Source organism: Dipodomys merriami, unplaced genomic scaffold (assembly GCF_024711535.1).
Source record: "Dipodomys merriami isolate MVZ:Mamm:240054 unplaced genomic scaffold, mDipMer1.0.p SCAF_19, whole genome shotgun sequence".
NCBI classification, from domain to species: Eukaryota; Metazoa; Chordata; class Mammalia; order Rodentia; family Heteromyidae; genus Dipodomys; species Dipodomys merriami.
Window position 1 is genome coordinate 3,673,345 of NW_027203270.1, and position 136,101 is coordinate 3,809,445.

Genomic DNA, 136,101 nt, shown 5'->3' on the forward strand with positions numbered 1-136,101 from the left:
AAAACAGAAAGTAAGAAGATAAACTATTTTTTATTTTAAATTTTATTGTAACAGTGATGTACAGAAGGATTACAGTTACATAAGTCAGGTATTGAGTACATTTCTTCTTGAATAGTGTCACCCCTCTATCAATTTCTCCCAGGGTTACCCTCCTTCCCCTCAAGATAATGATTTATTACCCCACATCCCTTAACACATCTATTGTTGACATCTAGTATTTGCTGCCAATATTGTTGAGCACAACTTTTAAAGTGGTTCCAATGGGCCTTATTAGCAGAGAAAGCCTTGGCTCTCTGTTTAGTGATACGATTAAAAGTTTGAAGACCCCAGGAGAAGTGGATAAGTCAGCTTAGATGTCCTTTGGGCTCTGACCTTCCACTGGGGCACAGAAGTACATCAGTTTCTAATTGGGATTGTCAGTTAAGTCAATAACCTCTTCTTTGAATGATTATGTTCCATTTTTAAAACTCCTTTATCATCATTAGCATGGCAGAACCTATGTATAATCCTTACTGTGGTCACTGTACAGATAAGAAAATGGAGGCTTGGTATAGGGTCATATTGTGTGTGAAACTCAGCAATGCCATTACTATCTATGACTTGGAACAAATTGTACCATGTCCCAAACCTCGGTTTCTGCATTAAAAGCTGAAAATTGGCCTCTTAAGGCTTCACAGAGCTCCAGAATTCTATGATCTTACATCTTACTCAAAGATACATAGATCATCTGGGGTAGAATCTTGGCAGGAATCCAATTATTTGTTCTTTTCTTTCTCTCCCACCCTCCCTCTCTTTTCTTTTCTTTACTTTCCCCTGCCTGGTCCAGTGCTTATCTTATTATACCATAAAAATTATGCCATGGATTATTTAATGACCCATGACAATTCTTTGCTCCAGAATGCTGTGGTTTCGTCCCCTCTCTTCTTGCCCTTAGAAAGATTTGATGGGACAGAAAGAATATATTGGGGGCTGTGTGGATGAATAGAAACAAAGAAATGTAATGAAAACAGTTTGTGTTTGAATTTGGAATATAAGTGGCAGAAATATTTTAGCATTTCTGGAAAGGACAGAATAAAATGTGGCCTCATGCAGCTCTTTAAAAGGTGAGATAGGGGCTGAGAATGTGGCTTAGTGGTAGAGTGCTTGCCTAGCATGCATGAAGCCCTGGGCTCAATTCCTCAGTACTACATACACGAAAAAGCCAGGAGTGGTGCTGTGGCTCATGTGGTAGAGTGCTAGCCTTGAGCAAAAGAAGCTCAGGGACAGTGTCCCAGGACTGGCAAAAAAAAAAAAAAAAAAAGTGAGCTATCCAGGCGCTGGTACATGCCTACAATCCTAGTTTCTCAGGAGGCTATATGTATATTCTGTTCCATACTATCTCAATTACTCTGGCTTTAGGGGAATGTGTGTGTGTGTGTGTGTGTGTGTGTGTGTGTGTGTGTGTGTGTGTGTGTGTGTGTGTGTGTGTGTATGGCTGGCACTCTACCAATTGATTCATGGCTCCAGTTCTGGCTCTTTTTTGCTGGTTAATTGGAGATGAGTCTCTTGGATTTTTCTGCCCTGGCTAGGTTCTAGCTTCAAGTGGTAATCTTCTGATTGCAGCATTGTGAGTAAATAGGAGCTACCTGGAACTGAAGATGTCTGTGTGGGGCCTATCTGTAATTTTTTTTGTTCATTGTATAGATGAGGAAGTGGAGGCTTGGCATACGACAAGGGAGAGAGCATGGGTAGTAATTGCCTGAGCCTTCTGAATCACGAAACCTCCACAGGATGTCCTCTCCGGGGGAAAACAGCAGGCAGAGTGACTAGGTCCCCCAGTTATCCCCAGCAAGTGCAGAACACAATACTTTGTCTGCTCCCTCCACTTTCTGACTCATTCAAGAAATCACTACCACAACCTGGGGAGACAAGCTGTGGGGGAGAAGGGCTTGTGGAAAAAGTGGTGACTTTGCTGGTAAACGTCCCTGAAGTCAGAGCAGCTCCACATATACAAAGAAGGAAAAATTCTCTGGAAAAGAAACTCCGGAGCATATGACCCACCCTTCTACAGGAGACTAGCTAGTTTACTAGCAATTCTGGGGAATCAGGTCTGGTGCCTTGAGCATGTGGGTGAACGCTTCACTACTGAGCCATAAACCCCCAGTCCAGTAGTAAAAAATAGTACCTTCGCCCTTCTCCCACCACTTGTTCTGCCTTAACAGTAAAACTATTTCAACTGAAAGACTGTAACTAGAACTTCCAACCTGTGATCTAACTTTGATGTGCACGGCACAATGCAGAAACACAAGAAGTATGGAAAAGAACAGACAACACAACTCTTCAAAATCAAAACAAAACCCTCAATAACTCTACAGTTACAAAAGCTAATGACAATAAAGTGCTTGCAATCACAAATAATTTTCAAATAGTTATAGGAATTATCAAAGAGGACATGAATAAATGCCTGAACAAATTCCAAGAAAACTCAAATAAAGAGCTGAATGAAATAAGGAAGACAATACAGTATATAAGAAATCGTAGGGAAAAATAAATTGAGATTCTGAAAAATGAAAAGCTCAAGTCAAAAAACTCAGCTGAAGTCATTCCAGCACATTAGAGCAAACTGAAGACAAAACACCAGGGCTTGAAGACAAGGTGGATGAAATGGAACAGATGCTAAAGAAAATCTGAAAAAATGCTTAAAAAGCGTGAATAGACTATGAAACAGCTGGGATGCTATTTAAAGACCAAACCTGTGAATCATGGGCATAAAAGGAGATGAGACCCAAGATAAAGATAGAAAGTACATTCAAAACTGGTGGCTCACATCTATAATCCTAGTCAGTCAGGAGGCTGAGGTCTGAGGATTGTGGTTCAAAGCCAGCCCAGGAAGGAAAGTCTGTGAGACTATCTTTAATAAACTGCTCAGAAAAAGCTGAAAGTGGCTCAAGTGGTAGAGGCTCAGGAACAGTACTCAGGCCCTGAGTTCAAGCCCTAGGACCAGCAAAAAAGAAGAAGGAGGAGGAGGAGGGGGAGGAAAAAAATTTAATAATAGCTGAAAATTTCAAAATCTTGAAAAAGAGATGTTTGTTCAGCTACAGGAGGCTTTTAAGACTCTACATACACAAGGCCAGAAAAGAATCTCTCTCCATGTCATATTATAGTTAAAGCATTAGGCATATACAAGGAAAGACTATTGAAAGAGAATTGCTAAGTCATCTATAAAGCCAAACCCTTCATGGTAACAGCAAATTTCATATCAAAAACTTTAAAAGCACATAGAGCATAAAACAAGTACTCTCAATTTCTGAAACAATTTCTGCCAACCTAGATACTGCCCTAGCAAAGCTTTCCTTCATAATTGAAAGAGAAATAAAGACTTTCCCTGATAAACAAAAGTTAAACCAATTCATGACCATTAAACAAGCACTTCAGTAGGTACCTAAAGGAATCTTACACACAAATTCGAGTACAATAAACACCTGAACATTTGAGAAGTAATGCATCTCACTGGATGAGAAGATGGGCAAATTAGGAGCAGGGAAAAATAAAGCACTACAAAGCCAATAAAGAATGGCAGGAATTACTTTATAACTTTCAGTATTAAAGAGTTAGTATTGATAGGCATGTTAATGGCTTAATTCTCCAGTCAAAATATACTGGCAGATTGAATTAAACAAAGCCCAACCATTTGTTGTCTCAATGGCAAAGAAACATGGGCTTAGACACAAAGGATGGAAAGCCTGAAAGTAGGTAGAAGTACTATTCTCATATTTGACAAAGCAAACTTCAAAGCAAAATTAGATAGAAGAGACATAGAAGGTCTTTGAATAAATAAGGAAGCAAATCAGAAAATTCCTAGGATAAAATGAAAGGAGAACAGAACTTACCAGAACCGTTGGGATATAGCCAAAGCAGTGCTAAGAGGAAAGGTTGTAGCTATGAATGCCTGAATTTAAAAATAATCTGAAAGCTCAAATAAGCAACAACAATGGCTCTCAAGCTCATAGAAAAGCAAGAGAAGGCCGAATCCAAAATCAGAAAAATGAGGGTAGAAATTAATGATATGGAGACTATTGACAACTTTTTTTTTTTTTTTTTTGCTAGTCCTGAGGCTTGAACTCAGGGACTGGGCACTGTCCCTGAGCTTCTTTTGCTCAAGGCTAGCACTCTACCATTTGAACCACAGTACCACTTCTGGCTTTTTCTGTTTATGTGGTACTGAAGAATCAAACCCAAGGCTTCGTGTGTGCCAAGCAAGCACTCTACCACTAAGCCGCATTCCCTGGCCCCAAGATGTGACAATTTTTTAGCCAAACTAATCAAAGAAAAGACTAAGAACACTCAACTTAATAAATCTTAGATGAAATAAGACTCAAAATTACAGGAAGAAAAATATATATCATGTGAAATGTGTAACCAAAGAGAACTGGAACATGAACAATAGTGGCTCACGCCTGTAATCCTAGCTACTCAGGAGGCTGAGATCTGAGGATCATGGTTCAAAGCCAGCCCGGGCAGCAAAGTCCCTGTGAGATTCTTATCTCCAATTAACCACTAGAAAACCTGAAGTGGCTCAAGTGGTAGAACGCTAATCTTGAACTTAAGAGCTCAGGGACAATGCCCAGGCCCAGAGTTCAAGCCCCACAACAAAAGAGAGAGAGACAGAGACAGAGACACACAGAGAGAAACAGAGACAGAGATGGAGAGACAGAGAGAGAAAGAAAAGAAGAGGAAAGAAAGAAGGAAGGAAAAGAAAGAGAGAGAGGGGAGTGAAGTATGCTACATGTATGAAACTTGAAAACATAAATGAAAGAAACGAGATAGGGTTCTTTTTGGAGTGATGAAATGTTCTGGAGTTAGATATTGATGATGAGTACTCAAGCTTATCACTATACTAACCCACATTAAATTGAATACTTTAAAATGGTGTGGGTTTTTGTCAGCTGTGGGACTTGAACTCAGGGCCTGGACATTGTCCCTGAGCTCTTTTGCCCAAGGCTAGTGCTCTACCACAGTGAGCCACAGCTCCACTTTCAGTTTTCTGGTGGTTAATCTGGTTTGAACCATGATCCTCAGATCTCAGCCTCCTGAGAAGCTAGGATTACAGACAGACACAAGCTACCAGTACCTAGCCTAAAATGGTAATTTTTTTTTTGGTCCGGTCATGGGGCTTGAACTCTGGGCTGGGCACTGTCCCTCAGTTCTTCAGCTCAAGGCTAGCACTCTACCACTTGAGCCACAGCGCCACTTCTGGCTTTTTTCTTTTTGCTTATGTGGTGCTGAGGAATTGAACCCAGGGCCTCAGGCATGCAAGGCAAGCATTCTACCACTGAGCCACCTTCCCAGCCCCTAAAATGGTAATTTTTATAATGTGTAAATTCTATCTTGAGTGTGAACTTAATCCACTTATGTTAAGATGACCATTTTGGCTGTGAGAAAAGCAGATCAGGAGCTGGGATGAGAGAAACATGTGAGCTAAGCTTCAGGGTTTATTCCATAGAGGGATGGTCTGGACTGTGGACCTAGGACATAGATCAGTTTTCCTACTGTGGTGATGGGAGAATGAGAATCCTGGCATGTCCGGGGTGCTAACCTCTAGGCTATTGGTTCTTATAATCCCCAGTGGGAATTGATTTTCCTCAAGGCTCCTGTTTTTTATCTTGGTCCTAGCATCAAGTGCTCAAATAATAACCCCAAGACAGTCTCTCAATGCTTCTGTGCCTCTGACGAACAACGCACACACTTTTTAACAAGTCCCATTGCTCCTCTGCCTCATCAGCCTAAGCTCAGCTTCCTCTCAAGAATTAAGCTCAAGTTTTGTCCTCAGAGGAATGCCCTTTCCTTAAAGCCAATCCTCTAAGTGTCCTTGGCCTGAAAGAGGACAGGAAAAGAATGGAGCTGCTGAAGAGGAGCCTGGAAGATGGAAGGCTCTAAAGTCAACGTGGCCTCTTGGGGCTGGAGGTGGGTGATGGCTATGGTGTCCTTCCCACACCCCAGTCAACCCTGAAACAAAACCATTGTAAGACAAACATAGGCTGGAAGGAAGGTATGGGTTAACCACTGGGCAAGAATGGGGGAAGGGGTCAGGCACAGCAGCTCATGTCTGTAATCCCAGCTACTGAGGAGGTAAAGATCAGGAGGATCATAGTTAAAGGTGCCAGCATGACCCATTTCTACAAACAAGCTAGGCAAAGTGATTCATACCCAGAAAGGTAGCTATGTGGGAGGTATAGGTAGGAAGATTGCAGTGTGAGGTTGGCTGTGGGTAAAAAGTGCAAGACCATAACTGAAGAAATAACTAAAGTTGAAATAAAAACACAGCTCTAAGTGTGGCTCCAAAGGTAAAGCCCCTGCCAGCAAGCACAAGGTAAATAAAAGGAGTACTAGAGAGATGAGAGTCGGGGACAGTTGGTTTTTGTCCATAGTGGCTTGTGTATTGGGCAGAATTTGGGACCAAGGGCTGAAGGGAGAGCAGAATATAGACATACTGTTCTCTCCCCAGCCTCCCACATCCATACCTCAGTTTCTTCCCACACCTAGCAGAAAACACACTCCGTTTTACCCTCACACTTTCCACCCTCTGATGTTTCCCTTTTAATCTTCTTCTCTTCTTCTACTTTCCTCTTTCTCCTGCCTACCATTCTCCCACACACTCCAGATTTTCATTTCTCCTGTGTGGCCACCCCTCCACCCTATCCCCACTTGCTGTTATATCTGGTGTCTAATAAAAGGTACGATTGTTCCAAGATGACCACATGCTTGATTCACTTCTAACTTTGGAGCTGACTTATTCCCTTCTTACCTCCTCTCTCTTGGTCCTATATGGACCCATTTCTTCAAAACAAAGACTGATGGATGAGTAGCAACAAGGAATCTAGAATCCTCCCCTCCCCCAGGCAGACACAGATCCCTCCTTCATGTCTCTTTCTTTTCTTTTCTGTTTAGAACCACTCTTCAACCTACTCTCTATGCATGTAGGTAGAGGAAGTATTTATCAATTTTATTCTTATGAATTCGTGGAAAGAATGCTGACCTTGTAAAGATGATGCTCCTAAATCCACAAATATTGTCATGTTAGGAACTAGTATTCTTGGATTCCCTTCATTGTCCCTTAAACTTCACTCCTTCAACAAGTAGCTACTTTTCTCAACTGTCAATGGTCTGACCTATTCTCGGATTCTATCCACCCTCAAACTAGTATTCTTTTGGGGACCATTTATGTGAAGGGCTCTATGTGCACCAAGACACTAGGTAGTATGCATTGTACTGGACTTATATTAAAATCACAGCACATGTAAGACATTTATCCACCTCTCGGGCTGGGAAGGTGGTTCAGTGGTAGAGTACTTGCCTTGAATGCTCAAGGCCCTGGGTTGGATTCCTCAGCACCATATAAGAAAAAAGCCGGAAGTGGCACTGTGGCTCAAGTGGTAGAGTGCTAGCCTTGAGCTGAAGAACTGAGGGACAGCGCTCAGGCCCAGAGTTCAGGCCCCAGGACCGGAACCCCCCTCAAAAAAAGACATTTATCCACCCCTGTGAAGAAATTCCAGTACATGAAAATATTACAGAAGGGCTGATTACTCTTGAACCTTCAAAGAGGGGTAGAATTCAGATAGGTGAATAAGACCAAAAGAATCCGGATGCAGGACCAAGCAGACGAAAGATAGTGAAACCCGAGGAGCCAGGATCAGTGTAGAGCAGAGCAAGGAATAAAAGGAATGTAGTTAGGAGAGAAGGTTCTGTGTCCATCAGACCTTGTTCAGAATCTGCATTTGGCTACTGATTCTGGGTGATCTTTTTCTGCTTCAGTTTACTTAAGTGTGAGGTGGAGATCATTCATAGTATGTAGAATGTCTTTAGAAGCATTAAATAGGATGGTATTTATAAAATGTTTAGTGTAGTGCCCAGGACATAACAAACACTCCATAAACCTTTACTACTATGATGAGTATGACTCCAATAATAATAGATGATTATTGTTGCCACCAATAAGTGGCAAAGGGGCCTAGAACGAATAGTAGGAGCCAGTTTGTGAGGAAGCACTTGAAAAATCCATCTACATATGCTCTACATATGTGGATGATAAAGATCCCTAAAAAAACCTTTTTTTAAAAAAATTTTGAACCAAAGGGGAAGGTGTGTTTTAGGAAGCAGCCATATGTACTATGTTGTAACTTAACAGGGGCCATAATCTTAATAAGGACAAAGGCAATAAGGTAAAATCATGAACTAGGTGCCAATGGCTCATGCCTGAAATCCTAGCTACTCAGGAGGCTGAGATCTGAGGATCACAGTTCAAAGCCAACCCAGGTAGAAAAATCGCTGAGATTCTTATCTCCAATTAACCATCAGAAAACCAGAAGGTGAAGCGTGGCTCAAAGTGGTAGTGTTTGCCTGGAGCAAAAGAGATCAGGGACAGTGCCCAGGCCCTGAGTTCAAGCCCCAAGACCAACCGGAAAAAAAAAAAAAGAATGAAACATGCTGTTACCATTTCAGCAGTCAGCAATCAAGTGGGTGGGTTAGGGTTGATGTGTAAGATCAGAGGTTTTTCTTTTTCTTTTCTTTTCTTTTTTCGGGGGAGAGGGTCCCGTCATGGGGCCTGAACTCTGGGCCTGGGCCCTGTCCCTCAGCTCTTCAGTTCAAGGCTAGCACTCTACCACTTGAGCTACAGCCCCACTTGCGGCATTTTTCTTTTTGCTTATGTGGTGCTGAGGAATCCAACCTAGGGCCTTGAGCATGCAAGGCAAGCGCTCTACCACTGAGACACATTCCCAGCCAATCAGAGGTTTGTCAAAGAGAACCCATGCCATTGAAGCTGTTGCCCATCCAGTTTAGCCTTGGTGATGTGGTAGAGCAGGGCCACAAGACCAGAGACAGAGTACATGACCTCTGTTGTTTCACAATTACTGCCTCAGGAAGTACCTGCCAACTTTTGCCTGTCTCCACACTCCCTTCCTTGATGTGCCTGAATAGGTCCATTCGAACCCTGTTTCAGCACCTCCTTTCCATGGAAGAACTTCCAGGGGCTCCCAGTGAGTCATAGGGATGCTTTTCAAATCATCATATGTGGAGAATTGGGGAAAAAACAGAGAATAAACCAAGAGCCTCTTCCTGGAGCATCATCTCTACATAAATACTGGAGGACAAATATGAAAATAAGCATGAAGATGTTTGTGGTATTTGTAATCCCTCATAGATCATTTAAGCCACCATTCTGTTGATAGTTCTCTAGAGAGGTTGGCTTTTACAAAATTTGTATTCACTTTTCTTGGAAGAACATCAGTGAATTTGCTGTGGTCCTCCAATGTATCCAATGAGAATCAAGGACAAGAGAGCTTTTCATGTTCTTCTATCTTCCTAGGGAAAGGCCTCAGGACACATTTTCCTGAAAAAAAAAAAATTGCAATCTATGGAAATGGGTTTTAAGGATAAAAACACATTTCTTTTTTTTTTTTAAGTGTTTATTCTAGAATTTTCACATAGTGAACTGAAGGATTGTTTTCCTCTTTGTATTTTTTACTGTAACATTGGTCTTACCAATTAGAGTTTTACAAGCCACAATTCTTAAAATGTTCCCAAAGACTGTCCAACGATAAGTGTTTTATAGGAAATTTGCAGAAAATTTGTTTTGAGCTTCTTAGGGTTCTCCAGTAAATATCCAATGGCAACAAACATCATTAGAGAAATATTTATGTGGAAAATGTGGGAAGCACTAATCATCCCAGCTTCCTTACCCCATCTTTCTTTTCTTTTTCTTGGTCCAAGACTGGAACTCAAACTTAGTACCTTATGTTTTTGCTCACAGACTGGCACTCTATCAACTGAGCTGTACCTCCAACCCCCTCTACATATTTATATACGAATTTGTACATAATAATTTCTTCTAATACATACTTCTCTTCCTTCAGCAACAAAACCTAGATGGACCTTCAAATTCCTGCCATGAAGCATTTATTCATTTAAATCGTTAGTCTCTATTTTGCATCATCTCACCATTTCCTCACACAGGTTCTTAAGGTTTGTTGTCTTGGGTACATGTTCGCATTAATGGACTCAAGTAGATTGGGGGAAGGGGGTCCGTGGTTGACATGGCAGTATGATAGGCATAGCAGCTATGAAAAGGTATCAGAGGTGAATCTGAGTATAGCATAGCATGGCCCAAAGTCAGGAAAAATCTAACGTACAAATGCATGGATTATGGATTGTGTTGGATGTGGTTAGGGACATGAATCTGTGGAGCTCTATGCCTCACAAAAGGCTTTCCTAAGCTGAATTAGAATGACTTTGGTCAATTCAATCCAATTCTCCAAAGAAAAATGATTACAATTGTATGGCTTTTTTTTTGTTTGCTCTCTTTTTCTCCCCGCAGGCACATGGGGAAAAGCCCATGGAACCACAGAACACCACATGGGTGTCAGAGTTTGTACTTCTAGGGTTCTCCCAGACCCGAGGGCTCCAGAAATTTCTGTTCCTAGTGTTCCTGCTTGTCTACATCATCACGGTGGTGGGAAACCTCCTCATCATGGTGACAGTGACTCTGGACCCCCGCCTCCATATGCCTATGTACTTCCTGCTCCGAAACCTGGCAGTCATAGACCTCTCTTGTTCCACAGTCACCTGCCCAAAGATGCTACTAGACTTCCTTCATGAGACCAAGACTATCTCCTACCAAGGCTGCATGGTCCAGATCTTCTTCTTCCACTTCGTGGGAGGAGTGACTGTCTTCTTTCTCTCAGTGATGGCCTATGACCGCTACGTAGCCATCTCTAGGCCCCTCCACTACATCACCATCATGAACACGCGAGTGTGCGTGGGGCTGGTCATGGCTGCCTGGATAGGGGGCTTTGTCCACTCCATTGTCCAGCTAGCACTCATGCTCCCATTGCCCTATTGTGGCCCCAATGTCCTAGATAATTTCTACTGTGATGTTCCCCAAGTGCTGAGGCTCGCCTGCACGGACACCTCCCTCTTAGAGTTGCTCATGATCTCCAACAGTGGGATGCTGGTTTTCATCTGGTTCTTCCTCCTCCTCATCTCTTATACTGTCATCCTGGTAATGCTCAGGTCCCACTCAGGGCAGGCGAGGAGGAAGGCAGCTTCCACCTGTACCACGCACATCATTGTGGTGTCCATGATCTTCATTCCCTGTATCTATATCTACTCCAGACCCTTCACACCCTTTCCCTTAGACAAGGCTGTATCCATCAGCTACACAGTGATGACTCCCATGCTCAACCCCATGATCTACACTCTGAGGAACCAGGAGATGCAGGCTGCCATGAAGAGATTAGCTCAACGCCTCACAAAAGGCTGTAGGGAATAGTGAACTTCAAACAGATTGACTTTAAATGACTTGGAGATAGTCCAGGTGAAAAGTGGGGCAAATTATAAGTACAATAAATCAGACTACACTAAGATTTCTTCAAGTCCTACTTCCATGTCAAGCATTTTCACACCTGTTTTTTATTTTGTTTGTTTGTTTTGCTGGTTGTGGGACTTGAACTCTGGGCCTGGGCACTGTCTCTGAGGTGCTTTTGCTCAAGGTGAGGGCTCTACCACTTAAGCCAAAGTGCTACTTCTGGGGTTTTTTTTTTTGAATAGTTTATTGGAGATAAGAAGCTCATGAAGTTTCTTGCCTGGACTGGCTTCATAAAATGCGAACCTCTGATCTCAGCCTCTTGGGTAGCTAGGATTACAGGCATGAGCCACCGTCACCCAGCTGTATTTTCACATCTTTAATTCATTCTTGCAAACCATCACTGTAGCCAGGTACTACTGGCTCATGCCTGTAATCCTAGTTACCCAGGAGTCTATGAGGATCAAGGTTCAAAGCCAGACCAGATAGGAAATCCCATGTGACTCTTATCTCCAATTAAGCCCCCCCCCAAAAAAGGAAGAGGATCTATGTCTCAATTGGTAGAGTTCTAGCTGAGCAATAGAAGCTCAGGGACAGCACCCAGGTCCTGAGTTCAAGCCCCAGGACTGGCACAAAAAAATCACTATTTTTATTACTACTATTACTACTACTATTACCACTACATGTTAATTTTGAAAATGAGAATATTCCGAGCATAGCAAAATTTGCTACAAAAGAGTGACCAAACTTGGTTCCACTGACTTTAAGTTCAGTTGCCAGATATGGAGGTATTTGAAACTCAGACTCTCTAACCTCCTAGAAACGTGTCAGATTTCCTCATCTGTTGATTATCTTTCTGTGCAATGGTTATGTTTCATTTTAACGCCAGGACACTCATATTCTTTTCACTTCCTTGTCTCCCCACATCATTCTACACCCTAGTATTTACAGAGTGGCCTGATTTTCAACATTGTATAAACATTTCCCACAGTAGCACTTCCCCTTCATTTTTCCTCATTCTCTGTCAGATACCTCTTCAATATCTTTAAACCATGCTCCTAACCTGCTATGTGTCCCCCAGAAGATGAGATGTTTGAGGAAATTTAATCCCCAAATTCACCTGTGATTGGTGTTTATAGGAGAAGCTTTTGGAGGATACTTAGGGTCAGATGAAAACATAAAGATTTATAAGAACAAGAAAGGAGACTTGAGCCTAGAAGCTCCTTATTTCTTCCTATGATGCCCTCTTCCATGTTATGATAGGACAAGACATTTCTCACTCAAAGTTAATGTCCTTCTATAATGTTCTTCCCAGTCTCCAGAATTGTGAGAATTAAATTTCTTGCCTTTCTAATGTACTTAGTCTATGGTATTCAGTAATGAAAATAGAAAAAAAAGATTAAGACAATGGCCAATATAATAGTATTAAGAGGCAGAGCCTTTAAGAGGTTACTGGAAGCCGGGCGCTGGTGGCTCACGCCTGTAATCCTAGCTACTCAGGAGGCTGAGATCTGAGGATCCCGGTTCAAAGCCAGCCTGGGCAGGAGAGACCTTGAGACGCCTATCTCCAATAAACCACCAGAAAACCGGAAGTCGCGCTGTAGCTCAAGTGGTAGAGCGCTCACCTTGAGCTGAAGAGCTGAGGGACAGCCCCAGGCCCAGAGTTCAAGCCCCACGACCGACAAATAAAAAAAAAAAGAGGTTACTAGACTGGACAGGCTCCTCCTTTGTGAATGGATTGCTTGTCCTTTGGCTTTCTGCCTTGTAAGGACATAGTAATGCTTCCAAGGTACCATCTTGGAAGCAGAAGTCATTACTTGGTCTGTGGTTACTGGTGTCCCAGTAGAATAGGTTCAGATGCCCATCCTGGAAAAAGAGTCAGAAATGAATGCTGGTGAAATCAGAAAAGGTGCTTTATTCTCAGTATGGCAACTCTGGGAAGAACAGAGATCTGTCTTCAAAGTGCTTAGAGCATCTTGATGTTATTTGGAAAGAGAAACAAAGGCAAGGGTTATTGGTTTTCATGGAAGCAATCCTGGTCAGAATAATCAAATGATACTAGTTTAACAACTGGGGAAAAGAGAAAATATCTCTTATTTCGTTTTTTTTTTTTCTGGTACTGGAGCTTGAACTCAGTGCTGGGCACTATCCCTTCATCTTTTTGCTCAAAGCTAGTGCTTTACTACTTTAGCAACATCTCCATTTCTACCTTTTTGGTAAGAATTTCACAGACATTTTCTACTAGTTGGCTTAGAACCAGAATCCTCAGATCTTAGCCTCTTGAGTAGCTAAGATTATAGGCATGAGCCCCTGGTGCCATTGGGGAATTATCTTACCCAACTTTATTATTCAAGTTGAAGACCAAAGGACAAGTATTTTCAAGTTAGTGGATTCAGTCACTCAAAGTTTTATGGTTCTATACTGGCTGCTATACAATGCCTTAAACGTTTCCCTCATGAGAAATTTGGCTGTCAAAGCTCTAAGTTTCATAACATTATACTCTGGTAATATAATATAGTGAGAAGAGGGGAAGTGTTTTCCTTTGTGGAGGAGAAATGCAGAAATTCTTTAGAAGCATCTTAGGAGACTTTTCATATGACCTGACTGGCTAGCACTGGGTCAGACGGTCAAGCCAGTCTAGGGAAATGGAAAAATGAATGTCTAGACTTTTCAACCAAAAAATAGAGGATTGTGAATGCCAAACAATGTGTTCCATGTGAGAATAAGCCTCTGGTAGCATGAAGAGACATAGTGGACTTGAATGAAAAGTCACAACAATGAGAAAACGCTGCCATGGATGGAGGCCATAAAACCAAACATCTAAGCAAGCTGACAAGGACAGCCCAGTGGAGCCTAGGGAAGCTGCAGAGTACTGGTCCAAGTGAAAGGGAAATCTTGCTCTTAGCCCTCTTCCTTACCTCAGTGAAGACTTCCACGAGCTAAGTGCTGACAGAGAAGTCTGAAAGATTTTTAGAGATATTAAGAACCTTAATAGACAGGCCCTGGTTATTGCTCCAAGTTAGCATTCAAGGAACTTCTTACAAAACAACTGAGCTGATGATCCTGGAGAGGCTATGAGTTCCCAGGCCCTGCTAATGTACAGTGGGTCCAACAAGCTTTTGAGTGGTTTCATTTTCTTTTTGTTGTTGTTGTTGTTTTATTGTTTCTTTTTTCATTTTCTTTTGTTTTTTCTTTTCTTTCATTTATTTTATTGTGAAAACTACTGTACAGAGGAGTTACAATTGCATGGGCAAGATAATGAGTACATTTCTTATCAAGCATTGTAGCCTCCTGCTTTGTTTCCCTGTCCTATCCCTTCCCATCCTCCCCCCTGCCCCCCCAACAATCCCCATCCCCCCCATGAAAATTGTAAAGTTCGTTTTCGACATAAAGACTTGTACATCTCATTGTTGCAATGGGTCCACCAGTATCCCTATTTAAACGATTTGTTTTTCCCCTTCCCCTCCACAAATTATAATGACATCAAATACAGTGAAAGCAGGGGTTATACTGTGGGGGAGGGACATACAAAGCAACAAAGAAATAATCTTATAAATGTGTTAGAAACAATCGCTTAAAAGAAAAAAGAAACATTTGAATACATATCTTAGTGTTCATTTCCCTAACACCATCTTGGTTTCATTTTCAATAGTAATGCTTAGCAACAGACCACTGGGCAGGTGAAGGGAAGTTCCAACTTAAGAGACAGATACTGAAACAAACCACAAAATGAAAAAAAATGAATTCCAAGAAAACAGACAAAATTCAAGGGAAAAAAGAACTTTAAAAATGTTTTATTTTGGGCTGGGGAGGTGGCTCAGTGGTAAAGCGCTTGCTTTGCATGCATGAAGCCCTGGGTTCGATTCCTCAGCACCACATAAGCAAAAAGAAAAAAAGCCAGAAGTGGCGCTGTGGCTCAAGTGGTAGAGCGCTAGCCTTGAGCTGAAGAGCTGAGGGACAGCGCCCAGGCCCAGAGTTCAGGCCCCACAACTGGACTTCCCCCCCCAAAAAAATGTTTTCTTTTAGTTGAACTTTTCAATTTGAAGTAATTTAATTCAAAGTAATATACACTGACCAGAAGTTGTAAGGAAAGTTTTCATGCACCATTTGCTGTTTCTCCCCTTGGTGACAGCTACAGGAAATGTTTGTTTTCCCCAAAATTCATGTTATAAAACTAATTTGAAGTCAGGCACTGATGGCTCACACCTGTAATCCTAACTACTCAGCAGGCTGAGATCTGAGGATCACAGTTTGAAACAAGCCAGGGAAAGAAAGTACATGAGACTCTTATCTCCAATTAATTATCAAAAAAAGCTGAAGATGGAGCTGTAGTTCGATAGAAGAGTGCTAGCCTGAGCAAAAGAGTTCAGGGTCAGCAACCAGGCCCTGAGTTCAAGTCATAGGACTGGCAAGAAAGAAGAGAGAAAGGAAGGAAGGAAGGAAGGAAGCAAGGAAGGAAGGAAGCAAGGAGGGAAGGAAGGAAGGAAGGAAGGAAGGAAGGAAGGAAGGAAGGAAGGAAGGAAGGAAGGAAGGAATTAAAGAAGGAAGGAAGAAAGGAAGGAAGGAAGGAAGGAAGGAAGGAAGGAAGGAAAGAAGGAAGGAAGAAAAAAGGAAGGAAGAAAGAAAGAAATGAAGACAGAAAGAAAGAGAGAGACAGAAAGAGGAAGGAAGGAATGAAGAAAGAGAAAAAAGGAAGGAAGGAAGAAGGAAAGAAAAAAAAAAGAAAGCTAATTTGATGACTTTTGAGAGTAAGTCCAATAATCTGAAGAACATTTATGCCCTTATTAAACAGACCCTGCAGAGAGGTTTCTATTCCTTCTGACAAGTTGAGAACATATGGAAAAGAAAATGTCTATAGGAGGAAATTGGCCTTAATGAGCCATCTAACCTGCAAGCACCTTGATATAACACTGACCAACCTCCAGAACTATAATACATGTCTGTTGCTTATGATCAAAGCCACTAAGTCTATGATGTGCCATTGTAGCCAATCAACTGGACTAAGATAGAAATATCTTTTAAAATGATTACATAGCTGGACACCAGTGGCTCACACCTATCACTCTAGGTACTCAGGAGGCTGAGATCTGAGGATCACAGTTCCATTCAGTCAGGAAGGTCTATGGAACTCATCTCCAATTAACAGCAAAAAGCTGCAAATGGATCTGTGGTTCAACTGGTTGCACACTAGCCTAAAGCACAAAAGTCTCAGTAACAGAGCTCAGGCCCAGGACTGCCACACAAAAAAATGATGATATCATAATGAGAGTATTAACACTGATACTTTCATGGCACAGAACAGGAAAAGTTTATAATCATATAATATCCAAAATTGCATGAAACAAGATTGTTATGCCCTTTTAGGATGGTACAACCAGAGAATGACTGTTTTGCTTTGAAGACAGCCATGATTTATGTTGAAAGAATACTGGCTCTTAGCCAGGCACCGGTGGCTTATGTCTGTAATGCTAGCTACTCAGGAGGCTGAGATCTGAGAATCATGGTTTGAAGCCAGCCCTGGCAGGAAAGTTCATGAGACTTTTACCTCCAATTAACTACCAGAAAACTGGAAGTGCACCGTGGCTCAAGTGGTAAGGCACTTGCCTTGAACTGAAGAGCTCAAGGACAGTACCCAGGCCCAGAGTTCAAGCCCCATGACGTACAAAACAAAACAAAAAACAAAACTACTGGCTCTTTATAGACAGTGTGAGTAGTGAATACACTCTGGTGGTCTGGTCAGCAAACTGAAGGACAAGATTTGTGAGTTACAAAGTTTCTGTTGTATACATGCTATTTTCCAACTGTGACTCTGTCTTGGTAAAATTCGATTGGGTTTAAAGACTAGAAGAGAGAAGGGAAGAAAATCTAAACAGCTTAATGGATCCATGGGAGATAACTGTCCATTGTGCTGAAGAGCAAGTCAGAGGCTCTCAAGGTCTGGTCCTTAAATTGGTGAAATACATTTTCTCAGAATCTGAGAATGTGTTACAAATGCAAATTCTTGGTCAGATTTGACCTGTTGAATGACAAGGCACCAATCTGCCTTTTACAAGCCCTTCATGAGATTCTCTTGAGGGTCATTCTAATACCACACTTGCTGTTCTCACAAGTGGTTCTTTGGAAGTTCTCAGATTCTATTTCATTTGAAGTCCTCTTGTATTTTGGTTCTTGGCCTGAAAATGCCTAAATTTTTGAGTGTTCTTGCTACTTTAGGTCCCCAAAGAAGACCTCTCAAGCAGTATGTGTTTTGAGACATATGGAAACTTTTTAACAACTCCCCTTGCTGCATTGGCCCCAGTGGTAATCAGCCCAGCTCTGCTTCCTGACTCCTGTCCAACAGCTTTTCCTCAAGGATGCTCCCTCTTCCTCTCACCGCCCCCCCTTCCCACTGGGTAAACACAGGAGGGACAGCCAGGGACAAGGAAGCTGCAGTTGAAGCAAAGTTTCTACCAGAAGATGTAGACCTGACTGAAGACCCACGCTGGAGGCTGGCCTGAAGGAAGGTGAGAGATGGGGTCAGCAGCCTGCATGAAGTCAGCTGTATGAAGGATGTTCCAGCAGCTGTGGGAAGGCTGGAGTGACAGTGACAGGGAGCTGATGGGCATAAGTCTGGAGTCGAAGAGACATTTTGGAAGTCCTGTAGGAGGGATGTGATGTGGAAAACAGGTGTCCCAGTTCACCCATGAAAACAAGCAAGCACAGACTGGACCCTATGGTCTAGAGAGAGGATACTGAGGGTAAAGGATGAGAAGAGTGAGGAAAATTACCATGAAATTCTCCACATAATCCTACACAACAAAGTTGCAATGCTAATACATTAACCCTGCAAATATTGTTTGAATTATTACTAAATCATTGTTTCTGTCACAGATGCTGCGCTTATGTTGTTACTCAATTAGCAATCTAGTTAAAGACAAAGGAAAACTGAGTAGTGCTAAATGAAGTGTGATTGGAACCTATAGAAGTAAAGAATTAATCCTTCAGGGGAGAAATGGGGGAAAGAGCCAAATATAAGCACATATTTCTGTGCTTTTGAAAGGAAAAAAAAAACAATGAAGGATATGTACGAAACCAAATTGTTAGTAAAGATGCAGACGCACCCATCCAGATGGCATATGGAGGGACTACAAGTTCCCTAGATAGCCATTGGCTCCTGGGATTTAAGAATACTGATTAAAAGGTATATGGGGCTACTCTTTACAACCTTGTATGAGAGGAAGTTGCATATACATATCTAGGTATGTTCAATCTTGATTCTCTCTACAGAGCATTTTAGGTGGATTCTAAGGGTTGAAGTTTAAGCTGTGGGCACTAAACAGCCAATAAAGATTATTAAAAGAGATGTGGAGCTGTGCACTGGTGACTCATGCCTGCAATCCTAGCTATTCAGAAGGCTGAGATCTGAGGATTGCAGTTCCAGGCCAGTCCAGCCTCGACAGGAAAGTGTGTGAGACGCCTCTCTCCAATTCACTACCAAAAAGCTAGAAGGAGAGCTGTGTTCAACTGGTAGGTTGTTATCCTTGAACAACAACAACAAAAAGCTCAGGGACAGTGCCCAGCCCTGAGTTCAAGCCCCAGGACCAGCACACACACCTAAAAAGAGGGCTGAGCATTGTGGCTTATATTCTAGCCACTTAGTAAGAAGAAATTGGGAAGATTGTGATTTGAGGCCAGCCCAGGTAAAAAGTTAGACTGTCTCCCAACAGAACAAGCTGTATATAGTAACACACACACATGTAATGCCAACTACCCAGGAGATATAGATAGGAGAATCATATTCCAAGGCCCACCCTGGGCAAAATGCAAGACTTTATTTGAAAAATAATTAAAACAAAAGTGCTAGGTATGTGGTTCAAGTGCTACAATACAGGATTAACCCACAAGAGGCCTTGAGTTCAAACCCTGGTGCTACAAACAAGAAAGAGGCATGGTCAGATTAGTATTCAAAATACTCTCATGGGCAAATGTGTGAAAGAAATGTAATAGTGCAAACAAGGAGAAGAAGAATGACAAGAAGATGGTCACCAGTAAACGAGATTGTAGCAGGCTAACGGAAAGAGACCACCTGGAGAGGAGGGACTGCCCTGAAACTCTCTTCCTCCATTTATTGGCTTCTGCAATTGGATCCATTCTTTCTTCCACTCCAAGATTTCATTGTCATCCTCCTCCATATGTTCTGACACCCCATTTCTGTTCTTTGTAATCTTCCTTTACTTCATCTATTCCCACTTATTTGTATCCAAATTCTTCTTTCCTCTACCCTTAATTTTGTTGTTGTTGTTGTTGTTGTTGTAGTTTTGGGTCCAGTTGTGGGGCCTGAACTCTGGGCCTGGGCACTGTCCCTCAGCATTTCAGCTCAAGACTAGTGCTCTACCACTTGAGCCACAGAGCCACTTCCGAGTTTTTTCTTTTTGCTTATGTGGTGCTGAGGAATCGAACCCAGGGCCTCAGGCATGCAAGGCAAGCACTCTACCACTGAGCCACCTTCCCAGCCCCATGGGGACCATTTTTGTGAAGGGCTCTATGTGTACCAAAACACTAGGTAGTATGCATCGTACTGGACTTACATTGAAATCACAACACATGGGAGACATTTATCCACCCCTGTGAAGAAATTCCAGTACATGAAAATGTTACAGAAGGGCTGATTACTCTTGAACCTTCAAAGAGGGGTAGAATTCAGATAGGTGAATTGGACCAAAAGAATCCCGGTGCAGTACCAAGCAGATGGAAGATACTGAAACCTGAGGAGCCAGGATCAGTGTAGAGCAGAGCAAGGAATAAAAGGAATGTAGTTAGGAGAGAAGGTTCTGTGTCCATCAGACCTTGTTCAGAATCTGCATTTGGCTACTGATTCTGGGTGATCTTTTTCTGCTTCAGTTTACTTAGGTGTGAGGTGGAGATCATTCATAGTATGTAGAATGTCTTTAGAAGCATTAAATAGTATGGTGTTTATAAAATGTTTAATGTAGTGCCCAGGACATAAAGAACACTCCATAAACCTTTGAATGATTCCAATAACAATAGATGATTATTGTTGTCCAATAAGTGGCAAAGGGGCCTAGAACGAATAGTAGGAGCCAGTTTGTGAGGAAGCACTTGAAAAATCCATCTACATATGCTCTACGTATGTGGATGATAAAGATCCCTAAAAAAAACCTTTTAAAAAAAACATTTTGAGCCAAAGGGGAAGGTGTGTTTTAGGAAGCAGCCATATGTACTATGTTGTAACTTAACAGGGGCCATAATCTTAATAAGGACAAAGGCAATAAGGTAAGATCATGAGCTAGGTGCCAATGGCTCATGCCTGAAATCCTAGCTATTCAGGAGGCTGGATCTGAGGATCACAGTTCAAAGCCAACCCAGGTAGAAAAAATACCTGAGATTCTTATCTCCAATTAACCATCAGAAAACCAGAAGGTGAAGCGTAGCTCAAAGTGGTAGAGTTTGCCTGGAGCAAAAGAGATCAGTGCCCAGGCCCTGAGTTCAAGCCCCAAGACCAACCAGAAAAAAAAAAAAGAATGAAACATGCTGTTACCATTTCAGCAGTGAGCAATCAAGTGGGTGGGTTAGGGTTGATGTGTAAGATCAGAGGTTTTTCTTTTTTTTGGGGGGGGGGTCCGGTCATGGGGCCTGAACTCTGGGCCTGAGTGCTGTCCCTCAGCTCTTCAGTTCAAGGCTAGCACTCTATAACTTGAGCCACAGCGCCACTTCCGGCTTTTTTCTTTTTGCTTATGTGGTGCTGAGGAATCGAACCCAGGGCCTTGAGCATGCAAGGCAAGCGCTCTACCACTGAGCCACATTCCCAGCCCAATCAGAAGTTTTTCAAAGAGAACCTATACCATTGAAGCTGTTGCCCATCCAGTTTAGCCTTGGTGATGTGGTAGAGCAGGGCCACACGACCAGAAACATGACCTCTGTTGTTTCACAATTACTGCCTCAGGAAGTACCTGCCAACTTTTGGCTGTCTCCACACTCCCTTCTTTGATGTGCCTGAATAGGTCCATTTGAACCCTGTTTCAGCACCTCCTTTCCATGGAAAAACTTCCAGGGGCTCCCAGTGAGTCATAGGGATGCTTTTCAAATCATCATTGTGTAGAGTTGGGAAAAATCACAGAATAAACCAAGAGCCGCTTCTTGGAGCATCATCTCTACATAAATACTGGAGGACAAATATAAAAATAAGCATGACGATGTTTGTGGTATTTGTAATCCCTCATAGATCATTTAAGCCACCATTCTGTTGATAGTTCTCTAGAGAGGTTGGCTTTTACAAAATTTGTATTCACTTTTCTTGGAAGAACATCAGTGAATTTGCTGTGGTCCTCCAATGTATCCAATGAGAATCAAGGACAAGAGAGCTTTTCATGTTCTACTGTCTCCCTAGGGCAGGGCCTCAGGACACATTTTCCTGAAAAAAAATTGCAATCTAAGGAAATGGGTTTCAATGCTAAAAACACAAGTTTCTTTTTTTTTCAAGTGTTTATTCTAGAATTTTCACTTCGTAAAGTGAAGGACTGTTTTCCTCTTTGTATTTTTTACTGTAACACTGGTCTTACCAATTAGAGTTTTATAAGCCACAATTCTTAAACTGTTCCCAAAGACTGTCCAACGATATGTGTTTTTATAGGAAATTTGCAGAAAATTTGTTTTGAGCTTCTTAGGGTTCTCCAGTAAATATCCAATGGCAACAAACATCATTAGAGAAATATTTATGTGGAAAATGTGGGAAGCACTAATCATCCCAGCTTCCTTACCCCATCTTTCTTTTCTTTTTCTGGGTCCAAGAATGAAACTCAAACTTAGTACTTGCTGTACCTCCAACCCCCCCTACATCTTTATATATGAATTTGTACATAATAATTTCTTCTAACACATACTTCTCTTCCTTCAGCAACAAAGCCTAGATGGACCTTCAGACTACTGCCATGAAGCAATTGTTCATTTAAATCGTTAGTCTCTATTTTGCATCATCTCACCATTTCTTCACACAAGTTCATAAGGTTTGTTGTCTTGGGTACATGTTGGCATTAGTGGATTCAAGTAGATTGGGGGGGCATGGTTCACATGGCAGTATGATAGGCATAGCAGCTATGAAAAGGAATCAGAGGTGAATCTGAGCATAGCATAGCATGGTCCAAAGTCAGGAAAAATCTAATCTACAAATACATGGATTATGGATTGTGTTGGATGTGGTTAGGGACATGAATCTGTGGAGCTCTATGCCTCACAAAAGGCTTTCCTAAGCTGAATTAGAATGTCTTTGGTCAATTCAATCCAATTCTCCAAAGAAAAATGATTACAATTGTATGGCTTTTTTTTGTTTGCTCTCTTTCTCTCCCCGCAGGCACATGGGGAAAAGCCCATGGAACCACAGAACACCACATGGGTGTCAGAGTTTGTCCTTCTAGGGTTCTCACAGACCCGAGGGCTCCAGAAATTTCTGTTCCTAGTGTTCCTGCTTGTCTACATCATCACGGTGGTGGGAAACCTCCTCATCATGGTGACAGTGACTCTGGACCCCCGCCTCCATATGCCTATGTACTTCCTGCTCCGAAACCTGGCAGTCATAGACCTCTCTTATTCCACAGTCACCTGCCCAAAGATGCTGGTAGACTTCTTTCATGAGACCAAGACTATCTCCTACCAGGGCTGCATGGTCCAGATCTTCTTCTTCCACCTCTTGGGAGGAGGGACTGTCTTCTTTCTCTCAGTGATGGCCTATGACCGCTACGTAGCCATCTCTAGGCCCCTCCACTACATCACCATCATGAACACGCGAGTGTGCGTGGGGCTGGTCATGGCTGCCTGGATAGGGGGCTTTGTCCACTCCATTGTCCAGCTAGCACTCATGCTCCCATTGCCCTATTGTGGCCCCAATGTCCTAGATAATTTCTACTGTGATGTTCCCCAAGTGCTGAGGCTCGCCTGCACGGACACCTCCCTCTTAGAGTTGCTCATGATCTCCAACAGTGGGATGCTGGTTTTCATCTGGTTCTTCCTCCTCCTCATCTCTTATACTGTCATCCTGGTAATGCTCAGGTCCCACTCAGGGCAGGCGAGGAGGAAGGCAGCTTCCACCTGTACCACGCACATCATTGTGGTGTCCATGATCTTCATTCCCTGTATCTATATCTACTCCAGACCCTTCACACCCTTTCCCTTAGACAAGGCTGTATCCATCAGCTACACAGTGATGACTCCCATGCTCAACCCCATGATCTACACTCTGAGGAACCAGGAGATGCAGGCTGCCATGAAGAGATTAGCTCAACGCCTCACAAAAGGCTGTAGGGAATAGTGAACTTCAAACAGATTGACTTTAAATGACTTGGAGATAGTCCAGGTGAAAAGTGGGGCAAATTATAAGTACAATAAATCAGACTACACTAAGATTTCTTCAAGTCCTACTTCCATGTCAAGCATTTTCACACCTGTTTTTTATTTTGTTTGTTTGTTTTGCTGGTTGTGGGACTTGAACTCTGGGCCTGGGCACTGTCTCTGAGGTGCTTTTGCTCAAGGTGAGGGCTCTACCACTTAAGCCAAAGTGCTACTTCTGGGGTTTTTTTTTGAATAGTTTATTGGAGATAAGAAGCTCATGAAGTTTCTTGCCTGGACTGGCTTCATAAAATGTGATCCTCAGATCTCAGCCTCTTGAGTAGCTAAGATTACAGGCATGAGCCACCGTCACCCAGCTGTATTTTCACATCTTTAATTCATTCTTGCAAACCATCACTGTAGCCAGGTACTACTGGCTCATGCCTGTAATCCTAGTTACCCAGGAGTCTATGAGGATCAAGGTTCAAAGCCAGACCAGATAGGAAATCCCACGTGACTCTTATCTCCAATTAAGCCCCCCCCCCCAAAAAAGGAAGAGGATCTATGTCTCAATTGGTAGAGTTCTAGCTGAGCAATAGAAGCTCAGGGACAGCACCCAGGTCCTGAGTTCAAGCCCCATTACTGGCACAAAAAAATCACTATTTTTATTACTACTATTACCACTACATGTTAATTTTGAAAATGAGAATATTCCGAGCATAGCAAAATTTGCTACAAAAGAGTGACCAAACTTGGTTCCACTGACTTTAAGTTCAGTTGCCGGATATGGAGGTATTTGAAACTCAGACTCTCTAACCTCCTAGAAACGTGTCAGATTTCCTCATCTGTTGATTATCTTTCTGTGCAATGGTTATGTTTCATTTTAACGCCAGGACACTCATATTCTTTTCACTTCCTTGTCTCCCCACATCATTCTACACCCTAGTATTTACAGAGTGGCCTGATTTTCAACATTGTATAAACATTTCCCACAGTAGCACTTCCCCTTCATTTTTCCTCATTCTCTGTCAGATACCTCTTCAATATCTTTAAACCATGCTCCTAACCTGCTATGTGTCCCCCAGAAGATGAGATGTTTGAGGAAATTTAATCCCCAAATTCACCTGTGATTGGTGTTTATAGGAGAAGCTTTTGGAGGATACTTAGGGTCAGATGAAAACATAAAGATTTATAAGAACAAGAAAGGAGACTTGAGCCTACTAGCTCCTTACTTCTTCCTATGATGTCCTCTTCCATGTTATGATTGGGCAAGACATTTCTCACTCAAAGTTAATGTCCTTCTATAATGTTCTTCCCAGTCTCCAGAATTGTGAGAATTAAATTTCTTGCCTTTCTAATGTACTTAGTCTATGGTATTCAGTAGTGAAAATAGAAAAAAAGATTAAGACAATGGCCAATATAATAGTATTAAGAGGCAGAGCCTTTAAGAGGTTACTAGACTGGACAGGCTCCTCCTTTGTGAATGGATTGCTTGTCCTTTGGCTTTGTGCCATGTAAGGACACAGTAATGCTTCCAAGGTACCATCTTGGAAGCAGAAGTCATTAGTTGGTCTTTGGTAACTGGTGTCCCAGTGGAATAGGTTCAGATACCCATCCTAGGAAGAGAGTCAGAAATGAATGCTGGTGAAATCAGAAAAGGTGCTTTATTCTCAGTATGGCAACTCTGGAAAGAACAGAGATCTGTCTTCAAAGTGCTTAGAGCATCTTGATGTTATTTGGAAAGAGAAACAAAGGCAAGGGTTATTGGTTTTCATGGAAGCAATCCTGGTCAGAATAATCAAATGATACTAGTTTAACAACTGTGGAAAGGAGAAACTATCGCTTTTATTTCGTGTTTTTTTTTCTTTCTGGTACTGGAGCTTGAACTCAGGGCTGGGCACTATCCCTTCATCTTTTTGCTCAAAGCTAGTGCTCTACTACTTTAGCAACATTTCCATTTCTACCTTTTTGGTAATAGTTTCATGGACTTTTTCTACTAGCTGGCTTAGAACCATGATCCTCAGATCTTAGCCTCTTGAGTAGCTAAGATTATAGGCATGAGCCAGTGGTGCCATTGGGAAATTATCTTAGCCAACTATATTATTCAAGTTGAAGAACAAAGGACAGGTATTTTCAAGTTAGTGGATTTAAAAGATTGAAATTGGGGCTATGTCCATTTTACAATATGCTCACTGCTAATTCTGCTTCTGTAAACCTGCTTGCATTAACACTGACTCTTCCCCTCCCAGAAATAAGTTAAAAAGTTTCAGAGTCCCAATCCAGGCCCTGGGACAAGGTCTTCAAACGTAGATAAAGAACAAAAGAGTATGTTCTTCTAAATTCCTGTTTAGAAACTCTCAGCAAGGGACTCAAGATAAAGACCATCTGGGGAGCCCAGCAAACTAGGTCAAATGTCCACCAATCACAAGCCTGTAACTATGTGGACTCCCCTCCAGAGAAGCCTCCCCCTAGGGAACCAACCAGTTTTCAACAAGTGTTACAAAACTTCCCGAGCAGAGCTGAGCCAATCCTGTGGAGCCTGGGGTCTCATGCTATTCCTGTCGTTTTTGTCTTTAAAAGTGCCTGTAACCGCTGCTCGGGGCTTCCTGTCTGCCCTGGACAGAGAGCCCGTTTGCACAAACGCCTAATAAATTCCTCTTGCTTGTTGCATCTGCTGGTTTGGAGTCTTGGTCCTTGGGGTGCCTTCCCGTTGAAGAAAGCATCCCAGTGAGTCTGGGGTCTTTCAGTTGGGGGCTCGTCCGGGATCCAGACACCCTCAAACCCCAGATTCCAGGACCGGCAGGAGGTAAGATAGAGCTCTTGTCTTTCATGTTTGTCGTTTTTGTTTTATGTTCTGGGATCCAAATCTGTATTTGGACTAGAGGGAAAAGCAGACGTGCCCAGTACCCTAGTCCCACACTGGAGTCCTTCTCTAGGGTCGTCTGAATCTGTATTTGGGCCAGAGGGAAAAGCAGACGTGCCCAGTACCCTGGTCCCGCTCTGGAGTCCTGCTCCAGGGTCGTCTGGAGGAAGGAAGAGATCCGAGTGTCTCTCTGTTCTGGGGAGTTAAGGTGCAGCCTGCCACTCCCATCTGTAATTTCCTTCCTCATCTGCACTCTGTTGCCGCGCGGCATCTGGTTCTGTCTGTCTCTGTTTAGTGTTATTCATTTTTAATGTGTTTTGTATTCTCTATATAGATGGGACAACAAGTGAGTCCACTCCTAGAACACCTGAGACCTTGTCCTAGTTCGTTTGAAAACAAAAACTGCTGGTTCGGCTTTTGTAACTTGCTTCTTTGTCAATTATGAAACTGCCACTGACCACCTGCAAGTGGCCCCAGTTAGATCTCAGCCTCGGGCCTTGGCTTGGGGGATCTGAGCGTGGCAGAGAACCTGTCAGTCTGAGGGGACGGCCGCTAGGGATTTTTCTTTTCCCTTGCCCCAAGATGACTGGGAATTCTCCTCCACCTTGGAAGGCCCCTGGGTCAATGTCTGCAGAGAAAAATCCTCCAGAGGTGAGTAGGGGGGGGGGTTGAGTCCCCTGGTAAGTGAATGGTGGTGAGATGTCACCCCATTCACTGACACCTGATTTTGTCTTTGTGGCCACCTGTTTATCTTGTTTACTTTAGTGTGTGTGTTTGTTTTATGTTTTCTGGGGTAGGAAAGTTCAGGGTGAGTGGCAGGCTCACTCAGCAGACTCTGGATTCAGCTTGCTGAATGAAAACAGCACAGAGTTCTGGTAGGGATAAATTGGGTCCCATTAGTCCCAAACTCAGCCTTCAGTTCTTGTCTAGTTCTGTTTTAGAATTGGTACCAGTTTTAAATGTGGATTCTTGGTTTTTGTGTTTATCTGTGTTTTTGTTATTTAATTAAACATCTCTGGGGGAATAAAAGTTCCAACTGGGCTCGGTCACAGACCTGCTATGCCCACCCTCCCTGTGAGGCATGGAAGGTTACTGGGCTAGTTCGGTTCCCTTCAAGCCTCAGGCTGCATTTTCTCCTTGTGGAGGCTGCCAGCAGGGAGGGTGTAGAAGGCTGTGTGCCTAGTTTGGACTTTTTCAGCTAGTCCTGACAATGTAACAATTTGTAAAGTGCTCTTGTCTAAAATTGGATTACAAAAATCTGGCCAGTTTAAAGTGACCCCCTCCCCCAGCCTTCCTCCAACAGAAGGGATTCAAAAGACTAATTAGTGAATTGCCTTGCTAGACAAACAAGCTCTGGGAAAATAAAGCCCAACAAAGGTACCTAGTTTAAAAGAAATACTGTCTTAAATTTTTGTTTAAAAACTTTAAAAGGTGTACGTACGACTGATTTTCATTTTTGTGCGCTTTAAGATCCGTGTGAGTGTTTTGGGTGTGTCTGTGAACGTGTTCAAAGAGAAAAATTGTCAGCATGCTGTAACAATTGGGTGAGTTTAAATTTAAAAATTCAAGAGGTTATGAGGTTTGGACATTACCAAAATTTTTTTTAAAATCTTTGCATTGTTTTAAATGGCTTTGTAAAGTTTCTTTAACTTGCAAATTAGAAAATCTGGTATTTTAAAATGCATAAGACTGTTTATACTGTAATCAAGTTATCTGGCTTAACAAAAATACATTGGCTGTTTGGGATCTAGTTCCCTTGGCTAAAATTTGGGATAAATATTAGAAATTTAAATGTAAAAGTTAGTTTAACACTGTCAAAGATGTTACCTGTTCTGTCTGCCTAAAACTGTGTATTTCATTCGAGAACCAAGAGAAGAGACAGGGAAAAACTTAAAAACCAACAGAAGACCTGTCTTTAGGGGTAAGGGGTGAATAGGCAGAAGTGCAGTTCAGCTAGTCATGCATGGTGGGACAGGCCCTGGGAGGAGTCCACACATGGTGAAAGAGGGCAAGCTGGCACAAAAGCAGTTCATCTAAACCTAAAGAGTCGGATTGGGTGTGTGCCCATTCCATAGAAGGGGCTGAGTGGCCCATCTTTGTTCTCTCTTTTCCCTGCAGACAGACACTGAAAACATGATGGTTAAAATGAGTGATGTGATGATCTGATTAGTATTGCTAAAACTTTCCCTTGGATGTGTTAACATTAAAACTAGGAAGGCCTTAAAAAGAGGGTTAAAAAAATTATTTGTATAATGTGGCTTACTTTCAATTATGTTCTACAATTAGGATGTTTTTAGAAGTTCTAAAGGTGTTAAGTCTAGCTTCGTGGTATAGTGATGGTGACTGTAATTCTTGCATTAAGGAAAAATTGTCATTTAAATTTAAAAGTTTTAATGTGTAAAAACAAGCAGCCAAGAGACAATGGGTGACACTTGGCCTCAAGATTTTTTTTTTTTTTTTGGTCCGGTCGTGGGGCCTGAACTCTGGGCCTGGGCACTGTCCCTCAGCTCTTCAGCTCAAGGCTAGTGCTCTACCACTTGAGCCACAGTGCCACTTCCGGCTTTTTTCTTTTTGCTTATGTGGTGCTGAGGAATCGAACCCAGGGCTTCATGCATGCAAGGCAAGCACTCTACCACTGAGCCACCTTCCCAGCCCTGGCCTCAAGATTTTTAATGCAAATGAAAACTAAAGTATAAAATGTAAAATTGTTCTTGACATTGGCTTCAATGTGCACAAAGGAAAAATTAGGATTACCAAAATAATTGCTATTCCAGTTTGCTCTTATAGGTTTTTTTAAGTTTCCAGCAAAGTCCAGAACAAAGCACAGAGGATTCTAACAAGTTGTCAGATGTAACTTTGACTCTTAATAGGTTTCAGGTAAGAGCATGCTTAAAAGCTACTTCTATGTTGACCACCTTGTTGCTTTTAATTGGAGTGAAATGGCCTTTTATAAGACTCATTGATCTGCAAACTGGTTCAAAGCCAGCCCGGGCACAAAAAGGTTCCTGTGAGACTGTCACCTCTATTCAGCCAGCAGAGTACTAGCCCTGGACTAAAGAGTCAGGGGACAGTACTCAAGCCCCAAGCTCGAGACTCACAGTGGCAGACTACTAGCCCTGGACTGAAGAGTTAGGGGACAGCATTCAAGCCCCGAGTCCAGGACTCAAAGTGGCAGAGTGCTAGCCTTAAGCTGTAGAGCTGAGGGACAGTGCTCAGGCCCCGAGTTCAAGTCCAGCAACCAGCTAAAGGGAAATGCCAATGAGGCATTTATCCCAATGTGAAGAAGACACTCCTGGGACAAGAGCAATGGAGGAGCATCCAGAGGCAGTAAGCCACTGCTTGAATGGCAGAAATGTTAGATCCTAGAGTCACTTGTGCGTGGCCCTTCAAAACTGGTCAGAGCCAGGAGGTCATAAAAAGAGTTTGTAAGCATGCCTAATGTCCATGACTATCTACCTTGTAAGGGACAGGAACTTGCCAGTCCTCTGTGATAGTAAAAAGCTAATGTTATAAAATGTGGGAAATAGTTTAAATCTCAACCCCTTTATGTGCCAAAAGCTCTAATTGGCAGCTCTAATTGAGCTGACACTAGTTACATGAAATTCATCTGCTCAGGAAAAAGTTTGTAAACATGAGAGAATGTTTCTATTGATATCTGTCTCAAGGCCTGCAAAGGTAATTTAGGCATTGTTGGGATCATTAGAGATCACATTCCTAAGCCATCTAGGAAGATGCTTTTGCAAACCAGAATGCTAAACAAGCTACACTGCTGTAGCTGGAGAAAAGGTCTGTGCAGTTGTCAAAATATTGTTCTTAATGACATCTAACCCTGATGGCCTCTTTGTAAAATAGGCTAAGGTTATAGGTTCCTGGCTAGGTAAGATCAATGCCCCTGAAGTCAGCATTAAAAAAGTTACAGAAGATGGACCTTCACCCTTCTACCCCCCCCCCTTTTTTTTAAGATCAAGGGTCCAGAGTCAAAAATTTTGAAAAAATGAGGCAAAATAGATAAAATAATTTTTTAAAAAAGACATAAAAAATAGTGTTAACAGTTGTAAGTGTGCAAGTGTGGAGACTGCATCTGTCAGAGATGATTACAAGACTAAGTCTTCTGTGTCTATTTACAAAAATATCTGGTTAGTAAAAAAGTTGTGATTTTGGTAAATTGTCCTGGGCTATTGTTTAAAGATCTTAAAAACCATCAGGATCAAAGCCTGCCAAGCGTATGCAATGTATCCTTAATGAGTCTGTGTAAGAATTTACAGCCTAGCATGAGGTGTGACAGTCCCTTGGAGCCACTGAGAGACCCTGCTGCTGTTGCTGCTGCTGCTGCATACCCTAATGGGTAAAGTTCAACGATGGCCTGACAGCCACCAGGAGGAACTCCTGCCTGATTCCATCACCTGAGTCTGCTTCCTGGTTGACTGCTGCTAAATCTAAGATCTTGTGGGACATTCTTTTGGGTGATATCCAGAAACCCTCTCTTCCCACAGTGGATATTGAGGACAAGGATATCACTGGCTTGCTTGCCTTAGGTACTTCAGTGCATAGTGACTGGAAATCCATTCTATGGTCACAGCTTAGTTTGGCTCTGGTATGGTAATAACCTGAGTGTGTTATCAATGGAAGTAATAAACTGAAAAGGAGAGGGGGTAGTAAAGAAAGCGTTGGGAAAGGAATTGGGAAAAAAGGTCCCCTTTGGATAAGAAAGGATTCGAAAAGTAAGGATTGTCTTTAAAAGGAAAGAAGACAAACCTCAGAAAGTTTAAGTATGTCGCAAATGGTATGAGTATGTCTTAAAATTGGAGCTTACAAGTACAACTGGCATAAAATTAAGTTAACTGTGATACACGGAGTCAGGACTAGTGGGAAAAAAATTGTAAGGGGCTCTGGTACTGTTAATTTTGTTACAATCAGACCTTGTATACTCAACAGACTTGTAAAAGAAAAAGATCAGCGCAGTCCATCTATTAGTTCTGGGATCCAAATACCAAGCATTGAGAACTGACACCCCATAAGATAATATAGAGACACCCTAAATTTTAAGATTAAAATTAGTCCAAAGACAAGAGGAGGGAATGAAAGATTGAAATTGGGGCTATGTCCATTTTACAATATGCTCACTGCTAATTCTGCTTCTGTAAACCTGCTTGCACTAACACTGACTCTTCCCCTCCCAGAAATAAGTTAAAAAGTTTCAGAGTCCAGATCCAGGCCCTGGGACAAGGTCTGCAAACATAGATAAAGAACAAAAGAGTATGTTCTTCTAAATTCCTGTTTGGAAACTCTCAGCAAGGGACTCAAGATAAAGACCATCTGGGGAGCCCAGCAAACTAGGTCAAATGTCCACCAATCACAAGCCTGTAACTATGTGGACTCCCCTCCAGAGAAGCCTCCCCCTAGGGAACCAACCAGTTTTCAACAAGTGTTACAAAACTTCCCGAGCAGAGCTGAGCCAATCCTGCGGAGCCTGGGGTCTTATGATAATCCTGTCATTTTTGTCTTTAAAAGTGATTGTAACTGCTGCTCGGGGCTTCCAGTCTGCCCTGGACAGAGAGCCCATTTGCGCAAACACATAATAAACTCCTCTTGCTTGTTGCATCTGCTGGTTTGGAGTCTTGGTCCTTGGGGTGCCTTCCCATTGAAGAAAGCATCCCAGTGAGTCTGGGGTCTTTCAGATTCAGTAACTCAAAGTTTTATGGTTCTATACTGGCTGCTATACAATGCCTTAAACGTTTCCCTCATGAGAAATTTGGCTGTCAAAGCTCTAAGTTTCATAACATTATACTCTGGTAATATAATATAGCGAGAAAAGGGGAAGTGTTTTCCTTTGTGGAGGAGAAATGCAGAAATTCTTTAGAAGCATCTTAGGAGACTTTTCATATGACCTGACTGGCTAGCACTGGGTCAGACAGTCAAGCCAGTCTAGGGAAATGGAAAAGTGAATGTTTAGACTTTTCAATCAAAAAATAGAGGATTGAGAATGGCAAACAATGTGTTCCATGTGAGAATAAGCCTCTGGTAGCATGAAGAGACATAGTGGACTTGAATAAAAAGTCACAACAATGAGAAAACTCTGCCATGGATGGAGGCCATAAAACCAAACATCTAAGCAAGCTGACAAGGACAGCCCAGTGGAGCCTAGGGAAGCTGCAGAGTTCTGGTCCAAGTGAAAGGGAAATCTTGCCCCTAGCCCTCTTCTTTAACTCAGTGAAGACTTCCACGAGCTAAGTGCTGACAGAGAAGTCTGAAAGATTTTTAGAGATATTAAGACCCTTAATAGACAGGCCCTGGTTATTGCTCCAAGTTAGCATTCAAGGAACTTCTTACAAAACAACTGAGCTGATGATCCTGGAGAGGCTATGAGTTCCCAGGCCCTGCTAATGTACGGTGGGTCCAACAAGCTTTTGAGTGGTTTCATTTTCTTTTTGTGGTTGTTGTTGTTTTTATTGTTTCTTTTTTTCATTTTCTTTTGTTTTTTATTTTCTTTCTTTTATTTACTTATTTTTGTGAAAAGTACTGTACAGAAGAATTACAATTACATGGGCAAGATAATGAGTACATTTCTTATCAAGCATTGTAGCCTCCTGCTTTGGTTCCCCTTCCCATCCCTTCCCATCCTCCCCTCCACCCCCCCAATCCTCCCTACCCTCCCCATGAAAGTTGTAAAGTTCATTTTTGACATAAAGACTTGTACATCTCATTGTTGCAATGGGTCCACCTGTATCCCTATTTAAACGATTTGTTTTTCCCCTTCCCCTCCACAAATTATAATGACATCAAATACAGTGAAAGCAGGGGTTATACTGTGGGGGAGGGACATACAAAGCAACAAAGGAATAATCTTATAAATATGTTAGAAACAATTGCTTAAAAGAAAAAAAACATTTGAATACATACCTTAGGGTTCATTTCCCTAACATCATCTTGGTTTCATTTTCAATAGTAATGCTTAGCTACAGACCACTGCGCAGGTGAAGGAAGTTCCAACTTAAGAGACAGACACTGAAACAAACCCCAAAATGAAAAAAAGGAATTCTAAGAAAACAGACAAAATTCAAGGGAAAAAAACAACTTTAAAAATGTTTTAATTTGGGCTGGGGAGGTCCTGGTTCGATTCCTCAGCACGACATAAGCAAAAAGAAAAAAGCCAGAAGTGGCGCTGTGGCTCAAGTGGTAGAGCGCTAGCCTTGAGCTGAAGAGCTGAGGGACAGCGCCCAGGCCCAGAGTTCAGGCCCCACAACCAGACCTCCCTGCCAATAAATGTTTTATTTTAGTTGAACTTTTCAATTTGAAGTAATTTAATTCAAAGTAATATACACTGACCGGAAGTTGTAAGGAAAGTTTTCATGCACCATTTGCTCAGTTTCTCCCTGTGGTGACAGCTACAGGAAATGTTTGTTTTCCCCAAAATTCATGTTATAAAACTAATTTGAAGTCAGGCGCTGATGGCTCACACCTGTAATCCTAACTACTCAGCAGGCTGAGATCTGAGGATCACAGTTTGAAACCAGCCAGGGAAAGAAAGTACATGAGACTCTTATCTCCAATTAATTATCAAAAAAAAGCTGAAGATGGAGCTGTGGTTCAATAGTAGAGTGCTAGCCTGAGCAAAAGAGCTTAGGTTCAGCAACCAGGCCCTGAGTTCAAGTCATAGGACTGGCAAGAAAGAAGAAAGGAAGGAAGGAAGGAAGGAAGGAAGGAAGGAAGGAAGGAAGGAAGGAAGGAAGGATGGATGGTAGGAAGGAAGGAAGGAAGGAAAGAAGAAAGGAAGAAAAAAAGGAAGACATGAAGAAAGAAAGAAAGAGAGAGACAGAAAGAGGAAAGAAGGAATAAAGAAAGAGAAAAAAGGAAGGAAGGAAGAAGGAAAGAAAAAAAAGAAAATTAATTTGATGACTTTTGAGAGTGAGTAAGTCCAATAATCTGAAGAACATTTATGCCCTTATTAAACAGACCCTGCAGAGAGGTTTCTCTTCCTTCTGACAAGTTGAGAACATATAGAAAAGAAAATGTCTATAGAAGGAAACTGGCCTTAATGAGCCATCTAACCTGCAAGCACCTTGATATCACACTGACCAACCTCCAGAACTATAATACATGTCTGTTGCTTATGATCAAAGCCACTAAGTCTATGATTTGCCATTGTAGCCAATCAAGTGGACTAAGATAGAAATATCTTTTAAAATGATTACATAGCTGGACACCAGTGGCTCACACCTATCACTCTAGGTACTCAGGAGGCTGAGATCTGAGGATCATAGTTCCATTCAGTCAGGAAGGTCTATGGAACTCTTATCTCCAATTAACAGCAAAAAGCTGCAAATGGATCTGTGGTTCAACTGGTTGCACACTAGCCTAAAGCACAAAAGTCTCAGTAACAGAGCTCAGGCCCAGGACTGCCACACAAAAAAATGATGAGAGTATTAACACTGATATTTTCATGGCACAGAACAGGAAAAGTTTATAATCATATAATATCCAAAATTGCATGAAACAAGATTGTTATGCCCTTTTAGGATGGTACAATCAGAGAATGACTGTCTTGCGTTGAAGACAGCCATGATTTATGTTGAAAGAATACTGGCTCTTAGCCAGGCACCGGTGGCTTATGTCTGTAATGCTAGCTACTCAGGAGGCTGAGATCTGAGAATCATGGTTTGAAGCCAGCCCTGGCAGGAAAGTTCATGAGACTTTTACCTCCAATTAACTACCAGAAAACTGGAAGTGCACCGTGGCTCAAGTGGTAAGGCACTTGCCTTGAACTGAAGAGCTCAGAGACAGTACCCAGACCCAGAGTTCAAGCCCCATGACCTACAAAACAAAACAAAAAACAAAACTACTGGCTCTTTATAGACAGTGTGAGTAGTGAATACACTCTGGTGGTCTGGTCAGCAAACTGAAGGACAAGATTTGTGAGTTACAAAGTTTCTGTTGTATACATGCTATTTTCCAACTGTGACTCTGTCTTGGTAAAATTTGATTGGGTTTAAAGGCAAGAAGACAGAAGGGAAGAAAATCTAAACAGCTTAATGGATCCATGGGAGATAACTGTCCATTGTGCTGAAGAGCAAGTCAGAGGCTCTCAGGGTCTGGTCCTTAAATTGGTGAAATACATTTTCTCAGAATCTGAGAATGTGTTACAAATGCAAATTCTTGGTCAGATTTGACCTGTTGAATGACAAGGCACCAATCTGCCTTTTACAAGCCCTTCATGAGATTCTCTTGAGGGTCATTCTAATAGCACACTTGCTGTTCTCACAAGTGGTTCTTTGGAAGTTCTCAGATTCTATTTCATTTGAAGTCCTCTTGTCTTTTGGTTCTTGGCCTGAAAAATCCTACATCCTCACAAATACCTAAATTTTTGCATGTTCTTGCTACTTTAGGTCCCCAAGGAAGACCTCTCAAGCAGTATGTGTTTTGAGACATATGGAAACTTTTTAACAACTCCCCTTGCTGCATTGGCCCCAGTGGTAATCAGCCCAGCTCTGCTTCCTGACTCCTGTCCAACAGCTTTTCCTCAAGGATGCTCCCTCTTCCTCTCACCACCCCCCATTCCCACTGGGTAAACACAGGAGGGACAGCCAGGGACAAGGAAGCTGCAGTTGAAGCAAAGGTTCTCCCAGAAGATGGAGACCTGACTGAAACCCACGCTGGCTTGAAGGAAGGTGAGAGATGGGGTCAGCAGCCTGCATGAAGTCAGCTGTATGAAGGATGTTCCAGCAGCTGTGGGAAGGCTGGAGTGACAGTGACAGGGAGCTGATGGGCATAAGTCTAGATTCAAAGAGACATTTGGGAAGTCCTGTAGGAGGGATGTGATGTGGAATACAGGTGTCCCAGTTCACCCATGAAAACAAGCAAGCACAGACTCGACCCTATGATCTAGAGAGAGGATACTGAGGGTAAAGGATAAGAGGAATGAGGAAAATTACCATGAAATTCTCCACATAATCCTACACAACAAAGTTGCAATGCTAATACATTAACCCTAAAAATATTGTTTGAATAATTACTAAATCATTGTTTCTGTCACAGATACTGTGCTTTGCGCTTACGTTGTTACTCAATTTGCAATCTAGTTAAAAGACTTAAAAGGGGCTGGGAAGGTAGCTCAGTGGTAGATTGCTTTCTTTGAGTGCCTGAGGCTCTGGGTTCCATTCCTCAGCACCACATAAGCAAAAAGAAAAAAGCCCGAAGTGGCACTGTGGCTTAAGTGGTAGAGCGCTAGCCTTGAGCTGAAGAGCTGAGGGACAGCGCCCAGGCCCATAGTTCAGGCCCACGACCGGACCCTAAAAAAAAAAAAACAAAAAAAAACAGACTTAAAAGAAAAATGAGTAGTGCTAAATGAAGTGTTATTGGAACCTATAGAAATAAGAAATTAATCCTTCAGGGGAGAAATGGGGAAAGAACCAAATGTAAGCACATATAGCCGTGCTTTTGGGAAAAAAACAGTTAAGGATATGTGCGAAACCAAATTGTTAGTAAAGATATAGACACGCCCAACCAGATAGCATATGGAGGAACTACAAGTTCCCTAGATAGCCATTGGCTCCTGGGATTTAAGAATACTGATTAAAAGGTATATGGGGCTACACTTTACAACCTTGTATGAGAGGAAGTTGCATATACATATCTAGGTATGTTCAATCTTAATTCTCTCTACAGAGCATTTTAGGTGGATTCTAAGGGTTGAAGTTTAAGCTGTGGCACTAAACAGCCAATAAAGATTATTAAAAGAGATGTGGAGCTGTGCACTGGTGACTCATGCCTGCAATCCTAGCTATTCAGAAGGCTGAGATCTGAGGATTGCAGTTCCAGGCCAGTCCAGCCTCGACAGGAAAGTGTGTGAGACGCCTCTCTCCAATTCACTACCAAAAAGCTAGAAGGAGAGCTGTGTTCAACTGGTAGGTTGTTATCCTTGAACAACAACAACAACAAAAAGCTCAGGGACAGTGCCCAGCCCTGAGTTCAAGCCCCAGGACCAGCACACACACATAAAAAGAGGGCTGAGCATTGTGGCTTATATTCTAGCCACTTAGTAAGAAGAAATTGGGAAGATTGTGATTTGAGCCCAGCCCAGGTAAAAAGTTAGACTGTCTCCCAACAGAACAAGCTGTATATAGTAACACACACACATGTAATGCCAACTACCCAGGAGATATAGATAGGAGAATCATATTCCAAGGCCCACCCTGGGCAAAATGCAAGACTTTATTTGAAAAATAATTAAAACAAAAGTGCCAGGTATGTGGTTCAAGTGCTACAATACAGGATTAACCCACAAGAGGCCTTGAGTTCAAACCCTGGTGCTACAAACAAGAAAGAGGCATGGTCAGATTAGTATTCAAAATACTCTCATGGGCAAATGTGTGAAAGAAATGTAAGAGTGCAAACAAGGAGAAGAAGAATGACAAGAAGATGGTCACTAGTAAACGAGATTATAGCAGGCTAACGGAAAGAGACCACCTGGAGAGGAGGGACTGCCCTGAAACTCTCTTCCTCCATTTATGGGCTTCTGCAATTCTTTCTTCCACTCCAAGATTTCCATTGTCATCCTCCTCCATAAGTTCTGTCACCCCATTTCTGTTCTTTGTAATCTTCCTTTACTTCATCTATTCCCACTTATTTGTATCCAAATTCTTCTTTCCTCTACCCTTAGTTTTGTTGTTGTTGTTGTTGTTGTTGTAGTTTTGGGTCCAGTTGTGGGGCCTGAACTCTGGGCCTGGGCACTGTCCCTCAGCTCTTCAGATCAAAGCTAGCGCTCTACCACTTGAGCCACAGCGCCACTTCTGGCTTTTTTCTTTTTGCTTATGTGGTGCTGAGGAATCGAACTCAGGGCCTCGTGCATGCAAGGCAAGCACTCTACCACTGAGCCACCTTCCCAGCCCCCCTTAGTTTTTTTTTTTAACATATACAAAAGTTTATGTTCTTTCAGAACATCAGAGTTTCCTTCAAACAATCATTATGGATTTTCTTAGTGGTAGTACTGGTCTTTGAACATAGGATCAAGATTTTCTAGCCCAACAATCTACCATGGAGCCATGTCCCCTTCCTCTTCTCACCTTTGCATTGCTGCTGCTTATTATTATTATTATCATTATCATTATCATTATCATTATCATTATTATTTGCCAGTACTGGGGCTTGAATTCAGAGCCTGGGCTCTGTCCCTGATCCTCTCTGTACTCAAGGCTAGCACTCTACCACTCGAGCCACAACACTACTTCCACTTCCTTCTGTTTATGTGGTAATGAGTAATTGATCCCAAAGCTTTATGCATTCTAGCCAAACACTCTACCACTAAGCCACATTCCCACCCAGCATTGCTTATTCTTGAGACAGGGCTTCATTTCATGTCTACTGGTGTACCTGGACTGCTAGCCTTCTATTTTTAATTTCCCAGGCAAGCTCCACCACATGGAGTCCTATGGACCTCTCCTCCTGGACCTCAAAAGGTCCTCTCAATCCCAGCTAGGATTATAAAAATGAGTCCTCTCATCATGAATTTTTCAATCTTATGAATCTATCTGCCTGATGTTCCTCCTGCCTCGCTGAATAAGGTGATCCTGCACAGAAGTGTGAGATAAAGCTGCATAGTCCAGGGATCTAGCTGTGCTTATAGGTTGCCTGTAAGAATTTTCATAGCCTATCACCATTCACCCACCCTGCAGCCAATGGCAGCTCCTCAGCAAATACTGACTAGGACAAGAAAATACACATCCATGGCCCTAAAAACTTTTGATTGAATTGTGCAGTAAATCCATATAGTACATGGAAAGTCTGTTGACATTTGGACATGTTAAGTGTACAAATACTTCAACAAACTTAGAGCTCAGAAGCAGAGAGAAGTCTTTTTTTTTTTTTTTTTTTTTTGGTAGTGGGGCTTGAACTCTGGACCTGAGCGCTGTCCCTCAGTTTTTCAGCTCAAGGCTAGCTCTCTACCTCTTGAGCTACCACACCACTTCAGGTTTTCTGGTGGTTTATTGGAGATAAGAGTTTCATGGACTTTCCTGTCCAGGCTGGCTCTGAACTGCGATCCTCAGATCTCAGTCTCCTGAGTAGCTAGGATTACAAGCGTGAGCCACCGGCACCCAGCGAGAGAAGTCTTTAGAATAGACTATGTCCTAGAATTCATGTGAGTCTTTCTGTTTAAGCCCACAGAAAATTCAACTGAGCCTCTTGGTGGCTAACTTACAGATGTGGAAATGGACCTCTCAATAAAACCAGTGAGTGAAGTCTGGAGAAAATGAAAGACCTGAACTCCACTCCTCATCTGCCTTAATTCAAGTGCCTTCCCACCTCTGTGTCAAACTGTGAATGGCAGGTTGCATGTTCTCCTGGACGGTTTTCAAGTATCTCATGAACGTGTCCTCCAGCACCCACTTACCAGCTCTTCAGAGACAAAGGCAGCCATAGATCTCAGGGTCTTCCCATGAGGCTCATTCTCATACAGATGTGAACAACTTGGCTCTGAGCCTCTGCACACCAGAAGGGCACTGCGGACCCTATGCATCTAGGTCTATGGTTCCTTCCCTCTAGGTTGATGGAGAAGACAGCATGGAACCAGAGAACTTCACATGGGTGTCAGAATTTGTCTTGCTGGGACTGTCACAGACCTGGGAGCTCCAGCTTTTCCTGTTTCTGGTCTTCCTGTTTGTCTATACCACCACTGTTGTGGGAAACCTCCTCATCATTGTCACAGCCACTGCAGATGCTCGGCTCCACACCCCCATGTACTTTCTGCTTCGCAATCTGGCTGTGTTAGACCTCTGTTTCTCCTCAGTCACAGCCCCCAAGATGCTGGTGGACTTCCTGTCTGAGAAGAAAACCATCTCCTACCAGGGCTGCATGGCCCAGCTCTTCTTCTTCTACTTCCTGGGAGGTGCCATGGTCTTCTTCCTCTCTGTGATGGCCTATGATCGCCTCATTGCCATCTCCAGGCCACTCCACTATGTCACCATCATGAACACTCAGCTCTGTGTGGGACTGGTGGTGACAGCATGGGTAGGAGGCTTTGTTCATTCCATTGTGCAACTCTCGCTGATGCTCCCCTTGCCATTCTGTGGCCCCAATATCCTAGATAACTTCTACTGTGATGTTCCTCAAGTCCTGAGGCTCGCCTGCATGGACACCTCCCTCTTAGAGTTGCTCATGATCTCCAACAGTGGGATGCTAGATGTCATCTGGTTCTTTCTCCTCCTCATCTCCTACTTGATCATCCTAGTGATGCTCAAGTCCCACCCAGGGGAGGCAAGGAGAAAGGCAGCTTCCACCTGTACCACACACATCATTGTGGTGTCCATGATCTTCATTCCAAGCATTTACCTCTATGCCCGTCCATTCACTGCCTTCCCCATGGACAAGGCTGTGTCCATCAGCCACACGGTCATGACCCCCATGCTCAACCCCATGATCTACACCCTGAGGAACCAGGAGATGAAGGCAGCCATGAATCGATTAGCCGGGCGCCTATTCAGTTGGTACAAGAAATGAACTTCAAATGGGTTGCCCTTTTATGACAAATCCCTGTGAGAATGTGGTATCTCATTGGAAAGTATGGCAAAGTCTCTATAAAATACAATGAATCTTGAGGACCTATTCCTGTTTCAGGTACTTTTACACTTTGACACAATCTCATAAGACTATTAGTGGACGGGCTAGAGATGATGGATGACGCCTGCCATCGCAGGTAATGGAAGACAGATATTGGGAGGGTAGGAGTTCGATTCCACTTGAGACAAAGTGTAAGTGAGACTCTGAACAAATAACCAGGCCTGGTGATGAAGGTCTGTAATCCCAGTTACACAAGTCTAAGGTCTCAGAGTCAGCTTGCTGATTAAGGCCCTGCCTTGTGTCCCTACCTGTTAAGTTTCTATTTCCCTGAAGCTGTATTGTTTTCCAGTGTGACAAACAATTCCCACCCCAGTTGCAACAATGTCATTACACTCCTTCTTCGAATGGGACTCTCCCCCCCAGTTCCTGTAGTCCATGTAACATCTTCATAACACCTCTTCTTGGAACTGACCCTACCCTCGAATTCCCATAGTCTATGTAATGTGACTGCCCTAAAATTCTGTTTAAATTCAGCCTACATCTGTCCATGGCTGCTGCCTCCATTCCTGCTTGGAGCATCCCGGCAGGTCTGTCCCCCAGGAAAGCCTTGAGCTCCTATTGGTCACTCTTGCTCTCCTCTTATTTCTTTTCTTTTCTTTTTTTTTTTGGGGGGGGGTCTGGTCATGGGGCCTGAACTCTGGGCCTGGGCGCTGTCCCTCAGCTCTTCAGCTCAAGGCTAGTGCTCTACCACTTGAGCCACAGCACCTCTTCGGCTTTTTTTCTTTTTGCTTATGTGGTGCTGAGGAATCGAACCCAGGGCCTCGTGCATGCAAAGCAAGCGCTCTACCACTGAGCCACCTTCCCAGCCCCTCGCCTCTTATTTCTTACAGTAAGAAGCGATTAAGAGGCAGAAGGTCCTAAAGGCCAGTCATGGACATAAAAGCAAAACCTTATTTTATTTTTTAAATAAGTTTTTTATTGTGAAAATACTGTACAGAGGGGTTACAGTTACATGAGCAAGGTAATGAGTACATTTCTTATCAAGCATTGTTATCTCCTCCTTTGTTCTTCCCCTACCATCCCTTCCCTCCCATCTTCACAACTACCCTGCCCTCACCCCCCACCTAAATTGTAAAGTTCATTTTTTGACATAACGACTTGTACATCTCATTGTTGCAATGGGTCCACCTGTATCCCTATTTAAACAATTTGTTTTTTTCCCTTCCTGTCCCCAAATTATACCAACATCAATACAGTGAAAACATGGGTTATTCTGTGTGGAGTGACACACAAAGCAACAAAAAAAAATCATGTGGTACCTTATAAATACATTAGAAACAATAGCAAGCAAGAAAAAAAAAACCACTTGTGTCCTTATCTTGGGGTTCATTTCGCTTAACATCATCTTATCTCACCTTTTTCTGTTTGTCTCAGACATATACTAGTTATTGCAAATAAGGGAACCCATGGGACCAATGTTTCTTTGGGCCTGGCTTACTTAATACAATTTTTTCCAAGTCTTTCCCTTTCCTAACAAATGGGGCAATGTCATTCTTTCTGATGGAGGCACAGAATTCCATTGTGTATATATACCACATTTTCTTGATCCATTCATCTACTGAGGGGCATCTGGGTTGGTTCCATATCTTAGCTATGGTAAATAATGCTGCAATAAACATAGTTGTGCTGGTAAAAACCTTATTTTAAAAGTAACCAAAAGAAAAATGTGCTTGAGGTGTGGCTTAAGAGGTAGAGTGCCTGACTAGTAAGTATATGGCACTGAGTTCTAACTTCAGTATCACAAAACATAGATAAAATAGCAGAAAATATCATCATCATCATCGTCGTCGTCATTCATCATCATCTCAAATGGTTTTAGTATGAAGACCCAGTGACTTGCTCAATGATAATAGTAAGTGAATGGTAAAACTTGCTTCCACTAATTTGAAGATGCCAAATATGGAGATGCTTGAAACTTAGAATGTCCCACAACCTCCTTGAAAGCCTGCAGAATTCCTCATCTGTTGATTATATCTATGTTCAGTGGTTATCGGCTTCATATTAACTCCAGCACATTAGAATTCTTTTCTGGTCCCTGTCTTCCACCTTATTCCCCTCCCTAGTGGTCTGACTTTCAACATTGTCTAAATATTTCCTTAAGAGCATTTGGCCTTTATTTATTTATTTTTGCAATTTTTTATTGTGATTAAATGATTATGTAAATTTCACAGTATTGTGGGAAAGTGATATTTAGTTAAAGTCACAAACATATTCTAACCTTCATGGGGCAAATTGTCTTTATCGTGGTCTTTATAGAGTTTATGAGTTCTATGAGCTTTGACAATAGTTATTTCTTCCACGTTGGTGATCTGTACATTTCTTTTGCTTAGTGTCAGCTGTTCCCTCTTTCCTGCTCATTCCCTCCCTCCCATCACTGCCATTGAGTTACTTAGTTTGTTTTGATCAATGTCCAGTACAGCTGATGGGTCCCACTATTGTATGTTTTCCGCTGTTTCCCTCTGGTTCTGTGTCCTCCTCCTAGTTTCCCTCCGATGTGCACATATATACCATATATGTGGTCAGCAGCATGGGGTCATTTAGTAATGATTTGACCAGATGAGTGGAGGTCCTTTGTTTCTCGAGTCTTGTTTACTTTGACATTTCACCTTACTTTTTGGATTTAACATACACTTATCAGGGAGACCATGTACTCTTGGCTTACCTCACTCAACATGATTTCTTCTAGTTCCAACCATTTCCCTGTGAATAGCATTATTTTGTCCTTTCTAATGGCTGCATAATATTCCATTGTATGTAGATACCACGATTTTTGGATCCATTCATCTGTAGTGGGGCATCTGGGTTGTTTCCATATCCTAGCTATTGTGAACAGTGCTGCAATAAACATGGAGGTGCATGTGTCCTTGTATCCTGGTTCCTGTTGTTCAGGATAGATGCCTAGGAGTGGTATGGCTGGGTAATAGCGGAGGTCAATATTTAGCTTTCTGAGGACCCTTCAGAATGTACAAATGGGTAATAGCAGAGGTCAATATTTAGCTTTCTGAGGACCCTTCAGAATGTACAAATGTACATTCCCATTAGCAGTATAATAGGGTTCCTTTTTCTCCACATCCCTTCCAGCATTTATTGTTGGCTGACTTTAGGATGTGGGCCATTTTGACTGGGGTAAAGTGGTATCTCAGGGTTATCTTTATTTGCATTTCCCTTACAATCAGGGATGGTGAACATTTCCTCATGTGTTTCTTTGCCATTTTTATCTCTTCTTCTGAGAAGTCTCTCTTTAATTCCTTTGCCCATTTAGTAATTGGTTTGTTGGGTTTGGGAAGGATTAATTTCTTTTTTTTTGGGGGGGGGTCCGGTCATGGGACCTGAACTCTGGGCCTGGATGCTGTCCCTCAGCTCTTCAGCTCAAGGCTAGCACTCTACCACTTGAGCCACAGCACCACTCCCGGTTTTTTCCTTTTTGCTTATGTGGTGCTGAGGAATCGAACCCAGGGCCTCAGGCATGCAAGGCAAGCGCTCTACCACTGAGCCTCCTTCCCAGCCCGGAAGGATTAATTTCTTGAGTTCCCTGTATATACTGGATAATAACCCTTTGTCTGATATATTGCTGGTAAATATTTTCCCCAGGTAGTTGGCTGTCTTTCTAGTTTGGTTGCTACATCTTTAGCTGTGCAGAAACTTTCTATTTTAAGGTAGTCCCATTTAAGTCTCTCTCCAATTTGTTGTGACCCTGGAACTCTGTTCAGAAGTTCTTGCCTGTGCCTATAAGTTCAAATGTCTCTCCTACTCTGTCCTGCAGCAGTTTCAGAGATTCAGATTTGATGTTAAGGACTTTAATCCATTTTGAGTTGATGTTAATGCATAGTGACAGGCTGGGGTCCACTTTTAGTTTTCTGTATGTGGCCGCCCAGTTTTCCCAGCACAAGTAGTTGAAGAGTCTGTGCTTCATCCACTGTACGTCTTTGGCTCCTTTGTCAAATATCAGCTGACTGTAGGCGTGTGGTTTTATTTCTGGATCTTCTATTCTATTCCATTGGTCTTTGGGTCTGTTTTTGTGGCAGTACCAAGCTGTCTTTGTTATTATGGCTCTATAGAAGTTTGAAGTCTGGCATCAAGATCCCTCCCATGTTTCTTTTTTGCCTAGAACTGTTTTGGCTATTCTAGGTCTTTTGTTGTTGCATATGAATTTTTGGACCATTTTCTGTATTTTAGTAATGAACACCACTGGGATTTTAATACGAATTGCATTGAATTTGTATATTAATTTTGGCAGTATGGCCATTTTCACTATATTAAGTCTGCCTATCCAAGAACATGGAAAGTCTTTCCATTTCCTGGTGTCTTCTGTAATTTCTTTCTTTATGTTTTTATTCTTCTCATTAAATAGTCCTTTTACATCTTTTGTTAGGTTAATTCCTAAATATTTAATTTTTCTGAGGTTATTGTGAATGGGGTTGTGTCCTTGATTTTCCTTTCTGCTTGTACATTATTGGTGTACAAGAAAGGCAACTGATTTTTGTGGGGTGATTTTGTATCCTGGTACTTTGCCAAAGTGGCTTATAAGTTCTAAGAGTTTGGGGGTGGAGTCTTGGGGATCATGGAAGTATAGTATCATGTCATCTGCAAAAAGGGATAGTTTAATTTCTTCCTTCCCTATGCAGATCCATTTAATGTCTTTTTCTTGCCTTATTCCTCTGGCTAAGGATTCCATAACTATATTGAAGAGGAGTGGAGAGAGTGGGCATCCTTGCCTTGTTCTTGATTTTAGGAGAATTGGTTGTAGTTTTTCCCCATTAAGTATAAAATATTGGCTATTGGTATGTCAGATATGGCTTTTATTGTTTTAAGGAATGTTCCTTCTAGTCCTATATTCTCCAGAGCTTTTAACATGAATGAATGTTGTATCTTATCAAAAACCTTTTCTGCATCAATGGAGATAATCATGTGGCCCTTGACCTTGGATCTGTTGATGTGATTACATTTATTGATTTACATATGTTAAAGCATCCCTGCATCTCTGGGATGAAGCCTACTTGGTCATGATGTATGATTTCTTTGATATGTTTCTGGATTCTGTTGGCTAGAATTTTGTTAAAGATCTTTGTATCTATGTTCATCAAGGAGAATGGTCTGTAGGTCTCTTTTTTTGTTGGATCTTTGCCTGGTTTGGGGATGAATGTAATATTGGTTTCATAGAATGAGTTTGGGATTGCTCCTTCTGTTTCTATTTCCCTGAAGAGCTTGAGGAGTAGGGTATTAGTCCCTCTTTAAAGGTCTTATAGAATCCCGTATTGAATCCTGGGCTTTTCCTTGTGGAAAGACTTCTGATTGCTTCCTTTATCTCATTGTAAGATATTGGCTTATTTAATTGATTTCTTCTTTGCTCAGTTTGAGCAACTTGTATTTCTCTAAAAATGCATCCATTTCTGCTAGGTCTTCTTTCTTTACTGAGTATAGCTTTAGGAAATAAATCTTTATAATTGTTTGGATGTCTTAGTATTTGTTCTCATTTTTCCCATGGCATCCCTGATCTTATTGATTTGAGTTTCCTCTCTTGTTATTTATTTATTTTTTAATTTTTTTGGGTCCAGTCATGGGGCCTGAACTCTGGGCCTGGATGCTGTCCCTCAGCTCTTCAGCTCAAGGCTAGCACTCTACCACTTGAGCCACAGCGCCACTTCCGGCTTTTTTTTCTTTTTGTTTATGTGGTGCTGAGGAATCGAACCCACAGCCTCATGCATGCAAGGCAAGCGCTCTACCACTGAGCCACCTTCCCAGCCCTCTTCTTTTTTTAATCTTGCCAAAGGTCCATCAATTTTATTTTTTCCAAAAAAAAAAAAACCCAGATTTTTGTTTTATTATTATTCTATTTATTTATTTATTTATTTTTGTGGGTCGTGGGGCTTGAATTCTGGGCCTGGGCACTGTCCCTCAGCTCTTCAGCTCAAGGCAAGTACGCTACTGCTTGAGCCACAGTGCCACTTCCGATTTTCTAGTGGTTTAATGGAGATAAGAGTCTCACGGACTTTCCTGCCTGGGCTGGCTTTGAACTGCCATCCTCAGATCTCAGCCTCTTGAGTAGCTGGGATTACAGGTGTGAGCCACCAGTGCCTGGCTTGTTTTATTTATTATTTTATTAGGTGGGTCCGGTCGTGGGACCTGAACTCTGGGCCTGGGCACTGTCCCTCAGCTCTTCAGCTCAAGGCTAGCGCTCTACCACTTGAGCCACAGCACCACTTCTGGCTTTTTTTCTTTTTGCTTATGTGGTGCTGAGGAATTGAACCCAGGGCCTCATGCATGCAAGGCAAGCGCTCTACCACTGAGCCACCTTCTCAGCCCTTGTTTTATTATTTTTATTTATACTTTTCTTAGTCTCTATCTCATTGATTTCAACTCTTAATTTGGTTATCTCACTCCATCTAGTAACTTTAGAGTCAATTTTTTCATGTTTTTCTAGCAGCTTTAATTGCAACATGAGATTGTTTACTTGGTCTGTTTTATTTTCTTGATGTGGGCACTGAATTTAATAAATTTGCCCCTTGGGACTGCTTTTTCCTTGTGATGTGTCCTCATTTTCATTGAATTGTAGGAACTTTTTAATTTCTTCTTTAATTTCTGTTGTTACTCAGGTGTTGTTCAGAAGTGTGCTGTTCAATTTCCATGTATGTGAGTAATTTCTATGGTATGCTTTGTTATTGAGAACTAGCTTGATTCCACTGTGGTCAGATAGGATACGGGGGATTATGTCAATCCCCTTGTATTTGTTTAAGTTCCTTGTATTAACTATGATATGGTCTATTTTGGAAAAAGTTCCATGAGCTGCTGAGAAGAATGTGTACTATGTCATTTTAGGGTGGAAAGTTCAGTAAATGTCAATTAGTACCACTTGAAATATGTCCTCACTTAATTTGGTAGCTTCTTTGCCAATCTTGTGGTTGATAGTCCTGTCCTTTGGTGAGAGTGGGGTATTAAAGTCTCCTTGTATTATAGTATTTGGATCTATTTTATTCTGTAAGTTTGAGAGTGTTTGCTTACCATATTTGGGTGCTCCAATATTTGGGGAGTATAAGTTGATAATGGTAATATCTTCTTGGATTGTTTCCTGTATTAATATGTCTTTTTGTATTGATTTTAATGAAAAGTTTATTTTGTCAGATATCAGGATACCTACTCCTGCTTTTTCTTGCTGGGGGCATTTGCCTGTTAGCTCTTTCTCCAACCCTTCACTGAGTTTGTTTGTATGTTTGGCTGAGAGGTAGGTCTCCTGAAGGCAACAGATGGATGAGTCTTGTTTTTTAATCCAATCTGTAGTTCTTTTTCTTTTGATTGGTGAATTGAGCCGTTAATATTTATGGTTATTATAGAGAGATGCATTGTGTTTCCCATCAATTTCCTATTTTCCTAAGTTTTTCGTCTTTCCTTTCCTCCTGTGCTTACTAAGTTGGACTTCTAGTGATACCTGTCTGATAAGGATTCCTGTTCTTGATTGCTTTCTTCAGGTTGTGTTCTCCAATGCTGGCTTATTGTTTATGAATTCATTTAGTTTTTCTTTACTATTAAAAATTTTAGTTTCTCCATCAAATGTGAATGCTAGCTTTGCTGGGTATATCAGTCTGGGCTAGCAGTTACTGGTTCTCAAGGCTCAGATCGTACTTTCCCAGGCCTTTTTTGCATTCAGTGTCTGTGTAGAGAGATCTGAAAGGATTCTGATTTTTTCCCCATTATACTATAGCTCCTTCTTTGTTTTTGCTGCATGCAAGATTGTTTATTATTCAGATCTATCATTTCTACTATAATGTGCCTGGAAGTGTTTCTCCTGCGATCCTGCTTGTTAGGTGTTCTATATGCTTCTGTTACATAGGTAAAATGTTCTCTTTTAATATGGATGTAGAGTTGCATGCATATGTGTAAATATGTTGTTCATTCCTGATTCTATCTATAGAGAGCATTTTAAGGAGCTTTTATTAGTTGAACTTAAGCTTTGGGCACTAGACAGCTAGTAAATGTTATAACAAGAAAGACACACGATCACTTCAGGATTTAGAAAGGTTTCCTGGGCTGCTGTGTGAAAGGTAGATGAGAGTAGAAGCAAGGGAAAGGATGGTAGGCAGCAGATAATAGATTGCAGTAGGACAGGGGAAATTGAACAGGGGTATGGAGAGACTTCTTTCATTTCACCTGGCCACTCTCTCTCTCATGTCCTGCTCCAGTAGGGTTTATTCCCTCTGGGACCCCAACATTCTCTGTCCCCCTCTTTCATCTCTCCTATTGTCCCATTTACCTCTTCCTTTTCAGCCTTCCATTACTTCATCTATTCCAATTTATTGGAGTTGAATAACACCTTTGTTTGTCCTTTGCCCTTAGATTTTGTAACATCTGCTTTAAAAAATTGTCCGTTCAGAAGAGTTCTCTGAGTACTCTTCAGGTGATGCTCATCACAGATTTTTAAATTTCATGAATCTCTCCACTTCATGTCCATCTTGTCTACAGACCCAGAGGAGCCTGTTCACTGAGAACAGAAAGGAATTGCATAAATTATGCATCCAGTTGTGCCCAGAGGGACCCTGCGAGAATTTTCATAGCTTATAACTATACATCCACCCTGTAGCCACAGCAGTTCCACAGCAAATACTGACTATGACAAGGATGGACATTGCTGGGCACAAAACAAGTTGGGAAATTTAGGATCCTAGGACCCTAGGATCTTTTGACTGAATTGTGCACTAAAACCACAGGTACGTGGAAAGTCTGTTGACATTTTGATGTGTTAAATATGTGAATACTGCTAAAAACTTAAAGCTTAGACACAGAGAGACATCTTTAGGAGTCTTCACAAAGTAAGTAGTGATTGCCATATATTCTTGCAGTCTGTTCTAGAATTCATGTGAGTCTTTCTGTTTAAACCTACAGAAAATTCAGCTGAGCCTCTCGGTGGCTAACTTACAGATGTGGAAATGTACCTCCGATAAAACCAGTGAGTGAAGTCTGAAGAAAATGGAAGACCTGAACTCCACTCCTCATCTGCCTTAATTCAAGTGCCTTCCCACCTCTGTGTCAAACTGTGAATGGCAGGTTGCATGTTCTTCTGGATGGTTTTCAAGTATCTCATGAACATGTCCTCCAGCACCCACTTACCAGCTCTTCAGAGACAAAGGCAGCCATAGATCTCAGGGTCTGCCCATGAGGCTCATTCTCATACAGATGTGAACAACTTGGCTCTGAGCCTCTGCACACCAGAAGGGCAGCTGCTCACCTTATGCATCTATATCTAGGGTTCCTTCCTGTAGGTTGATGGAGAAGACAGCATGGAACCAGAGAACTTCACATGGGTGTCAGAATTTGTCTTGCTGGGACCGCCACAGACCTGGGAGCTCCAGCTTTTCCTGTTTCTGGTCTTTTTGTTTGTCTATACCACCACTGTTGTGGCATTGTCACAGCCACTGCAGATGCTCGGCTCCACACCCCCATGCTTTGTAATCACAAAGCTGTGTTAGACCTCTGTTTCTCCTCAGTCACAGCCCCCAAGATGCTGGTGGACATCCTGTCTGAGAAGACAAACATCTACCAGGGCTGCATGGCCCAGCTCTTCTTCTTCCATTTCCTGGGAGGTGCCATGGTCTTCTTCCTCTGTGATGGTCTATGATCAGCTAATTGCCATCTCCAGGCCACTCCACTGTCACTATCATGAACACTCAGCTCTGTGTGGGACTGGTGGTGATGGCTTGGTCAGTAGACTTTGTCCACTCCATCATCCAGCTTTCTCTGATGCTCCCCTTGCCATTATGTAGCTCTAATGTTCTAGATAACTTCTACTGTGATGTTCCTCAAGTCCTGAGGCTCGCCTGCATGAACACCTCCCTCTTAGAGTTGCTCATGATCTCCAACAGTGGGATGCTAGATGTCATCTGGTTCTTTCTCCTCCTTATCTTCTACTTGATCATCCTAGTGATGCTCAGGTCCCACCCAGGGGAGGCAAGGAGAAAGACAGCTTCCACCTGTACCATACATATCATCGTAATGTCTATGATCTTCATTCCAAGCATTTACCTCTATGCCCGTCCGTTCACTGCCCTCCCCATGGACAAGGCTGTGTCCATCAGCCACACAGTCATTACCCTCATGCTCAACCCCATGATCTACACCCTGAGGAACCAGGAGATGCAGGCAGCATTGAAGAGATTAGGGATGCATGGGTTGCTTTGTAAAAACAAATGACCCTGGGTAAGCCTCTTTTCTTTTGCCTGTTTTTGTTGTTTGTTTGTGCTGGTCCTGGAGCTTGAGCTCAGAGCCTGGAAGCCATCCCTGAACTTTTTTGCTCAAGGCTAATCCTCCATCACTTGAGCGACAGCTGTGCTTCTGGCTTTTGGGTGGTTAATTGCTGATAAGAGTCTTGTGGTCTTTCCTGTCTGGGCTGTCTTCAAACTGTAATGCTCAGATCTCGGCCTCCTGAGTAGCTTAGGTTATAGATGTGAGTCATGGGTGCTTGGCTTGCTTGTTCTTTTTGTAACTTGAACAACCCTATTATATCTGCTCATTCATGTGTCTGTATTTGCTGCCTTGTATATGCAGAGAATGGGTTTTGAAACTTAGGAATGTACTCTGATTTTTAGTCAAAGTGTTATCTTTATGGTAAAGGCTTATGATAAAGCATTCTGACATTCTTGAAAATATGAAACATTTACTTGCTCCTGGAGAATCACATTCTCACTTGTCTCTTCCTGATCAATAGTTTTCTTTTATGATGACAGCATTTCCTCCTGAAGTGCATTGTTACTTTCTATTGTATCTCTTCTCAGCATCTCCTTTTGGCTTGAGTTGAGAATAGTGGCCATAGCTAATGATTTTTAGTCTTAGTCCTTAGTTGGAAGCTCTCCTCCTCAGCTACCAAAGTGGCATGCTCAGATGATCTACCTCAACTGTTGGTCTCATGGTATCTTCCTTACCAAGTTGGTATAAAACAATGCAGTCCCAATAGTGTCACAGATTTTTTTTATAAGATACAAATTGGTGAAAAAATATTTTGGAAATCATAGAACCTATGTGAAAAATCATCATTATCTTGACATTTATACCTTCATTTGGGAATTTTTTAGCCAATACCAGGGTTTGATCTCCAGACCTCACATTTGTTCAGCTTCATGCCTGGTTGGTACTTTACCAGTTAAGCCATCCCTCTAGCCTGGGTTTTTGTTTGTGAAGAGTTTCATGGACTTTTCTGTCTGGGCTGGCTTCAAATCACAAACTTCTGCATCTCAACTTCAGCCTGTGTTCCACTTGTCTAGTTGAGAGCTGTATGTGTACTTGTCCAGAGTTCTTTTTTATTAACTTGATTCTGATGTTCAATATGGTGGCGAGACTATCAATGACAGTGCCTTTATAGAAATTAGAAAAAGACATCTACTTCACCAGTTTGATCTAATTTGACACCAGAACATACCACTTAGAAGCACAATACAGGCTGGATTTCAGCCTCTCATATCCACTCTTGGTCAAGTCCAGGAATAGACCAATATGGCTGGAGTATATCAATGAAACATTTTGTTGCTGGTGGTAGTGGTGGTGGTCCTGGGATTTGAATTCAGGGCCTGGGTACTGTCCCTGAGTCTCTTTGTGCTCAAGGCTAGTGCTCTACCACTTGAGTCATAGCGCCACTTCTGACTTTTTTAGTAGCTTATTGGAGATAAGAGTCACACAGGGACTTTTCTTCCCAGGCTGGCTTCCACCCACAATCCTCAGATCTAGCCTACTGAGTACCTAGGATTACAGGCCTGAGCCACTGGTGGCCAGTGCAATGTAGCTTTTTATTTCACAGCTCTGAGACATCTATAAACTACATAAACATTTTCTTGCTTCTCTTGCATTCTCTTTCTTTTTCTTCTTCTGTTGGTACTGGGGCTTGAATTCAGGGCCTTACACTTTTGCTTGGCTTTTTCACTCACGATTTGGCTGTCTGTTTTTGTTTTTCAGTTGTAGGCCTTGACTTCAGGACCTTGGTGCTCTCCCTGAGGCTCTTTGTCAAGGCTAGTGCTCTACCACTTGACCCAAAGTGCCACTTTCAGTTTTTGAGTGGTTTATTGTCAACCTCAATGTTCTGATCATGAGAATAGGGCCAAGGATTCCATTTCCAGAATCCCTGGGGACACAGAAAGACCCTGTTATGTCACCACTGTCTTGATGGGGGCAATTGGAGCAGAGTAGATAAAGAAATCTAATTAGGATGTGGTCAGCAGCCCTACCACAGCTAGTTTCAGGCTGACCAGAGGAGGGTAAGAAGGAGGTTCTTGGGTATTATAGTTGAAAGAAGCTGGAAGCTTCCTTCATGGCCCAACATCTAGATATCAGAATGTCAGGGTCAGGCTTGCAACAACCTTTATTGACTCAGCACCAGCCTGGCCAAAAGCACCAGATTCTGACAAATGTAAAGGCACAAATCCATTTCCTGATCCAAGAGCTATGATAGGCTAGGCCAAAACAAATACATTCAGTTCATAAATCATATTCAGGTCCAATATGCCCTGTTATGCATGGAGACTATGTGAGTAATACAAAATAGGTATGTCTCATTTTTGTATGGCACTTATAGACCTTCAGGGGGCTGGAGCTTCATCAAATCCAACCACAGGGACATAAGCAGATAATGTATATAATAATGTTAAGATCTGAGCAGGCTTTGGCCACAGGTAGCAGCCTCTTGCCCCATAGCACTGCACCTCCTGTGTTTAAACAGTTGCTTGGGTACAAATGATGCAAGCACAGTAATTATAAAGACAAAAATACAAGTTGGGCATCTTCAATTCTGTCGCTTTATATGGCCAACAGAGTTTTAACTTACGTTTAAAATGTAAAACGGGACTGGGAAGGTGGCTCAGTAGTAGAGTGCTTGCCTTGCATGCATGAGGCCCTGGGTTCGATTCCTCAGCACTACATAAGCAGAAAAAAGCCAAAACTGGTGCTGTGACTCAAGTGGTTGGGTGCCAGCCTTGAGCTGAAGAGCTGAGGGATGGCACCTAGGCCCAGAGTTCAGGCCCCACAACCAACAACAACAACAAAAAAGTGAAACAGTGAATAAGTGCAAACTGTGAAGTATCTTTGTATCTTTAAGTGTCAAATTTACTTCACTCTTGTAATTTTTTTTTTTTTTTGGTCGGTCATGGGGCTTGAAGGGTCATGTCCCTTAGCCCTTCAACTCAAGGTTAGTGCTCTACCGCTTGAGCCACAGCACCACTTCCTCAAATTTATTTCACATATAAAATAGTTTACTGAATTCTAATCATATTTTTAAGATTTAAGCTCCTCCTTTTTAAACTTTTACTTGTTCATTTTGGCAACTTCTTTTTTTTATCCGCACAATTGAATCCAGGGTCTCACAGGTGCTAGGCAAGTACTCTATCCCTAGGTAGTACTCTCTGCCTTAATTGCTCATTTAAAACCTTACCTGTTTCTTGTGAAGGCAATGGAGCTTAAACTTAGGACCTCATGTTCTCAATTGTCTTTTTTTGCTCAAGGTTGATGCTCTACCGCTTGAGCCATACTTCCAGTTGGACCTATTTCTTAATTATAAAGTGTTTATTCATTTATAAAGCTTGTAGCTTGTGAACACTGAATGAAACATATGTACAGTATCTGGCAGCTGGCAGGTGCTCATTGTAAGATAATTCCCTTCCAACTTTCTCCAACATCTCTTGACTTACTGGTAGGTTCTGGTGGCGCAAATGGGTGTTTTTACCAAGAGACAACACAGGACTCTAAGCTGAATTTCCTTGTCTTGAATTGTGATACTGGTATCAGCATCATTTCAAGGGGCTTCTTTAGGGCCAACATCTACCCCAGGGCTTTGTGAGATGCAGCAATATTCTCAAGACGAATTTGTCAGCCTGGTGAGGTACATGAGGCTTCTGTAGGTAAGAAGAGGTCTGGTCTGAGTTAGACAGGCCCTGATATTAAGAGGAGTAAGAGCCCACAGAACATCAGTTAGTATAAATAGTTTTTATGTACAAAGAACAATAAAAGATACTATCCAGCTAGCAATAAAGACTAGAACTTCTTCCAGCCTTCTTTTACTCTAGAAATAAATCATATTCTAAACTTAGCAAGCCCTAAGCAATAGAACAATGCAGGCTTGGAAAAGAAGGCTGAGACTCACAGTCCAGGGTCTTGAGATCGTTCTCACCTACTCCTTTCTTGGAAGGAAGCAGCCTTCCATTTTTAGACCGTGTAACAGGAGATCCCTGTAGTTCTTTGCTACTGAGACCAGAAGAGAAGTTGTGTCAAGATCAAACTAGTTTAGTGCTCACTCCAAACTACTTTCAACCCAAAAGTCTGCTTTGTTTTGATGTCCATTTATAGGTGCTGAACTCTGGAGAGGTCTCTAGGGTCCCTAACTTTACCTCCACATGGCAGGAAGAATACCCTGCTGAAGACTAGACAGAGGGCCATCCTGGGAATGTCCCAGCTCTTCGGGTTCCTGGCAGGCCAATATAGTCTCTAATATGAAAGACCAAGAGAAGGGAGAGCATTGCCCTCAGACATCCCTTATCTTGTCCTTTTGCTGGAGGCCAGGGGTGCAATGAGTCAAGAGACCAAGGTTCCCGAGGGGCTCACTAGATCCTGGGGGAGACTTTCTCGGGCCTCCTGCATGCGGCGTCGGGCTCTATGAAATGCCTCTGTAAGTGGGGGAGACAGAGCCATGTTATCAGCTGCTGTAGTGCACGGAGGAACATGGCTCCAGGTGGCCAAGTGGGGGCAAGAGGAACCTACCCAGCACACTGTGAATGGAACTCTGCTGGCTGAATCCTTCCAGACGGTCCAATACACTGCGCATCCTTTTCCGGAGAGAGCTGGATTCCATGAAGGCTCTGCAGGGAAGCCCATCACACAGTCAGAGCTATTCTCCAGCCTTCAGGGACAAGAAGCTCACAGCAGAGGGCCAGGGCGACTCACCTGGACTGCTGCAGACAGTGCAAGTGGAAGGTGACGCTTCCTGTGGTCTCAGTGCGGAGTCCAAAGCGGCTCAGGCGCTCCCCCTTGGACACACAGTGGAGACGGGATCTGTTTCAGCAGTCTACACCTTGGGAACCACACTGGCTTTGCTACCATTCTTATTTCCATGGTTACAGAAAGCAACTCTAAGAAAATCTCATTCCATCACCTACATCCCAACCACTGAAAGGCTAGGTTGTACCAGACTCCCAGCCTCAGGAAGGAAAAGACTAAATAATGCTGAAACAAGGAACACCTAAGGGAGGACCCTTAATTCAAAATAGAAATAGAAACCTAACTTCCCAGCTTGAAGTCTCGCCAGAGACGAATCACCTTGAAGGTCCCCGGCACCCGCACGTAAGAGAGGTCCTCCAACTCCAGAGAACCGCCAATGAAGAACCTCCTCAGCTCAGCCACTGGGTTAAGTTCCACGGGCCTCCATGTGGAGACTGTCAGGGTGTGTGAACCTGTGCAAGAGAAGAGAGGAAGAGGACAGGTCCACAAAGGGCATGTGGCCCCATAACAATTCATTCCCCAGCAATGACACAGGCCTCCATGCTACCAAAGCACCTAGTCTAGTGAAGAAGTGACCTCAGATGAATGTGAGTAAGGTTAAGAGTTCCTTAAATCAACCAGAAATCAATCAGACAGGAATTCAAATGTCAGTTCTGTCAACTATCACTTATGTGTCCAGGACAGTGTATCAACCTTTGTGAGCCTCCTGGTTCCTTTATCTAGTAAAATGGAAATAACGGCAACATCTACACCTCACAGAATGATTAGTAGAAAGATGAGAATAATTTAGTAGAGTGCCTAGCACCTAGTCACAGACTGTCACTTTCATTTCAAAATGAACACCACAAGCCTGTTTACCATACGGCTTCTCCCCCTCAGCCACCAGTCCAGTCAGGAGAACACAGAGCAAATAACAGGTTGTCAAGCTGCTTGACCACAAAAGTCGTCCAATCCCACTCAGTTGTCTCAAATGTCCTCAAAGGAACAGGAATGAGTCAAGTGAATGCTCCTAATTCCTAATTAGCCCTACTTCTCACCAGAAGCATTTGATCCTTGGGAGCACTGAACTTGTTCCTGAGACCTAGGATATGTGGACTCCCTTGAAAGGCAGGGACAAGAGGTTACCTGGGGTGGCAGGCAGCACCACAGCCCCATAGCCTTCCACCCGGTACCGCTGCCAGAAGTCCAGGGAGAGCACCTCACAGTAGAGCACAGGCCACTCCAGGAGAGCATCTGGGAACAGAGAGGGAACTGTCGGGGCACTGAAGACTTTTTGCCAAGAGAGGGAACTGGCTGAGGAGAACTGAGGCCATGATCAACTGCTGAGCTACTCACCAGCAGATTCATCCTCGTGGAGGAAAAAGGCTTCGAATGTGAATGGATAGGAGAAGTAAGCCACCTTGTCCTAAAAACAGAAATGTCACATTTTATATTTGGTGTCACAGGGTAGACCAGGCCTCTGCTTGAGGAATTTGTCCTCCTTCAGGCCAAATGACAAGATCACCTTCTCATGAGACACAAAAGGACAGCCAAATACAACAAAAGAGGCTCCTAACCCAGGCAGCTCTGCAGAGCCCACAGCGAAGTTTGGCCCAAGGGCACGCCCACTAGCCTGAGAAGCCTCAAATTCATGGTGGGAACATATTCCCATTCCCTTCCAGAAATCCTCATTCTGAATCCTTACCATTCCCAGGGACTTGGTGGCACAGGTCTGTGTTACTCCTGACAGCTGCTGTACAGCTGGACTTGACCAGTCTGAAAATCAAAGACCAGATACAATAAACAACTCTGGGAGGAGAGTAAGACACTGAGAAAAAGGCAGATTCATTTATTCACACTATGGGTGAATAATTCATATATTCACTCCTACAATGTGTCATTCATTTACTAAGTGTTTGTTATGTACTGGACCATCTTGGGGATATCTTGGTAATCAAAGAGAAAAGATCCCTATCTGTCATGGAGCTAATATACTGGTATGCAAATAGGCAGACCTATGAGAGGCTCTCAAGGGGGGAAATGCTGCACTGAAAAAAGAGCTGAGTAACAACACAGAGACATGTATACTCATTCACAGTGGGGGTGGGAGAATGCTTCTTAAAAGGAATACAGGCGGGCTGGGAAGTTGGCTCAGTGGTTGAGTGCTTGCCTTGCATGCATGAGGGCCTAGGTTCAATTCCTCAGTACTACATAAGCAGAAAAAAGCCAGAAGTGACTCTGTGGCTCAAGTAGTAGGGCATTAGCCTTGAGCTGAAGAGCTGAGGGATAGCACCCAGGCCCAGAGTTCAGCCCCACCACCGACAAAAAAAAAAAGGAACACGGCATAGCTGGTGCCAATGGCTCACACCTATAATCCTGGCTACTCAAGAGGCTGAGATCTGAGCATCCCAGTTCAAAGCCAGCCCGGGCAGGAACATCTGAGAGAATCTTATCTCCAATACACCACTCAGAAAACCAGAAGTGGTATTGTGGCTCAAGTGATAGAGTGCTTGCCTTGAGCTGAAGAGCTGAGAGACAACACGAGGCCTATAGTTCAAGCCCCGTAACCGACAAAAAAAAAAAAGGTTCCAGATAAAGGAAATGGTCCTAAAAATGGGAATGAAGCTGGCAGTGTTCAAGAATAGGAAGAATATCTAGAATGCTGTATGGGAGAAATGAACAGTTCATTTAGAGGTGAATTTTTTGTTTCTTCTAAGTGGGAGGGGAAGCTGTTGGAGTTTTCGGCTCAAACGAGACACAACCAGTTTGCCTTTTTTTTTGCGGGGGGGGGGGGGGGGGGGGTGTTGCCAGTTTTGGCATTTGAACTCAGAGCCTTGGCATTGTCCCTGAGCTTCTTTTACTTAAGGCTAGCATTCTACTACTTGAGTCACAGCTCCACTTCAGGCTTTTTTGGTAGTTTATTGGAGATAAGAGTCTCACAAATTTTCCTGCCCTGGGGATGGCTTTGAACCATGATCCTCAAATCTCAGCCTCTTGAGTAGTGAGGATTACAGTCATGAGCCACTGGTGCCCAGCCTGTTTGCATTTTTAAGAGCTTCATGTAAGTATGGTATATGCAGAAGATGAACATTAAGAGAGAAGAAGCAGGAGGATAAGTCAGAAATAATGCATTGGCTCAGGCAAGAGATGGTGGTAGCTTAGTAGAGGGTGATGGGGAAAAATGCAAATCCAGTGAAGCGTTTTTGTTGTTGTTTTTGCCAGCACTGGGGTTTGAACTCAGGGCCTCATGCTTGTTCTTAACTACATCTCAAGCCCAGCTTTTTGCTGGTTATTTTAGAGGTGGAGTCTTTTGGAAGTTTCTGCTGGAACTGGCCTTCTCTCAGCCTCCTGAGTGGCTAGGATTACAGGCCACTGCTGATGAGCAGTGGCTCGGGACAATTTTTGAAAGGGCTGACAGAATGGATGGACTGACTTTAAGGAGTGAAAGAAAATGAGTAATTGAGGATATCTCCTAGGTTTTTGGAGTCAGTTAAGTGACTGACATCGTTTTGCTAAGGGGGGGGAGATCAGAGAAGGGAAGTTTGAGGGAGGAAGGACGAATTAAGACTATTCCTTGAGGCCAAGACTATTCCTTGAGGCTCATGACTGTAATTCCAGCTACTTAGGAGACAGAGACTGGCAGAACTATAATTCAGCTTTAGAAAAAAAAAAAAGTTAAAAATTAAAAATAATAATGAGGTCCTATTGCAACCAATAAGCCAGGAGTGGCGGCACATACCTGTGCGTTCAGCTACTTGGGAGGCCATAGATAAGAAGATCATAGTCAGGTCAGCCTGGGCAAAAAAAAATGCTACTTGGAAAATAACTACATTTTAAAAAAAGAAAAGAAAAAAGTCTAGGGATATATGTCAAGTGAGAGCTGTTGTTTAGCAAGCATGAGGCCTTGAATTCAAACCCCTGTACCACCAAAAAGAAAAAAAGGAAAAAACAAAACAACACACTACTTCTTAGTCACGTTATACAGAAATAACAAAGAGCTAAGTGGATATGAGTCTGATGTGGAAGAGGTTAAGGTTAGTGTAGGGGTCTGGAAGTCTATGACATACAGATAGAATTTAAGCCACAGGATAGATGTGATCACTTAGGACAACAACAGGTAGAGAGCAGCAAAGGTCTAAGTTCAGAATTAGATATTCTCATAATTTAAAATCAACAGAGAGGAAGGAAGAATCTACCAAGGAGCCTCACAAGCCCCTAGTGAGATGACAGGAATGTGGCACAGTGTGACACGAAGAACAGAGGTGTGACAGATGCTGCAGTAAAGAGAAAGGTGAGTAGTGTAAAGGCAGAGAAATCCCCATTGAAACTGGCAAGGACCTAGTGACCTATAACCTTGAAAAGACTGGTACCAGTGGGAGTGGGAAAGGAAGTCTGGCTGAATGCCTGCAGAACTGTCAAAACAGGTATAAGAACAGACTTAAGGATATTACTTACTAGTAGTTGGTAATTCTACAAAGAAGTGGATATAGAGATTGTCATATTCATAGCCTTGGGCTGAAACTAAAAGAGAAAACAGGAAAATTATTTTAGCTTATGACTTTGCCATACAACCCAGTCCTAAAGAGCTCACATGTTCTGGAACAAGCCTTTTGAGGACCCAGAATCCTGTATGGTTCCAGGAAAGTATCATCACTGTTTCCTATCACAAACCAAGGTATGGGGTAACCCAAGATGGGATAGATTACTCACAGCTCTACCAGATTCTTATCTAAGTATTAAGAGGTCTCTGTCAGACAAGACACTTACCTACCTCTCCATTTACAAAGAGCCGGAGGGCACCCGGGGCTGTCTAACGTAGAGAGAAATGGACAATCAGGAGGCCTGGAAGTTACCAGCAACTTCCCAGCCCCACCCACAAATCTAAAGAGGAAATAACACAAAATTCTGGACCCCACTAATGTCCTTTCTCCCCACCCTGACACTTTTCCACAGACCATCTCCCTTTCTAAGATGCACAGGAGAGGCTGGGAAGGTGGCTCAGTGGTAGAGCGCTTGCCTTGCATGCATGAGGCCCTGGGTTCGATTCCTCAGCACCACATAAGCAGAAAAAAAAAGCTGAAAGTGGCGCTGTGGCTCAAGTGGTAGAGTGCTAGCCTTGAGCTGAAGAGCTGAGGGACAGCACCCAGGCCCAGAGTTCAGGCCCCACAACCGGACCCAAAAAAAAATTTTAAAAAATAAAAAAAAAGATGAGCAGGAGAAAAGCACGCAACTAGCTGGGCGTTGGTGGCTCACGCCTCTAATCCTAGCTACTCAGGAGGCTGAGATCTGAGGATCATGGTTCAAAGCCAGCCTGGGCAGGAGAGACCGTGAGACTCCTATCTCCAATAAACCATCAGAAAACCGGAAGTGGCACTGTAGCTCAAGTGGTAGAGCACTCGCCTTGAGCTGAAGAGCTGAGGGACAGCGCCCAGGCCCAGAGTTCAAGCCCCACGACCGACAAAAAAAAAGAAAAGAAAAGCACGCAATTTAAATGGCAGGGAGGAGAATGTAGTATGGGAAATTATCCAGGTAAGAAAAAAAAAGAGCACCTCTGTTGTGCAAAGGGAAGCTGAAACCCTTTATATGGTTGAGGTCAAGCAGCTTAAGCTTTCTTTTAAAACTATTTGTGTATCTGTCCCATCTGATTTGTGTGTGTTTGTATGTGTATGGGTGAGGGTGTGTGCTGGTACTAGGACTTGAACTCAAGGTCTTGTGCTGTCACTTGGGTATTTTTCAGTCTGGGCTGGCACTTGAACCACAGCTCTACTTCCAGCTTTTTTGTCAGTTAACTGGAGTCTCAAGAACTTTCTTGCCTGGCTGGCTTTGAACCACAATCCTCAGGTCTCCAGCTTCCTGAGTAGCTAGGATTACAGGTGTGAGACACTGACACGTGGATCTTGTCTAACTCTTTAACATGAATGTCTATTGCTCAGGCAATATAAAAATAATAAAAGTTAATTTTTCAGAGACTGAGAAATCAGTCTGGGGAAATCAGTTGGCAGTTCATCCTTGTTGGTAGATCCAGAAGTGAAACTGGAATGAAGACACAGAACAGGACACAGTAACTGACTTAAACCCGGTTTCTTTTGTTTTGTTTTTGTGAGTCCTGGGGCTTGAACTCAGTGCCTGGGCACTGTCCCTGAGCTTCTTTTGCTCAAGGATAGCACTCTACCACTTGTATCAGAGCGCCACTTCCAGCTTTTTCTGTTTATGTGGTACTAAGGAATCAAACCCAGGGTTTCATGCATGCTAGGCAAGCACTCTACAACTAAGCCACATTCCCAGCCCCAACCAGGTTTGTTTTCAAAGAGCCAAAATATATGACCAGCAGACATGACATTCAATTCAAATGGAGCATTCTAAAAAGACATTTACATGAAGGGTGAGAAAGGTATTTTTCATCCTCACATATATTTTTTGATTAACTATAAAGTAACACATAAATGTACTACTGATAAAAATTCAAAACCACCTAAATTTGGGAAATAAGTAAAAAGCCCTTGTAGGTTCTTCTCACTACCCAACATGACCTACAACCTCTAATCCCACCTCTCTGTGTGGACCCTTTCACACCTCTCCCTATGCATTAACAGTTTTCTTTTTGTATGCGATGTTTTAAAATAGTTCTTTGACTTTCTTTTTAAGTATGTTTTGGAGGCCTTTAAGAGAGGCAATATTACTTATCCAAAGAATATTCTGGTTAACACAGTTCACAGTGCTGCAGGAAGCCAAGCTACCCACCATCTCAAAGTCCGTGCCCACTAGGCTGCTCAGATAATCCTTATGTCGGCCATAAAGCTGAGGAAACAAAACAAAACAAACCTCAAGATGTGACTCAAGCCAGGCCAGGGGTCAGTACTGAATAGGAAGGAGAAAAGAAGCAATAACTGGGAAGGCCAGTGTGAGTGGGAGGCCCTATAATCCCAGCCACCAGCCACTGACATTTTGAAATGAAGCACAGAGGCTCTGGAGTGAGCAGGTCTGGGACTGAATCTGGCAACTCAATCTTTGTTTCATTTATAAAATGGTAATAATAAAAGTGCTCACTTCAGTGGACAGATCTAAATGAAATATGTGCTGTGCATTGAGCATAGTCAATGTACAAATATATGACCCTTGCTCTTATGATGTTGCAGTAAGATCAAAGCCTTCTTTCTGCTATGTCCACTATGCATCAGGGTTGGATGAGCTGTGAAGAGCAAAGGTCCTCCCCAGCAACCATAGAATCTGCCTCAGACAAGGCCTCTTCTCCAGGTGCCAGGACTCCTCCCCCTGGGACACAGAATGAACTAGCTCTCACATCCTTAAACACACGCTGCTCCCGTTCCTCCTCCTCAGGCTGGGCGAGGGAGGATACGTTGTCGATGGTGTACTTCCACAGCTCCTGCTTCTCCCCCTCAGTCTCGATTCTGTAAGATCAAAGCCACAAAAGCACCACTTCTGATGATGAGAGACCAGGCCCTCCAGACCCAGCCCAGGGATTCAGCATCACTGGCCACACAGCTCACTTGGCAGTACCATGCAATGAAGACAGTCAAAATGACTAACAGAAGAAGGAAATAAAGTGGCAAAGCAGAAAGGGCACCAGAGAACAAGTCCAATGGAAACCCTGGCTGCACAACATCCTTGGCACCTAGTTCTTACACCTAAAAAGAGACAATGGGTAGGTGCTTTCTAACTTATAGTTCTATTCTCTCAAACAGAGATGAAGAGTTGGCCCAGCCTGGCTGAGTTCACCTCCCACACTGGTCAGTCCCATCTCAGCAGTGCGGAGACTCCTTTCTACTTATCTACATGGCTAATATGATTCCTTTCAAATTGCTTGCATATTTTCTGTTAGATTCTTAAAGGCGTATGATCCAGAATTGAATATGAACTACTGCCTGGGAATTTGGGAACCGATGAAGGGCTTTCTGGGAATGTGTTCAATTATGATGAAGAATAAAAGCCAAGGAAGGAATGCTAGTTTCTGCCACCCCTTCTTTCCTCTCCTCACCTGTAGGGTCCTTTGAGACCAGTGAAGTCAGGTTTTACTGTGATCACGCCGTTGCTGTCTACCTTCAGAGTACAGAGGACATGTTCATATGTCTTATAGCCAAGCCTAGGAATCAAGAAATCATCATCAAGTGGGGCGCTGGTAGCTCATGCCTATAACCCTAGCTACTCAGGATGCAGAGATCTGAGGATTGCCATTCAGAGCCAGTCCAGGCAGGAAAGTCTGTGGGACTCTTATCTCCAATGAACCACCAGAAAACTGGAAATGGCACTGTGGCTCAAAGTGGTAGAGAGCTAGTCTTGAGCAAAAGAGCTCAGGGACAGTGCCAAGGCCCTGAGTACAAGCCCCATCACTCTCTCTCTCTCTCTCTCTCTCTCTCTCTCTCTCTCTCTCTCTCTCTCTCTCTCTCTCTCTCTCTCTCTCACACACACACACACACATACACACACACACACACACACACACACACACACACACACACACAATATCACCATCAATATTCCCTCCAGGGAACAAGGAAGAGACTTGGGGTGGGGGGAGGATGGTGGATACAGGGACAGTTATCATGGTCAAATGGTATCTTCTAAGTACAGCGAAGAAGGTCCTCCCTCCCTCCCTCCTTTCTTCCCTCTTTACTTTCCTTCCTCCTTCTCTCCTATATGCTCCAGATGACTACAACAGAAAGGTGATAGCAAATGACAGAAAAGGGTAGGTTCTGAGCTGACAGTGAGAAGCTTTACTTACTTTCCATAGGGCCCTAGGTCTGCCATGATGTACATTGTCTGCAGAGGGGTATTAATGACATGGTTGTTCCTGATGAACTCCTCGGAGGGTTCCCAGGTGATGATGCGTGACTTGAGGATGCCACCCTCCCTGGAAGGGACCAGAGGAACTGTGACTCCCCTGGATAACTCCTGAAGACCCTGAAGGGAAACGTAGGGGAACATACCCCAGTGGAGGCCCATAGCAGAATAAGAAGCTTGAGCTGATGGAAATGCCGACAACCCTCTCATGAGGGGACCACAAAAGCCTTCCGTGCCCCCACAAACTCGCACTCACGTCCCTCGCCTGTCCTGCCGCCGCCGTCTGACATTGGCCATTCGCTCGACCAAAAACGATGGCATCTCACTGGCTGAAGTAGTCATTTTCTGACAGTGCTGGAAAAAGAGAAATGCTGTGAAGGCCATTTGATCCAGGCAATATAGGGCCAAACACCTGAAGGGAAGCCATCCTCTTAGGACCTCCTCCCAGACCTGAAACTCAGGGACAGCCTCACAGTTACACATGCAAATCAAGGGGAGCAGCAACACAACAACCCAAAGAAGGTGTCAAGATCTTTGCCCTAGGATTTAGAAATGTTATTTATGTTCATCTTAAAATTGATCTACGGGCTGGGAAGGTGGCTTAGTGGCAGAGTGCTTTCCTAGCATGCATGAGGACCTGGGTTCGATTCCTCAGCACCACATAAACAGAAAAAGCCAGAAGTGGCTCAAGTGGTAGAGTGTTAGCCTGAAAAGCTGAGGGACAGCACCCAACCTCTGAGTTCAAGCCCCACGACCAACCAAAAAAACAACAAAAAGTAAAATTGATCTATAGTCTGAGTGAATACTGACAAAAACCTGGGTTAGCTTGCTTAGGAGATACTGAAATAAACTGGGAAAGACTTCACTTGGATAACAAAGCACTAAATACATTTCGATTTGCTTTTCTGAAACAGATAACTCTTTATATGCTACCAACTCCTGAAGAAAGCACGCCAATCTCTCAAGACTATTCATTCAACATCTGCTCCTTGCAGACATCTAAAGGGCCACAGGAAAAAGAAAATCAGAAAATATAGGCTCTATCCTCAAGGTGGGTTCTTGCTGCTATTGTTACTGTTTTTCCCAGTAGTAGGGCTTGAATTCAAGGCCTGGGCACTGTCCCTTAGCTATTCTGCTTAAGGCTGGCACTCTACCATTTGAGTCATACCTCCACTTTCAGCTTTTTGCTGGCTAATTGAAGATAAGAGTCTATCAGTTGGGCTGGGATGTAGGCTCAGTGGCAAAGCACTTGCCTAGCACGTGCAATATCTTGGGTTTGATCCCCAGTACCAAAAATGACAAGACAAAAAAAAAAAAAGATTCTATCAGATTTATATGCATGGGTTGGCTTCAAACATGATCCTCAGATATCAGCCTCCTATGTAGTAGGGTTATAGGTGTGAGCTACCAGCCCCCAACCCCCAAGACATTTTAAATATCCCTGAGAAAACAGGACAGATACAATGACTGAAGAAAAATGTAAAACAAATCTATAAGAGAAGGTGAGATAAGCATATGGAGGACATAACCACTTCCCATGACTATAGTGGATCTAGATTTTTCTAGGTACACCCACCTATTTATCACTGTGCATACTGCCAGCTTCCCTAGACTCCAGCAGGCAGAGTGCAATAGTCATACCATCTGCAAACTATGCCTGGTCTACTCCAGCCTGGCTGCCAGCAGCTCACTGAAGCTTTGAGACAAGCTACCTCTCTCCCACTATACCAGGCTTCTGATTTAACACATAGAACCAGGGAGGCCAGAAAAGTAAGGAAACTAGGGTGCCACACAAAGAATTATACCTCTTCCAAGTTGGTGTATCTATCGGAGTCAGTGTAGGTAAAGATTCGTCGATTCTTCCTGCCACCAGAACTCTCCAGTTTGAGGATCTCTTGGTGGTACTGATAATCCAAGGGACTCTGACATGCTGCTTCATTCTGGTACAGATCTACTTCAAACTGAGGTCACCATAAGGAAATAGCTATATCAGACTTTAGTTCCTGTAACTGTTTTGATGCTGGTCAAGTAGTTGATGCTACTTGACATGTTTTCATAACCAGTTCTCCTTTGTTTAAATAATGGAAGGCAGGAGATCCAAGAATGTCAAAAGGTAAAGAGACAGGACAAAGGTAGCTATAGTATTATTTTCCCCCTTGTAAACAAACAGGAGAAAAATACATTGCCATACTTTTCTAGAAATCAGTTTGACAGTATCTATCACTAGCCAGGTACAGGTAGGGAGGTGGAAGTAAACTAAAAAGACAATTGATGCTGGCTTACCTGGCTAAAGAGCTTCTCTTGCCATCCAATCACAAGCTCTTCTTCTTCCTCCTCCTCTGGGCGGTGTCCACCTCCAAACACAACAGTGAGTCAAACACCTGAATCAAATCAGCACTACTTCTTGCTCTGTGGATGTCTATAGCCCAAGTCTCTATTCTTTGTATTTATTTTGTAGGGATAGGATCTTGCTGTATAGCCCAGGCTGGCCCTGAACTCTTAATTCTACCTTAGCCCTTTGAGTGATGGGATTACAGGTGTGAATCACTTGTCTGGCTTCAAAGTCATGGCTTTTATATTTGCTACAAAACCTACTGGATTTTTCAGTGATTTATTAAGCATTCAACCTAGGCAATGTTTCAGGCTAACAAAGCTATGAATATAATCCAGTTTCTAAGAGCAGAATACAAGATTAGAATCTGAAAGTTTTAATCATTACTCTAAAAAAGTACTGGGGCTGGGAAGGTGACTAAGTGGTACAGAGCTTGTCTTGCATACATGAGGCCCTGGGTTCCATTCCTCAGCACTACATAAGCAGAAAAAGCCAGAAGTGGCACTATGGCTCAAGTGGTAGAGCACTAGCCTTGAGCTGAAGAGCTAAGGGACAGTGCCCAGGCCCAAAGTTCAGGCCTCACAATCAACAAAAAATAAATAAATAAATAAATAAATCAGGAGTGGTAAGTAGGCCCTGAGTTTAAGCCCCAGGACCAACAAAAAAGAAAAAAAAAAACTCCACATTTTTTCTTTCCTATTCCTGAGGCCACATATAGAATCCTAAACACTAAGGAGATTGAGCATCCAGAAAAGAAAGTCTAATAAATTAATTTTAAAGAACTAAATCTAATAAACCCCTGAGTGTGCCATTTTTAGAGATACATGCTTCCCCACTGGCCCACCCTCTTTTCCAGAAATACTTCTGAATAGAAAGATAAAACAACCTATGTGCCAGTAGCTAATGCATGTAATCCTTGCTACACAGAAGGCTGAGATCACAGTTTGAATCCAGCCCCAGCAGACAAACTCTTATCTCCAACTAACCAGCAGCAGAGATGTAATTCATGTGATAGAACACCAGCCTTGAAGGAAAAAAGCTAAGCAAGATCTTGAAGCAGTGAGTTTATGCCCCAGTTCAGGCACAAAAGAGAAAGAAAGAAAAGAGGAAAGAAGAAAGGAGGAAAGAAGGAGGGAGGGAGGGAGACAGGGAGGGAGGCAGACAAGGAGGGAGGGAGGGAGGCAGACAGGGAGGGAGGGAGGGAGGCAGACAGGGAGGGAGGGAGAAGGGAGAGGGAGGGAGGAAACAGGGAGGGAGGGAGGAAGTAAGGGAGGGAGGGAGGAAGAAAGACAGACTAGTAACTAAAATGTTAAGAGTTTGGAGAATATTTTTCTATTATATAAAAAATGTCACAGCTGCTATTGAGGTTGTCGGGCAAGTTTATAACATATCAAATGTATGGCATTTATTTCCCTACATTTGACCACAATTTGGATCAGTATCCTGATAGCAGAAATGTCTTAATTTTCATATATAATATGATGCAGTAATTACAATTCTCTAGGTTTGAGTTGTAGTTCCACCACTTACTATCTATGTGATGTTAGGCAAAGAACTGTACCTCTTTATACCTTCCATTCCTCCTTAAAACACACACACACAAATCTACTCTTTTAAAAGGTAATTCTAGTGTCCCAGACCCCTTTCTCAAACTCCAATGAGTCTCATCACCACCATAACACCCACTGGCAGTTGGGTGAGGCCTAAAAGTGGCCAAGTCTATGAGGTCCTTCCCAGGCTGGACAGCAGGTTGATAGTGAAGAAAGCTGCTTGATGTGATTCTTTGCAGATGAACTCTGTCAAGACAAGAGAAGCTCCAAATGAACGTTACAAGGCAAACTACCAGGCGACAGAGCAAGAAGGAGGGGATCAAAACAGGGGAGGTGGAGTTGCCCGGCGGGTGGCACAGGCCCCCCAGAGAGGTGGCGGGCGGGACTCGGGGGGGGGGCCTACTGGGAAATTAGAAAGGGTGTGTTGGGGACGGGGCTCTGCGGGACTTGGGAGCAACACGGACTTGAAAGGTCTCAGGAAGGAGTGCTAAGAAGCTGAGGCTGGAGAAAGGTCTCAGGCAGAACGGGAAGAAGTGCGGTGATCCGGCCGGAAACAGTCGGAATCGTAACCGGAAGTGGGAGCAGCGGGAGCAACTAAAAGTTCTGGCTCGGATAATCTTAACAGTATACAAATCGTGGGGATCCCGCGGCTAGGGTGGTGCGACTACCGGAGGCGCAGGTTGCACACAGGATCCCGGGAGCGATACACGGCCTCTCCGGTGTCAGTGTTCCAGATGGTCTCCGCCATGACACTCCCGAGGCGAGACGACGCGCGACTGCGCCGGAAAGCGCGCCGTCCGGTTCCCCTAGCAACGGAGATGCTGTGCTACCTACCCTGGAGAAGCCCCGGTTCCCCTAGCAACGGAAATGCTGTGCTGGAAAGACTGCGCGTGCGCAACCCGCCGCATCCCGTCCTGGGCAAGCGCAGTCCTCCGGTCGAGCTTTGAGGGTGCGTGAAGAAGGGACCAGACCTTCTTCTTTTCCCACAAAGACACACTTTTCTTGGGTTGAACACATGGAAACTTTGGCCAGGAAATTGGTGGATGTGACTTGGAAGAATGCACACCTTGCCTAGCGCTGGTGGCACATGCCTGTAATCCTCGCTACTCAGGCTGAGACCTAAGGATGAGGGTTTGAGGCTAGCCCGGCAGGAAAGTCTGTGACTCTGATCTCCAAGTAACTTTGAGCTGTGGCTCAAAGTGGTAGACCTCTAGCTTTGAGCACAAAAGCTCAGGAACAGCGCCCAAGCCCTGAGGTTAAGCCCTATGACTGAATGGAAAACACACACACACACACACACACACACACACAATTCTTAAAGCAGTTAGGAAAGATATGAAGCAAACATAAAAACACGTTTTTGGAATTTTTTTCCAAGTGTCATGTTGGTATTTACTGAGCTAGAGAAAGACAAGAAAGCCAACAGGAGACACAAGGAAGCCAGTAGTAAAGAAGGAAAGATGTTTTTATGAACTTATTCTTCCCTTGGGTGTGTTATTGTTGGATAGCTAAGTCATGCACTGAAAAGTCATGCCTCTTCGAAAAGCAAACCAAGTGACATTCAAAAGTAATGGTTCACTGGACTATCAAAAGGACACAGCCTCAATTCTGCTACTCCCCCAACAGAGGAAGCTATTGTCCTCTCAATTCAGGAATCAAATGTTACCTTGATGGTATGTCATTAGAAGCACTGGTTATCTTAGCCTCAAGTTGCATAACACCACAAACTTAAAATAAACAGTACCCTTTATTTAGGACCTAATAGGGCCTGTGCACTTTATTTGAATTAACTTCAGTCCTCATTGAAACCTCCAAGTTAGCATCTTTATTCACACATTTAACAGATAAAGTTAGTGAATGCCAGAAGTTAAAAGGCCTGCTAAGCTGGGCACTGGTATCTTATCTCAGCAATCCCAGCTCTTCAAGAGACTGAGATCTATCTAAGGTTTGAGGCCTGCCCTAGCAGACAAATCCGAGAGACTCTTACCTCCAATTAACAACAACAACAACAAATGCTAGAAGTGAAACTGGCTCAAATGGTAGCACCATCCTTGAGCTAAAAAGTTAAGGAGAGCTTGAGTCCCTGCGTTAAAGCCTCAGGACTGGCACAAAAATAAATAAGCCAGTCACCAGTGGCTCACACCTGTAATCCTAGCTACTCAGGAAGCTGAAATCTGAGGATCATGGTTCAAAGCCAGCCTGGACAGAAAAGTCTCTGTGAAACTCTTATCTGCAATTAACCACCAGAAAACTAGAAGTGGCGCTGTGGCTCAAAGGAACAGTGCCCAGGCCCAGTTCAAGCCCCATGACCTACTAAAATTTAAAACTTAAAAATAAATAAGTATTTTCTTTCTATGCTTCTCTTTCTTAATATTTTCCAGGAAATTACAAAAACATTCAATAAAATGCTAATGTCAGTATTCTCATTTTCTTTTTCTGTAAGTTTCTGCCAGTTATAGGATACTTTCAACTTTGATTTTGTTACATTCCTACCTGGACTTTCTAAATCATTGGTGGTCTTTTCAAAGTCAACATTTATATCCATACTATGAGTCTGAGTCAAAGTTTTGGCTATTGCTCTAAAAGAATCATTTGTCTCTAGCTAGAGAGTTTAAGTTTGGAGTTTAAATTTGGTGGTGATTCAAATTCCTTTGAGTGCAAACTCTCCTCAGTCCTGTCTGAAACTATGAGATGTGGTAGTTAATAGTTTGCTCCACAAGTCATTGTTTCATTCAACAAATATTTATTGATTGTCTTGAGGTATACAGTATACAAAAGTTTCCAACCTCGGGGCTGGGAAGGTGGCTCAGTGGTAGAGTGCTTGCCTTGCATGCATGAGGCCCTGGGTTCAATTCCTCAGCACCACATAAGCAGAAAAAGCCAGAAGTGGTGCTGTGGCTCAAGTGGTAAAGCGCTTGCCTTGAGCTGAAGAGCTGAGGGACAGCAACCAGGCCCAGAGTTCAAGCCCCACAACCAACAAAATAAAAGTTTCCAACCTCATAAAATTTACATTACAGATGGAGTAGAGAAAGTAAAAGGTAAAATATTGTATAATATGTGGTGGCTAGGAAAAGTAAAGTAAGGACAGGTAATAAGAATTGTGGGAGGAGAAGAGCTAGAAAATTTTAAAAGAGAATCAGGACCACATAAGCAAAAAGAAAAAAGCCAGAAGTGGCGCTGTGGCTCATGTGGTAGAGCGCTAGCCTTGAGCTGAAGAGCTGAGGGACAGCGCCCAGGCCCAGAGTTCAGGCCCCACGACTGGACCAAAAAGAAAAAAGAAAAAAAAAAAAAAAAGAGAATCAGGAAATTCACACTGAAACTGTTATGTAAGCAAATTCCTGAAGATAGTGAGGATGTCACATAGTGGTCTGGAGTCTCCACATTCCAGGCAGGAAGACAACAAATGCAACACCAGGTGGTAAGGTATGAGTATGCATTATATTTACCATCAACTGGAAGTGGTGCTGTGGCTAGAGTGGTAGAGTGCTCGCCTTGATTTGAAAAGCTGAGGGACAGTGCCCAGGCCCAGAGTTCAAGCCCCACTACTGATCAAAAAATAAATAAATAAATAAATATATTTACCATCAACTGCATTATAATTATGTATATATGAATATATACATGTGATTAGATTAAATCTGATTCCAAGCTCTCTCTCAGCAAAGCCAGTGAAATGTTCCATGTGAGTCATTATTGTGACCCTTCTCACTCCTTAAACTCAATGTAAAGAACCTATGCTATAAACAGGGGCCTTCAGTCCATCCTGGTTGGCATTAGGAAGGTCCATAGCCCAACCTCAAAAGTTGGGCAGGTGGCTCTCTGCTCTTCATGTCCCTCTTCCCCAGACCAACTTGATTCCCCAGAGACTACAGTCCCTAGGGTTGAGTCCCATGTGTATCCCTATCAAAGATCTTGTTCCACCCAGGAGCCACTTTGAGCCACAGCTCCACTTCTGGTTTTGGAGTAGTTAATTGGAGATAAGAGTCTCACATAGACTTTTCTTCCTGGGCTGGCTTCTGAATCCTCAGATCTCAGTTCCTGAGTAGCGAGGATTATAGTGGTGAGCCACCAGTGCCTGGCCCAAGGATATTCCTAACCTACCATAAGCTCATCATGTGTGTTTCACCTGATAATCTTCCCTTTCTCTACTTCCCTACTTAATTCCACCTTCCCTTCATACTTCTGCTGTCTTTTAATCAGCCCAGTCTCATTCTCAACTGGTGAGACTGCGTGTTACATGCCCTCAAACTATTGGTACTCCTATTTCCCAGTTTCTAGTTATATAATGGACATGTAGTTTATTTTTTAATTACCATCAACTCTAGGCTAGTTATATAGTAGATATGTGGTTTGTTATTTTTTAATTACTATGAACTCTAAGCTAGTTACACAATGGACATGTGGTTATTATGGTTTTGTGGTGTGTGTGTGAGTGTGGGGGGGGGAGGGTCAGGGAGCTTGAACTCTGGGCCTGGGTGCTATCCCTCAGCTCTTCAGCTCAAGACCAGTGCTCTGCCATTTGAGCCAGAGTATCATTTCTGGTTCTGTGGTGGTTAATTGGAGATAAGGGCCTTATGGACTTTCCTGCCTCGGCTGGCTTTGAACTTCGATCCTCAGATCTCAGCTTCCTGAGTAGCTAGAATTACAAGCTGAGCCACCGGCACCCTGCTATTACTGTTTTTAACTGCTATCGACTCTAAGCTACTTATGTAATGGATATGTGGTTTATAACTGCTTTTATTACTATCAGCTCTAAGTTCCATGCTGTCTGACATCCTCAGAACTTATGTGTCTGGTACATGGCAGGAGTAGAGTTGCTACCAGAATAGCAGGAATTCCACTGCAGTCTGTTCCAGCCACTCACCCCATTCCAGCCTCCACCACAATCTTCCAGAGCAGCAAGTACTTGGTAGGGTAGAGTCCCAACAGGGAAGGAGAGAGACCACAGTCATTTACAGTATGTCCTGGTGAGCACACAACACAGAATCCAGCAGCCTTCCACATGGTGGGCTATTCTGGGGATAGCTGTTAAGAACTCCAGCTTCCATCTAGCTCAGAGGCCTGGGAAAGCATCTCTACAAGAGTAAGGGCTCATGGGTCCTGTTGCTTCTTAAAGATTCTTTGAAGTTCCTTCTTAGCTCCAGCTGCTGTTTTCTTCCAAATGCAAGGGAACCAAGATTCAAATGTTCCTCATTATCCTCATGGTTCTCACTGATTCTGTGACAAACTGTGGTGGGGAGGGGGAATAAGGAACCTCCTAGGAGAAAGGAAGAAGAGAAAATTGCATTGATGACACCTTCTATATACTTTATACAGCTATACCATTTTATTCAGATTAGAAAATGGTCTCCACAAACCATTTTAGAACCATTAGTCAAGACTTAAATGACTGGGTTAAGCAAAAGTTGATTTCTATACCAGTGTCATCATCTTGATTATGAAGTATTATTGATTGCCTAACACAATTTAGAACTCCCAGGGAGTTTCTGATATAATTGAGGCAATAGGGAAGATACATATCAAAATTGAACGCCAAGAGAAGGTGGTTCACACCTGTAATCCTACCTACTGATGAGAATGAGATCTGGAGGATCTCCATTTCTGCCAACTTGGGCAGAAAGTTTCATGAGACTTAGTCTCCACAAATAACCAGAAAAAGGCAGGCTGGAGATGGAGGTATGGTCCAAATGAAACAGTGGGAAGAAAGGAGAGGAAGGAAGAGAGTGGGGGGAGAGAGAGAGGGAGGGAGGGAGGAAGGAAGGAAGGAAGGAAGGAAGGAAGGAAGGAAAGAAGGAAGGAGAGAAGGAAGGAAGGAAGAAAGAAGGAAAGAAAGAAAAAAAGAAAGAAAGAAAGAAAGAAAGAAAGAAAGAAAGAAAGAAAGAAAGAAAGAAAGAAAGAAGGGAGGGGAGAGGAAAGGAAAGGGAAAAAAAATAAATTATAAACACAAAGAGGAGGAAAGAACCAATGCACTTACAGAGCTTATCAGACAGAGAAGTCTTCATGAAGAAGATAAACCTTGAGCTTAGACACTAGAGTGAGGGAGAGGGTGAGAGAGACAGAGACAGAGACAGACAGAGAGAGACAGAGACAGAGACAGAGTAAGAGAGAGTATGGATTGTGTGCCACATTGGGGAAGAATGACCAGGTTTTCTGGAAGGAAGAGCTTCAGTAAAGGACTAATATGTGCTATTTGATAAACAGATGCTTAAGCAGTATAGAACCTTATCTAAAACTTGACAGTTATCCTGTGGATAGAAGTTTGTGGACCAGGGCTGGGAAGTTGGCTCAGTGATAGAGCGCTTGTCTTGCATGCATGAGGCCCTGGGTTTGATTCCTCAGCACCACATAAGCAGGAAAAAAAAAAAGCTGGAAGTGGCGCTGTGGCTCAAGTGGTAAAGTGCTAGCTGAGGGACAGCACCCAGGCCCAGAGTTCAGGCCCCACGACCAGACCAAAAAAAAAAAAAAAAAGAAGTTTGTGGACCAAAAACTTTAGTGTAGAGGAGGAAGTATGAATTGAGGAAGGGGGTGGCAGGAGAAGGGGATGGGCTTAGAGCAAGACAGAGATGACTTAGCGCAGAAACAGAAAGTGGGAAAGGAAAGGAAGAAACAGAAATGAGAGAGTTATGAAGGGAAAATGGAGAGCATGTGGTGACTGGTGAGATGGGAGGAAGGTAGGAAGAGAAAAGGAGAAAAGAGGAAGAAACAAGAGCCCTGGAAGTCTCCCTGTTTTCCAACATGAGTGACAAAGAGAATGAACACATTTCCTGAAGAGTTTATCTTCCCCTTTCTCAATAAGATTCCTCCCATTCTCTTGTTTCTGGCTGACCTTGGAACTTAGGAGAATGGCTTTTGGGAAAACTGTCCTACCACATCCCAGCTGCTTGTAAGGATGATAACAGGGTTCTGATCATGGTATTGTGTAAAGAGAACTGGAGGATACTTGGTGTGTATGGAACGGTACAATGAAACAGAGGATGCCTGGATCTAGGACCTCTTAGATTTGATGGTTCACAACCGAATTTTAGCTATCAGAGCCAGAGCCAATATTATCATTGTTGTTGTTTAGTATATCCACTTCTCTTTACAGATAAGGAAAGAGAGGCCTCAGAATAAAGGTAATTTCTCCAAGATCACATGACCAGAGAACAGCAAGCTAGGGCCAGAACTTCATTTTCTAAGTCTTAAGTCTAAGCCCAGTGCTCTTTGCTGATTGCTTAGCATCACACCTGCTGGAAAGAGGTGGGTACACATTTGCTTGCTTGAGAAATGAGGCATTTTATTGAAATGATTTCTTCTCTATGGATCTACGATAAAGCTTATTTTATTTTATTCCTCAGAGAATAGCAATAATGATTCAAAGTTGGTTTTTGTTTAAAACTCGATAGGTATTTGTGACATGATATTTGGCTTACCACCCCATTTCTATCCTGACCATCTGAGGATTTATCTTGGGTCAAGTTAAATTGTCTTGGTTGAGCTTTGAGATGTGATACTTTTCCCAGCCATCTCTCTGCATTATCCTGGCATGACAGAAAAATTGATCTGGCATCTTTTTCTTTTTCTTTTTTCTTTTTGTTGGTTATGGGGCTTGAACTCTGGGCCTGGGTGCTGCCCCTCAGCTCTTCAGCTCAAGGCTAGCACTCTACCAATTGAGCCACAGTGCCACTTCCAGCTTTTTCTGCTTATGTGGTGCTGAGGAATCGAACCCAGGGCCTCATGCATTCTAGGCAAGTACTCTACCACTGAGCTACCTTCCCAGCCCTTGATCTGGCATCTTTTTCATCTGAAGCAAACTTACGAAAATTCACAAATTGTAAGCTAATTAAGGGGACGGAACAAGGGAAGAAAAAATATGATGCACAGAAATACTAAGAGCTCGGTAAATATTTAAGAGGAAGAGAAAAAGAGGAAGGAGGGAGAGACAGAACCTGACAGGAAATGTGCCTTGGTACAAGAAGAGGGATTTTCCACTCATGGAGAGCAGGGAGGGACAGCATTCTGACCACCCACCCCAGGGGTTCTTGGGACTTTCCTCTGTCCACTTCACTAGACCAGTTCCTTGGGAGGCAAAACTGGACAAAACTGGTCCTTTGGTTTCAACATGCTGGAGGTAATTGTAAAAACTCATTGCTACTGGGCTTGCCACTTAAAGCCCTTATATTATGCCAATCTCAGAAGCCAACAAACACCGGGATGACCCACTCACTAAATTCTGAGAAGACAGCAGAGATTGTCTTGTCTTTTCCAAAATCCTTCCTCGAAAGGAAGCTGTCTTACAATATCCCCATCTGTCCTCAGAGCCCACATGGCTCAGAGACACCATTCAGGGAAGTTTTGATCATTTTCCTACCCCTCCAGAGCCAGGGATGGCATAAACCTGGAAGCCCAAATCTTAGGTAAGACAGATAGGTGAGTCCCAAAGACACGACGACACTGGTCTCTGGAGCCCTCCTAAGGACAAGAAGTCCGTTTGTTTGATGTTCTAGGAAGCCAACAAGAGGAAATGCACTTTAGCTAGAAAAGGAAATAAAACCTGCCTAACAATGTGTGACTGCCAAGTCAGCGGGGTGAAGGGTAAAAACAGACAGCTAGAAAGGAGAGTGGGCTTGGAATGGAGATGACGTCTGAGTGGAGGCCATGGCTCAGCATGAGCCATGAGCATGATCACTTCAAGCAGATGGGTAAGTCTGTCATTGACGTGAGTGCTCCCCTTGACCAGCCAAAGGTGTGTGTGTGTGTGTGTGTGTGTGTGTGTGTGTGTGTGTGTGTGTAGCTGCAGCATACTGCAGTCTAACACTGGAAGGAAATAAGGGTAAGTCAACCATGTCTGAGGTCAGCCTCTTCTATAAACTACAAACTCCTACAAAGTCTGTGTGTGTGTGTGTGTGTGTGTGTGTGTGTGTGTGTGTGTGTGTGTGTGTGTGTGTGTAGCTGCAGCATACTGCAGTCTAACACTGGAAGGAAATAAGGGTAAGTCAACCATGTCTGAGGTCAGCCTCATCTATAAACTACAAACTCCTACAAAGTCTGTGTGTGTGTGTGTGTGTGTATCTGTCTCTGTGTCTGTATCTGTGTCTGTGTCTGTGTCTATGATGCACTGGGTTTATGAAGCATAGTGTCACTGGGCACTTTCTGTTGTTTTTGCTTCTACTATTGTTCAAACATCTTGGATTCTCTGTGCAGACTTATGAAAGCTGCTGGCCTTTTTCATTTTCTCCTGGATTTTCTGTCTCCAACCTCCATTTCTCAGGCTGATTGGCCACTCCCTGATGGGGAACCATATAACTTGGAGTGAAAAGATTTGACTAGACTGAAATAAGCCCATGAAAACAAGTCATCACTGTCATGTCAGCAAATGTCAGGCATTCAGATTAGCTGATGGCAACACACTCATTCCTATGCTTCATGTCAAGGAATGTTTCATATGAGGACCAAAAGATGGGCCATAATATGCTGGCACTAGCACTGCCCCAATCCTGACCATTACAGGAAGGTCAAACCTAGAACACACCTCAGCATGACATAATAGGACAAATAGCCAGTGTCAATCAGACCTAAATTTTGTTGCTATTCTGAATATAGTAGCTCAGTTATGTTGCACATAGGAAGCAGTGTTATGGCAGGGACATTTTTTAGAAGGAAGGTCTATCTTGAAATCATTTGCAACCAAATAGATCAATATCCAACTAGAGAATAGGGTTGTATGTCAGTGGTAGAGCACTTGCCTAGCATGTACCATGAGGTTTGAACCTCAGAAACACACACACACACACACACACACACACACACACACACACAATCCATCTGAAGACATCACTTCCTAAACGTATAGATATGAAACCCAGAGCAGGATTCAACTGGGAGTGGTTAGATGCAAAAAAAAAAAAAAAAAAAAAAATACTTGGCCAAGGTGCTGAAATGTGTTTCAAAGAAAACAAGAAGAGCCTGAAATCTTGCTCCCCTTTCCTGAATTCAGCCTTCTTCTGAGATCCCCAGCTCATTTTAACTTGATTCATCATAAGAGAAACATTGTTACATTCCAACCAGGAGAGGAGGACATCACTCTTTGGAAGGTAAACTGGGGGAAAGAGGGGAAATGGGTTTTGATGAATGTGTTTCTGAACGTTCTCTCAAAGCATATCTATTTTATAAAATGGTTTATGTCTTCAATGGCCTATTTTGTAAAAGGCATTTTCATGAGATTTTGTTTTTTCTGCCACTTCCTATTTCCTTCTTATACAGATGGATCTAAGGAACTTGAAGTTTTTTGTTTTTGTTTTTTTGGTTGTGTGTGTGTGTGTGTGTGTGTGTGTGTGTGTGTGTGTGTGTGTGTGTGTGTGTGTGTGTGTGTGTTTAGTTTGAAGTCATTGAAATAGAAGGCATCTAGTTTTTTTAATTAATTTATTTATTTATGGTTTTTTTTCAGAATTTTTATTTTTTTTTATTTTTTTTTTTGGGGGGGGGGTCCAGTCGTGGGCCTGAACTCTGGGCCTGGGCGCTGTCCCTCAGCTCTTCAGCTCAAGGCTAGCACTCTACCATTTGAGCCACAGCGCCACTTCCGGCTTTTTTCTTTTTGCTTATGTGGTGCTGAGGAATGGAACCCAGGGCCTCATGCATGCAAGGCAAGCGCTCTACCACTGAGCCACCTTCCCAGCCCCTATTTATGTTTTGATTGGTCATGGAGCCTGAACTCTGGGCCTGGGAGCTGTCCCTCAGCTCTTCAGCTAAAGGCTAACACTCGACCACTTGAGCCACAGCACCACTTCTGGCTTTTTCTGCTTATGTGGTGCTGAGGAATTGAACCCAGGGCCTCATGCATGCAAGGCAAGCACTCTACCACTGAGCCACCTTCCCAGCCCAAGGTATCTAGTTTTATCCCCCCTCCTACTAAACACATTCTTATTCCCAAATAGCCACCCTTTAAATTTCATGTCATTTTAAATCTAGACTTTGTGTAAAGAAACTTACAATATTTGTCTTTCTAAGTCTAACTCATTTCACTTACTACGTGGTTTTCCATCCATTTTCCTGCAAATGACAGTTTTATTCTTTGTGGCTGAATGAAATTCCATTGTGTATATATAACCACATTTTTTTTTGCTTGGGGCTTGAAGTCAGGGCCCAGGCACTGTTCCTAACCTTCTTTGCTCAAGGCTAGCACTCTACCACTTAAGCCATAGCGCCACTTCTAACTTTTTCTGTTTATGTGGTACCGAGGAGTCGAACCCAGGCTTCATGCATGCTAGGCAAGCACTCTACCACTAAGCCACATACCTAGCCCACTACTTATTCTTTAATCTGCTTGCCCATTGATGTCCCAAGACTGATTCTGTAACTTAGCTATTGTGAATAGTGCTACAATAAATATGGCTGTTCATATATCTATACTTTATATACTTACATTCCTTCAGACATATGTAGAGGAATGCGCATATGTGTATATATAGTAGTCTTATTTTTAGTTTACTGAAATCTTCCAAGCTGATTTCTAGAGTGGCTATACTAGTTTACATTCCCACCAACCATTCCTTTCTCCCTTTGTGCTTACCAGCATCTGTTGTTTGTTTTCGTGATGATAGTTGTTCTGACTGAGTGAGATGAAATCTCAATGTCATTTTCATTAGCATTTTCTTTATGGCTAATGATGTTGGGCATTATTTCATGTATTTACTGGTTATTTGAACTTCATTTGAGACCTGTCCATTCAACATTCTAGGCTCTTCTCATCTCTCTTCTGGCTACCTCAAAAAATAAATATTGTGAAATGATGACCAAAAACATTTCAGTGTTTTTAAAAAATCACTTTAGAGTCAAAAGATTGGATGAAAAACAAGGAGGGTGAATAAATGAATGGGAAAGAGAACCATTTAGTAGTCCCTAATTTTAAGGGCTATTTATTACCTACTGGGGGGGCTTAAGAAATAAACATGTTCAGGGTGTGGGAGTTTCTGCCTCCCATGGCTAGATCAAGATGACATATCTCAGCTGGAAAATGGGAAGAAGGGGGGTTGCTCCACCCAAGTCAGTGATATTACATCAACCAAATCTTACCATCCCAAACTTTCCTCCTGCATTTGCCTGGAGCCACAGGGTGTTTCCTGCTGAACCTGTGTCTCCTCTAAGTCACCTCAGTCCCTCAAAATGCTGGGCCTTTCCCAGAAGTAAATTCTTGCCAGAAGGTATAAAAGATCAGCTGCTGTGTGCAGAGCAATGGCCCTGGCTACCACAGGAGGCTGAAACCCATGGCAGGTAAGGTTCAGTAGTGTTACTCATTCCTGGTTTTTACAACGTTAATGATGTGATTTCCCTAAAGCCTTGTCAGAGCACTTAGTTCTGGGTTTAAGCATGTCTTCTTGGTACATTATCTGATGCCAGATTTGGCAAATGCAAATCAGATCATCCCTGTGTGGAGGAAGATAGAATGGGTCTACACCCACTGTAGGGCAAGAAGGCTTTTCTGCTTCTGAAAACAAAGACATAGAATCATAAACTTAGGGCCAGAAATGTCTCTTACACATTCTGTTCAGGAACTGAGTTCTTAAGACAGGTGTCTAGGGTTACTTAAAAAGTTGGAGGGAGCTGGGAATATGGCTTAGTGGTAAAATGCTTATCTAGCATGCATGAAGCCCTGTGTTTGAGTCCTCAGTACCACATAAGCAGAAAAAGCCAGAAGTGGGCTGTGGCTCAAGTGGTAGAGTACTAGCCTTAAGCAAAAGAAGCTCAGGGACAGTACCCAAGCCCTGAGTTCAAGCTCCAGGACTAGCAAAAAAAAAAAATGTAGGTAAATAGTAACAAGTGGTGTTCTTGAGACTGGTGTCATGTAATACAACCTCTCCTCTATAGTAGAGCTTCTGTGGTGTTTTTCTAGAGCTCCCTAAGCCAGAACTCTCAGATCTCCATCTCATTTCCGGCATCTCATGCCAGCTATCTGAAGCATATCTGAACATCTAGTTTAGCCCTGAATATCTGTCCCTGTTGTCTTAAGTGTCCTCTGGCTACCTGACTCTCATCCAAGTGTATGGTCTTTCTTTCTTTTGAGAGAATGAGACAGTTGAATCATATTTGGGGGGGGAGGTGGAAGGTGTCAGTGGTGGGCTTGAACTCAGGGTCTGAGCACTGTCCCTGAGCTCTATTTTGCTCAAGGCTAGCACTCTAATACTTAGAGCCACAGGCTCCACTACTGCTTTTGGGGGTAGTTAATTGGAGATAAGAGTCTCATGGACTTTCCTGCACAGGCTGGCTTTGAATTGTGATCCTCAGATCTCAGCCTTCTGAGTAGCTACGATTACAGATCTGAGCTGCCAGTGCCTGGCCTGAATCATGTTGGGTTTTTTTGGTTTTGTTTCGTCTTACTCTCAGGTGCATTCAATAAATATAGAACACCTCACCTTCATAGAAGATTGTTTCTGCTGTGAAAGGCTTGATAAGAGCCACTAAGGATATAAAAGGGAAACAAACCCAAACCCAAATGCCATTTTCCCTACTACCTGCTCACAAAATGCTTCCAATACCAGGTTTGTGGGTTCCCCAGTCACCCAACAAGCACAGCTTCAGGTAGATGCCCCCTGTGTGCCCTCTAATTGGGTGCTGACACTTTCTGGAGATAGCTTCAGATCCCACAGGTTAAAGGTTCAGTCCCTAAGACTGAACCTTCTACATTGCGGCTGCCAATCACAAGCTCCAAGTTGCTTTATCCTGTGCTTCTGATCAACCAGCTATAAATTAGAGTACCCACACCTTCCTTCCTCAAGTCTGATTCATTTACTAGAGTTGCTCAAAGAAACATTGGTATTTATGAGTTTATTATAAAGGATACAGAATAGAGGTGCAGAGGGCAGGTATGAGGGAAGGAACAATGGAGTTCCTCTGCCTCTCTGGACACACCATCCTCCAGAAGCTTCCTGTGTTCAGCTACTTAGAAGTTCTCTAATATTATCCTTTGTGCTTTTATAGAGATTTTATTAAGTATGATTGCAGCCTAGACAACCATGAAATTCTAATGCTAGCAGACTGGGTGGGGACACTCAACAAGGCATGTGTTCAGATTCTTCCTGGCCTTTCTATGAACCATTCCTTGCTCTCTCCTGGATCTGGAGCAGGATTCCTTCTGAATGGGAACATTGTGATCTACCATCAAACAAGGTCATTTTGGGAGTTTCATTATGCCCGGCTCCAGCACAGAAAGATAGGGAATGATAAGACTTTCTATGACTTTCTTTTGGAAAGATAACTTCTGTTTTTATGGCTTAACCTAGGGAGGAACTTTTGAGCCAAGAATCATGGAATCATGGATGAAAAACCACATATATGGGCTGGGAATGGGGCTTAGTGGTAGAAGGCTTGCCTAACATGCAAAAGGCCAGAAGTGGTGCTGTAGTTCAAGTGGTACAATACTAGCCTTGAGTAAAAACAAGCTTAGGGACAGTGCCCAGGCTCTGAGTTCAAGCCCCAGGACTGGCTGTGTGTGTGTGTGTGTGTGTGTGTGTGTGTGTGTGTGTGTGTGTGTGTGAGTGTTATGTATATAATTTTATATACATATATTTTCCATATACACATATTTCTATATGCAAGTATTTTTTGTCTTTCCTATTGACTCATGCCACCATTCCTAACAGCTCTCACCATTCATGGAAAAGAATTCCGCTATTCCTTCCCTTCTCAGTCTTTCTCCCGGTCTCTTTGGTGACTGCTCAGCATGTCTAAAAGCCACATTGGTAGAAGGTGTGGTAGACAGAGAGTGGTCTTCAGACTAGACACATCACTTGTTACAGGTCCTCAGGCCCTTAACCTTCTACTCTGAATTTATCAAGATCCCCAAGTGATTCTTAGATATGCTATAATATGAAAAGTCACCTACAAGGCTACAAGTACTCCCTCTTCTACAACCTCCAAATGCTACATTTCTCTGCTCTGTCATTCATTTAGCATGTGCTCTAGCATTCTATGTCTTAGGGGAACTCCACATTTTGCTAAAAACCAAAGGGCTCAGGAATGCTTTGGCATCAACCATGAGAGTAAGAATATGGTAGACATCCAAATACCACAGAAGCTTGTGGCTGACCTCTCTCTTCCCCCCCCCCTCTCTCTCTCTCTCTCTCTCTCTCGCCCTATTTTCCCTATTGCCAGAGGCAATATGTTTCCAGGATCTTCTGCACACCCATTTTTCAGTGCCTTGACCCTGTATTTGCTTGCCTCTGCTTTCTATTCCACACCTTTCCTTCACACCAATCAAGAATCTTACCATGAAATGGAAACTAATTTAGCTTTGGATTTGAATTCCTTCTCCTCCCTTCCAAGTGAGGAGAGAATATCTGAAGGGAAGGAGTGGAAAAATAAGTAGCTAAGCTTTGTTTCCTGTCACCACCCTATCTTGGTGGTTCACACTTGTAATCACAGCACATGGAAGGCTGAGGCAGGAAGATCAAAAGTTCAAGGCCAGCTTGGGCTACACAGTGATACCCTAACACCCCTGGACAAGGCCCAAAGGGAGTGGAAAATATAGAATTGCTGTTCAGTGAATAGAAGGTTTCTGTTTTGCAAAGTGAAACAAGCCTAGAGATCTTTTACTCAACAATGTGAATATATTTGCTGTACTGTAGAAATTAAAGGTTAAGATGATAAATTTTACACTGTATGTCTTTTGTTTGTTTGTTTTAGCCAGTCCTGGGGCTTGAAGTCTGGGCCTGGGCACTGTCCCTAAGCTTCTTTTGCTCAAGGCTAGCACTTTTCCACTTGAGCCACAGCACCACTTCCACTTTTCTGAGTAGTTTATTGAGGATGAGTCTCATGAACTTTCCTGCCCAGGCTGGCCTCAAAACATGATCCTCAGATCTCAGCTTCCTGAGTAGCTAGGATTATAAGTGTGAGCCACCAGTGCATGACCTGTATGTTTTGTTTTGTTTTATCACATGTGAAAAGGGAAACAAATCTAATGATCTTTTTTTTTCTTTTTGCTTATGTGGTACTGAGGAATTGAACCCAGGGCCTCAGGCATGCAAGGCAAGCGCTCTACCACTGAGCCACCTTCCCAGCCCAAATCTAATGATCTTTTACTCACAAATCTCTGCCTGAAAAATCAGATTTCTGCTGATCCAGTGAAACCTTATCATGGTCCTCTGGTATTCATAAAGAAAGGGTAACAGTAACTGGATATGGGGATATGCCTAAAATTGGAGGAAAGGAGATGGAAGGAAGGAAGGAAGCAAGGAAGCAAGGAAGCAAGGAAGCAAGGAAGGAAGCAAGGAAGGAAGGAAGGAAGCAAGGAAGGAAGCAAGGAAGGAAGGAAGCAAGGAAGGAAGGGTGGGTGAGCTAATTTAAGGTTGTTCATCCTGGTGAGTGCCTGGAGTGCACTCAGGAATACTATGCTGAAGGGAAAATCATGCCTTGTCATGAAGTCTTGAGAGCCAGTCAAGAGCCTGGTCTAAGCTAGGCACTGGTGGCTCACACCTATAATCCCTAGCTACTCAGGATGCTGAGATCTGAGGGTCTCAGTTCAAAGCTAGTCTGGGCAAGAAAGTCCATGAGAATCCTAGCTCCAACTAACTACCAAAAAATTGGAAATGGAACTATGGCTCAAGTGGTAGAGCACTAGCCTTGAGCAAAAGAAGGTCAAGGACAGTGTTTAGGCCCTGAGTTCAAATCCCAGTACCAGTACATACACAAAATTAAGAAGGCTGGAAATGTGGCTTAGTGGTACAGTGCTTGCTTAGCATGCATGAAGCCCTGGGTTTAATTCCTCAGTGCCACATCAACATAAAAAGCTGGCAGTGGCACTGTGGCTCAAGTGATAGAGTGCTAACCTTGAGCAAAAGAAGTTCAGGGACAGCACCCAGACCCTGAGTTCAAACCCCAGGACTGGTGGAAAAAGAAATTAGAGTCTGGTCTAAAGAAGCAATTATTCCAACTGTATATATGAGCACCTTTCTAGACAAGAGCCATAATCTCTTCAAAAACTATTTGGCATCTACCTCACCAAGCCCAAGGAGGCCCCTTGCCAAAAGATAAAGCTGCTCAAATTGGTTCCGAGTTAAAGTTCATGATGAAGAGGTAGATTAACCTAGGAGCCAGAACCTCTTTGGGTGTCCTGAGACACCACTATGGTATTAGAGGAGTTTTTGAACTTGTCACAGCTTTCTTGTATGTGTTGATAGGGAAACCCCCTGTGGGGTTTTACAGGAAAAATGGGGCATCTGCCTCAGGCACAGTCCATCCCTGGTGCGGACAGAGGAGACGGACAGGAAAGACAATTTCCTAGGAAGAAAGAAGGAGGGGAACACCAATGGGTGGGTAACAGCACTTTTCAACCCTATGACAAAACCAACACATGATTTCAGGATCACAGGGTGTCAGGGCAGACTGGAAGATCCTGCCTCACTTGACCCTACCCCCTCGCTAAGTAACCTGTCCAAGAGTGCAGAGCTGGGTGCTAAGTAACCTATCCAAGAGTGCAGAGCTGGGTAGAGTGACAACTCAGGGCCTCAGACCCTGAAGCTAGTGTTCCTTCCCTTCCACTTTGCCTCTTTCCATCTCTCCCTGGGCATGTAGTAGGCTTCCCTGTTCCTGTGGTAGGGCATTTGGTGGTCCCTACTTTCTGGGAGTCAGTCCATCCCACAGGCACTCAATTGAGGCTCACGACATAATTCTGGGTCTCTCTCACAGGGATGAGGATCCTTCTCCATCTCCCAGCCCTCCTGGCTTTTCTGGTCTCGCTCCAGGCTAAAACGCCTGCTAAAAATGGTAAGTGTCACACTGAATTGGTTTCCCATAGCTTTCATCACAAAGCACCTTGAACTGGGTGCATGAAGACAATGGAAATTTATTCTCCCACAGTCCAGGAGACTTGAAGTCCAAAATCAAGGTGATAGCAAGACCCTAAAGGCTGAAGAGGGGAGCCTACCTTGCCTAGTCCAACTTCTGGTGGCTCCAAAGCATTCATGGAGTTCTTGGTTCATAGCTACAGCATGCTAATTTCTGTTCCAGTCCTCACATGCCTCCTGTGTGTCCTCTCCCTCTCGTTAAAATCCACTGGGTATCACAGCTCATACCAGTAATTCTAGCAACTCAGGAGGCTGAGATCTGAGGATCATAGTTCAAAACCAGCCTAGATAGGAAAGGAAAGGCTGTGAGACTCATCTCCAATTAACTACCAAAAAGCTGTAAGTGAAACTGTGGCTCAAGTGGTAAAGCAATAGCCGTGAGCACAAAAGCCGTGAGTTCAAGCCCCAGGAGCATGGGGCACACGCGCATGCACGCACACACACACACACACACACACACACACACACAAGTCAAGCGCTGATGGCTCATGCCTGTAGTCCTAGCCAGGAGGCTGAGATCATCTGAGAATTGAGGTTCAAAGCCAGCCCAGGCAGAATAGTCCATGGGGCTCTTATGGCCAATAAACCACCTAAAAAACAGTGGCTCAAAGTGATAGAGTGCTAGCCTTCAGCCAAAAAACTCAGCCCTGAGTTCAACACATAAAAACAAAAACCCACTAATCATTGGACTAAGGGTCCTCATCTGGTAGGATCTCCTCTGAATCAATAATATCTGCAAAGACTATTTATAAATAAGATTATATTCTGAGGATCCAAAAGCACATGAATTTTCACTAGACATTTTTCTTTATGAGTGAAAACAAGGAAAACCGCCACTGGCTTTATACCTTCGCTTCCCTAGTTTATGTCCTGGCAATCAGTAAATTGATGGACTTGCTTAACTTTCCACAGAATTTGTCCCATCAGGAACCAAAGAAATTCCAGAGTCTGGATGATAAACCAACCTGATTGGTTCAGTAGTCCTATCCCTGGGTGTTCCAATACATTCCTGAAAGAGGTCTTCTTGATCTTTTGTTGAAGATAAAAAAAATAGTCTTCCCATTCTTTTTCCCTTAAGGGAAAATTTTGTAATCTTAATTTCCTACCTGCTCAGATTTCTTCTGTTTGTTGTGGGACTTGAAGTCTGGGCCTGGGCACTGTCCCTCAGCTCTTCAGCTCAAGGCTAGCATGCTCCCACTTGAGCCACAGCACCACATCTGGTTTTCTGGTGGTTAATTGGAGGTAAGAGTCTCATGGACTTTCCTGCTGGGGCTGGCTTTGAACCATGATCTTCAGATCTCAGCCTCTTGAGTAGCTAGGATTACAAGCATGAGCCACCGGTGCCCTGCAAGCCTGCTCAGATTTGAAAGCTGTGGGATAATGGCTGAGAAAGAGGGAGACAGAAGCTAGGCACCGGTGGCTGGTGCCTGTAATCCTAGCTACTCAGAAGGCTGAGATCAGAGGACCACAGAGGTATGGGAGCAGAGGTATGGCTCAAGAGGTAGAGCACTAGACTTGAGCAAAAGAAGCTCAGGGCCTGAGTTCAAGCCCCAGGACTGACACAGATAAAAAAATGGAGACAGAAAGGATACCTCCAAGGAGTAGTGTCTGATTTTCTGCTTCCTGCTTCTCCCCATCCCCAAGCACAGATCACTAGAATTTCAACCATCTCGGCTACTGTGAGTCAGGTCAAGGTCCAAGTCAACAAGGCCTACCTGGAATCCCGGACCAGGTAAGAAAGATACATATACATATATGTATACACTTCCTGTCACACATTTCCTGTTAACTAGCCCATCTAGGCCAGCCCTGCCAAACCAGAGAGCCCAAGCAATTATAAAACCTGCCCTTCTACCTGGTTCATACCTCTAAGGATGTGACAAGTAGCATCAATAGCTGCCAACTCCCCAAATCCTCAGCCTCCAAGATGCCCTGAAGGGACATCGAATCCCAAAAGGCCTTTGTTGCTTGTGACCCAGTGTTTCCTTGGATCCTGAGTGTCCCCCCCACCCCAGAAGGGTACAAATTCTTTATTCACCCAACTCATATTTTCACTTACTCCACTCTGGCTCTCTAGAAGCAGAATCCTAGGTTTGCTCAGGGCAGGTGATTTATCAGGGTTGTGCTGTCAAGGGACAATGCTGTGGAATGCAGGAAAAAAAAACAGAAATAAAAGGAAGGAATTAAGTGAGGATATGGTTTATGGTCCAGCCCTAGCTTTACCCTCTGGGAGACCTCGGTTACTCTTGAACACCTCTAGTCAGGCAGCTCCATTGGATGGCCCAGAAGCCAATGGCCAACAGTTACAACTGTGAGCCTTTAGCAGCTGCCGCCATCACAGCTAGGGGAGGACACAAACCCTCAAAAGGAATCCAAGGGAAGCCAGGTGCCAGTGGCTCACGCCTGTAATCCTAGCTACTCAGGAGGCTGAGATCTGAGGATCACGGTTTAAAGCCAGCCCCAGCAGGAAAGTCTGTGAGATTCTTATCTCCAATTAATCACCAGAAAACTGGAAGTGGTGCTGTGGCTCAAGTGGTAGAGCGCTCGCCTTGAGCTGAAGTGCCCAGGACTGATCAGGAAAAAAAAAAAAATTCAAGGGAGGCCCACCAGCAAAGTCAGCTACCCCCCACCCAGGGACTAGGACTGGTGAGCAAAGCAATCCAGACTGGATTGTTGCCACCAGGAAGTGCATGTGCTATACCAAAAGGCCTAATGAGAAACAAGAGGAACCCTAGCAGTGAGCTTATTCATTGCTCTTGTTCTGTCCCTGACACTAGAGTTGTAGCATCTTTCCTCCTTGCCTCTGAATGAATCCTCAGACACTTAGCTGATTCTTTTGGCAACTGTTTATTTATTTAGTGCTGGTACTGAGCCTTAACCTCCAGGCCTGGGTGCTGTTCCAGAACTCTTTTGCTCAAGGCTAGTGCTCTATTACTGGAGCAACCGCTCCACTTCCAGCATTTTATTTATGCGTTTGTTTTTTGTATGTGGTTAATTGGACATAACAGTCTCACATACTTTATCTTGCCCATGCTGGCTTTGAACCATGATCCTCAGATCTCAGCCTCCTGAGTATCTGGGATTACAGGCACGAGCCACTGGCACCAGACTCTTTTGGTAACTTTTAAATGATAAAATGTGCTCTGGTCATTTCTAGTCCCCAAGACTAGAATTCCATTTCAGGAACTAAAAGGTCAGCATAAGAAGACACAGACAGCCCCAGACTGCTTTTTTTCCCTTGACTCAGAGTGACCTTGGAGGTCTGTGGTGAGAGTGGGGAGTCCAGGGGGCTTCTCCCTCACTCCTGAACTGTCCCCCTCCCTCACTTCCCCATGGGGGCTGAGGGATGGACTATGACATGACCAACATTTCTGGACAAGTCGATGTCTCAAGGGAGAGCCCGAAATTCCTTCTCAACTTGGATACTTTTCTGGTCTTCTCACCATTCTGCTGCCAGCTCCAAGATCTGGAAAATTCTTACCCAGTGCTGACAACTCCAACACCTGAAGCACCCAGCTTTTTTTTTTTTTTTCTACCCCTTTGGCCCCTCTCTGGGCGAATTGGGCCATGCTGTCTCTTTTGCAACAGAAGCAAAATGGCAATATGGCTTTTCTCTTGAGCTCTTTTTAGGGAAGTTGGGGCAGCCCTGGAGATAAAAGTTAACGAGCAGGGTCCTTCCTGTTGTCTCCTTACTTTCCCAAGTGGGGTCTCAAGCTGAGACCCAGCACCCCCCGGCTCTTCAGACAGAACTAGGGGCCTGTCACCCAGAGACAGACCTGTCTACAGTTAATGAATATACTCAAAAAGAGGTCTTTCTGCCAGCCACCGGGCACCAGTGGCTCATGCCTGTGATCCTAGCTACTCAGGAATCTGAGATCTGAAGATCAGGGTTTGACACCAACCCAGGGAAGGAAGGTTGGTGAGATTCTTATCTCCAATGAACCACCAGAAAACCAGAAGTAGAGCTCGCAGAGCACTAGCTTTGAGTACAAAAGCTCAGGAACAGTACCCAGGCCCTGAGTTCAAGCCCTAGGATGAGCATACAAACAAGTAAGCAAAAAAACAAATAATAAGTCCAATAAATGAGAGCTTTCTTTTGTGAGACTCTGGGCCCTTTATAACATCTCAGCGTCTTGGAGAAATAGGGATCACCCCAGTGAAACTGAGGCACAGTGAAGGACTTCAAGGAGGAACGTCTCTGAGACCATCTTGCCCTCCACCATCTGTGTTGTCACAAGCTCCGTAGGGGAAGGCTTTATGGTTTCTCATTTTACCATGGAAATTAAGAAATAATAAGGCCAGAGTTTCCTGCACATGGTATTCAGCAAAAGATTGGATGCTTTGGGCGGCAAACTCCACAGGAGCTCTAGGGCCAGACACAATTTGGGCTGTTTTTATGGGCAGAACTAGAGGTCCATAAGTATCTTCTTTCTAGAATTCTCAGTCCATAAGCTTGGTGACAAGCCAGTTATATACCAAAGGCTCCTCACATGTGAATCAATCTGTTGTTAGGGCCTTGTGGTTTTTGAGCTCCAGTTCTGACGCACTCAGCTTAGGTATAGCCCTCTGGTTGGAATTCAGGAACCACTTGATCCAGCTTCCCTTGGGATCAGGTCTTCCCCTTAGGACCAAAACTATTGAAGCTTAACAAGCCACTGTGGCTCCCTCTTTTCAGAAGAGATTTTTCCAGCAGTGTTAGAAAAGAAATGAACACAAAGTTTGTCTCCCCTGAGCCACACACCCCAGGGCTCTTCACTGGACATCGATCACTTCACATCCCTGCAGAGGACCACTAACTCCCTTCTATCAGGCCAGCTCATGATCTTCAATGCTCTCCACTGTAGGCTGAAGACCGCCATGAGCTCCCGGGCTCCCACCACCCGACAGCTCTCAGAGTATCTCAAGCACGCCAAAGGCCGGACACGCACAGCCATACGTAATGGGCAGATGTGGGAGGAATCCTTCAAGAAGCTGCAGCAGAAGATTTTCTCGGCCAATGTCACAGGTACATTCAACTCACAGGAAGGGTTCATCTCCCTGCAGAAAAGATCGGAGGCCAGCCAGGTACTGGTGGTTCATGCCTGTAGTCTTAGCTATGCAAGAGGATAAGGTCTGAGGATTGAGGTTCAAAGCCAAATAAGGCAGAAAAGTCCAGAAGACACATATCTCCAGTTAACCAGCAAAAAGTTGGAAGTGGCTCCGGTGGTTTAGTGCCAGACTTGAGCAAAAAAAAAGCCAAGTGAAATTGGGCATTGATGGCTTATACCCATAATCCTAGCTACTCAGGAGGCTGAGATCCGAGAATTGTAGTTTGAAGCCAACCCAGGTAGGAAAGTCTGTGAAACTCTTATCTCCACTAAACTACAAAAAAAAAAAAAAAAAAAAAAAAAGCTGGAAGTGAAGTGGCTCAAGTGGTATAGCTTTAGCCTTGAGCAAAAGAAGTTCAAGGACAGTGCCCAGGTCCTGAGTTCAAGCCCCAGGATTGGCACCAAAACAAAAACCAAAAAGGCAAGTGAGAGCATGAGACCCTACATTAATAGCCAGTACTGACACAAAATATGAGGGGGGGGGGAGAAGAGGAGGAGGAGGAAAAGGGAAGGGCAGGGAAAAGAAAGGGAAAGGAGGGGAGGGGAGGGGAGGTCAGAGGCCACCAAAAGCTGTGATCACTGTCCCGGGCTGTCAGCGCAGAAAGGCCCTCCTATCTCTCCCATCCTAGGCTCATAGGGCAAACCAGCAGAACCAGGAGCGCCTTAGGGGACAGTTAGGCCAGTGCCCTTTTAGCAAATGAAGGAACTCAGCCCTAAGGAAGGTCACAGTGGGGACAAGGGTGTTCTTTGCATAAATAACTTGGGTAAGGTACTGGAGGAAGTACCAAAGTCAGTAAACATGGGCTGGCTGTCCCACACCACAGAGTCATCCCTTCTCTGAGTGACTGCAACAGGGAAGCCACCCGTGTCAGGTGGATTTACTGGGATTATTTCACCAGCGATTGGGATTCCTGTTTTGTTCTGGCTTAAGACCCATCTGACCTCATCTTAAGTTTTTTCTGCCTCCTGCCAGGGCCTTAGAAAGGGCTGAGAACTCTGAGCCTCTTTGGGGTTGGGGGCGTCTCTTCTGTTTCAGAGCCCAGCCTGGACCTGACATCGCTGTCCTGGGAGGTGGGCTGTGATGCCCCGGCTCCAGTAGTGACCTGTGACACCAGCAGCCCTTACCGCACCATTACTGGAGAATGTAATAACAGGTGATTTGGGCAGGGTGGGGTGACACCTACCCAGCCCCACCCAGCCATTCCAGGAAGACCTGCCACCCACCGCTTCACCCTCCAGGACCCTTTCAAAGGAAACCCTTGTATCCAATGGAGGGGGCGGGGGGGCCCTTCACCAGGGCCTGGGTGGGGAGGGGGAACAAGGGGCTCAGATCTCCATATTTGAGAGGCCGCTGCCGCCGGTCTCCTTACTCTGGGTCAGGGCCCTGGGCCCCCCCCGAACCCCGGAGACCAGCGGCGGGGGCTGAGGGGGGTCTCCCCGGCTTTCAGGAGGGACCCCACGCGGGGAGCCGCCAACCGGGCGCTGGCTCGCTGGCTGCCGGCCGAGTACGAGGACGGGCTCTCCCTCCCCTTCGGGTGGACGCCGGGCAAGACGCGGAACGGCTTCCCGCTCCCGCTGGTGAGGGCGGACGGGGTGAAGGAGGGGAGGTGCAGGGGAGGAGATCCGCGAACCCCCAATACCCGCTCCCCACAAGGGCTAGGGGGAGGCGGGGACTCAGCCCTGCGGGAGAAAGGCGATTCGGACTTGTGTTGTTCCTCGAAAACGCCACGAGAGGGCAGCAGAGCCCGGGGCCGAGCCACGCGGTGCTCGCTGGCTGGCGCGTTCTCTGTCTCTGTCTCTCTCCCCCTCTCCTTCTTCCTCTCCTCCCCCTTCTTCTCTCCCCCTTCCCTCCCTCCCCTCTACAGGCCAGATACCCTGGGGTCTCCCAAGCAGATGGCCTCCCCGCCCCATCCTGCTCCCCTTCACTCTGGGTCAGCCCCTGGGGTGCTTCAGCTGTCGTTGGCCTCATCTGAGTTGGCAGTCCCTCCCCAAAGCCCCCTCCCCTGTCCACAGACACCTGGCATCGCCATGGCCAGGCCTCTCAGGAGCAATCTGGCTTTGTCTTCTCACCCTGCTTGGTAGTGGACAGGGCACTGACATTGCGCATGAAATCATACAGACCCGGGTTCAAACCCATCTGTCTCCTTACCTGCTACAAGAGTTAATGCCTTCTACCTCACAGACTCCTTGTTCGGGGACTAAATGCCTTGTAGCTGTTACAGCTGATGTACTAGTAAAGCGTAGTTGAATCTGACCCTCAAAGTACATTTTCTTCCCCATCTGCCCTCCTCTTCTCTCTCCACCTGCAGGCCCGAGATGTATCCAACGAGATCGCTGCCTATCTGAATGAGAAGGATGTTCTGGACCCAAACTGGTCCCTGCTCTTCATGCAGTGGGGCCAAATTGTGGATCATGACTTGGATTTTGCCCCTGACACTGAGATGAGCAGTAGCAACTACTCTAAGGCACAGTGTGATGAGTACTGTATCCAGGGAGACAACTGTTTCCCCATCATGGTAGGCCCCTGTAGCAGCCCCTAACTACCCCAGGGGAGCAATTGTGGGTCTCCTGAGAGATGTGGGTGCTGACTTAATAGCTTCCCAAATCTCATATGGGCATTCATCCATTCCCTCACCTACCAATCAGTGATTACACATTATATCCAATTGCCAGGCAATGCATAATACATTGGGTTTTCAAAGATGAGGAAGACATTGTTCCTGCTGTCAAAGACAGTGTGGTAAGTGAACAAGTGAGCAGTGGCTCACGCTTGTAATCCTAGCTATTCAGGAGGCTGAGATCTGAGGATCTTGATTCGAATCCAGACCCGGCAAGAAAGTCCAGGAGACTCTTATTTTCAATTAACCACCTCAAAAAAAAAAAAAAGTCAGAAGACCAGAAATGGAGCTATAACTCAAGTGGTACAGTGCCAGCCTTGAGAAAACAAACAAGAGACAGCACCTAGGCTCTTGAGTTCAAGCCTCTCTACTGGCACAAGGAATAATAATAATAATTCAGAAGCTTTGAGGAGGGGAATTTACATCTTCCACCAGAATCATCTATCATGTAGAAGTTTATCAGCAGTGCAAAAATCTCAAGCCTTCCCCAACACACTGGGAAATAGATTCTACATTTTACCAGGAGATTCATTCTACATTTAAAATTTGCGGAACTTTGGCCCTAAAGTCATCTTGAATGATGACTTCATTTTCCAGGAGATGAAAGTTGATGGATGGGTGAATCAGTAAACATCAGGGATTTGGGGGAAGAGCCAGCAGGGAGAAGAATTTGCAGTGACAGACACCCTTTTTCTTTTCATGGGTTAAGACTGTCATTTATTTATGCAAATAAGAAGTCAGGCCTAGCCAGGCTCTGGTGGCTCACACCTGTAATCCTAGCTACTCAGGAGGCTGAGGTCTGAAGATCGTGGTTCTAAGCCAGCCCGGGGAAGGAAAGTCCATGAGACTCTTATCTCCAATAAACCACTCAGAAAACTAGAAGTGGCACTGTGACCTAAGAGGTAGAGTGCTAGCCTTGAGCTGAAGAGCTGAGGGACATCGCCCAGGCCCAGAGTTCAAGACCCACGACCAACAACAACAAAAAAAGAAGTCAAGCCTAGAACTGGATGAGGGAGGCTCAGGCCTGTAATCCACAGTTACTCAAGAGGCTGAGATCTGAGGATCACAGTTCAAAGCCAGCCTGGGAAGGATAGTCTGTGAAACTCATCTCCAATAAACCACCAGAAAATTGGAAGTGGTGCTGTGGCTCAAGTGAGAGAGCACTTGCCTTGAGCTGAAGAGCTGAGGGACAGCACTCAGCCACAGAGTTCAAGCTCCACACCTGACCAAAGACAAAGATGAAGAAGAAGACAAAGATGAAGAAGAAGAGAGGAGGAGGAGGAGGAGGACAAGGAAGAAGAAGAAGAAGGGGGAGGAGGAGGAGGAGGAGGAGGAGGAGGAGGAGGAGGAGGAGGAGGAGGAGGAGGAGGAGGAAGTCAAGCCTATATGCTGAGGATAAAGAGCATGAGCTAGGGAATTTTCAGTCTGGATCTGTATCTCACATCTTTCCCTTCTAGTTTGTTAGTGCCTGGGAAACTGACACCCTATCTGAGTCTGTTTTACCATATGTAAAATGGAATCAAATTGTCAACCTGATAGGTCTCAGAAGGATAGAAGTACGATGAAGTATTCATATTGCCTGCATGTAGTAGGTCCAAATTAAATAAGGTGTCAATTTTTTAAATTTATTTTTTTCATTTTATCAGTACTGGGATTTGAACTCACTTAAGGCTTTCATTTAAGGCTGATGCTCAACCATTTGAGCCACAGCTCCACTTCTGGCCTTTTTTTTTTTTTTTTTGTAGCTAGTAGGAGTCTCTTATTAGAACTTTCCTGTCTGGGCTAGCTGAGACCCTTAGATCTCAGCCTCCTGAGTAGCTAGGATTATAGGTGTGAGCCACCAGCACCTGGCTTAGAGTGCCCTGCCCCCTTTTTTTTAGTAGCAATTGTTAACTTTTTCTCATCTTATGTGCTACTTTCCTGTCCAGGAATGCCAGAGCACACTCCCCAACCAAAATTCAGAGAGCCTCACTGTGAAAGATTTTGGAAGTTTTTAACTATTACTTTATTGAATATATATATATACATATATATATATATGTGTGTGTGTGTGTGTGTGTGTGTGTGTGTATATATATATATATATATATGTATATATATATATATATGGATTGAACTCAGCACCTGGCACTGTCCTTGAGCCTCTTTGTGTTCAAGGCTAGTGCTCTACCACTTGAGCCACAGCTCCACTTCTAGCTTTTCCTGAGTAGTTTATTGGAGATAAGAGTCTCACGGACTTTCCTGCCTGGGCTTGTCTTTGAAGGGTGATCCTCAGGACTCAGCCTCCTGAGTAGCTAGGATTACAGGGGTGAGCCACCAGTGCCCAGCCATCTTCAATATCTTTGCATCCACTCTGTCTCTTGGGAAAGGTTATCTGAGCCCAGACATCTGCCCCTGCAATCACCAACCACCCCCCTCCTAATCTCTCTGCAGTTCCCCTCCAGTGACCCCAAGGTGAAGACTCAAGGGAAGTGCATGCCTTTCTTCCGAGCTGGATTTGTCTGTCCCACTCCACCCTATCGGTCCCTGGCTCGAGAACAAATCAACGCTGTAACCTCCTTCTTGGATGCCAGCTTTGTTTATGGTCCCGAACCAAGCCTGGCCAACCGCCTGCGCAACCATAGCAGTCCTCTGGGCCTCATGGCTGTCAATCAAGAGTTCTCAGATGGGGAGCTGCCCTACCTGCCTTTTGTCACCCAGAGGCCCAGTCCCTGCGAGATCATCAACACCATGGCCCAGGTGCCGTGCTTTCTGGCAGGTGAGCCTAGGCTGGGAAGAGGCAAGGGGATCATCAGGGAGGCTTCTCCACTGAGCCACCACTGTCTGTGGTGCATTGGAAAAAAAATAAAAGAAAGGCCCAATAAGCCTAGCACCAGTGGCTGATGCCTGTAATCCTAGCTATTCAGGAGGCTGAGATCTGAGGATTGTGATTCAGAGCCAGCCTGGGCAGGAAAATCTGTGAGACTGTTATCTCCCATTCACCTCCAAAAAGATGGAAGAACAGCTGTGGCTCAAGAGGTAGAGACCAGGGCCTGAGTTCAAGCCACAGAACCATCACAAAGGAAAAAAGGCCCAATAACAAGAGAAGATATATTTACAGTACTATGAGATGAGGAAGGACTGGGAATGTGGCTTAGTGGTAGAGTGCTTACCTAGCGTGCATGAAGCCCTGGGTCAATTCCTCAGTACCACATAAACAGGAAAAGCCAGAAGTGGTACTATGACTCAAGTGATAAAGTGCTAGCCTTAAGCAAAAGAAGCTCAGGGACAGTGCCCAGGCCCTGAGTTCAAGCCCCAGGACTGGCAAAAAAAATAATCATAATAATAATGAGGAAGTCCAGAAACACACCAAGAAAAGTCACATGATCCTATTACTCCCCAATAATCACCATTAATATTTTAATGGCAATCTTTCCCATACTTTTCCTAGCACAGGTATATTCCCTATTATTATTTTTTTTTGGGGGGGGGGTCTAGTCATGGGGCCTGAACTCTGGGCCTGGGCGCTGTCCCTCAGCTCTTCAGCTCAATGCTAGTGCTCTACCACTTGAGCCACAGCGCCACTTCTGGCTTTTTTCTTTTTTCTTTTTCTTTTTTTTCAGGTAAGGGGTAGGTTTATTCATCGTTCCGGCTGGCACCAGGCCATCTTGGTCCTCCACGTGGTGGGGAAAGGTCTGGGAAAAAGAGCTGGGAAAGAGAGAGAGCTGGGAAAAGAGAGGAGAGTTGGGAAAGAGAAGAGAAGGAAAGAGCTGAGAAAGAGCTAGAAAAGAGCAGAGAGAGAGCAGAGAGAGAGAGCTTCTGGGCCTGGGCTGGGCCTTATGTAGGGTATGGGCGGAGAAAGGTGTGGCCACATCAAATTCAGATGTGATCTCAGTGGATGAAGATGTGACCTCTTCCAGGTGTCCCAGTTGCCTAGGTAACACAGGTACTGGGTGGAGACTTTGCTGCAGAGGGTGCAGTCTGCTAGCCATCCAGGAGTGGACCTTACATTCCAGCCTTTTAATAATCATGGAATGGGGTGCGGATTCTCGCTGGCTACTTCCTGCTGACAAAGGGCGTCGACAATAGGGGTAAAAAGCTAGAATTTGGTCCCCTCCCAGAGAAGGCAGTGAGCAGCAGCTGTCCCTTGGTGGTGTGAGTCCTTAGATGAAGTCTGGAGAACTCTCATTAGCATTGAGGGGCTGGAAAAAAAAATACTAGAGAGCAAATAAATGGCAAGAGGAAGGACTTGGGGCTGAAAATGCTGGTAGAAATGTCCCTAGCTACTTCTGACATCTGGCAACTAGGTAGAGAAGTCAGGTGACAAAGGCAAGAATATAAATTCCTGTTCAGTTAATAGGTAGATAAGTATAGACATTGGATGGGCAGGCTTCTTACTTCTACTGACCTCCTGGCTCTGGTTAATTTTGAAAGGGCAGGCATAAAGTAGCTGATGTGACATCATCTCCTCTTACTCCTCTCCATGTTCCCTTGTTCCCCAGACTGACTCAGTCTTGGTGCTCGTTGCTGGGATGGCTTGTCCCAGTTGGTATTCAAGGAGGTTTGAACTCAAGGCCTGGGCACTGTCCCTGAGCAATTCTGCTCAAGGCTAGTGCTCTACCACATTGAGTTACAATAGCACTTCCAGTGTTTGGCTGGTTAGAGATAAGAGTCTTGAGCCATGCTTCCAGCCTGGCTCTTTGCAGGTTAGTTGGGAGATGGAGTCTTAGGGATTTTTCGGCCCAGGCTGGCTTTGAACTGAAATGTTTGCCACAAAAGCCCTTTATTATTTCCAATTAAAGCAACAAGGAGATCAAATAGAATAAGCAGAGCTTACCTGGTCCTTATCAAGAATTGACTGACAAATATTCTGAAATGACAAAACTCATTAGATGTGATGAGAATTTTAGCACAGATATGCCCAATATTTTAGAGTCATATAGTCAGTACCAGAATACACAACACAAAACAAAAAAGGCAAAACTCAAAACCTAAAATTTTGACAACAATGTTTAGACATCTTTGCTAACAAAGCACATCACATGGTTGGGCCTCAGTTACCAGGGCCTGTGAAAAGAGCAACTTGTTAGCAAGGCACCTTGGAATAGATGGATGGAGTAGTAAGCTTAGTGGAAGGTTAAGGGCCAGATGGGGCCAAACCCTTAACCCACCATGTGGCCAAGATGGCGAACTCAAGATGGCAAATTTCTGAAAAAATGCAAAGAAACCCTGAACAAATAGATCAAGCCTACATTGGCTAGCCTTTGAGAGGGAACCTAGAGGGGGGTCCCTGGGACCCAGCCTGCGTGGCACTCTTCAGGGCACAAGCCAAAATGTAGAAAAGAGAAAGGAAGAGATAGGACAAGTTGGACATGAATGGCAGAGAGAGAGCAAAGAGAGCCTGAAAGTAAACAGACTTCTGACCATTTACCATTGCAGTGACAAAAACTGTGTACATCTGAGAATGGCATAAAATTAGGAGCTCTGTCTTTCCAGGGAGCACAGGAGGCATTTCAAAGGGGTTTCACGGCTCAGGTGTGATTCGCAGCACCCCATTAAATGAGTAGGAGAGTCAGTCTGGTGAGTGAAGGAGAGCTGACCAGGCAGAAATGGCGTCCCGACTTCCCCCAGAGCCATCTAGAAAGAAATGGCCAACCCCCCAAAGTCAAGTGTCCTCGGCTTCAGAGGTGACCGGCCTTTCAGCTAAAGACCGTAGGAGCTCTCTGGCGTGGTACCACATCTGGACAGAGACTGAGCAACAGAAAGCCGTAGAGAGTAGTTTCACTCACCAAAGTAGAGAAGTGGTGTGGACGTGGATGTGAAGGCCAGCAATGGTATCGATGCGCTGTGTCCACAGCAGACAGACCAGTTCGCAAAAAGGCCGTCAGAACTGTGGGTATTCCTCAGAGCAAAAAGGGAAAAACAAACAAAAAAAGAAAAAAGAGGAAAAAAAACAGAGAGGAATCCCACCTATCCTGACTTTAAGCCCTTTATCCAAGTCACGGCACCATTTATGTTAGGTTTTTAAAAAGAGGTAGCCGAGTAAGAACAGCACCACGCACGTGGTATTCAGGTAAGGGGTAGGTTTATTTATCGTTCTGGCTGGCACCAGGCCATCTTGGTCCTCCACGTGGTGGGGAAAGGCCTGGGAAAGAGAGCTGGGAAAGAGAGAGAGCTGGGAAAAGAGAGGAGAGTTGGGAAAGAGAAGAGAAGGAAAGAGCTAGAAAAGATCAGAGAGACTGGCTTTTTTCTTTTTGCTTATGTGGTGCTGAGGAATCGAACCCAGGGCCTCATGCATTCAAGGCAAGTACTCTACCACTGAGCCACCTTCCCAGCCCTATTCCCTATTATTTTGCATAGTGAACTACACACTATAAATAATGCTTTATAACCTGGTGTCTTCACTCCACATACTACATGCTAAGAGGGTACTCTAATAGAGGCAAGGTATTGTGTCACATATATTACCATCATTTCTTTTCAACCCTTTTTAGAGTTATTCAGCTATCTTCTAGAGTTGATGTGTTTTTCTGTTTTCTTGTTGCTTGGATAATCAACATCCTTGTGATGAATCTTTATTTTCATTTTTTTTATTGTTGTTATTGCAGTACCAGGGATGTTGTCATTTATTAAGGTAATTTACTAGAAGAGGTTCTAGATTAAGAGTTTGTTATATACATGTGTGAACATGTTTGTGTGTGTGTGTGTGTGTGTGTGTGTCTGTGTGTGTGTGTGTGTGTGTGTTAAGGCTTCTAAGTAACCTGGGCAAAGCCACCATTCTAAGAAACCTATGCACAACCAAAGCCTCCTGATTCTATTTATTCCAGGGGCACATGTCCTCTGGCTCTCTCTGTCTTTGGCTTCTGAAAGCCTTTTCTCCTCAAACAAACAAAAAAGACTTTCCAAGGACAAACTTCTGGTCACAAGGCAAGAGACCAGCCCTGAGCCTAGCTCCCTTGTGAGATCTCTTGAATTTTGTGTCCCCACACATACCCTATGCCAATCTAGACCTCAAATTAAGCCCCTTCCAGGTTTTCATAAAAGCAGCTAGGAGCACCAAGCATTTGTGAATTGTATAAGCTTTCTTGAAGCTTAGAGGATGCCTGGAGACGTGAACTCCCAGCACCCCCACCCGGACATCTCCTCCATTCCTGTTCCTCGCTCCTTCCCCAGTAGGCCTCACCTCCAGATCCTTCTCCCGCCACTTCTGCCCAGAAGAATTCACTACCATCCAGGCTCTCCCCTCAAAGCTGCAATCCTGAAGCCTTCTTCTTGTTTGGTTTGGGTTTTCTTTCATTGGTTTGTACCAGTGCTGGGGCTTGAACTCAAGGCCTGCCCTTTACCAAATCCTTGTAGGCCCTAGAGCCCCACATTGCCAAATGAGGAGAGTAAATGTTAAGATCACATAGCTAAAAGCATGAATATAGAACAGAGAAGCAAAACTGTGGCTCCCACCCTCCATCTGTGGGGGTACCTCTGTCTCTCGGTGGGGTCCCCGGGTACTGAGGCTGCTCAGGGAGAACCCACTTTCCTGCCTTGTGGGCTTTCAGGAGATTCTCGTGCCTCGGAGCAGATCCTACTGGCTACTGCCCACACACTCTTTCTCCGTGAGCACAACCGGCTGGCCAGAGAACTGAAGAGACTCAACCCTCACTGGGAGGGAGACAAGCTCTACCAAGAAGCTCGGAAAATCCTGGGAGCCTTTGTGCAGGTAGGGAGGTGCAGGGTGCCTTCCCCTCACCCCCAGCCAGGCCACCTGGCTCACAGCCCTACTCACCTCCGGCTGCCTCCCCCATACCTTCCTCTCCTGTGCTGTCTCCCCCAGTGTCTCATTCTTACAAACCCTCCCTCCTTTGGTTTCCTCAACTTCTCTGTCAAAACACAAATCCCTTAACGGGAGCCAGTGGCTCACACCTGCAATTCTAGCTACTCAGGAGGCTGTGATCTGAAGATCATGGTTCAAAGCCACCCTGGGTAGGAAAGTCTATGAGACTCTTATTTCCAGAAAACTGGAAGTGGCGCTGTGGCTTAAGTGGTAGAGTGGTCGCTTTGAACTGAAGAGCTGAGGGGCAGCACCTAGGCTCTGAGTTCAAGCCCCATGACTGACAAACAAAAGGCGGGGGATAGTGGGAGAAAAACAAGGGGGGGGGTAACAATAATTGACAAGAAATGTATTCATTCCGTTACTCATGTAACTGTAACCCCTCTATACAGTATCTTTACAACAAGATAATTTAAAAAAAAAAAAGAAAGAAAGAAAGAAAGGGCTGGGAAGGTGGCTCAGTGGTAGAGAGCTTGCCTTGAATGCATGAGGCCCTGGGTTCGATTCCTCAGCACCACATACACAAAAAGAAAAAAGCCAGAAGTGGGGCTGTGGCTCAAGTGGTAGAGCGCTAGCCTTGAGCTGAAGAGCTGAAGGACAGAGCCCAGGCCCAGAGGAAAGAAAGAAAGAAAGAAAGAAAGAAAGAAAGAAAGAAAGAAAGAAAGAAAGAAAGAAAGAAAGAAAGAAAGAAAGAAAGAAAGAAAGAAAGAAAGAAAGAAAGAAAGAAAGAAAGAGAAAGAAAGAAAGAGAAAACTGTACGGTGCCAAAAGCAGGAAGTTAACATTGATCTAAATCATAGGAGCTTATTCAGATTTCACCAGTCATAAATGCTTCATCCATGCATCTGTGCAGCACTGTGCAATTTTATCTTGGGCATAACTTTTACGCAGCTACCATCAAAACAAAGAGACGACTGTGCAGTCTCCTCATGGCACTTTTCATAAGCACTCTACTCTCACTCACGCCCACCTCTGTGGAAAACACTATTCTCTTTTCCATTGGCATAGTTATGTTAGGTCACAAGTGCTTTGGAAGTGGAATTATGCAGTAAGTATTCTTTTGAGGTGGGTTTTTATCATTGAGGTCCATTCAGGTGGCATCAATATTTCTTCCTCTTCATTGCTGCATTCCATGGTATACTATGGTATACTATGAACCACAGTTCATTTGACTCTTCAGCTATTGAAGGTTATTCAGATAACTTCTCATTTGAGTATTATTATGAATAAATCTTTGAACATTGGTGTATAAATTTCTTTTTTTTTTTTTTGGTCCGGTCGTGGGGCCTGAACTCTGGGCCTGGGTGCTGTCCCTCAGCTCTTCAGCTCAAGGCTAGCACTCTACCACTTGAGCCACAGTGCCACTTCCGGCTTTTTTCTTTTTGCTTATGTGGTGCTGAGGAATCGAACCCAGGGCCTCAGGCATGCAAGGCAAGCGCTCTACCACTGAGCCACCTTCCCAGCCCTGGTGTATAAATTTCTACATGAAAATAAGTTTTTATTTGGGGGGATATATATCCAAGAATACAATGGGTTCTATGATAAATCCATTTGTAGTCTTAAAAGAACTTGCCAGACTCTTTTCTAGAATGCTATATCATTTTACATTTCCTCCAGCATTGTACACATGCTCCTGTTTCTCAGCTCTGGTTTGTATTTCATGTCATCGCTTTCTTTTATTTCACCCTGTCTGATGGCAGAAATACCTTCTTGTAGTTTAGATTTGCATTTCTCCAATGGCAAGTGAGGTTCAGTGCTTCCTTGTATGTTTATTTACCATCTGTATATTCTATTCAATATCCTGTTCGTGTATACTGCTCACTTTATAACTTTAGACTCTGTCTTTTATTATTGAATTTTGAAGTCCTTTCTCACATAAATGATTTACAGATCTTTTCTACACTGTAATTTGATTTTTTTTGTTTTGTTTTATTCTGTTTGTTTGTTGTTTTGGCCGTACTGGGATTTGAAACTCAGGGCCTCATTCTTGCTAGGTAAGCACTCTACTACCTGAATCATATTCACAGTCCTTTTTGCTTTCATTATTTTTCAAATAAGGTCTTATGCTTTTACCTAGAACTCATCTCCAACCAAGATATTCCAACTTATGCCTCCAATATAACTGGAATACAGGTATATGCCACTGTGCCCAGACCTATAATTTAATTTTTTTCATTCTCTTTTGCTCTGCAAAAGCTCCTAATTCTGAATTTACTGTGGTCCATTTTATCAATTTTCACTCTCATGGAGATTGTGCTTGAAGTTCTTTCCTTAGACCTAATAAAGATTTCTTCCTATTTTTGTATTTTCTAGGAGTTTCATTGTTTCATATTTTACGCATAAGGCCACAATCCATTTGGGGTTCATTTTTGAATGAAATATGAGGTTTTGGTTATGTTTTTGCTTAGTTTTGCCTACTGATGTCCAATGGCTCTATCACTTACTGAAAAAGCCATCTTTCTCCATTGAATTGCATGTCTTCAAACACTAAAAAAAAAAGAAAAAAGAAAAATATAAACTCTTTCTTTGTGTTTAGCATTCAGAAATTTAATTATGATGTGTCTTAGAATAAACTTTTTAGGTTTTCCTTGTTTGGGGCATAACTCATTTTTGGATCTGTAAATACATGTCCTCCCAATATTTCCAATGCTGGGAAATTTTCAAGGCATTATTTAACTCCTTTTTCATCCTCTCTCTCTCTCTCTCTCTCTCTCTCTCTCTCTCTCTCTCTCTCTCTCTCTCTCTTTCTCTCTCTCCTTCTCCTCCTCCTCCTCCTCCTCTCCTCCTCCTCCTCCTCCTCCTCCTCCTCCTCCTCCTCCACTTCTGGAACTCCACTGATGCTAAGAGAGCCCTGAAGCTTTGGTTTTCCAGAGGGTCTCGGTCTTAGTTCTCTCTGTGGTGCGGATTGAGTACATTCTATTCACCTGTTTTCAAATCTGTCCTCTCTACTACTAAGTCTGCCCACATCCCTTTTCATTTATTTCAAGTGTTTTCAGTTCCATAATTTCACTTAATTTTTTTTATGACTTTTACCTTTCTGCTGGGAGTTTTTTGGTGTTGTTGCAAGAGAATATTCTGTAATTGATTACTAAGGCTTTTGTTGTTGTTGCTGTTCAGGAGTGTGGGGCTTGAACTCAGGGCCTTAAGCATTCAGCTTGGCTTTTTTTTTTTCTCAAGGCTGGCCTTTTACCACTTAAGCCACAGCTTTACTTCCAGCTTTTTGCTGTCTCATTGGCAATAAGAATCTCTCAAACTGGGCATCCATGGCTCATGCCTGTAATCCTAGCTACTCAGAAGGCTGAGATCAGAGCATCATGTTTCAAAGTCAGTCCAGGCAGGAAAGTCCATAAGACTCTATTTCCAATAAACCAGTCAGAAAACCAGAAGTGGTGCTGTGGCTCAAGTGGTGGAGTGCTAGCCTTGAGCTGAAGAACTGAGGGACAGCACCCAGGCCCAGAGTTTAAGCCCTATAACCCCCCCTCTTCCCCCCCCCCCCCCGCACACACACAGTCTCTCAAGTAAGTTTGTCTGCCTTGGCTAGCTTTTTTTTTGGGGGGGGGGGGGTCCGGTCGTGGGGCCTGAACTCTGGGCCTGGGCACTGTCCCTCAGCTCTTCAGCTCAAGGCCAGCGCTCTACCACTTGAGCCACAGTGCCACTTCCAGCTTTTTTCTTTTTGCTTATGTGGTGCTGAGGAATCGAACCCAGGGCCTCAGGCATGCAAGGCAAGTGTTCTACCACTGAGCCACCTTCCCAGCCCCTGCCTTGGCTAGCTTTGAACTGTGATCCTCAGATGTCAGCCTCCTGAGTAGCTAGGATTACAGATGTGCTTCAGGCATTTTCAAGGTGACTGCTTTAAAAATCTCTATTTGATAATTCCAACATGTGATTCATATTGTAATTGACCTCCCTTTATCTCTTTTCTCTCTCATTTCTAATTGTACCTTGAACATTTGGCTTATTAAGGATCCTATTTAAATCTCCTGCCTTCGCCTGCTGGTTAGCAAGTAGGTTCTGCTCTGGTTCTGATGATGGCTTAGTTCTCTGAGTTCTTCTGCTGCTGTTTGGGTCCACTTCATCCTCCTGGAGCTTCTGAGCTTCCCACTCAGCTCCTGCCCCTGCCCACTGCCATCTGCAGGGCAAGCAGGTTCTCTCTGGCTGCCTAGAGTTGCTAAGCAACCTACTAGACAAGTAGACGCCACTGAGCCTGGGTATCCTTGGTGCAGAGCTAAGGATAAAGTCCAAGGAGAGTCTGGGCTCCACTGTGGCCCCCATGCTAGGCTAATCAGACTGGCCTATGGCCTGGGTTGTGGAGCAAAGGCTGAGGTGGTCAGGGTATCCCATGGGCTTGGGGCTGTGGGCTAGGTCTGTGCTGGACTTCCCTTGTCCTGGTCTTTTAGAAGGTGAGCTCATGCTTTCCTTGGTTTCTTCTTTTTCCTACGTCTGTTGGAGATTTCAGGCTGCCAGTCACTCCTGCATTCAGTCTGAGGGATGGAGGAGCTCACCACATTGTCACTTGTTTGGGTTTTTTTTTGGGGGGGGGGTAGCGTTTTGTTTGCCAGTCTTGGGCCTTGAACTCTGGGCCTGGGCACTGTCCTTGAGCTTCTTTTTGCTCAAGGCTAGCACACTCTACCACATGAGCCACTGCACCCCTTCTGGCTTTTTCTGTGTATGTGGTACTGAGGAATCAAACCCAGGGCTTCATGCATACGAGGCAAGCGCTCTACCACTAAGCCACATTCCCAGCCCACATTGTCACTTCTTGAGTTCTGAGGTCCCTGGCCAGTCCACGGTCTTTTTTTCCCCATAGAGGTGTTTGGGGGGGGGGGGCAGGGCAGGGAGGGTGTTGTTTTTCAAAACAGAGTCTTGCTATATAGCCTAGGCTATCTAGCAACCCTCTTGCCTGAGCCTCTCAAGCGCTGGGATTATATGTATACGCTGCCATGCCTGATCTATTCACTTGTTCAATAATTTCCAGAGTGTTTAGTTATAGAGAATGAAGAAGAGAAAGGTAAAATGAACCATCTCCTCCTTGTTCTAAAATCAGAAGTCCTAAGCAGTTTTTTTCTTTTTTGCCAGTTCTGGAATTTTTTTTTTTTTTGGGGGGGGGGGGGGGGCTTAGGGCCTAGATGCTGTCCCTGAGCCTCTTTGTGCTCTGACCACTTAAGCCACAGCACCACTTCTGGCTTTTTCTGAGTTAGTTAATTGGAGATAAGAGTCTCATGGTCTTTGTTGTCAAGGTTGGCTTCAAATCACAGTCCTCCTTTGTAGTTAGGATTAAATGAGGCATGAGACACCAGTGCCCAGGTCTAAAGCACATATTTTTTAATTATTAAAATGATCTATTTTCATGACTGGGGATGTAGCTCAAGAGTTAGAGCACTCTTGGGACTGAAAAGAGTCCCAAGTGATTTATTTCCATATAAAAAATTAGACCCCCAGGGGCTGGGAAGGTGGCTCAGTGGTAGAGCGCTTGCCTTGCATGCATGAGGCCCTGGGTTCGATTCCTCAGCACCACATAAGCAAAAAGAAAAAAGTCAGAAGTGGGCGCTGTGGCTCCAGTGGTAGAGTGCTAGCCTTGAGCTGAAGAGCTGAGGGACAGCGCTCAGGCCCAGAGTTCAGGCCCCATGACTGGACCCAAAAAAAAAAATTAGACCCCCAAATTGTGCTACTTAGAGCAGAGAATACATCCCAAATTTAAATGGCCAATTAGTAGAGGCTATATGGTAACAAATCACAAGAGATCGGCAGAAAGAACATCATCATCAATTACCAATGTCTGCTATGAACGTAGGAATGAACACTGGGTACAAATGCTATCTGTTTAATGTCCTTGGATTTAGACTGCTAATCCCAGTGACAACAGTTCACTTCAACCTCCTTCTGCAGAAGTTCAAGCCTCCTCACACCCTGTCCTTGTGGCCTATTTCTCTCTTTAGATTATCACTTTTAGAGACTACCTTCCCATTGTCCTGGGTGATGAGATGCAGAAGTGGATCCCTCCATACCAAGGCTACAATGACTCTGTAGACTCCCGAATTTCCAATGTCTTTACCTTTGCTTTCCGCTTTGGGCACTTGGAGGTCCCCTCCACAGTGTCCCGCCTGGATGAGAATTATCAGCCATGGGGGCCAGAACCAGAACTACCCCTGCATACCCTCTTCTTCAACACCTGGAGGATGGTCAAAGACGGTATGTCCTTTCCTAAAGGAGTTCTCACCTGTCTCTCCCACTCTGCAACCTGCTTGTAGGGAAATCAAATTTGGAAGTCACGATCCACAAACTTCCTGTGAGACCCTGAGTAAGTCAATTTATCTCACTGCACCTCAATTTTCTGGCTTTCAAATGGGGATATCTCAACTGGGCACCAATGGCTCATGCCTATAAACCTAGCTACTCTGGAGACTGAGATCTGAGGTTCACAGTTTGTAGCCAGACCAGGCACACAAATCCAAGAGACTTATCCCCAAGTAGCTAACGACCTCCCCCACCCAAAAAAATGGGGCACCATGGCTCACGCCTGTAATCCTAGCTACTCATACTCAGGAGGCTGAGATCTGAGGATCATGGTTCAAAGTCAGCCCAGGCAGGAAAGTCCATGAGACTCTTTTTTATTTTTTTTTGGGGGGGGGGGTCCAGTCATGGGGCCTGAACTCTGGGCCTGGGTGCTGTTCCTCAGCTCTTCAGCTTAAGGCTAGAGCTCTACCACTTGAGCCACAGCGCCACTTCCGGCTTTTTTCTTTTATGCTTATGTGGTGCTAAGGAATCAAACCCAGGGCCTCAGGCATGCAAGGCAAGTGCTCTACCACTGAGCCACCTCTTTTGGCACCATCCATGAAACTCTTATCTCCAATAAACCACTAGAAAAACCAAAAGTGGCGCTGTGGCCAAGTTCAAGCCCCACAACAGACAAAAAAAAAAAAAACAAAAAACAAAAAACATTGATCTATGGCTCAAATGTAGAACACCAGCCTTGAGCACAAAAGCTAAGGGATAGATAGTGCCCAAAGCCCTGAGTTCAAGCCCCAGTACCAGTGACACAAAAAAGGGGGAAAGATGTCTCATGAGGGTATCCAAAAAATTAAATATAAGATACTTAGAGTACCTTATCATGAGTCACAAGAGCTTCTAAGATGCCTAGGATTCGTCTTCCTCCTTCCCTGATCTTGGTTTCTCTGACCTCTGAAGAGAATTCATAGGCTTTATCCTGCTCTTTTCTAGGGCCTTCCACTTCCATGAGGTACCAGAGTTTAACTTTTTTTTCTTTTGTCTGTCATGGGGCTTGAACTCTGGGCATGAGCACTGTCCCTGAGCACTTCAGCTCAGGGCAAGCACTCTACCACTTGAGCAACAGCGCTACTTCCGGTTTTCTGGTGGTTCATTGGAGATAAGAGTGTCACTGACTTTCCTGCCCCCGCTGGCTTTGAACCACAATCCTCAGATCTCAGCCTCCTGAGTAGGATTACAGGCGTGAGCCACCAGTGCCCAGCAAACTTTTTTTTTTTTGTCTTTTCTTTTTTGGTACTGGGGATTGAACCCAGGACGTTGCACTTGCTAGGCAAGCCCCTTGCCACTGAGCTACATCTCAGCCCAAGGTGCTAGAGTTTGACTGCATCAATTCTTTACTCCTAGGCTGGGACTGTGTTGAAATCAACTTACCTCAAGGCCTAACAAGTCGGAACCATTTCCTAATTATTTATGGGACATTTCCCACACTGCAGCGTGCTTCCAGGGAACACATGGAAGGAGAAGACGCTGCTGGATCCGTGAATTAGAACTCAAAAATGCTCTTGACATTGATATTCAAGGCTGTCATCCCACAGATACCCCTTTCCACCACCTTACAAACAAAACAGGCAGCCTGGACTCCTCTCTTCTGAGCACTCTTTGTGTTCTTTTCTCCCTGCTGCCAGCTACTTTCCACTCAGAGATTCAGGGCCAGCTGTAGAAGGTACCCTCTGGTCTCCCTTTGCAGGTGGCATTGACCCGCTGGTTCGAGGTCTACTAGCCAGAAAGGCCAAGTTGGTAAAACAGGATAAAATGATGACAGGAGAATTGCGCAACAAGCTCTTCCAGCCAACTCATACCATCCATGGCTTCGACCTGGCTTCCATCAATATACAACGTTGCCGGGACCATGGACAGCCTGGTGAGTGTATCTCTGGGGTCTGGCCAGGCCTGGAGGGTTTGTGGCTACCTTCTGGGACTCCTAGAGACTCTCTTCTGTAGCCCTGAGGATCTGATCCATTCTGAAACGGAAAGCAAGTTTTAAAACCCACTTTGCTTGTCCATGAAAGGGAGTCCTCCATTCTCCCAAATGCAGATACAGACATGTTCCTGGTAATATTCTGAGGTTCCTCAGATGAAAAAGATCAGCAGCTAAGCTGGGTACCAGCAGTCTGTGCCTGTAATCCTAGCTCCTCAGGAAGCTGAAATCTGAGGATCACTAGTTGAAGCCAGCTATGAGACTCTTATCTCCAATTAAACAGCATAAAGCTGGAAGTAGAGCTGTGGCTCAAGTGATAGAGTGATGTTCTTGAGCAGAAAAAGCCAAACAACTGCATGAGGCCCTGAGTTCAAGCCCCAGTACCAGCAGGGGGAAAAAAATCAAAAAAAGATCCATAACTAACTTGGAAAGTCAATTTTAAAAGCCCAGAACCCTGTAGGCACTTTAGCTTTTGTACCTATAAAAAGTAATACTGGGAGCTGGGAATGTGGCTTAGTGATAAGAATGCTTGCCTAGTATATTCATTTCCTCAGTATCACATAAACAGAAAAGGCTGGAGGTGGCACTGTGGCTCAAATGGTACAGTGCTCTAGCCTTGAGCACAGAAAAGCTCAAGGACAGAGCCCAGGCCCTGACTTCAAGCCCCAAATGGGCAGAAGAAAAAAAGTAAGAAAGAAAAGAAAAAGTAATATAGACCAGGAATCGGTGGCTTATGCTTATAATCCTAGTTATTCAGGAGGTTGAGATTCTAGGGATTGTGGTTCAAATCCAGCTCAGGCAGGAAAGTCCATGAGACCCTTTCTCCAATTAATCACCAGAAAGCTAGACGAGGAGCTATAGCTCAAGTTAATATACAGCACTAGCATTTGAGCAAAAAACTAAAGGACAGTGCTCAGGCCCTGAGTTCAAGCCCCAATATTGACACACATACTAGAAAAGAATGTAGTGTAATTAAGAACCAGACTGCCTGAATTCAAATGCCAGCTGTGCCATTTACTAGTTATAGAACTTTGGGCAAGTGACTTAACATCTCTGTTCTTCAGTTTTGACATTGTAACAGTGCTTAGAATAGTTCCTGGGCTGAGAGTAAATACCAGGTAAGCTGCTAACTTCTCTCCATCTCCCCTAAGACTGAAGTGCCACACACCTACACAATGGATCAACACTTCCCCCGTGTCTCTGAGCCCAGACTTTCTGGGGCTGATGGAGCTGGAGTGGGTGTGTCCCTAAGGGAGGCCACAAGCCCTTGGGATGAGATAGTTTCGGACTCCCACCCTAGGGTACAATTCCTGGAGAAAGTTCTGTGACCTCTCTCAGCCATGGACACTGGAGGAACTGAGCGCAGTGCTGGGGAATGAGATGCTGGCCGAGAAGCTCCTGAGTCTCTATGGGACCCCTGACAACATCGACATCTGGATCGGGGCCATTGCTGAGCCCCTGGTAGAACGAGGCCGGGTAGGGCATCTCCTGGCCTGCCTCCTGGGCCAACAGTTCCAGCGAATTCGAGACGGAGACAGGTAAGTGAAATCTCTGCCTAGGAGAGCAAGGCAGCCCTTCACTAAAGTGGAGGTCCCCAACATCCTACAAGAAGACTGACACCAGACCTCAGCACCAATGGGGCTTTTCCACGTGACCTCTTTGGCAATGGGGGGTAGAACCAGCCACTGGACTGTCAGCACTGATGCCACTTCTGTCTCTGCAGGTTCTGGTGGGAAAACCCAGGGGTCTTCACAGAGAAGCAGCGAGCCTCTCTGCAGAAAGTGTCCTTCTCACGTCTTGTCTGTGACAACACCCACATCACCAAGGTCCCGCGGAACCCATTCCAGGCCCACAGCTACCCCCAAGGCTTTGTGGACTGCTCAGCCATTGATAAGCTGGACCTCTCAGCCTGGGCCTCAGTGGAGAATTAGGGGCATGGCCTTCCACATGGCATCGTGACTCTCCCCCTTTGGTCCATGCTGCCATTTCAAACAAGTGTGATGACCCAGTTCCTTAGAGCTTCAGACCTCAGTCCCCCCTGTCTTCCTTTCCAGCTAGCTCTCTCTTGCATTTGCCCAAGGCCAACAGCAGCCACCTCAGTCTTCCAGCTCTTCTGCCTGACTCCCACCACTTCCAACCTCTATGGAAATCTTCCTTTCTGCCAAGATGCAGGCCATCAGAGATGGCCTGAGATTTTAATGCTTCCTCTCCCTGAGCTGAAGCTGTAGCCTTTGACCTTTGCTTTTCCCCAATCCCTTCCAGACTATTTTGTAAGTTTTCTGAGCCCTGGACTTCTGCCTGTGTCTGAGTGCAGTCTGGGGTGCTAGACATGGTATTCATGTAGCTTGGTGTTCAATAAACACTTGATAGTTGACTAAAGATGCTGGCAGTGACTTGGTTCCTTCCCAAAGAAGACATGCCATATTTACAGTCCCTATGTATCTTCCTGTTGGGGTGTCCTGTGTCTGGGCCTGCTGGGGAAGAGAGGTGACTAGGTGGGAGGTGCAAGAGGCCTCAAAGAAGGGAGGAAGCGTAGCCGGGCGCTGGTGGCTCACGCCTGTAATCCTAGCTACTCAGGAGGCTGAGATCTGAGGATCGCGGTTCAAAGCCAGCCCGGGCAGGAGAGACCGTGAGACTCCTATCTCCAATAAACCACCAGAAAACCGGAAGTGGCGCTGTAGCTCAAGTGGTAGAGCGCTCGCCTTGAGCTGAAGAGCTGAGGGACAGCGCCCAGGCCCAGAGTTCAAGCCCCACGGCCGACAAAAAAAAAAAAAAAAAAAAAAAAAAAAGAAGGGAGGAAGCATCTCAAAAGAAACAATGGCATCAAGTAGCAGGACAGGAGGCTGGGAGGCACTGAAGCTGAGTGCCATGGGATCAAACAGAAGGATTTCCTTGCAGCCAAAATTAATCACTCTTCCATCTCCTTGGAAATATCTCTTCCTCCCCCTCCCCCTCTCTCTCCTCCTCCTCTTCCTCCTTTTCCTCCTTCATCTTCTTGTTATGTGTGTGTGTATGTGAATATGTGTTTGTTCATGTGTGCATATGTGTGTATGTGTATGCTGGTCCTGGGACTTGAACTCAGCATCTGGGCACTGTCCCTGAGCTTCTTTTGCTGAAGGCTAGCTCTCTACCACTTGAGCCATAGTTCCACTTCTGGCTTTTTTTTTTTTTTTGGTGGTTTAGTGGAGACAAGAGTCTTATAGACTTGTCTGCCCAGGCTGGCTTTGAACAGCGATCCTCATATCTAAGCCTCCCGAGTAGCTAGGATTACAGGTATAAGCCACTGGTGCCAGGTAATACTCTGTTCTTGTTGAGCAGTCCTTAGAGCCCACAAGTCTCTGAAAGGACAGCTCCAGAACATTCCTTGAGTTGCTGTACAATGTCTATTCATAGTTCCTCTTTTAATTTTTTGAGTCAGGGTCTCACTATGTAGCCCAGGCTGGTCTTGAACTCGCAATCCTCCTGATTGGGGATGGATGCCTCAATGTACTACCATACCTAGTTTACATTCTTCTTTTAAAGTGACCCTCCTATGCAAACCCTAGGACCACACACAAAAATACATAATCATTAAGATTACCCTGTAGGAGCTGGATACCAGTGGTTCACACCTATAATCCTCACTACTCAGGAGGCTGAGATCTAAGGCTCAAAGTTCAAAGCCAGCCCAAGCAGGAGAGTCCATGAGACTCTTATCTCTAATAACCACCAAAAAGCCAGAAGTGGAGTTGTGTCTCAAGTGGTAAAGCAGCAACCTTGAGTCAAAAAGCTCAAGGACAATGAACTCAGTCCCTCAGTTCCTGGCCCCAGGACCAGCACATATACACATACACAAAACTCCCTGGCATATAAGACCAGTGAAGCTAGGGCCTCCAGATCCCTTGTCTGGCAGGGTGAGAGTAGAAAGCACATTGCCATTGTGGGGAAATGCCCAGGGCAGAGGGCCTAGCACCCCCACTTCTTCTCAGCCTCTTAAGAGGCCCCTCCCCTTTCTGGGCAGCTCTCTCTTTGCCTGTATTTGTTCTACTGCTCACCACAGGGATAGCCTAGCTTTCCTTGGAGACCTCAAGAGTGTATCATACCCATCATCCATACACCTTCAGTTCCAGCTGTGGGTGGCCCCTCCCCACCAATGGGAAGCTAGGAAGGGAGAGGGAGGACACCTACCAGTTAAATCTAGGGGTCTGACTCCAGGCAAGATCAGTAGGATCTTGCTTTCTGGTCTGGTCACTGAGACCCTGGGGAGAGGAGGCCACCACCCTGAAGGTCCCCTGAACCTTTCTCCTGGCCCAACCATGGGGCTGTAGGGTGCAGAAGCCCCCATCATCTGGGAAGTCCTTCCAACCAGACCTCGGCTCTTTCTCCCCCACGGGACAGTATTTTATCCCCCTGTGTCCCAGGTCCTGACACAAGGTGAGCATGAAGTAATCGTGCTCTGGAGCCAGGTACAATCATCAGGGCTTGGGGACTTCCTTCCTGTTCCACAGAGGGCCAGGTGGGAAGCAAGGGATGAGGGTCTTCTTCCTCTGTGTATGGAATTGCTGATGCCCTCACTCCCCCATCAGAAACTGAGGGCCCTGAACACCCTTGCTCAAGTTCAGGACTCAGAGGGAGTCTCCCACGAAGGCTCCAGCCCCTTTCCCAACACAAGCAGAGCAGAGTGAAATCCCCATTGGCAGTGCTTTATTACTATAAATGTCAAGTACAAACATACGATACAGAAATGCCAGCGAGCCCCAGTTTCTATCCATCAGGTTCCTGTGAATAAGCAAGAGAACAAGAGTAAAAGGGAGCCATGGATTCAGCCTGGCTGGCTTTGACCCATAATTTGACTGCAATTCCCATAACCCTAGCTGCTAAAGGGTCAGATTTCCAGGAGCTACTGGTTATCTCTGCTAACCAGGACAGAGTCAAAGCGTAAGATCCTTGAGGAATCTTTCATGCCTCTCTCTGTCTCCAATGCCCAGTACAGTGCTTGACATGTAGTTGCTCAACAAACAAAGAGCTACAGGATGCAAATGGGCCCTTTAAGGAGACATGACCACAGTTATTTACAAGGAAGAAAACTCAGGCTTAAAGGAATTGGACAGTTGGCTCCAGATCACTCAGGAGTAAGCTCTCGAGCCAGAACGTGACCTTAGGAAGTCTGTCCTAAGCTGGGCCCCTCACTAATTTCCTTGGCTACTGCCCATGTCCCTAATGTTCTCAGAAGCAGCAAGCACACACTCACACAAATGACATACATGCCATGATATATCTGATACTGCCCATGTTCACAGACAACACATGCACGTGAAATGCTGACATACACTCTCTTCACACACATCAACACACAAACACATCTTCTCAGCTGGCACCCAAACTCGGGCCAGGGAAGGGAGTTTCCTGTGGTTGCCATTGGCCAACCTGGGAATACCCCCACAGTGCAGCGTGCCCTTACCTAGCCTCTAAGACTCTCTCCAGGAACTCAGGTCCAGCTTCGGGAGAGAGTTGCACTGCACAAAATCCCTGGGATATGAGTTGGACATGAAGATGTTGTTCTTGGACACAGTGGTGATGCCTGTGTTGTCACAGATGATGCGGGGCAAGGAGATTCTGGCCAGGGCCTGGCGTTGCTGCATGCTGAATACATCTGCGTTCTGCCACCAAAACCTGCATAAAGAGCACCAAAGACACTGTGCCTGAGGGAGTCCTGGACTGGGATACCCTGGGCTGAGAAGGTATCACCTGACTTGAGCTGCTCCTAGATGCAAGAGGACCGCAGAAGTCTCTGCCTTGCAGCACAAGACAGATCTCAAACCCTCGGGGGAAGGGGGATCTCCACTCAGTGTTGAGTACAAGAGGGCACAGCTGCGTGTTGCCTCTCCTCCCACCTGAAAATCCTTTCAGGTACCTTTCAGACTATAAAGGGAGCCAGGCCTCCCCATAATCCTGAAGCCATGTGCCTGGAGCTGGGCTCACAGGACTGAGTTTCCTTTTTGTCCCTCAAGAAGAGGAAAACAGAATGTTGGAAGGGGGATCAATACCCAAACCGCTTCCTCAATGAATGAAGACAGCAACACAAAGTCACTACAAGGGTTTAGTGGGGATGGGGAAAGTGAGAGACAGATCTGATTAAAGTTCTGTATGTGTGATGTGCGAATGCCACCACTGAAATGCTAAATAATGTAATAAACATAAAACAACTGGTCTTGTGGTGGGGGGGAGTGGATATGACGGGTGTAGGTGTTGGAGGGCAAACCGAGGAGAGAGTCAATATGCTCAAAATACGTTATATACTTGTGTAACAAAGGGAACAGTGGGGGCTGGGAATGTGGCTTAGTGGTAGAGTGCTTCCCTAGCATGCATGAAGCCCTGGGTTTGATTCCTCAGTACCACATAAACAGAAAAAGCCAGAAATGGCGCTATGGCTCAAGTGGTAGAGTGCTAGCCTTGAGCAAAAAGAAGCTCAGGGACAATGCCCAGGCTATGAGTGCAAGCCCCAAGACTGACCAAAAAAAGGGCTTATTGAAATTAACTTGAGAAAGGAGAAATGGGAGATGAGGGGGAGTGACAGAAAGGATAAATCTGATCAAGGTATGTTGTATGATATATGAACATGTCAAAAATAAAAACCCCTGTACAGCCAGGTACTGGTGGCTCACACCTGTAATCTTAACTACTCAAGAAGCTGAGATCTGAGGGTCGCAGTTCAAAGCCAACCCAGGCTAGAAAGTCCATAAGACTCTTTTCTTCAATTAACTACCAGAAAACTGGAATTGGCACTATGGCTCAAAGTGGTAGAGTGCTAGCTTTGAGAAACAGAGTTTAAGGACAGCATCCAGGCCTTGAGTTCAAGCCCCACGACAGACAGACAGACAGACAGACAGACAGATAGATAGATAGACAGACAGATAGATAAAATGTGGTACTGTGGCTCAAAGTAGTAGAGCACTAGCCTTGGCCCAAAGCACCTAGGCCTAGAGTTCAAGCCTCATGACTAGCCAGAAAGAAAAGGGGAAAAAAAACTGTACAACTGATTATAGCAACAACAACAATGATAATAAAACAGGAACTTAGGCACTGGTGGCTCACACCTATAATCCTAGCTGCTTAGAAGGCAGAGATGAGAAAATCTGGGTACGAAGTCAGCCCAAGCAGACAAACCTAAAAGACTTTTATTATCTCTATACAAAAAAAGTTGGAATTGGAGGTTCAAGTGGTAGAGTGTTTGGCTGTGTTGCGAGCAGAAAAAGCTGAGGGAGAGGCCCTGAGATTCAAACCCTTGTACAGGCAAATGCACACACGCGTGTGCGCACACATGTGCACGCACACACACGCGCACACACACTCACGCATGCATGGGGAAGTGTCTGGCTTGAGTCAGTTTTTGTTGTTGTTAATTTCTCCAAAGGTACAGGGCAGGTGGGTAACAGCTCTAGACACCGTGAAATGATGAGAAATGATGTCAGAAAGCTGAGACTGTTCATACTGGCATAGAGAAAGACAAAGGAAGAGTAGGAAGGCTTTTCCTGCCCCCACCAGCGTTCCAATTTCCTCTCACTGCACTTCAACAGGGATAACCTGGGGCCTCCCTGGAACACACTGAAAAGTCACTCTTCCCATCCTTATATTTACTGGGGGAAAAGGGCCATGGGAGGTGATTTGGGGATAATTGGCCCATGCCAGCAACTCACCGATCTCCATCCCGGAGCTTCCTGAACTGGGTGCCAATGAGGCAGGCCAAGAGCTTGCCCACCCGGCCGTTGCTTTCCAGGGGCTCAGCCACACCGCCCATCCAGATGTCAATGTTGTTGGGTGTGCCATACTGTTCCATCAGCTTCCGTGCCAGGTCCATGTTCTTGAGCACCGTACCTAACTCACCAACTGTACTGGGCTGGGGAAGCCCACAAAAGCGCCGCCAAGCATTATACCCTGCATGGAGGAAGCGAGAGGTAATTGTAGGTAAATCCCCTCACTGCAAGGTGGGGAGATCTCTGGGGATAGCAGGGACATGTAGGTCATCAACCCAGAAGACCCACTGTCTCACACATTGGGCTATACATATGAGGGAACTCCAGCCCTTGCCTGAGGCCGAGAAAGATGGTTGGGTCTCCCTGGCCCTTCACTATCTTTCTCTTACCTTCCCACTCTAAGACAAACCCTAGATTGTCATAATTCCTTCCAGGTTCAAGAATGGAGGCACCTGGCCAGGTGCAGGTGGCTCACACCAAAGCCAGAGCAGGTGGGAAAGTCCATGAGATTCTTATTCCCAATTAACAACCAGAAAATCAGAAGTTGTGGCTCAAAGTGATGGAACACTAGCCTTGAGCAAAAGAGCTCAGGGACAGTACCCAGACCCTGAGTTCAAGCCCTACCACACACACACACACACACACACACACACACACACACACACACACAAAAGAGAGGCACCTCATTGTCCCCTGGAGCAACCCAATGTGCCTGCCTCTTGAGTGATGAAGGGTGAAGTGTGCCTCAGAGACCACCCCGTAACACAGGCACGAGCTTTAGGATTAGACTGATCCTGGTCCAAGTTCCAGATCTGTCGCTGACTTGGCTAGAGCAAGCCTCAGTGTCCTGGTCAATAAAGAGGAGGTGAGGGCTAGGAATGTGGCTTAGTGGTAGCGTTCTTGCCTTGCATGCATGAAGCCCTGGGTTCAATTCCTCAGTATCACATAAATAGAAAAAGCCAAGGGTGGCACTGTGGCTCAAGTGGTAGAGTGCTAGCCTTGAGCAAAAGAAGCTCAGGGACAGTGCCCACACCCTAAGTTCAAGCCCCAGGACTGGCAAACAAACAAACAAAAAGGAGGAGGTGATCATCTCTTCCCCTCAGAGTTCCTGAACAAAGAGTCAACATGAAATGATAACAGAGATGAGGTTTTCAGACTGTGGATTATTATCAGTACAACGCTGTTGTAGATGGAAAATTCCAGCAGCCTGAGGCGCTGAGAGAAGAGGGGCCCAGGGAGAAACAGGGTCTGATCTCAAGGCTTCCAGAAATCTAAATGCTGGGGTGGGTTGGGGAAGCTTTGAGTGGCTGGAGCCCCTAGGAAGGGAGGGGTTCTGGGCGGGAAGAGGAGCTACCTGGGGCTTGGAGGCTGAGGTGGGCAGGGAGATAGATGTCTGAAGCCCTCACCTGGGAGGCCGTGGTCCCTGCTGCGCTGCATGTTCAGAGCTGGCAGGTCCAGTCCGATCCTCATGACCTGCACAAACAATCGCTCCCGGATCTCATCCACCACAATTTGGTTCTGCCGATTCAGTTTGGCAGGGGTAGCCATGAGGCCCCGAAGGATAGGGTCAATGCCACCTAGGGGAAAGAAGAGCCAGGCTAGGGCGTAGGACCAATAGGTACCAGAGCGCAACCTAGACTCAGTCAGATAGAATCAGGAGGATTGGAGAAGGCGGCTGTGCAATACTGATGTGAACGTCCCCAGCCCTCATTAGGCCCAAGAAGCACTTAGGTCTCAGGGAACTGTGCCATTCAGTCTTTCCAGCATGGGAATGCACAAAGCCGCTGGATCACAGAGCTTCATGGGAAAGAGATGTCCTCTGATTGCCATCTGCACCCCACTCGGATCCAGAAGCAGAGTAGGCACATTGAGCGGGAAAGCCAGACTAGATCCCCAAAGAAATCAAGAAAGATCTCATCCCAGCAACCTGCCTGCCCCAAGCCTACAGCATCCTGCCTCAGCTGTCAGCCTAGTGCTGGTCTAGGCCCCACTCACCTTCCAACACTACTCTCCAGCTGGCAAAAAACACCTGGCTGAGTGGGACTCGGGGTTTGGGCCCCATGGGCTGGTACTGATTGTTCAGGCGGAACATGAAGGGTTGGATGAGGGTATGGCCATAGCGGAAGGCATTGGTGAAGACGTTAGAGATTCTCGGGTCCACTGAGTCATTGTAGCCGGTGTACGTGGGTAGGTACTTCCTCATGGCCACTGGCCCCAGCACCAGAGGTAGGTAGTCTCGGTAAGTGATGATCTAAAGAAAAGGCAAGGATTCTACCACTGAGCCATCTTCCCAGCCCCCTTAATGATGTTTTGTGGGAGGAAGGTAGGCAAGAGGGAGGGAAGATGGAGAACAGTCTCACTATTGTAGACTCTAGAATTTCATCTGAGGCTGAAAGGAACCCCACTGTATTTCTAATGTTGATCAAACACTTAAACCTCAACACCTTCAACTGCTGTGTGGTCCCCCGCAACTCCCCCGGAACCCAGGAGAAGAGGGAAATTGGAGCATCAAAAGTTGGGAGTAGTTGGGGGTCAGTGGCTCAGGCTTGTAATCCTAGCTACTCAGGAGGCTGGGATCTTAATTCAAAGTCAGCCCATGCTGGAAAGTCTGTGAGACTCTTATCTCCAATTAACCACCAGAAAACCAGAAGTAGTTTTGTGGCTCAAAGTAGTAGAGCACTAGTCTTGAGCAAAAGAGCTCAGGACAGCAATGTGAGTTCAAGCCCCATGACAAAAAAAAAAAATAGGGGAAGCCAGGCACTGGTAACTCACACCTATAATCCTAGCTAATTAGGATGCTGAGATCTGAGGATCATGTTCAAAGCCAGCCCATACAGTAAAGTCCATGAGACTCTTATTTCCAATAAACTACCAAAAAAGCCAGAAGTGGAGCTGTGGGTCAAACAATGCCAAGGCCCTGAGTTCAAACCTCAGGACTGGCAACTACAACAGAGTTACAGGCTAAGAATGTAGCTTAATGGTAGAGCTTGCCTAGCATGCAGGAAGCCCTAGATTTGATTCCTCAGTCCCACATAATCAGAAAAAGCCAGAAGTGGCACTATGGCTCAAGTGATAGAGTGCTAGCCTTGAGCAAAAGAAGCTCAGGGACAATGCCCAGGCTCTGAGTTCAAGAAAAAAAATTAAAAGAAATGAGATGAGGGGAGTGAGAAACATTCTCTGGAGAGCTGCTATGTACCGAACACTTGAAACCCTCCCAAACACCATTCTTGGACCATCAGGAAAGCCAAAAGCCTGGGAAGAAGAAGAGGGAAGGGAAGTAGCCTTTGTCAAGCTCTTACTATGTTTGGGGGCTCTATTCATACAGCATGATGGCTGAAGAGGCTGAGGCTCAGGAGGATCACTTACTCAAGGTCACACAGATAAGACATTGCAGAAGCCCATCTGGATTCCAAGTCTGTACACTGCTCAGGACCGCCTACCTGGACCATGGCCCCCACGATCTTCCGGGCCTCCTGGTAGAGCTTCTCCCCACTCCACCTAGGGTTCAGGCTCTTGAGCTGTGTGGCCAGACGGTTATGCTCTCGAACAAAGAGGGTGTGCATGGAGGTGAGCTCAGGCATCTCACTGGAGCGGGTATCCCCTTGGGAGAGAAGCAAAGCCATGGTCATTCCTGTTGCCTCCATCCCAAGAAGATTTGCTTGCTTGAAGCTCCCCCATCCAGCCAAGGCCTACAATGTCTCCTACGCACTCATCTTTTCATACCAGGCTCACTTACACCCTTGATGTCCAAGTCTGACTTATGCCTTCATTCCCTGCTCAGAGACACTGCGGCACTCATGCTGTCCCATCCAGGGGCACTAGGCCCATCCCAGGGCTCGTCATCTTCCCTTCCCTCCCTCCCACCACACACATTGTCACATGGGGCTGAGCACCGTGCCTGGTACAAAATGTGAAATCCACCAATGCTACCTAGTCAGCTGTTCGTCTTGATTCAAAGAAAGCCAGAAAGTAGCATGCCTGTTAGCACAAGCTATTTCCATGCACATATTGGCACGGATAATGATCACAGCATTTGTTTCTGCTCAAATCAGGTTAAAAAAAAAACTCAGAATACTTCTCAACACAGGATCCCAGAAAGCCACCACCATTTCAACAGAGATGTCCATCCCGCCCTTACTATATGTCCATCATGCAGTCTGTGGTGGGTGGGGGACAGGCGATGTGTGAAGTCCACACCTGAGACTCCATTCAAGATAATTACACAAGACCCCTGATGGGCCTCCCAAACCTTTTTCCAGAAGAGCCAGGGGGCAAGGGTCAGCGCCATGGTAGTAGAAGTGCATTCATTCAGCTCTTGATAATTCTAGGAAAGCAATTCTAAAAGGGAAGGACATTCTCTGAGAGTAGCTTCTCCAGGCCATGAGTGGCTCAAGCTTATGACAGTCCAGGGATTGGATGTGAGGCTAATCATTGCCAGGCAGCAGTGTCTGGCTGAGAAGTGCTCTTAGCCTCACTAGTCCAGTAGAGGGCTGAGCTTTTTGCTAGGAAACCCAGAGAGAGAACTGTCCTTGATTCTCCTCCTGTAGACCCAAGCAGACACTACTAGGAGCCATCAGGAAAAAAAAAAAAAAAAAGGAGGAGGGCAGAGGAAGAGAAAAGAAAAGGATGGAAGGTAGGTCCTCAGTTTACCACCGAGTCTATGTTAAAATACACTGGAGGGGGCTGGGAATGTGGCTTTGTGGTAGAGTGCTTGCCTAGCATGCATGAAGCCCTGGGTTCAGTTCCTCAGTACCACATACACAGAAAAAGCCAGACGTAAGGTGCTGGTGGCTCACACCTAAAATCCTAGCTACTCGGGAGAAAAAGCCGGAAGTGGTGCTGTAGCTCAAATGGTAGAGCACTAGCCTTGAGCACAGAGAGGCTCAAGGACAGTGCCCAGGCCTTGAGTTCAAGCTCCAGGACCAACAAAAAAGAAAAAAAAATACACTGGAAATTTTATGAGTATGGCTATCATCACTACCCCAGGCCAGCCCAATCCTTGTCCCTATCTCCAAGCCCTCGCTGCCAAGTGTCCCCATTTGCACCCATCCTTTCTCTTTATAGGGAATTGAGATGGACAGGAGGTGGTATCCTGTGGCTGCACTGTCACCTAGAACTTCCTGGGAAAATTAAAATGTCCACTTTTGCACTGCCCATAGAAGAGTCTCTAGCTCATGAGACTTGAACTGTGTAACTGAAAAGCTGAGCTTTTGTTTTATTTAAACAATTAAAATTAGTTCACCACTGGTGGCTCATGCCTGTAATCCTACTCAGGATACTGAGATTTGAGGATTGTGGGTTGAAGCCAGCCAGAGCAGAAAAGTCCTTAAGATTCTTATCTTCAATTAATCACACACACACACACACACACACACACACACACACACACACACAACCCAGGAAGTGGAAGTATGGTTCAAGTAGTTGAGTACTAGCCTTGAGCAAAATAGCCAAGCACGGATGCAAGACTCCCCCAGTTCAAGCTCCAGTACTGGCACTGAGAAATTACTACTACTACTAGTAGTAGTAGTAGTAGTAGTAGTAGTAGTAGTAGTAGTAGTAGTAGTTAAAATAGCCATATGTGGCTATTGGCTGTAGATTGGACAGCATTCGTTCGGGAGGGTGAGTACTACACATTTCTCTCTGGTCCAGAGGGAGTCAATGCTCTTGGCCTTCAGAATCCAGAGGGGAAGCAAGCCCCGTGACTCCATCTTAGATTGGAGGTGGGTTTCGGTTTTTGTTGTTGCTTTGTTTTGTCTGTCTGTCTTTGTCTTTCTGCCTCCATTCAACTGTCACCAAGGCAACTTGACTAATATGAACTTGGTGAGGACAGTGTCTCTCATTATAAACCCACAAGCTGCACCCGCACAGGATCCCAGTGGCTCCCCACAGAGAACACCTCCTAGGATCACCCCAGATTCAGGCCCCAGAGCTGACCTGCCAGAAAGCAAGGGATTTGTGCAGAGCGATTAGTGAGGAGACAAGGGTCATCGTGCAGACTGTCAAAGGGCATCAGGGCCCTGCCATTGTCTTGGAAGCGAGTGTTGACAGCCAGCAGCCCCAGCTGGTTGGTCAGATTGCGCAGCTTCATGGCCACTGGCTCCTCGCTGCCGTATACCCCACTGGCATCCACAAAGGAGGTGAGCGCGTTGATCTGGTTGCGGATGGTGATGTTGCTCCCGGTGCAAGCTGGACAGGAGCGGAAGAAGGGGATGCAGTCACGCTGGTTCTTGATACGGGGGTCATTCGGCGGAATCTGCAGTACAGTGAGAGGATGAACCCGCTGCCATTGAAGGGCGGGAAGTAAGCAGGAGTGGCTCTATTTTGACCCCATGACCTCTGGCCCCTTCAGCATGCAGGGAAGCCTCTCAAGTTCCTGTCTGGGCCTCTACAAGCACAGCACTGCTGAGGGACAGGATGATGACAGGACACTGGACAAGGAATGGGGGCGGGGAAATGGAGGGGGCCAATCCTCTGATCCCTCCTTATTAAATCTCTTCTTTCTCTCCTCCCTCTCTCTTCTGTGGATGTTTCCTATGGACTCATTCTGCCTTTTACCTTCCCTTCCCCTCCCCTTCCCTCTCACTCTGCTCTTGGCTGTCTCCTGTCCCTTTCTCCGTCTCTCTCTCATACTTGCTTCTCCTCCTCTTCCTCTATGCAGCAGGTACTTCAACCCCATTACCCCAAGACTCTGTCCTGTGTTGTGGCATTGAGGGAAGGCCCCTCAGTGGGGAGGAGACAGGGCTGGGCACTAGGCTCTTACACTGAGCATGAGAGGGACACCAGCCACAGGATCCCCATCCCAGCTCTCTCCCAGCCTTGCAAAGATCCAGTAATCCCACCGCCCTTAGTCCCCATCAGCCAAACCATGATTATTGTCCTCCCTAGGCCTGGGCTGCCCTGGCTGACAGAGGGCCCTGCAAAGGGGGACAGGTGAGACCTTGTGGACAGACAATATTGGGCTCTGGACACAGGAGTCAGAGCCAGCCTCACCCAGGGCCTGGGAAGAAAATGTGGGCACAGGGCCCAGAATGTGGCTTAGTGGTAGCGTGCTTGCCTAGCATGCATGAAGCCCTGGGTTCAGTTCCTTAGTACCACATACACAGAAGAAGCCAGAAGTGGTGATGTGGCTCAACTGGTTGAGTGCTAGCCTTGAGCAAAAGAAGCTCAGAGATAGTTCCCAGGCAAAGAAGAAAGAAGGAAGGAAGGAAGGAAGGAAGGAAGGAAGGAAGGAAGGAAGGAAGGAAGGAAGGAAGGAAGGAAGGAAAGAAGGAAGGAAGGAAGGAAGGGAGGGAGGGAGGGAGGAAGGAAGGAAGGAAGGAAGGACGGAAGGAAGGAAGGAAGGAAGGAAGGAAGGAAGGAAGGAAGGAAGGAAGGAGGGAAAGAAGGAAGGACAAACGTGGGCATAGGAGGGGCAATGTCCATTTCCCAAGCCAGCTTCCTTGTGGGCGTCCCAGGCCCGTGGAGGATGGGAAGAAGGCGGCACCTTGAGCGGGAAGCAGGGCGGCTGCTGCAGGCAGCTGGTCTCGCAGTTGAGGCCGGTGACGAAGGAGGCCCGGGCGGCTGGCTCGGGGGTGAAGTCGAGGTCGTGGTCGATGAACTGACCCCACTGCATGAACATGAGCGCGCGCTCCTGGTCCGGGGTCAGCTGCTCCGTGGGGAAGCGCACAATGGCATTGGAGACGGCCCGGGCCTGCGGGAACACCGGGCGTCATGGGGTGCGCAGCGGTGGGGTGGGGTGGGGAGGTCGGTGCCAAGGTTCCCCAGGCCGCCAGGGGCGCGGACGGCCTCCACATCTCCGCCTGCGGGCGGACGCTCACCAGGGGAACGGGAAAGCCGCCGCGCTTGACACCCGGCGTCCAGCCGTAGGGAAGAGAGAAGCCGTCTTCGTACTCGGCGGGCAGCCAGCGCACGAAGGCGCGGTTGGAGGCCCCCAGCGTGGGGCTGCGCCTGTGCCGGGAGTACAGGATGCTGACGCTAGGGGGCGATCGTGAACCACCCCACCGCCCCCGACCCGGATCAGGCCCCAAGGCCCCATCCCTGCCACGCCTCCCTAATAAGCAACCTGCTAGCGACGACCCGCTGCCCTGCACCTGTTGTTGCAATGCCCAGTGATCGTGCGATACTCGTCCTGCTTGGGGCACGTCACCCCCAAGTCCTGGTAGGCGCAGCCACTTGACTTGGACAGCAGATTCAGCTGAGCCGGTGTCAGAACATCTGCAAGGTGGAGAAAGGATATGGAAGCCGCACCCTGTCCCCTTAAATTTCCTAAAGAAAAGCCCTGGTGTGTGTGGGGAGGGGGGGGGGACAGGGACAGGGAGCACAGATGAGGAAATAGAGGAGATGCTAGGCTGTCTCTTGAGTTGAAGGAGTTGGAGGGTTATGTTCCCTGGTCACTAGGAACAGGGCCTGGGGGGAGGGGGTTAGCAAGAGCTGCAATACCGGTGACATTGAAAGGTCTGTGCCACAGGGGCTGCAGCTTCCTCTTGAGCAGGTCAAGGGCCACGTGCAGGTAGTCAGCGGCCCTCACAGCTGTCCTGGTGGCTGCCACCGGCTGCTTGAAGTAGGATAGGAGTTCCATGGGGCTAGCCAGGCCACTGCGCAGTCGCTGCTTGATGCTGCTTGGGAAAAAAGGACCAGAGAAGGGGTGCAGAGACTCTCAGGAGAGAAGCAGCACAAAGATGGGTGGGGGAAGGGGCACCCTATAGAAAGACCCACAGATGGGAAGGATTCTTCTTATGAAAAGATTTGGGATTTGAAAAGAAGGGGAAAAAATGCAGAAGACTCATGCCTGTAATCCTATCTACTCAAGAGGCTGAGAAGTAAGGATGGTGATTTGAAGACCAACCAGGCAGGAAAGTTCATGAGAGTCTTATCTCCATTGCCAACAAAAAGCCAGAAGTGGAGGCATGGCTCAAGTGGTAGAGCACCAGCCTTGAGTGAAAAAGCTAAGGGAGAATATCTAGGCCCTGAGTTTAAGCTCCAGTTCCAACACACACACACACACACACACACACACACACAAGGATGTGGACCCAAGTGTCCAGACAGAAACAAGACCATGAGAGAGATGGCTCTGAAGATGCTTTGAACCCAGAGACATAAGGACAGAGAGACATGGACTCCAACTCCCCCATGGGTCCTCACTCTCATCACTACCACCCTACCCCACCCACTACCTGCTCCCTTTCAGAAAGGCCTAAGATAGCTTTGTCCAGGGCTGGCCAGTGCTATGCACTCCCACCTTTCCCGTCGTTCCTTGTAAGCCTTGTCCACTAGCCGCTTGGCCTCCTCCATGCAGGTCAGCACCACTGAGGTCTCCACTTCCCCGGGGACAGCTGCCCAGAGCACATTACACGTTCAGGGGTGGGTCCAGAGCCCCTCACCAGGCCCCAGGACCAGGGAGACATGCACTGAGAAGAAGCCACCCCTGCAGTGCAGACCTGTATTCCTCCTTTCTGAGCTATTACCTGGAGTGGCCCTGTGGGGCATGGCCAGAAGGACCAGGAGTCCTGCGATCATCAGCCACAGCTTCATCTCTGTAATGACACCCCAACAGCGAAAGTACCCTGAGTGTGTGGGAAAATCTAGGTACCCCTATCCCTCTCTACTCCCACCTTCACACCCAGCCCCATCTCAATGTCTGTAGGCAACTGCAGGCCTCCATGAGGAAGGGGATCCACAGTGCTCCCCTCTTCCAGCTGCAGACACCAGCCCCCAAGGACTCAACTCCACCGCTCACCTGATAGTGGCACCTCCTCTCACTGGATCAGAGCTTTTATGCCCTCCATGTTGGAGGCGGGGCAGGACAGAGGGAGGGCTCTCCAGAGACTGAACGCTTTCCTCCCCCGCTGGAATTGAGGGGTGTACAGAGAAAGGACATGAGGAGGGGCAAAGAAGGGACCTGAGTATTCCTCAGCTTTTGAGCATAACACTTTCATCCCAGGATTCCCATCTCCCCATTGCAAGCTCCAACCAAAGCTATCCCCAGAAGGTAGAGCAACAAACTTCTCAAAATTCTGGTTAAGCCGGGCGCTAGTGGCTCACACCTGTAATCCTAGCTACTCAGGAGGCTGAGATCTGAGGATCGTGGTTCAAAGCCAGCCCAGGCAGGAGAGACCGTGAGACTCCTATCTCCAGAAAACCAGAAGTGGCACTGTAGCTCAAGTGGTAGAGCGCTTGCCTTGAGCTGAAGAGCTGAGGGACAGCGCCCAGGCCCAGAGTTCAAGCCCCACGACCAGACCAAAAAAAAAAAAAAAAAAATTCTGGTTATACTAAGCATCCAAGATTCCTTTGAAAGTGTGACTCAGGAACCATGTGACCTAGGGAAGAAAGGAGGAGGGCAGGTGAAAGGGAAACATGAAATGATGCAGACCCAAGGGGCCTCAGAACCAACCCCACCCCAACAGTCACCCCTGTGGCCAGTCCCAGTGGGCAGCCTCTAGGGCTGCCAAGGGACAGGAAACCTGACTAGAGACGGTTAGGCTTCACAGGAAGAAGGATCCTAGGGGCCATAGGCTCAGAACAAGGTCAACTTCCTCTGTCCCTCCCCTCCCTCTGCTTCCTTCTTGGCTTCTGGAGGGGGTGTTGGGGGGAGAATGGCACTATCTCCCTCACCCCACCATCTGCTCCTGGATTTCAGGAACCAGGAGAGAGCAAAGCTAGTTGTGGTTAGTGGTGAGTTGACCCAACTCAAGATCTCTCTGAGACAAGATCAGTCAGTTAGGAAGATTTGGGTTAATGATACAAGATCATTGTAGAATAAAAGAGGAGGCGGCGGTGAGCATCTCCCTTGAGAAAGACTAGCTGCCATTCCTCAGGCCAACCACATGCTACCGATGGCTCCCTGGGCTGGTTTGGTTTGGCTATACCTGGTGCTTTTAGTCTCCTGCTTGCCACTCACTCTTGCCTCGTATAAACAGACCATATCTTGGCCAAGGAACAAGAAATAACACCCAGAACATCTTCTGAGCCCAGAGAACCTGTCATCTGCTGGGAGAATGAGCCCAGGAGGAAAGAGGCTACTTTTACAGTCTTGTTATTTGTAACTTGTCAAGTAGCTCTTTGAATCAAAGTTTCTAGAAATGTATAAGCTTTTGGAAATACTTTTCCTTCCTTCTCTCTCTCTCTCTCTCTCTCTCTCTCTCTCTCTCTCTCTCTCTCTCTCTCTCTCTCTCTCTCTCTTTCTTTCTTTCTTTCTTTCTTTCTTTCTTTCTCTCTTTCTTTCTTCCTTCCTTTCTTTCTTCCTTTCTCTTTCTTTTCAATACTAGGGTTTAAAGACCTGGAACTTACTAAGCAGGCCCTCTACCACTTGAACAACTCTACCAGTTCCTTTTTGTGTTGCTTATTTTCAGGGATAGGGTTTTGTTTTATGTCCAGGCCAGCCTGGACTGTGAGCCTCCTATCTGTGCTTCCCGTTTTCTCAGAGATGGCAGGCACACACCTTTGCTCCCAGCTGTTCTACTTTGCTCCGAGCTCAGGATGAAAGGCCGGTGCTACTGGATCCAGACGTTCATTGTTTGAGATGGAGTCTTGAGAACTTTCACGCCCAGGCTAGCCTCAAACTGAGATTTCCCATATCTCTCTGCCTCCTGATTATCTAGAATTCTAACCTTCACAGACAAATTGTTGCTATCATGGTCTATGAAGTTTGTGAATTCTATGAGCTTTGACAATACAGCTATTTCTTCCACATCAGATGGTCTGTACATTTCTTTCCTTTTGCTTAGCGTCAGCTGTTCCCTCTTTCCCTCTCATTCTTTCCTTCCCATCACTGCCTTTGAGTTGCTTAGTTCATTTTCATCTATGTCCAGTGCAGCTGATAGGCCCCTCTGTTGTATGTTTTCCTGTTTCCCTCTGATTCTGTGTCCTCCTCCTAGCTTCCCTCAGATACGCTCATACATATACCATGTATGTGGTCAAGAACATGGAGTCATTTATCAATGATATGACAAAATGAGTGGAAGTCCTCTGTTTCTGGAGTCCTGTTTACTTTGTCATATCTCCTTACATTTTGGCTTTAACATCCACATATTAGGGAGACCATGTGCCGTTGTCTCTTTGCTCTTGGCTTACCTTGCTCAACATGATTTGTTCTAGTTCCATCCATTTCCTTGCAAATGCCATTATTTTGTCATTTCTAATGGCTGCATAATATTCCATTTTATATAGGTACCATAATTTTTCGATCCACTCATCTGTAGTGGGGCATCTGGGTTGTTTACATATCTTGGCTATTGTGAACAGTGCTACAATGAACATGGAGGTGCATATGTCCTTGTATACTGGTTCCTGTTGTTCAGGATAGATGCCTAGGAGTGGTATGGCTGGTCATATGGGAGGTCTATATTTAGCTTTCTGAGGTACCTCCAGACTGCTTTCCAAAGTGGTTGAATTAATGTACATTTCCACCAGCAATACAGTAGGGTTCCTCTTTCTCTGCATCCCCTCCAGCAATTGTCATTGGCTAAATTTAGGATTTGGACCATTCTGACTGGGGTTAGGTGGTATCTCAGTGTTGCTTTTATTTGCATTTCCTTTACACTGGCAATACTTTTTTAAGTCCATTGAAGATAAGTTAGAGAACACAAGCAAAAAATAAAACTAAGTTTGAATTATTTACAATCAAGTGAGATTGTGGGTAGTATTTTCTCAGGTTGTCATTGTTTTTCTTATAAATAACAAGGCAAATAATTTCTCATAATCTCACCAATACCCTATTTAATAATTTGGCCTCCTGGCTGGGAAGGTAGCTCAGTGGTAGAGCGCTTGCCTTGCATGCTCGAGGCCCTGGGTTTGATTCCTCAGCACCACATAAGCAAAAAGAAAAAAGCCAGAAGTGGGCACTGGGGCTCAAGTGGTAGAGCGCTAGCCTTGAGCTGAAGAGCTGAGGGACAGCACCCAGGCCCAGAGTTCAGGCCCCACGACCGGACCCAAAAATAATAATAATAATAATTTGACCTCCTATGTAAAGAAATAATATGTACTTTTAAAGTTATAAGAAAAATTCTAAATATTATTTTGTAACTTACCAATTAAGTATTCAATAATTTTAGCCTGAAAAATAGCTCTCAAGAAATATAGTTTTAGAGCTGGGAATGTGACTTCATTGTAGAGTGCTTGCCTAGCATGCATGAAGCCCTGGGTTCAATTCCTTAGTACTACATAAACAGAAAAAATGTGAGGTGGCGCTGTGACTCAAGTGGTAGAGTGATAGCCTTGAGAAAAAGAAGCCCAGGGGCTGGGAAGGTGGCTCAGTGTTAGAGCACTTGCCTTGCATGCATGAGGCCCTGGGTTCGATTCCTCAGCACCACATAAACAAAAAAAAGAAAAAAGCCAGAAGTGGCGTTGTGACTCAAGTGGTAGAGCGCTAGCCTTGAACTGAAGAGCTGAGGGACAGCGCCCAGGCCCAGAGTTCAGGCCCCACGACCTGACCCCCCCCCCAAAAAAAAAAAAGAGAAAAAGAAGCCCAGGGACAATGCCCAGGCCCTGAGTTCAAGCCCAGAACTGGGGGTGGGGAGGGAAGGGAGTCTCATAGACTTTTTGCCAGGATTGACTTCAAACTGTGATCCTCAGATCTCAGCCTCCTGAGTAGCTCAGATTACAGGCATGAGCTAACAGAACCTGGCTTCCAGTTTTCATTTATTGTGATTAGGATTAGGCTGTGCATCCAGAGTTAAATCTCTAGTCATATCCTACTTCTTTAGTCAAGAAGTCATAAGCTAACTGCAGTGGTATATGCCTATAATCCTAGTCACTTGGAGCAGGTAGAATCTGGATTTGAGGCCAGTCTGTGCAACATGGTAACACCTTGTGTCTATTTTTTAAGAAAGCTGGGTGTTGGTGGTTCCCATCTGTAATCCTAGCTACTCAGGAGGCAGAGATCTGAGGACTGAGGTTCCAAGCTAGCTTGGGCAGGAGAGTCCATGAGACTCATCTCCAATTAACCACCAGAAAACCATAAGTGGTGCTAGGGTTCAAAGTGGTAGAGCACTAGCCTACTAAAAATTCAGGGACAGCTCCCATGCCCTGTGTTCAAGCCCCACAACTGACAAAAGTAAAAATAAAGTTGCTGCATGTTTGGGCTTTCATATGTGTGTATGCTTGTATGTGTGTGTGTATATTCATGCACACACACCCGTACTGGGACTTAAGCTCAAGGTCTTGCTTCCTTATGAGGTTTTTCACTCAAGGCTAGCACTCCACAAGTCGAGCCACATCTCCACTTCTGGTTCTTTGCAAGTTAATTAAATCTCTGCATTTTTCTTCCCAGACTGACTTTATACTACAATCCTCAGATCTCAGCCTCTTAAGTAGCTAGGATTACAGGCATGAGCCACCAGTGCCCAGCTCTTATCTACATTTCTAAAGATGCTAGCTGTATTGAAGGCAGACAATGGGAGATCACAATTTGCACCTAACCCAAGCATAGTTTCCAAGACTTGATCTCAACCAATGCCTAGTCTAGGCGGCATATACCAGTGGCATGGTGAAGCATAAACAGAAGGCTCATAGCCAGGTCTGGGCTGTGTGACCCTGCCTTAAAAATAACTAAGGCAGCCGGGCGTTGGTGGCTCACGCCTGTAATCCTAGCTACTCAGGAGGCTGAGATCTGAGGATCGCGGTTCAAAGCCAGCCCGGGCAGGAGAGACCGTGAGACTACTATCTCCAATAAACCACCAGAAAACCAGAAGTGGCTCTGTAGCTCAAGTGGTAGAGCGCTGGCCTTGAGCTGAAGAGCTGAGGGATAGCGCCCAGGCCCAGAGTTCAAGCCCCACGACCGACAAAAAAAAAATAATAACTAAGGCAGCCAGGGCCTGTAATCCTAGCTACTCAGGAGGGAGGCTGAGATCTGCAGATCATAGTTCAAAACCAGCCTGAGCAGGGAAGTCTGTGAGATTCTTATCTCCAATTAACCACTAGAAACTCGAAGTGGTGCTGTGGCTCAAAGTGGTAGAGCGCTAGCTTGGAGCAAAAAGAGCTCAGGGAACAGTGTCCAGGCCCTGAGTTCAAGCCCCATGACTGACAAAACAATACAGACTAAAAATTGAAAACTAAAAATAAAGCTAGGATTATAGACTTGAGCCAGAGCACCCAGCTTGAAAAGCTTTCCTAGCCTCTGTTTCCTCATTGCTGCCTATGCACATGCAGGACACAGGCCTCCACACTGGTGTGAAATGAACTGATGCTCTTGGCTCTTGGCCTCTCGGGCCACTGCATCCTCCACGCACTGTCTGAGTGACAGCTGTGCATTCTCCTGCTTCACAGACTTTGTAGATTCCTGGAGGAATCCAGGATAAGATAGGCTGGGAAAGTAGCTCAGTGGTAGAGTACTTGCCTCGCATGCATGAGGCCCTGGGTTCGATTCCTCAGCACCACATAAGCAGAAAAAGCCCGAAATGGCGCTCTGGCTCAAAGTGGTAGAGCGCTAGCCTTGAGCTGCAGAGCTGAGGGACAGCGCCCAGACCTAGAGTTCAGGCCTCACAACTGACAAAAAAAAAAAAAAAAAAAAAAAAGAACTTCCCTGGGCCTCTGCCTCCTCCCCAGTCTCATCCTGTCCCCACCTTACCCCTGCACCGGAACGATCTGAACGAAGCCCCTTTGAGCCAGGCTTTTGAGATAGATTCTCTGGGCCCAGATGCCCTTCCTCACCTCTGTCCACTTGTCCACCTCAAAACATCCTTCAAGACAATCTCAAGCATCAGTCCCTCAGGAAGGCAGAAAGATGTGGTATAATCTCTACAAGGCCATCTGGCAAGAAGCTCTAAAAATGAACAAGCTCAGAGTGAGGAAAGAGGTGACATTGTCCAAAAAGAATGTACTCTTTTTTTTTTTTTTTTTGGTCCAGTCGTGTGGCCTGAACTCTGGGCCTGGGCACTGTCCCTCAGCTCTTCAGCTCAAGGCAAGCGCTCTACCACTTGAGCCACAGTGCCACTTCCGGCTTTTTTCTTTTTGCTTATATGGTGCTGAGGAATCGAACCCAGGGCCTCAGGCTTGCAAGGCAAGCGTTCTACCCACTGAGCCACCTTCCCAGCCCCAAGAATGTACTCTTTACCTGACTTACACAACTATAACCCCTCTGCACATCATCATTATAATAACAATAAGGAACAAAAAGAAAGAAAATGTACAAACTCAGCCAGGCACCATGGCTCATGCCTAGCTACTCAAGAGGCTGAGATCTGAGGATTGTAGTTGAAAGTCAGTCTGGGAAGAAAAATGCAGAGATTTAATGAACCAGCAAAGAGCCAGAAGTAGAGATGTGGCTCAAGTGGTAGAGTGCTAGACTTAAGCAAAAGGAGCTTAAGGACATTGCCCAAGCTCTGAGTTCAAACCTCAAGACTGGCAAAAAAGAGGTTGAATGTGTAGCTTGCCCAAGAAGTGCAATACCCTGAGTTCAATCCTCAAGATTGTCAAAGAAAATAATATTTTTTGTTTTTTGTGCCAGTCCTGGGGCTTGAACTCAGGGCCTGAGTACTATCCTTGAACTCTTTCACTCAAGGCTAACACGCTACCCCTTGAGTCACAGCTCCACTTCCAGCTTTTTTTTTTTTTTTTTTGGTGGTTAATTAGAGATAAGAGTCATAAGGACTTTATTTCCCAGGCTGGTTTGAACTGCAATCCTCAGATCTCTGCCCCCTGAGTAGCTAGTATTACAGACATGAGTCACCAGCTCCTGACACCAAAGAAATTTCTTTTTAAAACTTTTCTTTTTTTTTTTTTTTTTGTCGATCATGGGGCTTGAACTCTGGGCCTGAGCCCTGTCCTTCAGCTCTTCAGCTCAAGGCTAGTACTCTACCACTTGGGCTATAGTGCCACTTCCAGTTTTCTGGGGGTTTATTGGAAATAAGAATTTCGTGGACTTTCCTGCCCAGGTTGGCTTTAAACTACGATCCGCAGATCTCAGCCTCCTGAGAAGCTAGGATTACAGATGTGAGCCACTGGTGCCAGGCATAAAAAGCCTTTCCAAAGGATGACATTCAAATGCCCTTAGTTACCTAGCCAGCTAAGAAGAGAATACTCAGGATGGAGCATCTCTAGACCTTCTTTGGCTCAGGGCTGGGTTCTGGGCTTGTTTGTATCTGTGCAGAGGCAGATATGCTATGAGGCTTTTCAATGTTTCCAACCATTTAACAATGACTCAGGGCTGGGAAGGTGGCTCAGTGGTAGAGTGCTGCCTTGCATGCATGAGGCCCTGAGTTCGATTCCTTAGCATCACATAAGCAGAAAAAGCTGGAAGTGGCACTCTGGCTCAAGTGGTAGAGTGCTAGCCTTGAGTTGCAGGCCCGAGGGACAGCACCCAGGCCCAGAGTTCAGGCCCCACGACTGACATTAAAAAAAAAAAATCACTCAACCAGAGCCGCTGATCAGCAGTCTCTCCATCAGCATCTATATTGAACCTTTATTCTAGGCCCTTTGAGTCCCAGCTGGGGTATGTCTGAAGCTCAAAGCTTTCTGAGAAAGCAGCGTAACTAGATGATGTCTCTTTCTGGAAGAAGTTCCTAAACAAACCTTGTTCCACTAGTTACATTCCAGCTTCCCCACCCTGGGAGTGACCTCTGGAAGGCCACACTGGAACTGCCACATCTCAAGACCTCAGTGGAAGGAACCGCCACTCATCCACCCACCCAATGCACAAGATCTCTGCCCTCACAGCCCCTTGCTCAGCTTTCCCAAACCTCTCTGCCCTCAGGTTTAGTTCAACGGCCGTAACTGGCCCTGAGCCCTCAGCTACTGCTTACAAAATAGCTTGTTCTTTCTTAATACTGTTCAGGAAACTATTCAGTTGGGATTACAGCATGATATCCTGTGTGAGTGTGAGTGTGTGAGTGTGTATGTGTGTGTGTGAGTGAGTGTGTGTGTGTGTGTGTGTGCCATGCACATGCATGTGCATGTTTGGGAAGAAGGAGGCACCTCCAGAAGGCTATGGAAGCTGAGGATCAGGTTGGAATAATGACCATGCAAACACATCAATTGCACCCAGTCCTTAGATCCAATCTGGTTTTTCTTCAAAAGCTTTCAGAAATTAATTTTTAATGTTACAGATAACATTTGTACACAGATGGGGTTAAAACTCTCCTATGTTAAGCTATTGCAT

General features: G+C 44.9%; 6 protein-coding genes and 1 pseudogene across 12 annotated transcripts; 5 read left to right on the forward strand and 2 right to left on the reverse strand.

Moving 5' to 3' along the window:
- Nucleotides 1–10,369: 10,369 nt before the first annotated feature.
- Nucleotides 10,370–13,226, forward strand: LOC138830344 (olfactory receptor 4D1). 2 transcript variants are annotated; one of them, XM_070026724.1, is made up of 2 exons: nucleotides 10,370–11,272; nucleotides 13,221–13,226. In XM_070026724.1, exons 1-2 carry the CDS (start codon nucleotides 10,370–10,372, stop codon nucleotides 13,224–13,226), a joined length of 909 nt encoding a protein of 302 aa, XP_069882825.1. The 2 variants fall into 2 exon arrangements, with proteins under 2 accessions (XP_069882825.1, XP_069882824.1); XM_070026723.1 differs by lacking the exon at nucleotides 13,221–13,226 and having other exon boundaries at nucleotides 10,370–11,305.
- Nucleotides 13,227–22,703: 9,477 nt separating this feature from the next.
- LOC138830345 (olfactory receptor 4D1-like) lies at nucleotides 22,704–23,645 on the forward strand. The gene has a single exon (XM_070026725.1). It carries the CDS (start codon nucleotides 22,704–22,706, stop codon nucleotides 23,637–23,639), a length of 936 nt encoding a protein of 311 aa, XP_069882826.1. The 3' UTR covers nucleotides 23,640–23,645.
- Nucleotides 23,646–40,073: 16,428 nt separating this feature from the next.
- LOC138830347 (olfactory receptor 4D2-like) lies at nucleotides 40,074–41,010 on the forward strand. Its single transcript, XM_070026726.1, has one exon. It carries the CDS (start codon nucleotides 40,074–40,076, stop codon nucleotides 41,007–41,009), a length of 936 nt encoding a protein of 311 aa, XP_069882827.1. The 3' UTR covers nucleotide 41,010.
- A 9,388-nt stretch (nucleotides 41,011–50,398) lies between these two features.
- LOC138830348 (olfactory receptor 4D2-like) lies at nucleotides 50,399–51,308 on the forward strand (annotated as a pseudogene).
- Nucleotides 51,309–55,064: 3,756 nt separating this feature from the next.
- On the reverse strand, nucleotides 55,065–69,512 carry Mks1 (MKS transition zone complex subunit 1). 3 transcript variants are annotated; one of them, XM_070026989.1, is made up of 19 exons: nucleotides 69,416–69,512; nucleotides 68,884–68,993; nucleotides 67,149–67,219; nucleotides 66,671–66,826; nucleotides 65,122–65,219; nucleotides 64,807–64,935; nucleotides 64,063–64,167; nucleotides 63,367–63,475; nucleotides 62,808–62,864; nucleotides 60,834–60,876; nucleotides 60,522–60,587; nucleotides 57,772–57,842; nucleotides 57,423–57,492; nucleotides 57,213–57,320; nucleotides 56,946–57,062; nucleotides 56,406–56,539; nucleotides 56,034–56,116; nucleotides 55,851–55,948; nucleotides 55,065–55,756 (listed from the first exon to the last, which is right to left on the reverse strand). In XM_070026989.1, exons 1-19 carry the CDS (start codon nucleotides 69,493–69,495, stop codon nucleotides 55,665–55,667), a joined length of 1,797 nt encoding a protein of 598 aa, XP_069883090.1. In that variant the 5' UTR covers nucleotides 69,496–69,512; the 3' UTR covers nucleotides 55,065–55,664. The 3 variants fall into 3 exon arrangements, with proteins under 3 accessions (XP_069883090.1, XP_069883092.1, XP_069883091.1); XM_070026991.1 differs by lacking the exon at nucleotides 66,671–66,826; XM_070026990.1 differs by lacking the exon at nucleotides 56,946–57,062.
- A 7,855-nt stretch (nucleotides 69,513–77,367) lies between these two features.
- Lpo (lactoperoxidase) lies at nucleotides 77,368–112,640 on the forward strand. 4 transcript variants are annotated; one of them, XM_070026992.1, is made up of 13 exons: nucleotides 77,368–77,428; nucleotides 86,406–86,483; nucleotides 88,208–88,295; nucleotides 91,408–91,568; nucleotides 92,687–92,804; nucleotides 93,099–93,228; nucleotides 93,960–94,166; nucleotides 96,702–97,026; nucleotides 101,798–101,958; nucleotides 108,005–108,257; nucleotides 110,041–110,214; nucleotides 111,572–111,809; nucleotides 111,995–112,640. In XM_070026992.1, the coding sequence occupies exons 1-13, from the start codon at nucleotides 77,395–77,397 to the stop codon at nucleotides 112,200–112,202; spliced, it is 2,175 nt and encodes a 724-aa protein (XP_069883093.1). In that variant the 5' UTR covers nucleotides 77,368–77,394; the 3' UTR covers nucleotides 112,203–112,640. The 4 variants fall into 4 exon arrangements, with proteins under 4 accessions (XP_069883093.1, XP_069883096.1, XP_069883094.1 ...); XM_070026995.1 differs by lacking the exon at nucleotides 77,368–77,428 and adding an exon at nucleotides 78,651–78,820; XM_070026993.1 differs by lacking the exon at nucleotides 77,368–77,428 and adding an exon at nucleotides 80,916–80,996.
- A 2,306-nt stretch (nucleotides 112,641–114,946) lies between these two features.
- Mpo (myeloperoxidase) lies at nucleotides 114,947–127,541 on the reverse strand. The gene is made up of 13 exons (XM_070026727.1): nucleotides 127,475–127,541; nucleotides 127,249–127,342; nucleotides 126,447–126,622; nucleotides 126,098–126,221; nucleotides 125,825–125,954; nucleotides 125,491–125,697; nucleotides 123,942–124,260; nucleotides 121,445–121,605; nucleotides 120,000–120,255; nucleotides 119,411–119,581; nucleotides 117,948–118,185; nucleotides 115,712–115,923; nucleotides 114,947–115,029 (listed from the first exon to the last, which is right to left on the reverse strand). The coding sequence occupies exons 1-12, from the start codon at nucleotides 127,539–127,541 to the stop codon at nucleotides 115,719–115,721; spliced, it is 2,148 nt and encodes a 715-aa protein (XP_069882828.1). The 3' UTR covers nucleotides 114,947–115,029; nucleotides 115,712–115,718.
- Nucleotides 127,542–136,101: the final 8,560 nt, after the last annotated feature.

Bases quoted from the DNA above. Each gene is read 5' to 3' on its own strand.
- LOC138830345 (XM_070026725.1), top strand. From the start codon at position 22,704: ATGGAACCACAGAACACCACATGGGTGTCAGAGTTTGTCCTTCTAGGG.
- Lpo (XM_070026992.1), top strand. From the start codon at position 77,395: ATGAGCCATGAGCATGATCACTTCAAGCAGATGG. The intron at 92,805-93,098 runs GTGATTTGGGCA...CCCGGCTTTCAG, and splicing joins ACTGGAGAATGTAATAACAG to GAGGGACCCCACGCGGGGAG. The intron at 94,167-96,701 runs GTAGGCCCCTGT...ATCTCTCTGCAG, and splicing joins ACAACTGTTTCCCCATCATG to TTCCCCTCCAGTGACCCCAA.
- LOC138830344 (XM_070026723.1), top strand. From the start codon at position 10,370: ATGGAACCACAGAACACCACATGGGTGTCAGAGTTTGTACTTCTAGGG.
- Mks1 (XM_070026989.1), bottom strand. From the start codon at position 69,495: ATGGCGGAGACCATCTGGAACACTGACACCGGAGAGGCCGTGTATCGC. The intron at 62,865-63,366 runs GTGAGAGCTAGT...TTGTTTCCTCAG, and splicing joins AGCAGCGTGTGTTTAAGGAT to CTTTATGGCCGACATAAGGA. The intron at 56,540-56,945 runs GTAAACAGGCTT...TCTCTTGCACAG, and splicing joins TGAGGGGGAGAAGCCGTATG to GTTCACACACCCTGACAGTC.
- LOC138830347 (XM_070026726.1), top strand. From the start codon at position 40,074: ATGGAACCAGAGAACTTCACATGGGTGTCAGAATTTGTCTTGCTGGGA.
- Mpo (XM_070026727.1), bottom strand. From the start codon at position 127,541: ATGAAGCTGTGGCTGATGATCGCAGGACTCCTGGTCCTTCTGGCCATG. The intron at 125,698-125,824 runs GTGAGCGTCCGC...GTGTTCCCGCAG, and splicing joins GCGGCTTTCCCGTTCCCCTG to GCCCGGGCCGTCTCCAATGC. The intron at 124,261-125,490 runs GTGCCGCCTTCT...ACTGTACTGCAG, and splicing joins CGCCCTGCTTCCCGCTCAAG to ATTCCGCCGAATGACCCCCG.